Raw genomic sequence first — 144,179 nt, forward strand, 5'->3', positions numbered from 1 at the left:
GCAGCCCCTGCTCTGGTCGGTCAGGGAACAGAAAACTGTTAATCCAGTGGCCAGTATATCTGCTTTCTGCTGTACCCAACTGGCCTGGGTCTATCACAGTAAGCAACATGAAGGCTGCCCTGACTCTAATCTCTGAGCATCACAAGACCACGTGGGCAATCTCCTTTGTGGCATTTCTTGACTTTTGAGTGCTTAAGCATGCAACCTGAACATGGTTTTTAATGCAGTATTACTCTATTAGTCATATTCTAAGAGATAATGTCTACTGCATTCTTCATACCCAATTTTCAATCAGTATTTTTCTCAGCTCTCATTTTGTGTTATGCCTGTTTTCCTGAAGAGATAAACAATAAAACTCAGGAACAACTTACATGATATGTTGTTATTTGTATTATAGAAGTGTCCAGAGGCACCAACCAAGTCCCATTGCTAAGTGCTATATGTTCACGCTCTAAAAGACAGTCCATATCTGAAGAGGTTAAAATCTAAATAGAAGAGGTGGGGGGAAAAGATAAGGGAAACCAAGAGGTGACTTGCTCAAAGTCCTCCAGCAGCTCAGGGGCAAAGCTGAGAGTAGAATCCAGGTCTCCTAAGTCCCCGTTCAGTTCCTAATCCATTCTGCCTCTCCATACAGCAAGTGAGAAGAGAATTTGAGTCTCTCCAATATTGACAGGGAAAAGTAGCATATCTGGTCTGATGCATTAAAATCAAAGCAGGAGGTTAAGTTCAAATTAATAACAGAGTATTCCTGACAGCTATCTGACAACCTTTCCTGATATATGATGGGCTCTGTGAAGAGGACAGGAGGTTATTAGTTCTTTTAGGGTGTGTTACAAGCCCAACACATCCTTCTTCTTGAGAAAAGATTAATAAAATCCTGTCTGGCGTATTGGCTGGGAATAGTCACCACGTCCTTCTGAGCTGCATATTCTGGATCTAAGAATGTTGCTTGGGTTCATCTGATCCAAAGTTTCTAGCTGGATTTTGAACTCTCCACCACCCAAAGTCCAGAAGTGTTTTAATTTGGGGTTTGCCCCATTGAGGAGATACAGGCAAGGCATGAGACACACATGATTCCAGCTCTCCCCACCGTTCAGGGGAGGGGTTCATATCCAGGACTGTGATTTGGAACCATCTCTCAGTCATAGGATTATATTCTATACTTTTATTTTCTTTATCCTGTTGCGAGTGATTAGGACCAAAACACAAAGCTCACTGAAGTCAATGAGACTATTCACATACTTATGATTAAGCACAGGCATGGCTGGACTGGGGTCTCTTGAGTTTTTCAGGCACTGAGCATGGCAAGCAGATGGAGATCCATACCCTGTTATGGGGTGAGCAATTAGACCCAGACATTGGTTTGCAGTAAGCTGAAAATCTTCACCTCTTTCCCTTGAGAATTACTAAAATCCCCGAAACCAGTCCACACTGTATCTACAATACAACATCCCTCCTTTTTTTCTGTACGCAGGCATGATCCTCCTCATTGCAATAATTTGTGAGCTCCAAAACATTTTTAAAAAATCCCACCCCACAACCTTGCTTTCAGCTTGCTGAGTCACTTAGCCTCAAACTGAATTTTGACTCCAGGACTAGAGAGCAGCAATTGCTGTTACAGCAGGGAGATCGTTGGAAGAGAAGGGAAGGGTCGAAATGATGCCAGCCAAGGAGTACAGTGAAAGAATAAACAGCTTTATAATTTGATCAGAATAGGTGACACTTACCGATTTGTTCTATTAAATGCTTCTGGGTTCCTCTAGGCTAGAGAGAACAAGCTATGAAATGAACTATTTTCCCCTGTGTGGTACAAGGGGAAGAGTGGGGAGTATTGGAGGAGGGACTGTACGGGAAGGCAGCTGTAAGGAATAAAACCCTACATCAAGGGAGAAAGCTAGGAACAGGGTAAATGAGGATGACCCAGTTTAAGGAAGAGGAGAGCATGAAATGCACTCCGATCAACTGCCAACACCCACCCAGCCTCCCACACACGTTCACTCAGATTCCTCTGTGAAAAGACAACAGCAAGGAAGAGGAGCAGGAGCAAATGCAGCAATGGCAGCACTTCTTCGTGCTACTAACTCATTTCTTGTGGTCAAAGATGGCAAAAATGCCTATCCACTGGCTTGCTGCTTCCCAGCATGCATGAGGTGGTGAGGGCAGACAGCAGGCCTGGGTGCACAATGCAGCTGAATACCAAGGCAGAGGTGGGTAAAAATGAGGACCAGCGCCTCAGCTGGGGTAATTGGGTACAGATCTTTTGAAGTCAGTGGCTTTAAGCCAGTTTTTACCAGCTGAGGGCCTGTTTCTCTGCCATTTTAGTGGAAGCCATCTCAGAGCTTCTGCTCCGTCTGTCCCGTAATCTCACAATGAGGAGCAAAGAGAAGATAATACTTTTTCTAGGCTGTCTGTGGTCAACTTGTGGAATTCATTGCTGGGAGATGTTACTGAGGCTAATAACTTAGCAGGATTTCCAAACAGTTTGATATTTCCATCAACAACAACTATACCAGCTCGATCCAGAACATTAACCCTTAAAAAGGAACATACAGCTGAATGAATTTGTACAGTGGCCTGTTAATAAATGACGTCTCCTCACCCCTGCGGTGGCTATATGGATAATACGTATCCATAGCCGTAACCATGTTTTAAGCAAAGACAGGCAGAAATTGCTAATTTTCACTTCCTGAAATCTTAGTGGCAAAAGAGGGCATTTGGTGGAAGTTTGGGGCTTTTTACCAATATTTCAGCATTACACTGCTGTCTTTTCATCATCACAGTGATGCAAAAGAAAGCAACTGGGAGAAGATAGCAGCAAATAGTGCGCATTATTACTCAATACACTATGAAGTACAATAGAGAAGTGAAATGAAAGAAGCCATAAATGGACTAACTTGTATAGAACTTTCTTGAACTATTGTCCTGCATCTTGTCTTTGTCTTATCTATTGTAAACGTCTATGGCAAGGAAATGTCTCTTCCTTAATATATGTAGTACACTATCAATCTCCAAAAGTATTTAGGAGAAGCCAGCTCCTCGGTTGTTGTTTAGCTCCATTCTGATCTCAGTTAGAGCAGTGCAAATGCACAATAACTCTACTGAAGTCAATTGAGTCAGAATCTGACCCTCTATGTGAATGAATGTCATCATCAGCTTTTTAAAAGTTAGTATTCCCCAGGGGAAATTAGTCTAGAGGCATGAAAAACTATTATTTACTTTGGATAAGCCAATCAGAAAGTGGAGATTTGCATATTCAACCAGATTGACCACAGAATAAATCCAAGGGATAGTTTTATCTGCTGCTGAGGTATGAATCAGGATACAGTCATTGGATAAGTAGTCTCATTAGTTAGCATTGTACTCGAACACATAATTAACTATTTTCAAACCAGCACGATGCAAGATTTTATTTTCACCTATGTAAAAATGCAAGTTGGCAGACTCGATGACATCAACTCTAGGAATATCTTTTTATTCGGTCATGTTAAACATCTGCTGCCTCCAGAAATTCACTTTTCCTGTAGATACATGAGATCAAATTCAGATATGACCCCAGGTGGTACAACTTCCACTGAAGTCAATGGGACTTGCATTCACTTATTCCATAGATAAATTTGACCCATCATATTTGGGTTGAGTACCCAAAGACACTCCCAGAGCTAGAGGTTATAGTGTGATGAAAAGTGCTATATAGGAGCTAGGTGTTGTTATTATTATTTATTCGTGCATGAGAGGTACAATTCCCATTGAAGTCAATGGGAGTCAAGTCAACACAGACGGCTTTTGTAAATCCCACTTTAAGGGGCTATCACAATGAAGAAATGTTCAGGTCTTGCACATTTCCATGATGTTTTACAAATCACAGCTGGTTTTAATTGGTATTTATATTAAAGTTGCTTCCTCTGAGATACAGCACTGTCTCTCTCTTATGGAAAGCACTAAAATATTACAGTTCTGCAGTAGAAATGGATTATTATTTATTAAGTTAATTTATGATGCCTTTGAAAAAGCATGGAAGGACATGGCCTCTTTCCCAGGGAGCTCACAATCTACATTCTAGTTCTGACACAGCCAGTCAGGGTGACTGTTACAGGAGTGCTGTATATATGTAAATAGTTAATTTAGAGAGAACGTTCCAGTAGATGGCAGCCAAGAATATGTAATATAGTTCCTGGGTCTTGTAAGGCCAGTAAACATTATTGTGCAAATGCAAATGGCTCCCTTTGTGCAGCCTATACATTAGTTCTTAACAGTGACAAATGGTAAAGGAGCGGTATGAGGAAAGGCAAAGGGTTACAGTCATATGGCCACGTGATTACTCAGTTTAGGCACGTGAAATAAGATTTTCGTTTCATTGCCCGTTTTATATTCCCTAGGAAATCCATGATGAAATTGATTCACAATAATAGCCCACCATCACCTCTCTAGGTTTCTGCTTATTGGAAATTCCAGCCTTTGAAGGTCTGTTTGTTAAGCTTGGGGCCTTCCTGCTCCATCATCGAAAGTTGGTTACTGATTATGGGTAAGCATTTTTAAAGCATCTATCGACTTAGGAGCCTAAATCTTGTTGACTGTCAATGGGACTTGAGTGCCTAAGTCACTTGGGTGCTTTGGAAAATGTTGCCCCATGTTAAAGCCCCATACATAAAAGGAGAAGAATTTATAACAAATTATTATTTCTTTTATCATAAATGATAGATTTTTAAACCTCTCTCTCTCTCTCTTACACACACACACACACACACACACACACACACACACACACACACACACACACACACACCTCTTTCCACAACTTCTTCTTAAATAAAACATAGAGAAATAGAGAGCAATGTTGCCTTTCCTTATTTATCAGTGTCTCTCATGCTATATTTCATATATATAATTCCCTTAATAGCTAGTGGGATTTGTCACAAGTCCACTTTTGATGTTAGTAATGTATGAGTAGTTTATTATTTGTCTTGATGGTGCACCAGCATTGCTTTGATTGCATTATGGTCATTTCTCCTTTATGTGTTTATTTGCATTTAAGAAATGTTGAATAACCGATGCTGAAGTTTATCATCATTGGAAAGATCTAAATTAGATCTGCCACTATGCACTGATTTCATTGATAAATATTCAACCAGCAATCCTTCATTACAAAGGTTTACTCTCTGAGTGAGAGCTTGCAGTCTGCAGTGAGACCATGTATCCAGACCCTGTGCAGGGTGAGTGCAGAGTAATTGGGGGTGTGAAATCCATTCCCAACCCAGGGTTGCCACACAGCATCCCCTCCCCCCCCACCTGCTATTCATGCTAGTTGGACAAGTTACCTGTGCCACGGGCTTGGTGTAATTGCCCTGCCAAGGGAACCCCCATGGAGCAGCTTTGTGAGGCCCGGGAGCTGAGGAGTTTGTGCTGACCTTCCCTCCACACCACAAGCAAATTTTGCCATTTGTAAACTAATACCACTCTCGCCTATAATAAAAGATACTGCCTCACCCACCTTGTCACTCTTGTCTATAGTCTTCCATATTGAAATTATCTTCGCAGTGGTGTTGTAGTTAAGGTCCTCATCCTACAGTTCATTTGAGCACATATCTCCCATGGAAGTCTTTGAAAGCTTTACCTGAGAAAGGATGGCAAGACTAGGGACCAGAACTAGTTGTCTAAGGTTTGTAACCTGTCCTTTAAATTGGCTTCTGTACCCAATGACTGGAAGTTAGCTAATGTAACGCCAATATTTAAAAAGGGCTCTAGAGGTGATCCCGGCAATTACAGACTGGTAAGTCTAACATCTGTACCAGGCAAATTAGTCGAAACAATAGTTAAGAATAAAATTGTCCGACACATAGAAAAACATAAACTGTTGAGCAATAGTCAACATGGTTTCTGTAAAGGGAAATCGTGTCTTACTAATCTATTAGAATTCTTTGAAGGGGTCAACAAACATGTGGACAAGGGGGATCCAGTGGACATAGTGTATTTAGATTTCCAGAAAGCCTTTGACAAGGCTCTTATGTAAATTAAGCTGCCATGGGATAAAAGGGAAGGTCCTTTCATGGATTGAGAACTGGTTAAAAGAGAGGGAACAAAGGGTAGGAATAAATGGTAAATTCTCAGAATGGAGAGGGGTAACTAGTGGTGTTCCCCAAGGGTCAGTCCTCAGACTGATCCTATTCAACTTATTCATAAATGATCTGGAGAAAGGGGTAAACAGTGAGGTGGCAAAGTTTGCAGATGATACTAAACTGCTAAATATAGTTAAGTCCAAAGCAGACTGTGAAGAACTTCAAAAAGATCTCACAAAACTAAGTGATTGGGCAACAAAATGGCAAATGAAATTTAATTTGGATAAATGTAAAGTAATGCACATTGGAAAAAATAACCTCAACTATACATACAATATGATGGGGGCTAATTTAGCTAAAACAAGTCAGGAAAAAGATCTTGGAGTCATAGTGGATAGTTCTCTGAAAATGTCCACGCAGTGTGCAGAGGCGGTCAAAAAAGCAAACAGGATGTTAGGAATCATTAAAAAGGGGATAGAGAATAAGACTGAGAATATATTATTGCCCTTATATAAATCAATGGTACGCCCTCATCTCAAATACTGCGTATGGATGTGGTCTCCTCATCTCAAAAAAGATATACTGGCACTAGAAAAGGTTCAGAAAAGGGCAACTAAAATGATTAAGGGTTTGGAACGGGTCCCATATGAGAAGAGATTAAAGAGGCTAGGACTCTTCAGCTTGGAAAAGAGGAGACTAAGGGGGGATATGATAGAGGTATATAAAATCATGAGTGATGTGGAGAAAGTGGATAAGGAAAAGTTATTTACTTATTCCCATAATACAAGAACTAGGGGTCATCAAATGAAATTAATAGGCAGCAGGTTTAAAACAAATAAAAGGAAGTTCTTCTTCACGCAGCGCACAGTCAACTTGTGGAACTCCTTACCTGAGGAGGTTGTGAAGGCTAGGACTATAACAGAGTTTAAAAGAGAACTGGATAAATTCATGGTGGTTAAGTCCATTAATGGCTATTAGCCAGGACAGGTAAGGAATGGTGTCCCTAGCCTCTGTCTGTCAGAGGGTGGAGATGGATGGCAGGAGAGAGATCACTTGATCATTGCCTGTTAGGTTCACTCCCTCTGGGGCACCTGGCATTGACCACTGCCAGTAGACAGGATACTGGGCTAGATGGACCTTTGGTCTGACCCGGTACGGCCTTCTTATGTTCTTATGTTATGTTATGTCTATTTTAGGGATTTATGTAGGCCTCATTACCATAGTATCTGAACTCCTCACAATCTTTAATGTACTCTCACAACACCTCTGGGAGGGAGGGCAGTGCATTTTACAGATTGAGGTCTGAGGCACCAAGAGGCTAAGTGACTTGCCCAAGGTCACACAAGAAGTCCATGGCAGAGCAAGGACTTGAAGCAGGGTCTCCCAAGTCCTAAGCTAGTGCCCTAGCTATTCGAGTGTCCTTCCTCTCTTTAGCTAGTGTCCAGCGAAGTCAATGGAAATCTCTCCACTGATTTCATTGGGCATTAGATCACACTATACATTAGAATTTTCATTTTAAATCTCTGTTTATATCTTCACCGAATAAAGTTGAATTGAATCTTGGGTATGCAAATGAGCTGGGTTGAATCACAGATTCACTCTTTAAAAATATGGTTTTACTATGTTGTTCTATATCTGTATATCCTGAAGTTGTAAAAACAATGCAGCTCGGATCTAGTCAGGGCTGAAAATTTAATCAAATGCAGCCTGGAGTAGGTAGTTGCCTCTCTCATTTATGTGTCTCAGCCAAATTCAGTGTAAGATACAAAGCGGCTATAAAGTGGACATAAAGGTCTTGATCCTGAGATGTACTGATCACTGACATCTCCCATGGTAATGCTCAGCTCCTCTAATAATCAGGCACAAAACAAATGTCAGTGGTTCATCATATTGATGAGACAGTTAAAAATAAGGGGAGTTGAATGGCTACTCTTTCACAAACATTACTCGGTATAGGCAAAATGTTCAAATTTGGATGTATAAGGTTAAACACCCAAGGCAGTATCTGAGTACCTAAATAAAGATGGCTCAATTTTCAGAGCACTGACAGCTTAGCAGCTCTGAAAAGTAGGTCACTTCCATATAGGTGCCAAAATATGTATTTAGATGCATAATTTTATGCACCCAGGTTTGGAAACTGGTAGCCTGTGTGTCTTCAATCATTCAAATACTCTGTGAAAATTCACATTCCAAAGGAGAAAAAACGGGTCTCTCTCTTGGCAAGTAAGTCAGGAGACTCTATTACCAGCCTATATATTTTCAAGCGCAAATCAATAAACAGGATATTTGTTTAAGGCATTTCAAAAATTCCTAGGCTTGGAAAATTTGGGCATCTATCAGTGGGCTCTGGATCAGGTCTTATGAGCACTGGTGTATATATATATATATATATATATACACATACAAAAATATAATATATATATATGCACAAAATATAAAACCTCTTTGTTAAAAATTCTACCCAGTATACCCTTGCAGCACACAAGCATTTTTGAGGCTGCAGATGAGGAGAGAGATTGTTTGTTTTTTTTTAACCAGCTGGATAACTTTCACTATCTAAAACCAGAAATCTTTCTGATTTCTTGAGTGATGTATGAAAGCTTTGTGTCATGTATGAAACAAAAGTGGTTTTCACACTATCAGCGTGCTACAGGTTCTGCATTCAATATCCTCAGTAGACTCACTGACAATAACGTAGGAATCCTGTTGATAGAATGTACATTTGCATCCAGCAAAGCATGTTCATTTTCTCATTACTCATGGATTGTCCCTGCATGTTCTAACTGTTCAGCTTGTTGAATATTTTCCTGAATAACGATGAGGGAGCTGAATCATTCTTAGACCAAATTTCGGTTCTTATCTTCTGTCTCTCCTGCTACCTTGTTTTTAGGCCTTGTTTCCATCCGTTCTCATACTTACTATTAAATGAATGTTTAAGTATGATCATAACAACGTGATAAACTGGTATGCATCCACTTGTTCGTTTTTTTGAAAACCAAGTATCAGAAGAGTGCTCCTGAATCAGCTAAAATTTGCTTAGTTAGTGCTTGGCTGCAAAAGGCTGCCTCCTTGTATCTCTCAGAACAGATTATTCCACCTTTGTAAACAACATATAACGTTTCCCTTACCCATATAACTTTAGACATAAACACAAGATAGATAGTTACTCTCATTAGGACTACTGGTCATTGTTCATGGTCTATTTAATCATTTGGTCTCACTTTGTTTTATTAAAATATGTGTGTGGTACAGTGAGGCTTGAAAGCACATTTTATATCCCAATCCAATTTTCTTACAATTGACCTTGTTAGTAATGTTTTTGTCTGCATAATGATATTCCCCATCTGTGACATCGCACTTTTTGTATGGATTTCCCCTTCCTTTCCCCTATGTCACCAAGTCTGCTGTTGGACATTTTTAGTTTTTCTAAAACTGAATTTTATGTTGCCATCAGCACCGTTTCCACGCCCCCTCCCCCAACATTTGTTATAATGGACCAAATTCATCCAGGGTTTAATTCTAATGGGCTGTAATGCTCCTCAAAGGCATTCTTTGGAATGAATCCAAAACCAACCAGGATTTTGCAGTGCTACTGACCTAAGCAAAGCAAACTTGCCTTTTGTTTCACCTCTTTATTGTTAATTATTGTGTATTATTCATAATGATTAGCATTGCTCTATTGGAAATCAAATTTCATTTCAAAGAGCCTGTCTAATAGACTGTTTAATTTTTTTTTACTTTAGATTTGTATTGATAATTTACAAACCATAATAAATGTATCTGCAGACTCTGGATTTTTGACATTCTGGATTTTATCTAGACATCCGGAATCTTTACCTAATCAAAACAATGGATAATGGTAATACAAACCCTAGCTGGATGGAAAATGGCTTGCTTTTCAAAATTGGCATTGCTGTTAATAAATCTTCTTATTAATTAGTTTTAAAGGGGATATTTTTCCAAATATTTTAACTGGATACATGAGATCTACACAGCCATAATATATTTATATAATATTCTTACAAACCTTAAACCTGACCGGTTGTTTCCTTTCCTGAGTCTTTCGTGTGCATAGACTATTGGATACTGTCATGTATCAGAGAGCCCCTCTTGTCTGAGAAATTCTTTGTGGTATAATTAGCAAACTTTTGATGTCTTATTTAAACGAGGACATATTTTTGTGCGAGGGGGTAGGAGCTGCTGTGATTGCCAGGCACGATCGACAATCACGTTTTTCTGTGGGGCACAACAGAGCATGGGAGGAGAAATCACCCGCATTTCTCTGTTCTCTCCCACTCACTCCACCAGACAACCATAATAGGAGATGCAAATACAGCTGCATAGCATTTAATCTCTCTCCGGGTTTTCCCTGCCACGCCAGATGAATTTGATTAGGCTAGAATTATCCCTAATCTGGGAATTGCATTTTGACTCAACAATATCCACACTTTATTAAAAAAAAGCCTGTGAATTGAGTGTCAGGATTTAATGTGTGCACTGAGCAGTTACCAAATCGTTTCTGGTTACAAGAATGTCTGAAGCTGGGAAATTAATGAAGCCTCTTGTCTTATATTTGTTTTAATTTTAGGTCTGGATGGGTCCATAAGAAATCATATCAATCTGTATAGAATAAAATTGGCGCTATAGTCGATGGCATGAGGGAGACCCTAGCACTTTATTTAAAAACAGCCAACATTTTGTATGAAACCAAAGCACTCTTCTGTGCATTTTGATTTCCACTTTTAAAATTCAAATTAACTAAGAGAGTTGTTCCAAATAGGATGTGCTCTGAAATGATCGTTCCATTAATTAATAATAAATAAGACCTTGTTTCTCTTGGAACGGATTAACCATTTTTATCCCTGCTGGGGGGGGGGGGTTGTTTTAATTGATGATGTTTCCCCCCAAACGATCAACTCTGTCGTGTGTCTTTAAATCTGCTTATTTGGTTGGTTTTGCTTTGGGGGGGGGGGGGGAAATGATCAGATTACTACACAAAGACCCCCTGACATGATGCTCTGGAAAAAAAAAAAGACGACGACGAAGAAATCACATACAAAGATAGCAACCAACGTAGATTGGCCATATATGGAGTACCAGAGACTTCACAGGGATACCCTCTTCGGACCACCCCTTTGGCGAAAACAAACCACTACTGCATTCTTTCTCTGCCCTCCCCATCAAAAAAAAAAAAAAAAGATTAAAGCAAAGCTTCGGTCAGCAGTCGTCCCCCGCCCCCGCCCCCGCACACACACACACACACACACACACACACACAAAACCAGCGGCTGCATGCTGCACATGGATGATCACAGCCCATCACATGGTTGCTGAGCTAATTCTGGGGCCAGTTTTCTCTGTTATTAACTGGAGGGGAAATGCAAAGGATTGCAGTGCAGTAACAGCATCTGACGACTCAGGCTCCCACAGACTACTCTCCCCCCTCCTCCCCCCACCCCCTGATAGATGTCTATTAAAAGCTGCTGACGTGGGAAGGGACGGCCATCTTTGATGAGGGCACAGCTCCCGTTCCATTGAAGAAGGAGGCTTGGGGAGGTCAGGAGCGACTGTCCTTCCCTCCCAGCCGCAGCCGCAGCCCAGGGGCTGAGAACCCGCCGCCGGGCTGCCTGCACCGGACTCCGCAGAAGCCAAGGTAAGGGAGCGCGCCTGGACAGAGCCCTTTGTCCCCTGCCTAGAGCCCCGGGCACGGGGCAGGCAGGGCTGCTGCAGGCTGGGAGGAGAGCGGTAACCTCCACATCAGGTTATTTCTGCCCGCGGAAGGGGGCGGGGAGGGGGGAAGCTATTTATAAAGCCCTGTTTTCCTGGGATTGATCGTGGCGCCTTTCCACCCAAGGGGCAATGGAGCTGGCGGTTCTGCACTGGGGGGGACAGGTGAACAAATAGCAGTTGCATTATTTCCCCCCCCCCCCTCTCCCAGGCTTTGCGGAATAAGGAGGTTGCGCCTCTTTCCCTGGGGTCAGCAGCCTCCATCTCCGCTCGGCTGCCCTGTGCACATTGCAGCAGCCGCTGGGTCAGCACCTGGGACAGCGGCGCTCGCCCGCAGAGGCCGAGCCCGGTTCAGCACCTCGGAGAGCGGCAGAGTCCGCGCTGTGCCGCTCAGCACCTGGGACAGCGGCGCTGGCGGGGGACCACCGGTGCAGAGCCGGGGGGCAAAGGGAGCAGCGTCCCTGTGACATACGTTGCAAAGTGCTGGGGGGGGGGCGCCCCCCTGCCTCACTCGCCCTTCCACACCCACCTCTACAGCAGCAGGCTTTGGGGGGGGCGGGGATGCGCCCGTCCGGATCTTACTTATATCTTCCTCTCCCGCCAGCAGCCCGGCAACTCAGCCGTTTGCCCTAATCAATTGCTCGCCAGTTCCCTTCCTCCACCCCCTTCGCCACCCCACGCCCCCTTTCTGAATCCAGCAGTACCTGCCTACCTCTCCACCCAGGGGCATGCGTGCCGAGCCGTGCCCGGGGACCCCATAACACGAGTGTGCGCGCCCACGCGTGTGACTCCGGGCTGCTCGCTTGTCCTCGGTGCACTCCTGCACTGAACGGCGTTAATTGCTAATCCGGGGCTCGAACCGGGGACCGGGCAGTAGTTGTGGTTCGCGGATGTGCCCTTGGGCCCTTGTGTGTCCTAAGCCAGAGTCGCTCCCACGCCCGTGCGCTGGGGCAGATCTTGTCTTGCTCGAAACCCAACCCAGGCGAGGGCGCCCATTGAAATATGAATTAACACCCCACCAAAGGAGGGGGGAGGGAGAGTCCATGCTGCCTGCAGCCCGTGCCCCGGTGCCTGGGCACTGCAGAGCTCTGCTAGCGGAGCGTGCCGGCTTATGTAACCCATTTGCTGGACTGCCCGGGCATTGGCGCGGCTGCAGCCCAAACCCTGCCATTTCCTGGGGGCAGAGCCCAGGCCCGTTGCAAGGGAAGTGGGTAACTTTGCAGGGGTGGGGGGGGGGGTGAGCAAGGGGAGGTCTCCGCAGGGTAGGGGAAAGGACCGGGTGTGCAACGCTGCTTCAACTTCATAGGGCTGCGCTCCCGCGGCACGTCCCGCCCGCTCTCTTGCGTTGCTGCGTCAGAGGCGAGCTCCTGGCGCGCGGCTGCCCCCTTTCCCGGCCGCTTCCCGGGGCGGGCAGGAGCGCGGCGCGCGGCCGGTGCTGGGCTCCCGGCGCGTGGGCGGGGTGGGGGCTCTGCAGTGGCGCCCGAGGCAGGGGGCGGGGGCGGTCACGTTTTTAAGGGCACGCTCGGGGGAGCGTCTCTCTCTCTCTCTCTGCCCCCGGGCTGCTCGGAAAACCCGGGCGAGTTGCTGCACGTCACGTTGCCTTGACTCCTGCAGCGGTGGAGGCAATCTCCTGGGGGGGCTGGAGGAGCGCCAGAGACTGGCTGAGCGGGGCCCCCAGGAGAAAGCCACCATCCCATGCACAGGGGCTGGAACTAGGGGGGCTGCTGCACCCCCTGGCTTGAAGGGGTTCCCACCATATACAGGGGTTGCAGTTTGGTTCAATGGCTCTCAGCACACACACACACACACACACTTCCAGCGCCCTTGATCCTACATTCACCCCGCATCACACTTACCAGCCTCTTCAGTGTCACTTGCGTCTGCCAGGCAGGCTCAGGGCCGGATTCACCTTTTGTGGGACTGGCGCCAAACATATCTGTGAGCCCCCTGGGGGCATGGCGCAGGGGGGTCAGTCTCCGGAGTGAGGGGCCGGCCGGGGGCATGGCATGGCAGGGGCGGCCCTGCTCTGCCCAGCCCAGTGCAAGGGCACTATTTACAAACCGGCAGTTGCCAGATGCACAATGGCCCGCCTGGCCCTGTGCTGCCAGCGTGCCCCTTCCCCTCCGGGGTGGGCCCATGCTGCCCAACACTGGAATACACACACCGCCGATTCCCTATGACCAGAGCCCCCACAGACTCGCTATGCCCAGCGTCCTCTCCGACCGTGCCACAAATGCACAGCGCCCTGCACATCACCACAACTGCCCAACACCCCCACACAGAACCTCCACTCACAGAGATCTTTCCAGCTCCCTCACAGCCCAGGACCCTCTCCCCTTCTTCCCCTCCCCCCCCCCACCCGCCCAGGCCCTCCAGAGACCGACTCCGCATGCCCTGCCTCCCGGCCGGCAGCACAACCAGGGCTGGTCCCAGGGCGGGGAATCGCCCTGGCCCCTCAGGAGTGGCGCGATCAGCCAGGCCAGGGCCTGTCCCGGCTGGGCTCTCTCAGAACCCACTTGCATGGAGGGGTCCAGCCAAGCCCCCCACACTGCCCTTCCCCAATTGGCTGAGACTGGCCAGGCTTCTGCACCAGTCCCGGGCAGCTCAGCTCCAGGGAGACACGTGGGGCCCCCCAGGTGGTGGAAAGCAGAGACTGCCTGGAGCTGGAGGTGCACTGGGGCCCGGCCAGGAGGCAGAGAGAAGCTGGCAGGTGGGGCCAGGGGGTGAAGAGGAACCCTTGGCCAGTGGGCAGGCCAAGAGGAGCAAGTGGAGGGGGACCCACCGGGCTGGCAGGGCCTTGGGGTGTAGTGGAAGCAGAGAAGGCCAGGGTCCCTTCTGAGCATGGGCCCGGCTCCATGGCATCACTGACGCTATTGTAAACCCAGCACTGGGCAGGCTACCCTGGAGATGTGGGAGATCAAAGAGCGCTGCTAGGAGGTAGGGAGAGCCCCCTCCCCATCTTACTCTGAGCTTGCTCCAGCCTTTGGACAAATGCAGGATCTGGCAGGAAATTGCCCATGTGCTGGCTGGGTTCTGTCTGCTGCCTGCACTGGGTGGGTGACACTGGCATGAAGAGGATGGGTTTGCTCTCCCCTCCAGGCTGACCATGCTCCAGCCTGGTTTTACGCAGAGCGGGTAGGGCTTGGAAATGTACCTACCAAAGGGGTTGGGGGAGAGCGCTGCTTTGCCAGTGCCTTGCAGGGAAGGTAATTTTCCAGGGCTTAATTTGTGCCAGCAGGGCCGAGCTCTTGTCACCTCTGGGCTTGGCAGTTCATACTCCCTCCCCGCCCCCCCAGCACCTCTGGGTGGCAGTTCATAGCCCCTGCATCTCTGGGCTTGCCAGCTCAGTTATAAAAGTAAAAAAATTGCTTGAGCCCCTGAACCTAATTGAGCCTGGGCATCTCTTTCATTACAAATTAAGCACTGTAATTTTTCCCTGCTGGCCAGTGCCAGAGGCAGAAAATGTGGTTCAAACTTCAGTGCTGACGTGGCAGCAGTTTCATCCTTCACTGGCACCATGACTCTGGCCGGGAGTTGCGGTTGGCAGGGTGGAATGACATGACTGAAGCCCCTTCCTGGCAAGAGCCGGGAGTCCAGCAAGTCTGTTCAGGGGCCACGGGATATGTGTGACTGCCAGGGAGGGGAGAACGAGACCGCAGTGTGCTTAGCGGGGAACACACTGATCCAGGGAGAGACAAGGAGTAAAAACGAGCAAAAGAAGGAGAACAGGAAAGGCAAAAGGAGTTAGGAGAGAGTGGAGAAGGGGAAGGGAGAAACTAAAGTGTTGCCTCTCTGAAGAGGGTCAGGAATCCAGTCCCGGGCTGAGTTATTGAAGTCCACAAACTGGTTCTAACACCTTTCCGCAGTGTCCCACCAGCTGCTTTTACTGTCTTTTTGTGCCCGAATCGTATTTCAAAATACTTTGCCAGGTGCTAGAAAAACATGGCTGGAAAATCTTTCAGTAGCACTGCGTGTCTTTAAAGAAACCCCAGACTCCTAAGATCAATTGCATTAACTGAGAAGGAAGAAGATGCTGCAGTAGAAGTGTGCGTGGGGGGTAAGGGGCAATCTCGCCCCCTGCCTGGTCCCAAATATTTGGCAACCTCTTTGTAACATTAGGAGAAGGAATTTCTTCAGAACACAAAACACTAGCGGCTCTAAACCAAAGGGGGGTGGGGTGGGTAAAATATGAGCGTTGCTATGCAGACAGATGGTCTTATTATTTATTCAGAGACAAGGGAGCATCATTTCTGGAGTTTCAAGGGACTCTTGCCGTCCACCTTTAAAAGACACAGCTGCCAAAATAGAGTTCCACAATGTCCCATCCCATTGCCAAGAGATGAAGGCTGTGAACATTAGAATGAAGCATTTTTTTTTTTTTTGGTACCTCTGCATAGTGCAGACAGAGGTCAGCCAGGAGGACATTCCCTGTGTGTTCAATGACTTAGATGACTCAGGAGAATCAGTTTGTAAAGGGATGACGGACACACATCCAAAAAAAAAAAAGAAAGAAAGAAATAGATGGCAAGATTTTTCAAAGGCGCTGAACTCTGTTTGCAGCTACCATCGAACTCAACAAGAACTGTAGGGGCCTAGCATCATGAAGAAATCAGATCAATATTATTTAACTTACCGTGTAAACTGGAGCGAAGAGAAGGGTGGGTTTTTCAAAAGTGCTTAGTATTAGCCTAAGGCGGTTGCCTTAGGGAGTTTTACCATTAATTTCAGTGGGGGCAGAGCTAGTCTGATGCTGAGTCCTCTCGAAAATATCACCCTGAGGAATTTCTCTTTAATGAGAAAAAGATCTGTTTTTTTTTTTCAGAGCAGCTTCCCTAAAACTGAGAGTCACCATGCAGCTGTAGCTTTAAGCAGTAAGGACTTGATCCAAAACTTTCCGAAGTCAATGGAAAGTCTCCCACTGACTTAAATGAGCTTTGGATCCAGCTGTAACACTGAATTGTTAAGGCAAATTAAGCCTGGTCTCCATGCAGCTTTTGTGCTGCTTTAACTATATCTAAATTTAGGGGAATCCGCTATATCAATGTTTCTCAAACTGGGGTCGCCACTTGTGTAGGGAAAGCCCCTGGCGGGCCGGGCCGGTTTGTTTACCTGCCCTGTCTGCAGGTCCGGCCGATCGCGGCTCCCACTGGCCGCAGTTCGCTGCTCTGGGCCAATGGGAGCTGCTGGAAGCAGCGCAGGCCAAGGGACGTACTGGCCGCCGCTTCCAGCAGCTCCCATTGGCCTGCAGTGGCAAACCAAGGCCAGTGGGAGCCGCGATCGGCCGGAACTGCGGACGGGGCAGGTAAACAAACCGGCCCGGCCTGCCAGGGGCTTTCCCCGCACAAGCGACGACCCCAGTTTGAGAAAAACTGCGCTATATCAATAGAAACACCTTTATACTAGTATAACCGCATCCACACTAAGGGGTTGTACCTCTTTAAGAATTTCTTCACCCATATAGGTAAAGTGGTATAAAACTGCGTAGACCAGCCTTTAGAAAATAAAATCTCTCTCTATAAAAAAAATGACAATTTTTAATAGACTCTTTTATTTTTACTGATAAGGTGCAGCCAATGCATAGTAACTAGGACTATGGCTCATTTTTAATTAAAACATCATTTAGGGTCGGATCTTGTGCCATGGAGGACAATGGGAAGTTTGCCATTCATTTCAGTGGGAGCAGGGTCAGATTCTTACAGAACCAAGTTAGGACTGGGAATTTTCTGTTACAATTTGTTAATCGTTTCTCTCATGAGCCCAGGAACGTAAGATATTTCAGAGAACGAAGAAGTTGTGCAGCTATTTAGTGTAGCGCACACCTCTTATTTAGCAGTTGTACTCCACTAAATATTTTCTGTTGAATTTCTGCCTTACTTCTCTGTCATATTATTTGAAATTGTTGCACCTTGATCATTTAATCCCGGATTTAGCAAAACACTTAAGCACATTATTAACTTCAAGCACATCTTTAAATCCTGAGGACTAAGAGTATGCTAAAATTAAGCATGTGCTTAAGTGCTTTGCTGCGTTGGGGCCTTATTTCTGTATTTTGTAACTGATTCCCTTTGGGCCTGATGCTGCAGTATTTGCCTGGGCACAATTCCCATTCAGATCAGTGAATTGTTGGCCACGCGGGAGTACACGGCTAGACACTTTATTCGCTAGAGAGATCACCAACATTCTTTGTGTCTGTCTCTACTTTATCTTAAACGAAAACCTTTTTAAAGGAACACCTTACCAGCAGTGTAACACAAGTGATGATACCAATATTACTTTCATAAAGCATCTTTCCTCTTAAAGATTTATGAGCTGCTCCAAAGACAGCGGACTAGATACCTCCCACTCGGTCCCTCCAGATTCTCATTGGTGTAACTCCACAGATGTGTAGAGTGATTCTGGATCTACACTAAGAATAGACCGTTATGTACAAGACTCATTACTTCACCCACGGCTGAAATGCAGACCCCACTGGGGACACTAGAGCTGGCACGCCTACTCTTGAGCAAAGTCTAGAGCTCCCCTAGCCATAAATTGTCAAAACTGTAGCTCAGCAAAGCACTCGTCCATCTGTAGCCACCTTCCTTTCATCCCTAACTACCATCCCAAAGCGCCCCCAAGTTTGACAACCTTCCGTTTCTTACTTATTGGCCTTGCAGATCAGACTGCTGCATTGCACTGCAGCAAGATCTTTCCTAAAGTCCACATACATTATATTCATAGCTTCATCCCGTCAACTCCCGCTTGTTCCTTCATTCCGAAGCACTTACTCATGCTCTTCTTTATGTGAAGCCTATACTTAATCTAGGCTGACCAGATAGCAAGTGTGAAAAATCGGGACAGGGCACCTATATAAGCAAAAGCCCCAAATATCGGTACTGTCCCTATAAAATCGGGACGTCTGGTCACCCTAACTAAATCGGACCACAACTTTCCATACCTCGCCCTGTCCTGTCTCGTTGTTTCTAACATTTTCCTCCAGAGCTGAAGTCAGATTTATAGGACTGGTAGTCACTGGCCCTCTCCTGATCTTGGATGATGATAGTCATTCTCCATAGCTAAGGTGGCAGGGCCCCTTGCATTATCAGTGCTATTTTCGTCTCCTTTCTTATCCTAAAGCATTTTTAAATTTTTAAAGGTTTTCCTTTGTCTTTTGCCACTTTCCTTTAGCATTTTGGAATGGAACTCCATTTTGGCTTGAAGAATGTAATTATGTTAATTTCCTAATCACCTTTTCAGTCATGAGCATGGCTGTCTGCAACAATAATCAAATAGGAATCAATGGACGTTATAATGAAATGTCAACTATGAGTTCAAATATCAAGGGGGCTTTAAGTCCACGCTCTAAAGAGAGAAGAGCTTTTGCAGTGTACTAGGGGCCTGGTCCAAAGCGTATTGCAATAATTGGAAAGACTCCCATTGACTTCAGTAGACTTTGGATGAGGTCCTAAATGATAAGGCCATCCATATTTTAATTTCTTAATGATGAGAGCAGGGGATGGACAGGTAACAAAAAGATACCATTCCCAAGTGCAACATTTAGTGCTTGAATACATTATCCAAATGGAAACTGTGCACACCATTCATCTTTACAACAGGGCTTTGTTGCACATTTTAGCAATTTAAATTTTAAAAGGGCCAACAGAATGATCTGTGTATGCCTCATCTGAAATGTATTGTTATGCTGTAGTCCTAAAAAGAATAGCATTTATTAAAGCTTTAGAGCTTTTCTTCATTGGTAATGATAGATATGGTATCTCATCTTATGCAAGAAAGGAGGTCGGATTCAAATCCAAATGAAAAAAAGAGGCACAAAGTAATTAATCATGGATGTTTCACTGTTCCTTTGGAAGCTGAATGCTCATTTGGCATTGACCAAACTGACTATTCTGGCCACGTACTTGGGGAGCACTTAGGTTTTCAGTTATTCTTTTATTATTGTTTCAAGTTATGGTTAGTTATTGGGCCAGATCCTCAGTTGGTGTAACTTAACAGAGCTCAAATTGATCGACAGTCTGGCCACAACATTATTTTTCAGTCAATAGCTGCTGTTGAGTTTTAAATGAATTGGTAGTTTAGTCATAGGCTCAGAGGCCCAGATTTTTCAAGGTATTTCCTTGGGAGTTGGGCACCTAAATACCTTTAAAAATCTGGTCCTAAAATCCTACTCTTTTTTGCATTAACATTTTCGTGAAGTTGAAGTTTCAAATATTATTCTTTAACAGAAAGAGTTGAAAAAGTTTATATTTCTTATAAATGGTGATGATGATGATGATGGTAGGAAGAAAATGACGGTGAAGAAATATACACACCTGTACTGATTAAGAAGATTATAATTCAGTCTTGGGTTCTGCTGCAGTCTTGTGGTATATAATATCAGCTGAACTTTTTAATGAGGTTAACAGCGATGAGCCAGATTCGGTTCTCTGTTACTGATGTGAATCCATCTGAGTTTCAGCTGATGCTGCTGGATTTACCCAACTGTTCAGAAGGTCAAATCAGAGACAAGAATCTGATCCTAGCTCTCTATAAATACATGCATACACAAGTAAATCTGTTCCTCTAGAAAGGGTAATGCATTTTGATTCCTTATGTTGACTTTCCATGTCTGTTTATTAGTCCTGTCTAATTCTTCAGTTTTGCCATTTTTCTTTATCAAGGAGATTTGACAAATATCTTCTAAATGACAACCCATATCACTGCCACATTACCGGATCTTTAAAAAAAATACATTTAACCCTTTAGCACCCACCATTTCTCATTCTACCAGCAGCGTGACTCAGCTGTTGGTGGGCTAAAGTAGAAAAAATGTATCATTGAATACATTTCTAACAGGAAGCAAGGGAACTGATATTTTATATGTATTTTTTTATAATTATAGTTTTCCTTCTGTTTTTAATATGGCAAAATTATGGTGCCCTAAATATACTGGTAGAGGCAATATTATAATTATCATAGTTCTGTGTAATTGCTAATAACAAAAATGTGTTTGCTAGCCCGTGATTACAGAAGGACGTTTCACATATGCGATTTTTGACATTAATGCACGATTTGCCATTTCTTGCACAAAAACCTACCAATTAACAGGGAGGTGCATATTACTGCTAAAAAACACTACAGAAGCACTGCATATATTTTACCAGTATGCTACAGAGCATTTGCTAGGGCATATTTGTAATTCTATGCTGATTGCTTTACTCTAATACCATAATAGCCTGATTCTGCAAAGTGCGGAGTGTCTGTTATCTCAGTTATCTCAGAGTCTGACCCAAAGCCCACAGAAGTCAACAGAAACACACCCGTGGGCTTCAGTGGGCTTTGGATCAGGCACATAGATATCAGAGTGGGATGTATTTTCAAGGATCTCAGTATTATACAGCTTCATCTGCTGGCATTCTTTATAATGTTTGTGGATCTGAAATACTTTTAAATCAGAAGAAATTCTGGGGAATGTTTCTCTGGGTTGTGATCTGAGTGTACCCAAACAGGTCATTTCATTTGTTCTCATACAAATAAATCAACCAGTTGTAGAATAGGTGAATTGCTTGTTTTAATTTTTTCCCCCAAGGAAATCACAGTTTATAATGATGCCAGTACACATGCCAATTTATCGCTCTGCTTATAATATGTGTTTGCTCGACCTACAGTAGAAATCTATTTGAACAACAGAACTGATCTGTCAAAAACGGAATGACTGTTCATAGATGGATGTTGTAAAACAAAAAAAAAATGAACGTTATGGATTTCTACTGTAAATTAAACAAACACATGCCCTTTTACTTGCTATATACCATGTGTATCCTAACAGACTCAAGGGTTAAGATACATCATATGCAAATGTTGCTCATATAATTAACCTCTTTTAAAGGAAAGCTACTGCAAACTGATTCCTGAAAAATGTTTTAGATGCATCTACAGGATTAATTTGTATTGTGCTTTGCCTTGTTTTTTGTCAGTATTAATATTTTAGGTCCAATCCTGCTTTCATTCCTGTCGGTAAGAATTTTGCCTATTACTTCAAAGGCAAAAGCAGGGCATTGAAATTGATCAGCTGGTGAGAGTGCTTATATACCCTACATCTCTTAAAGCTCAGAGTTTGGTTCTTGGACTATCTAATATATTACAAATCATGTGAACAGTGACATTTGATTCTTAATTTATTAGACACAAACATCTCTGTTTGCAATAGTTTGTTCTTGAAGGAAAAGCAAGCAACAAAATTGCTATTAATATAAATTTGGGCCCATGTGTACCAACTATTTTGTTAAAGGAACCCTAGTCTAGTGATTAAAGCATAAGACTGGCAATCAGGAAATCTAAAGTCAGACCTGGGTCTGCCACATGTTAGTTGTGTGTGACCTTGGACAAGTTACTTTGACTCTCTGAGTCTCATTTCCCTCATCCGTAAAAATGAGAATAATGGCCTACATGTTCAAAAAGTGATTTTGTTTTGGGTGCCTCACTTTTTGGCACCCTACCTGAGACATTTTAAAGGGGACTGATTTTCAGAAAGTGCAGCATACATGTGCTCTTAAAATTTGGCCCCTTTAAATTGGCTCAAGTTGGGCACCCAAAAGTTGAGATACCCAGAATATTTAGCCACTTTTGAAATGGAAGGAAGGTGCAATAGCAAGATGAAGTACTTTTATTAAACATTGCTAGGAATGTATTATATTTATGGTAGCATCAGGAAAAACTAATGGGGGAAGGGAAAAATAGGATGAAACATGTATAGGTCTGATTCTGATCTCACTCTGGTATATATCAGGAGTAATGCCACTAATGTAAATGGAGTTATAGTGGTGTTAAACCCATGTGTGTAAGAAAGAATCAGGACCTACGGATCCAGCCCTGACTAACTGACAGTGCAAATTCCAAATTGAGAACACTGCAGTTGAATATACAAGTTGAAATTTTCTTTCTGTGAGCATTTGAGCTTAACATTTGCTTTGTGCAAGTATTCATACACGTGACACGCCAATGCTTGAAGGCTCTCAGAAAGCAAACCTAAAAGGTGTGTGAACACAAAGCAAAATCCACTATTGAATTGCAGCAAATATCCACCAGAAAACATTTCCACTATTTGCTCGCCTGTATGAAAATGATTGAAATATACACATTGTCTCTGCACAGCCTTTTCATGGATTTCTTTAAAATCTTTCAGAGTAGCAGCCGTGTTAGTCTGTATCCACAAAAAGAAGAACAGGAGTACTTGTGGCACCTTAGAGACTAACAAATTTATTAGAGCATAAGCTTTCGTGGACTACAGCATCCGAAGAAGTGGGCTGTAGTCCACGAAAGCTTATGCTCTAATAAATTTGTTAGTCTCTAAGGTGCCACAAGTACTCCTGTTCTTCTTTTTAAAATCTTTAGCATTAAGAAGTTGGTCCGATGAAAGATATCACCTCACCCACCTTGTCTCTTTAGCATTAAGAAACATTTTCTTGGGTTCTGCCACCCATTTCTGCCCTGGCTGAAAAACATTTCTGTCTCCTATCATAAGAGGGTGTTTTAAAGCCAGATTGGATGGCTCTCAGATGTTGTAGCTTTTGTTGTGGAGGCCTGTCAGTTTAGTACATTTTTGAGATGAGTACATCAGGGAAAAGACAGTGGGGAAAAAAACCCTTAAGGCTTTGAGAATGTGCTGAGTATAATTTAAAATGCTATATAGACAACTTCTTTAACATAACACAGTAGGGAAAGCTTGGTGCCTCTTTAAAGTTATTTTCTTTATTAGCAGGGGATTTTTCAGTCATCAGATCTTCTAGTTGTTTGTTTCTCAAGGATTGACTGTTCTTAATACTATGAGGTTGTTGTTGTGGGAGCAGGTAGCTAACTTTCACAGGTCATGCATCTGTTCTGAGAATCATTTGCTGAATGTGATAACGCTACTATTTAACAGGTTAATGACTAAGAATGCAAAAGGGCTGCATGGACAGTGAAGTGGATGTCCATTACTGTAGTACCGAAATGGCCAGATTAGCCCCTGGGGCATTTAATGCTGGTATATTAAGCAGCCTGGCAGATGGTAGTTATAGAACAGGCTAGTGGCATTTCAGGTTCTCAGAGGGCATCAGCTCTGTAGCCTTTTTGTTTCTTGAAAATGTAAAGCAAAAAGCTACTCTCTCTTCCACAGTGCTTTACCCCTACTTATGTCAGTGAGGGAGCCACACACATAAGAAGAGAAGGACTCGTGTATCCAAGGGGAGAAATTTAAATAATAATACTCTGCATTTTTATATGATCAAAGCACTGTACAGACATTAACCAACTAATCCTTCCAGCAGCCCTGTGAGGTGGGTAGGTTACTAGGATTGCCCCTGTTTTACAGATAGGGAAACTGAGACAGAGAGGTGAAGTGACTTGCCAGGGCCATAGAGTGTTTAAGTGGCAGAATCAGTAGTACAACTCAGGACTACCTGAATCTCAACCCTGTACTCGTTTCTCCAGACCACGTTACTGTGATAGTAGTAAACACTGATGTTGTGGTAGCACCCAACGGTTCCAATTAGGCTCAGGGGCCCCATTGTGTTTGGTGCATTCTAGAAAAGACAGTCCCTGCCCTGAGGGCCTTACGTGTAAAGACATAAGCATGTGAAGGGTAGCAAGTGGGGGGACACTGTACAACCAAGTGAGTCTGGTGACAAATTGCCTTAGCTCTGTTAGTTCTATGAATTGCAGTCATTCTTTGGGTTGGGTTTGGTTTGGTTGGGTATGACCCCTGCCTTCCTGTTTTACCCATAGATTTAAAAGTCCATAAAAATGTCATCATGGGTTACAGTTAATTGTGTTACATTGTACATGCCATGATATTATTTGTAATTTTAATAAACTTGTTACCTACATTAGAGAATCTTGCATCTTGGACATTGACTGTGGGAGATGGAAATGGCATTTGGTAGTCTAGATTTTTTTTTAAAAAATTACCTCTGGAGGAGGAAATGAAGCTGTTTTTTTGATGCTGCTCCTTTTCAGATGATTAGAAAAAGTATTCTCCTGATCTTTTCAAAATAGACTCCTTATGCCAAGTCACACCTTCCACCTCAACTGGTAGATGGTGGACTTGCATGTCCTATTTGAGAGCCAGCTACTGGACTTTCCTTCTCTCTTGGCTAGATGTTTGATATACTGGCTCTCTCCTCTAACTTACTGGACCTCAGCAGTTCATTCCCCTTCTGTCTTGATTAGTCTATTTCTCTCTGACATCCTCTCTGCTCATTTCTCACATACAGAAGATCCTTTTGTCATGGTTCCTTTGTTCCATGGATTAGGCACTGACCTCTGTGGCTGTCCCAGAATTCATTCTTCCATGTTACCTTTCATTTCTTCTTCAGATCCACTCCTAGGCTCTATTGAACCCCACTGCTCTTCTCTGCACCATCCATTACCTTGATCATTACATTCTTCCTTACCAAGTTGATTCTAGAGTCCTGTTATTCTTTGCTGTTTCTCAAAATGTCCTCCTAAGGCTTTTCTTCTATTGCCCAGTTCTCCTACAAAAAAAAGTAGCTCTCAGAAGCTCTCTCTTTAACCGAGAGAAACAGCCAGAAGACATCTCACTGCACAGCACCATGGGACTGAGAGAAAGAACATGGGCAGAATGTTGCTGCTATAGTGATTAAAGGCAAGATTTTCAAAGCACTCGGTATCGATCTAACTCCGCTTCCATTGCAATCAAATTCCCATTGGCTTTAACAGGAGCAGAGTTAGGCCAGCCCTTCTTAGCGTAGGCACAATGTGTCTCAGGTGGCACGTGACCAGGATTCATCACCAAATTTGGTCTGCTGGTTGGATCATTAGCTTCTCCATCCCAGGCCAGGTACTGATGGGGAGTACGATGCCAATGCTGATCCATGCCACCCGGGTCAGTACTGAGAAATTCTGAAAATCCCACCTCAGAGTCTTATTGTTCATCTCCCAATCATCTAGCAAGGCATCCAGATTGTAAACAGCAAGAGACAAGGACAAAGAAATTTTGTGTTGACTGTATCTTTACATGCTAATTGGTCCTGCTACATACAATGCATGTGCGATGACAATTACTAGTTGTATGTTATGTATATCGTTTCTAAATGGCTAGTGTTTCATTGGTTGCTAGCAACCTGGTTTCTGTGGTTAAATTACTCTTGGACCTATGTTTAAGTAAGGAATAGTGTTTGGGTTACAAACTTCCTAGGTTACTGTGGTTAAATTGTGTATATTGTTTTGCTTGGTAGGTATTTTTTTATTATTATTCATTCTGGCCTTTTTCCCTTCTAGACTAATTTACCATATATCCTGAGTAAAAAAATGTAGCCAAAATTTTAGCCAACACCAAACCCACCTCTGAATTGGTTTGCCCATTGCTTTGCATGCAAAATTAGACATGCATCTCATTTGGAGCCCCAAAACCTGGATCTGGACATGCAGAATGAGCAGCTGGAAGCCCACCTATCTAGTTTGCTTTTGCATGGGACTATGTGCAGACCCAAATCGGTGCATGCCCATTTTGGCAGATGCAATCAGTTGGATCCGCACATTTGGAGGCTGACGCTATCCTGCCATTTGGTGTGTGCATGTTCCATTTGTAGCAGAAATATTCCAGGGAAATTTTCCCAAACTTCCTTTTTTGGACCTAAGTCTGTAATCTGTCTGCCACTCAGAACTCCCATGGACTTCACGGGGAGTTCCGTAAGGATGATGCTTGCAAGAAACGGTACTTAATGTCTGATAAGGTAGATATATCAACTTGATTTTTATAGGTAACCCCTGCTTGCTTGGAGTGGCACATCCCCTAGAAATTGATTAGCCTGCTACAGCCTTGGCTAAGAGAGATGTGCCATTTAGCTCCAGAGGTCCCAGGTTTGATCCCCATTGCCAACATCGCCATGAAACTGGATTATTTTCTCCTGGGAAAGGCACAAGTACATCCTTGCTGTATCTTTAAGGTAGAATACATATTTATGGAGCTGCGATGCTGGATCATCTGCCTCCAGTAACGCTGTCTCTTTATCCATTTTTCAAATAATCAGTCTTGAGAATGCCATGCCAGTATCTGAATACTCAAGTTTGACAGTCTGTCCGTAATGAATGGAGCCATCTCTCCCTGCAAATTCCTCTCCCTCTATGTGCAAGTATCTGGTGCTACCTGTTCGGGATTGAAGTCTATTAAATAGTGCCACTTTTGTCCCTGATGCAATACATAAGTCTACATTTTTCAGTGATTGTTTCGTTTTAGAAGGTTTGGAGATTACTTTGATCCATTCACTGAGGAACACACCAATGTCACTATTGCCAGAGAACATTTTTACTGATAACATGAAGTACTTTCTCTTGTCTGAGTCAGAGATGTCCAATGTTTTGGCCGTGCAATAGTTCTTTCCTTTCAAATTTAGCTGTTGCATTCCTTGGTCGTGGTGTCCTATTCCAATGAAAGCAGGTGGTTGTGACTCTTGTTCAGAGCAACCATCACATTCCCTTTGCTCGTTTTTTTTTCTTTTTTCTTCCATCCACTGCCCATACAATCGTCTCCTCGTTTCCTGGTTTTGGTACATGTCCTGAGTGCCTTGTTCAGGGAGATTCCAGGGCACTAGATTACAATAATCCAGCCTGTTCACTGATGTTGCAACACTATACCCTACAATTAATATTATTCTAATAGGGCCCAGGATGATTTGCTTTAGGAAACTGATATTGTTCCAAAAAATTAGGTGCTATGTATGCTTAGTAAAAGTCTTTAGTACTTGAATTTCTGGCTATGGAGCCTCTAAAAGGTATTAATCTATTAGGGTGTACAGGGCTCTCTCCCACTGGGTCTGATTTTAGCTTCAATTCTGGTTTAATCAGAGTCCTCTACTTTAGCTCAGCATCATAATCTGGGGTCACCATTATTCAGCCAGATTCCTAAAAATATCTGCTCTCTCTTCACAGGGGTGTGGTCCAAATCCCACTGATGTCAATAGAAGGATTCCCGTTGATTTCAGGGAGTGTTGTTTTGGGCGTTAGGCAATTAACTTTGCAAAGCATTTTTGTGGCCTGGTAGGATGAATCTGACATCCCTTGAGACTGCTTCCTAAACTGGCCAGTGCATTGACCCACAAAAGAGTCCTAATTGGACAGATGCTTGTAAACTTCCAGAATTTCTCTTCCTGAGCCCTAAACCTTACAGAGCCTACAAGGCAGAGTCCCAAGGCCTTTCTGCTAAACATGATCTCCACAGGGCTATGCATCCTATCAACACAAAGATTCCCCGCTGCTCTGTTAGTGATGGTAATATAGCATTCAGGCCTGTATATTTGCCTGAAATAGAATTTTGGGTTTTGCTTGCCCGTTTGACTTTTGATATTCTTATATCCTTACTAACATGTGTGAACAAAGTCACTGTGTGTTGCTTCTACCCAACCAGATGGGTTTGTTAGTATAATGAGAAGACTCTCATGGGTGTCTCCGAAGCTATGCCTTTAGAGGCTACTTGTGGGATGGTGCAGAGTATAGATCACCCCTTGCTCAGGACTATGCCTACAGTCATAAACTACAGCATAGTTGGCAGCTTTAAACAAAATACAGCTACACGTCTGCATGACATCAAGTTTCCAATCTGTGAATTAGCCTCTGGTGCCATTAGTTTTTGGCACAGCTAGAACCAACCTACATATACATGGATGTCTGCAGGAAGCCAATGTTTGCAGAGTACATCCATTGTATAATAGCAGCGTAGTTGTTTCTTAAACAGAGAGAGAGACCGGTGAGTGAAGTGGTAAATATTGCCATCTATTCCGTGGAAATGCACGTTTCCCATGCAGCTCGCAGTTGGGAAATCAAAGCAAGTCACCATTTGTAATTGTCACAAGGGAAAAATTGGACTTTTTCTTTAGCTGAAAAAGCAAATGAGCTGTGACCAAATATGGAAAAAGAATTATATTTCAAAGGATGCATATGTAGATATCTGTACAGAATCCTGGACGTGTTTTGGGAAAAGGCTTTGAATTAAAGTGTTGCTTCAGTGGAAACCATGATACAAAATGAAAGAGACTAAAAAGTGCATATAATAGAAGTGATCACATAAAGCTGCGCTGATAAGCAGTCACTCACAGTGTAGTTCCATTAGAGAAGATGATAGCTATTTGAAAGGTTATGTTTAGTAGCGACCTTGTGACTCTGACTTCCAGGCTGTTAAAAACTATTTGTGTGACTAACTGCGTAGCAGTGCTACTCCTCCCCTCCCCGTAATCCAAACCACAAACCGCCCTGGAACACCCAAACCACAAACCAGCCCCCCTACCTAGTGCCAGAGTCCCACATGGCTGAAGTAAGCAACACAACGACCCGCAAGCGAAAGGAAAAATCAAACCCAAAGCAGGCTTGTAAGCTTTTTATTAGCAATGTGCTCATGCGCAGAGAAGAGGATTGCACAACCGAGAGCCAATCACGCTCTCCGGCGGGAAATTAAAAAAAAAAGCAGAAGCCCCGCCCCCGGGAAACGCCCCCAAACAATCAACAAGCAAATATAGGCACAATAGAGCAATTACACAAAGAAAGAAGCCAAAATCCGCTTACTGTGAGCGGGCTTGGCAACATTCCAAGTCGGAAGAGATTGACAGTTATGGTCCTTAATCTGTAGCTGTAAACAATCTTCCAATGCAGGTTCCTTTGCAGCCTTTAAGTTCCAGTCAGCTGTGATAAGGAAGAAAGGCCTGGGATGCTTGCAGTTTGTTCCAAACCTGTTAGTAAGTTGTCTCATTAAGAATTAATCTCACAGCAGCGCTGAGAATCAAGCGCAATTGATTAGCAGTAATTAGAGTTGGCTGGAAAAAGGTAAATATTTCATGACCAATTAAAAAAAAATTCATTCAATTTTTTTCATGAAATTGTTCATTTTTCAATGCAAAAAGATTTTTTTCTTTTTTTCCTCAAAAATTTCCAAAACATTTCATTTCGGCAGGAAAAACAATATTCTCTCTCTCCGTTTTTACTTGTTTGTCTTGTTTTCAGTGGAAAAAAATAAATAAAAGTGAGAGAAAGTGGGGAATGGGAGAACTCTTGTCATTTATTTTGCACCGGAAAAAGGGGAAACAAGAAAGACTAATTTTTTTCATTTTGTATTTTTATCAAAATGGAAACATTTTGAAGAAACAAATAGTTTGGCAAAACATTTAGATTTTTGTCAAGGCAGTATTTCAATCATTTAGTTGAGTTTTAAAATTTTGACCCACTCTAATAGTAACTAGATGGCTCACCATAATCATTATGGGTCAGATTATGATGACTTTATTCACATTTAATAGTATCTCCATTGAGTAGTTAACGAGTGGTGTTACCTGTGGAATTAAATGCCACCTAATATGAGTAAGGGTATTAGAATCTGGCTTTATAGTAACAACCAGGATTATATGTTACTTATAATAAAATGGATGATATTTGTATAATAGGTTTACTCCTATCTATAAGAGATAATGGATGTTCTTTTTCCCCTCCATGGTGACACCCAGCATCATATACCTTGTCTCAGTCCAAAATACCTATGCACATGTGCCAAGAGAACTTGAATTTTGCTCAGGCAGTGGGTTTTGACGGTTGGAAGACCGGGAACAAATTGTACCCATTTTCCATCAGCCAGAGGTATATTTCCAAGTCTGATCTCACAGCCAGGTGACTGCCTCCAAATGTTAGTGAGATATGCTGCTGGGCTGGCACACTGTCAGACCATACACACACAATTTGAAAAGAAGTGGTAGATATTTTGTCATTATGACTCGGTATTTAGGGCCAGCTCCTCAGGTGGCGTAATTCAGTGTAGTTACATTGCATCAAAGGAGCTATGTCAATTTACACCAGCTGAGGATCTGCCCCATTTAGTTTACAAAAAAATTTGACAGAAGACAAGGAAAAACGGGCAGTTTTAGCAGTTTTAGCTCAAGATGCAAGAACAAAAGACAGGCTGTGGAATTGCTCCTCCTTTATAAAGAAAGCTCAGTGTGTACCTGGGATGTGTACTGTAAAAGGAGTAATTATGAGTGCACTGAGAATAATTCTACACATATACTCACAGTCACCCGCAAAGGGCCAGATCCTCAATACCGGCACACATCAGTGCAAAATCGCTGAAGTCAGTGGAGCTATCCTGGTTAACACCAGCTGAGATCTGGCCCACCAAAATGCATAAATATGTCCATATATGACATGCGTCTGATGAAGTGGGTATTCACCCACGAAAGCTTATGCTCCAATACGTCTGTTAGTCTATAAGGTGTCACAGGACTCTTTGTAGCTATGTACACATATTGGCCTGAAGGAGACAGAAAAAAAAGTTTGATTACACACTTCAGGTGAAAGCCTGACTCAGTTGAAGTCAATGGGGGGTTGCCATTGACTTCAGTGAAGCCAGGATTCCTGCCTTCATGTGAGTGAGAATTTGCTCAGGATATCATTCTGAAATGGCTGAATATGAATGAATCACTCCTGATTAATCAGCTGTTAAGAAGAAGTATTAAGCAGGGGGTGGGTTAGCCAATTTGCTAATCAGCGACTCAGTAACCACATGACCATCTGAAGAGAGCTACTTAAAGCGTGACTCAGCTGTCGAAGTGGGAGAATGATTAGCACTGAAACGTTTATGTGGTGAATTTTCCCCTCTATTCTGGTTCATGAATTGCCTGCCACCAGATCATGATTTTCTCAGACTTACTTGTTAGTCAAAGTTATTTGCTGAGTAATTTCTGCAAATAATTTTTGGTCCTCAGATTGTTCATTGCGCATATTCAAAATTTGAGCTGTGTTGCCTACTTTTAATAGTACATGAAAGACACATGACACGTTTCGGTTCCCTGATTGGATGACAGTAACTCTTAGAATCAGGTTCCTGGTGCAAAAGCTCATTGTTACTGTAACAGAGTGGCCTGCCCAGCACAGTTCAATCAGTCCCTTGCCTGATGAGGATGGACTAAGGAGGTCAGGTGTTAGTATGGTGAACACCTGGGCTTCTTAATAAAAAAGGCTTACGAGAACACAGAAGGAAGCTGAGGAGGAACCACAGGGAGGCGCTTGGATTCCTGTGGAAGACCCTGGAGTAGGATGTGGAAGTGGGGCTAAGACAGTGAGGCATTCCAGGGAAGGAGCCTGGGAGTCAGGGGTTTATCCCAGAGCCCAGAAGGGGCTGGGAACTGAGCCCGTAGAGCGGGCTGAAGAGGAGCCCAAGGCGGTGAAAGACCCGTTTATTTGTGTGAACTTTTGGTTGGACTTCTGTTACCTGGAAGGGGGTTAGAACTACACGTAACTTAGCTCAAGGACTAACTCATGGACAGAAACAGGCCATCAGAGGCCAAAGAAGCAATCAGCAGGGAGTGTTAGCGGCAAAACCCCCCCCCTGCAATGCCATGCACTAATGCCAGGGGGCATTAAGACCACGAGTGGAATTGTTTACTATTACAAATTCCAAATTTGCTTTCCAGGAATATCCTCCAATGGTCACTTATAATTTGCTATTTCTACAAACATACCTGCCAGCAAACTTATTCACTAGAACTTTCATTGGAAGCAAAAAACCACAGGGGATGTGAATCTAGCATTATTTAGAGCCATCCGATGATACCATTAAAAATAATATTGCAATTTCAGGAAGGTATTTTGGTCACATTCTCCCATATGAGGATACCAAGCCCTATTCTGCAAAAATAGCAATAGACACTTGAGATGCAGGCACCAGAGTACCACCCTGAGCAAGAAAAGATATTGAGGATGATGATTTCCCTGTTGAGATTATACCATGACTTGCAGGAGTTTTAGCATCACTGAGGGATCTCCGAAAGGAAGATCATAGCACAACAAGGTCTGGTCTGCACTTAAAATTTAGGTTGATTGGAATAATACCTGATTAAAATTTGATAAAAGCTCAAAAACCACCTGGCTAACCAAGGGCATGTTAACCATTAAAGATATTATTGAACAGACAGTTTTAGCCTCCTTCACATATCTTCATGATAAATACCAGCTGCTGACAGAGCAAGGTCCTTTCTACAATAAGCTTTGACTCAAAATTATGAAGGAGCTGGGGAATTGTTGGCAGGCCACAAATAACACCCAACGTGAAGTGCAACTTAAAAAGTATGCTACCCAGAAACATTTTGTGGGTAACATATGCAAATGGCTGAACTCCTTGATTTATCCTATTGACTATCCCATAAAATAAAATGGGAGAAGAAGCTAACCATCTCCATTTCCTCTGACGGGTGGAACAATGTCTGACACAATATATACAGGTTTCAGAGTGGGAGCCGTGTTAGTCTGTAACAGCAAAAACAATGAGGAGTCCTTGTGGCACCTTAGAGACTAACACATTTATTTGGGCATAAGCTTTCATGGGCTAGAACCCACTTCATCAGATGCATGGAGTGAATTAGGCCTGAATAAAAACTGGGAGTGGCTGGGTCAGTACAAAAAAATAATTTTCACTCTGTTGGTACTCACACCTTCTTGTGAACTGTTGGGAATAGGCCACATCCACCCTGATTGAATTGGCCTTGTTAGCACTACAAAAAGTAATTTCCCCTCTGTTGATATTCACCCCTTCTTGTCAACTGTTGGGAATAGGCCACATCCACCCTGACTGAATTGGCCTCGTTAGCACTGACCCCCAACTTGGTACGGCAATGCCCATTTTTTCATGTGCTGTATATTTGTATCTGCCTACTGTATTTTTCACTCAATGCATCTGATGAAGTGGGTTTTAGCCCACAAAAGCTTATGCCCAAATAAATTTATTAGTCTCTAAGGTGCCACAAGGACTCCTCATTGTTTTTACAATATACACAGAACATCCTGTTCTCTGTTTCTGCGTTTCTTTCAGAACAAAATTCTAAATAGATATTACTGGACTTCTGAGTGTTCGCATACAGCTGAACTCACCCCGCATAGGAAATGTTAGAGATATGACAGCCCCAATGCAAACCTGTCTCATATAATCTTTGAATGTCAAAGTATATCCACATTTGGGAAGGAAGTGTTTGATGCTCTATGTAAGGAGACTGGGGTCAGGATTTCCCCCATGTTTGTGTTTTGGGCATTCTAGAAGATCTACCCTGTTTGAGTCATGCCAGGAAATGGATTGCTGCAGGACTTATAGTGGCCAAAAGAGTCATTTTATGAAAACAGTAATCTGCTATTTCCCCCCCCCCCCCATTGTTTGATTGGCTAACTGTGCTAACCAACACCACTCTCATGGAAAAACTGACATTAATCTGTAGAGACACAAGATCCAGCGATGAAGACACTTGGTCTTTCATGAAAGCATTACAAACTGACTCCAGGTAGACTGGGCTTCTGATGTGTCTCCCTTTTTTTCTTTTGGTGGGCATTGTTAGGGAATTACTTTTCATAACATGCAGGAGTATTTATATCTGAATATTTCATACTGTGTTATTGTTACAGCCATACTCCTGTTGCGTTTTCTTTGTCATTATATTTGAATCTGTCAGTATGGATATATTCAAACTTCTGAAAAATAAAATGTAAAATCTTTATGTCATCATAGCTATGTCATTCACAGGTGGGAAAAATCCACACCCCCACGCAATGGAAGAATGCCTCCTCGCTTGATGTTTCTACAGCCACAGAACTACCCTTTCTGTCAGTGTAGGCTCCGTCTATGCTATAGAGTTATGTTGGCATAGCTACGGTGCAGGTGCATTGCTATAGAGGTTGAACCTCTCTAGTCTGGCACCCTAAGCACCTGACCGATGCCAAACCAGAGAATTTGCCAAATCATGGAAGGTCAATATGTATCGAGCAGGTCTCTTTTTATTTATATCTCGCCGAGGCGAATAAACGAAACAACGCTTGCAACGCCGTCTAGCCAAGGCTTACTGGCTCTCTTCATAACAAAGTGTTAGTGTTATTACACAATTTTACTGTATTGGCACAAGGAAATAAGTAGATAAAGCATAAAAAAACATAAAATAAAATCATGCCGGACCATAGATGTTGCCGGACCAGAGCGTTTCAACCTGTACTACGATGTAAACAGAGCTGGACAAACAATGAAAAACCAATGAAAAAAATTAAAATTCTGAAGTTCTTTTTATTTTGGAAGGTTCACAGAAGACATTTATGATTTTTTTTAGCATTTTTTTCAATATCTTTTCATAATTTTAATTGAAAACATTGAAATTTAGAATAAGTGGTGTGGGAGCAGGGATTTTTGGCAAACAAAAAAGTCAAATGTTTTATAGCATTTTTTACTTTACAAAATTATGAAAAAATATTGGGTAAAAAGCATATATAGTTTGTTAAAAAATAAATGATGGTGATTTTGGACTCTCATTTTGGAAAATGAGGCCATTTTTCAATGATCAAACTTTTTGTTTGAAAAATTTCTACCAGTTCAGATGGATGCATCCCATTTAGGACTTGGGGTGGGAGGTGAACTGCAAGAAGAGAAGCCAGTGGTTCATGTGTCCAAGTCACTATGCATAAATCGCAAAAGAGATGTCCAGCTGTGCACACTTTTCTCAGTATGTGCAAGGGGGGAGTTACACAGGAGTCTGACCATATGTCTTTGGTGGCAATCATGCAAAAATAAATTGTGGCAGTTCCCACAAAGCTGAAAAGAATGATGGAGAAATGCAATGCTGTAATTAAACACAGACCAGGAAAGGATTATCAGTTGCTGATATCTTAAGCAGATTGTCTAGAGCAGGGCAGGACAATATGGAGGAGTCATTTGAGGAACTAATTAATTCATCTAACAGGTTACTTGTGTTGGACCAGAAACTGACAGAACTACGGGGTGCCACTAAGCAAGACCCCATTTGTCCACATTGCTGGAAAATATCCTGGCTGGTCAAAAGGAAAACATTAATAAATGCCATGGCTTTAGGGTGACCAGATAGCAAGTGTGAAAAAAATCGGGACAGGGGTGGGGGGTAATAGGTGCCTATGTAAGAAAAAGCTCCAAAAATCGGGACTGTCCCTATAAAATCAGGACATCTGGTCATCCTACATGGCTTTTGAACCTGGTGGTTGTTGGCAAGTCCACGTGGGTTACCACCACCTTTCATGTCTCTACGGCTAAATATGGGGGGAACCTCAAAGCTTGTTTCTTTTGTAACATGGGAGGTGGATAGTATGGAAAAGGCTAAGAACTGTGATGATTTCCACAGTAACATCCCATAGGTAGAAAATTGTTATGGAGGATTTGATTTTTAAAGGTCCAAAGTTCGTGGGTTCGTGATCACCGAGACTGAACGTGACAGAGAGGCACATCGGATTAGAAAACTACACATAGAGGGCCAGAGATGGGTTGATAGCAGCTGTGTGAATGCAGGAATTAAAGATGAGATCCACCAATTCAAGCACTGTAATAGGAATGCTGGTGGGCCTTCTCTCTCCCCCAGGAAGGAGAGAGGGTATGCATGCAGAATGCTAATAGTCACTGGCACGGTTGCAGCCAAATTAAGCATGCTGAATTCCTACCTGGTACAGATGGACACTGGGGGAATGTTCAGCTGTAATTGTGGACATTTGCTCACATCACAGGAAATCAATCCTTTTCCTTTGTGATTATAACTCAAGACGCTCTATTTCCAGACCAGATGTCAGTTTTCTTAACCATTTTACAAACATCTTTGACCATGCCTGAAGTTTTGCAGCCCAAAATTCACAAAGAAACCAAGAGACAGACAAGCACGGTTGTATGCTACCTGGGCTGATTGTATTGTAAAAGCACAGGAGAGATTCAGTCTATGAACATTTTGTAATGAAATTAATATTGGAATAATATAAGATGTTAAATAGTGATGTTCTGAAATACTCAGTAGAGAGAAATGTCAAGTCCATGGAAACTAGATATACAACATGTTTTCTTGTTCTTTCTCTGAGAAAGGGGAGTAATATTATTCTCACCAGATGGCATTATTACAGATCATTTTGCTTGTTCTGTTTATGTGCAGAAGTAAGAGTTAGCTCTTGGAGGAATGTTTATTCCCGGGCAAGTGAACAAAATGAGGTGAACTCTCTGCTCATCTTAACTTCTGTCTTGCTTCTGCTTGACCTGGGATCTCTTCGGTAAAGGAGATCCTAATCTCACTGGCCCCTCCAAGCACAATAAATTCTTAGTGGTTTGATTTTAAAGAACCATGATGTCACTGGAAACCTCATATACATTTTTGGAGGGAGGGGCAGGGGGATTCACAATGGATGTCCATGAAACCAGGGAACTGTGTGCTGTGTTTTCAGGACACTTCTATCTAGGGAGATTGAAGGCTTCATCCAGTAAAGGAGACTGACAGGCTGCATGGCATTTTTAAAGGAGATTTAAAAAAAAAAATTCCTTGTACAGTTTGTCATCAGTCTTTAATAAAATAAAACAGGGCTGCTTGCTTTCATGGCAGCAAATTATAGACGGTTCTCTGTATCCTTTACTACCTTATGCCACAAAAAGTGAGGCTTACAGTGGGCTCTGGGATCAGTGGGAACGACTTGCAGAGTAAAGTACTGACCAGTGTGAGTATGTGGGGTGGACTTCCACCCTCCTTCAGCTATACAACAGGACGGTCTGTCCAGTTATTTTGCATTACACTGCACAGGGGTCAGTCATCTTTTCCCCTCTTTTTCCTATCCACTGCCTTCCTCTGCTGCTCTCTATCTACGTGCACCTCTTCGCTCCTAAGGAAAGCTTGCCACTCCAGTATGTTTGTATCTCTGGAGTGGTAACAGCAAGGAGCAGTATTTAGAGCACAAGGGACTAGACGGGAAGGATGGCCTTGTGGCTAAGGCCCTGGATTGATGCGCAGGAGCAGTGGATTCAATCCCTCGCTTTATTACTGAGCTCCTGGGGTGAGTCAAATGGGGTTAGATTCTCACTTGGTGTACACTGGTGCAGTTCCAGTGAGAAGATATGTTGATTTATACCAGCTGAGGATCTGGACTTTAGTAATGTTGACAGGACGGTGTGATTGCATAGCCTTGCAAATGGTGCAGAACCAGGCTTCTGCCATGGAGTTCAAAGGCCTCTGAGGAGAAAACCTTTCCCTTCTCTCCTTGGCAGCTTTACCACATAGCCTCTGGCCAGAGCAGGGGAAGTGTGCAGACTGATGCTCCAAGTACAATTCCCGGCATGACTTTCACTGCTTGGGGAAGGGAGAGAAACAAAGGGCAGTTGTGGCTGGAGGCTCTACTATCCAGAAGCCTGCTGGAAGGCCCACATGAACTCATCAACATTGGGTGGAAGTAAACACAAAACACATTGCATGTGGGAGGAGAAATTCAGACAAGAAAATGGTTCTGTGGAGAGCAAGACAGGGCTTTGGTCTGAGTGACTTTGATTTCAGATTATTAAGGAAAAAATGCATTGAAACAACAAAGATCAAAAGCAAAGTCACCACGAGAGAGAGCATGGTGTGTGTGTCTCATCTGAAACCTGCTGCATCACACCGCCGCACAAAATGGCAGTCCTAGAAATGTGTCGGATATGGGAATAGAGTAGTATCCCTTTAAAGCATTTGTGAACTACCTAATAGTAACACTCACTGTGTTCTATCTTTTAGAAGCTGCCAGAAACCAGTCACAGCAGCAGTATGGATGCAGTTAGGCCTGGCATGTTTGTGTATATTTAGTAAACGTAGTGATTTGGGTGCTAGCTGGGCCATTGTGGTTTCTTCATTTTGCTTCTGGTATATAAAGAGCGAAAACACAACCCAGTGTAAAGGTACAGTGTGCAGAAAAGTAATTGCTAACAGCTATGCAGCTTCACACTCCCTAATGGGAAGGGCAAGAGTGAGTAGATGCTACCGCTTCCCCGATAAGGAGCCCAATCTGCACCCCTTTCCCTCCCAGCTGCCACACGCTCCCAACCAGAGACAGACAATTGAACTGTCCCCAGGAGTGTGAAGCAAGGCACTCGAATTTCTCCAGCACTCGATCCTGCAGCAAACTACAAATTCTGCTGTAGCTAAGAACAAAGTCCAGAGCAAAATGTTTTGCTGCATTAAATATTTAAATGGCTACCACTATATATATTGTATGGTTATGCCTCATCAGATTGAATACAATAGACACCTCTCTTTCTGAATCTGTTCCCTGCCGCCACAGAAATTACAGTCACCACCGCATAGGTGCCCTCACAGTGGGTCATAACTGCAGAATTTAGACCCAGACTGACACCCACAAATCAGTCCTTGAATATTTAACTAGCAATAATACTTATGGGTTCTTAGCTGCTCAGGCCCTGCCCCAGCCCATCCCCTCCAGTGACAAAAACCCCTTTAAGGGTGTTCTGGGGGAGGAAATCTCTTTGAGGGTTGTCTGAAGCCAGGTTGCCAGAACTCCACCTCACAGCAGCTGCCCCCTGGGCCCTACAGGAGGGTTCCAATAAAATCTCCATAGAGAAGGGGTTGTTTCCCCAACAAGCCCCTCCCACTTCCTCCACAGCTCCTTTAAGTCTCTGCCCCCTCCCCAGCACAGCACCCAGACTCACAGAGGGACCTCCCTGGAATCTGCAGGAGGTTGGAGAAGATGTTATGAAGGCAGCTGCCCCTCCTCCCTCTCCATTTTCCAGGTCAGGTAGGAGGTCATGCTGGGCGGATAGTCTCCGTGTTGGAACTGACAGATGAGCTGATTGCAAGGGAGAATCAGGGAAACCAGCAGGAGAGAGAGGCAATATATTGTATTCAGTACTGTGTATTGAATCTGACCTGGCACTGGGGGGCAGAGAGATACTGCTGAGTTCTCAGGCTCCTCTGAGAGGAGGGGTGAGGGGGACAATGATGGTTTGCAATATACTTACATTTACAGGAAGGGGATGTGCCATTTTCCCTGGCAAATACCCTAGTTCCCTCACTGCAATAAATTCACAAACAGGATTATTTTATTTAAAAGTCGAGCATGCACTCCCACCTTCACCCCTCTGATTCCTTACAATAAATCACACACCTCTACTCTGTTCCGCTCGAGGTCATCTGGCAGTGCGGCTTGTTCATTTGTCTCCAGATATTTCATGATCCCATTGGACAAGACTCGAGAGGCTTATAATTATAAGCACGCTTGTTTTGTTTGCATTATTGCATAAAGTGACTGGTTTAGGCTGGGATGTTCCAGAATATGGGCCTGCCTTCATACTGGTAGTGTGCTGTGAAATATGTGTCAAGCCACTGACCCTTGGCTGTGTGAAGCCCGTAATGACTTTAATTGACATAAATATTTTTATTTTTCCGGCAATGACAATTTGTATATGCTTAAAACGAGAGGTTTGTAATCTACCAGATGCTCCCCAGGTCAAATGTCCTTGAGAATGCCCTTTAGATGTATTTGTAAAGCTTAAGAGAATAGAATCACTTAAAGCTGCAGTCCTCAATTCACCGTAAGGTCAAGTGTGGAGGAGGCTGCTGTACTGAAAGATCTTTAACATTGCTTGGATTTTCTGCAGCGTGCCACCACGGACTCTGATCTCAAAGGGAGGAGGTAATCATTGTTTTTTTTTTTCCTATTGAAAAATAAATGTCATCATCGTGCAAACAGTCCGGCCTAAAACATCTGAATTAAACAATACTATGTGAAGAGAGCATGTTCTATCTGAGGTATGGAATTGTTTTTACCATTCAGATTGTTCTGCTGAGGAGCCAGAGGGCAGGTCTACACTAACCCCCCAATTTGAACTAAGATACGCAACTTCAGCTACGTGAATAACGTAGCTGAAGTTCGAAGTACCTTAGTTCGAACCTACCTCGGTCCAGACATGGCAGACAGGCTCCCCCGTCGACTTCGCGGTACTCCTCTCGCCGAGCTGGAGTACCGCAGTCGACGGCGAGCACTTCCAGGTTCGACTTATCTCATCCAGACAAGACGCGATAAGTCGAACCCCGAAGTTCGATTTGCTTGCCGCCGAACTACCGGGTAGTGTAGACCTACCCAGAGACTCTCTGATTCTCTCCACAGGCATTTAGATTATGCAAAAATATGAGGAAAAGAGATGTCTGCTTTAGATTTCCATTGTTGCAATAGAAGTTTAGGGTCTGATTCTGTTACCCTTGCACATGTGAGTTCAACAGAAGTCAGTAGCACAGCGAATCAATATTGTTTGGTCAGAAATTTTTTTTTAATCAAAAAGGCCTTTGTTTGTGGGAAAAATTGTTATTTCTTCCAAAATTTTCCAGTTTTTGAGCAAAACCAAAACCCTCAAATATTTTTTGGTTTTCAAAAACCGAAAACAAAGAAAAAACAAAGTATTTTTTGCTATTGTTGAAAACCCTGACAATTTTTGCTAAAAATACAGAAAACACTTACCATTTTCCAACTAGCTCTAGTCAATTGGAAGTCAATCAGATTTTTTGTATAAATAAGGATTACGTAGTTAAGTGGTAAAGAGTCATGGGTTTGGGCCTGAATGCTGGAATTTTCAAGGCGCATAAGGGAGTTTGCTACCCAGATCCCATTGATTTCCCTTTGAAAAGCCCAGCTATTATTTGTAAGCCTTGCACAGTGCTTGTATAACTTCACCAGACAATGTATCAGCATGCTGCATTTCATCCATTCACAATTCCTAATGCATTGCCATTATCTTTTCAACACAACAAAATGTGTATCTATCTATTACTTAGAGACAATAGTGTGGATTTACATGGAGAGTTGCAAAAAGGAAGACAAAAGAAAATAATATGCAAAATATGAAATAAATGAAGTTTGAGATTTTAATCCCACAAAAGTAAGGGAATTCAGAGTGAAGGTCCCCACTGCTATCTTTTCTCTCTCCCCCTTTGTGTGCATGCATTACAAACAAGGTCTTTCATCACATGACATATGTTCAGCAACATGCTATACAGAGCATGTGTGCAGCTGTTCATCTTATCCCTACCCACAGCAGCTTATTAATGCCAAAATTAAATTAATTAATTGCATTCAAAAAACTAAAATCAAAGCAATATCAAGGGTAAAGGCCCAATTCTGTGAAGAGACTTGGCACTTAGCCATGTTGCAAGACTGGGCACTAAGATTGCTGAGTCAATGTTAATTTGGCTGCATTGCACATTCTGTATATTTCAGTGGTTTTCAAACTTTTGTACTGGTGACCCCTTTCACATAGTAAGCCTCTGAGTGTGATCCCTTCTTATACATTAAAAACACTTTTTATATATTTAACACCATTATATATGCTGGAAGCAAAGCGGGGTTTGGGGTGGAGGCTGACAGTTCGCGACCCCCCATGTAAGAACCTTCTGACCCCCTGGGGGGTTCCAATCCCCAGTTTGAGAACCCCTGGTACATTTTATAGTACTATATTCATTGATAACCTAACAGCTAGTCTGTTCCGCAATGCTGGTTGCCAGGAGAACATCACCCCAGTGCTCCACTTTCTGCACTGGTTCCCTAATGAATACAGAGTCCAGTTCAAAGTCTCAGTCCTGATATTCAAAGCCTTCCATGGGACTGGCCTTAGCCACATTAGAGATTGCCTCTCCCTCAACAACCGTAACTTCCCACAACAATTATGCTCCATTGGAATAATGAAACTATTAGCCAACAGGGAGAGACTTGGGAGCATAGGAGACAGAACTTTCCCAGGAGCAAGACCTAAGCTATGGATCTCACTCCCACAAGAGATAAGAACCTCTCCAGTTTCAGAACATTTCTTTGACTCCACTTTCCATGCTCACCTACACCCAGGGCCGCTGAGAGCGGGTTTGGGCCCTGGTGAAAAAATTTTTTCGGACCCCCCAGCAAGGGCAGACCAGCTAAACAGGGCCTACAAGAGCCGGGGGAAGCTGGGGAAGCCGGGCCCGGAATTTTTTCGGGCCCCCAGCAAGGGTGGACCAGCTAAACAGGGCCGACAAGAGCGGGGGAAGCTGGGCCCGGAATTTTTTCGGGCCCCCCAGCAAGGGTGGACCAGCTAAAAAGGGCTGACGAGAGGGGGGGGAAGCCAGGCCCTGGGCCCCCTTCCGGACTGCCGGGCCCCGGTAATTTGTACCAGCTTCCCTCCACTCTCGTCGGCCCTGCCTACACCCAATATAAAACAGCCAATCAACAAGAAAGGAACCTCTTAACTACTTCTTCAGTGTGGGGAGAGAGAGAGAGAGTTATTGTAATGACGAATATTAGTTACTTGTTAGAAACTCAAAATTCTGTGGTGATGGAGACTGATGAGGCTATTTACATACCTAACTAGCTAGCTAACTAGATCAAAGAGTAATATGCTAGGGTTTCGTTTTGCAAATGAAGGAGGATTGAAGAATACCATATATGTGCTACTTGGCCAGTTTACTGGTACTGGAGCAAACTTACCTTTTAGAACTTCCTCACTCCTGAGTGCTTGAAGTCACAGCTTTAACATGACGCTGATTTTCTTTCTTTCATTAATACATCAAATGTATGCTTAATAGAATATCTCCTATTGCTTTTCTATTCCCACCCTATTGATTGATTGGCACATGTATCCATTACCTTTCCTATACCTACGCATTTGCAATCAGTGGTGTCGTCGTATTTTTTTCCTGCCCAGACATGCTGTGTGACACAAGCTGGGCACTCTCAGCTCTGCTATGTCATGGAGTTTGCCCTGTGGTCTCTATCTGTAGCTTTGTAAACAAGGATGCCTGTTAATCCCAGTAGAACTCCTAGTCTGACTCATGTTTTATGCCACTCTGGAGACAGTTTTATTGCTAGCCTTCTGTCCTGGGGCCAAATTCTGCTCTCATTTATACTTAGGCTACATTTTTATCAGTAAATGTCAGTAAACATCAATTTCACCGAACATGCAAACCGATGAAAAAATACTTCCATCGATAATCAAAATTTACAGATAGGCAAAGTAAGAAAAATGTTGGTTGAGAACTTACTGGAGTTTAATTTAAGAATTTTTACTTTGTATATTTTGACAATATCCTTTGTATATTGTTGACAATTTGTGTTTTGGTTACGAAGCTTTATATTTTTAAATCTCGGTGTCTATTGTCATTAAATAATTATTGTCTGATCCTCCATAATTTCGCACAACTGTGAAAATTTAAATCGATGAACATATAACATAAAATGCTTATAATTAAACATCAGTTTTATCCGTCAAAAATATTTTTTTAAATCTAATTCTGCCACGTCTATTTATACTTTTGCAAATCCAGAATAACTCCATTGAAATCCATACTGACTCTGGATTTTTATCAGTGGAAAATGCGAGCAAATTTGGCATAATAAGTATGAATCTGGATGTCTTTTAGGGGTCTATGGGCTTGTAAAACAAGCACTGTTCCATAGCTTAAAAAAGTCAAAACAGCTGTTACTATTAATCTAACAGAAGAAATGCTTTATTCCTTCATGTTAGCATCACTCCTTATAATGCCTCTAGTCTTAGAGGCCCAAATTCTGCCATCACTTACATCCATGTAGCTCCCTCTGACATCAGTGAGATTTTTAAGGGTTTAAATGAGTGAAGAATTTGATCTTTCTTTTATAGTCAGTGAAGCAAACTTTCTTTGTCCTCAGATGTACAATGCACATTTTGCTCCCCAGGCTGAAAATGCTAGCACTGACCCAGTCTCTTCATTGGCTAACTTATAGGAACACCTAAGCAAAGAGTTCACTGGTATTCATTTACTTGACAAATTTCGACATTTTTTGCAAATTGTCCAGAGCTGGTCCATTTTTTTTTTTCCAGACTTAACTGAAACTCTTTGCTGAATTAGTTCTTGGAATAATTCTGTAGATTGTTCATGAGCCATTTCACTGCTGTCATTCACAATCCATCATCTGAGGTGAGTTGGTTAGGTTTGATGGGACAAATGCTGTAAGTCACATGGTATTTTATCTGTTCTCTGACTGGGCAAGTGTATTGCTTACAATGAAGTTTCCTGTCATTTTCACATCCCCCTTTTCTTCTCAGCCGGAGGAGCCATTTGGTCATATCATGGTCATTCCTTTCTGCATGTCCTCTTCTGAGTAACTCCCTTGCCTGGGTATGCGTCTCTCTCTGTACCATTTGAACATAGTGAGTAGTGGTTTTTTGTGAAACTCCCCATTTTCTTTGGTTGATAAGAAAACTTGGTGTGCTATAAAAATGAATGAAACGAAGATCCCCTTTGGATGTCAACAACAGTTGTACCCGCATTTCTCAGGGCAGACTTAGGCACAGAGCATTTATTGGGTTTTATGGGGATTTCTGCTTCATCTTTTCCCTTTGGAGTACATTGCCATTCGTTTTGGTCACACTGCTGGGACACTGGGCTCATCTAAACTTACCTGGGGATCGACAAGTGGCGATCGATGCATTGGCAGTTGATTCAGCAGGTCTAGTGAAGACCCACAAAATCAACCACTGATTGCTCTCCCATTGACTCCTGTACTCCACTGGATCTAGAAGAGTAAGGAGAGTCTCTCCCGTCGACATCTCATAGTGTGGAGCCCGCAGTAAGTAGATCTAAGCTACGTCGATTTGAGTTAGGCTATTCACGTAACTCAAATTGCATCGCTTAGATTGACTTTCCCCTGTAGTGTAGACAAGACCTAAGAGTCAGTTCTTATTTACTGTATTTACATGATCTAAATTAATCCCACAGCCAACTGTTAAACTGAACCTGATAGGGCGTGAGCAGCCCGTCTCAGTACAGTCCATGTGCGCCTGGGTTTTCCCCTGAAGATTGCATCACTGCCTCGTTTAATCTTTTCATCTCAGTAATTAATGAATATAGACTTTGTCAGGGAAAGAAAAGCAGCTGCGGTAACTTTTACTCTTTTTCTTTCAGGGCAACATCTGCGGTTTGATTAGACCTCGGTGCAAGATATCAATTGTAATGCAATCATAAAGGTTAAGGAAGGGGCAAAATTCCCAGGAAAAATTTGGCAAACATTATACTAACAAATAAACCCATTAGCCTGCTTTATTGAGAAAGGACAGCACCGTTCTGGATCATTGTGCATGTCTTTGCAGGTCTTAATTCCCACAAGAACATGTGCAAAATGGAATGAAAGCAACTAAATAAAATCTTACATGCAGAGGGAAAGATTTTGATCATCTGTTAAAACAATTTGAGCAGAAATGAATCTGCAGCCTCTCAGTTAATCTACCGATCACATGATTGAAAGTGATGGCCTTGAGGCACAATCCAGCCTGTTGTTGTTTAGCTGATTGGTTTTCTAAAAAAATGCCACCGAAAAAAACACAGAGTAGACGTTGTGCTTTTATATTAATACAGCATAAATCTTCTCATGCAAGGCTGAGGAATCTTTGGCATACTAACGCTTGTGCATCTGGCAGCCTAGGAAGACTGAAAATGTAGTTCGTGGAAGGAGAGGTGTCTAAATCAACCTTGGAAGGCAGTAATAAAAAATGACAAGTTCTCCTATGCTGCAGCAGGGAAAGCCAGTGTGCGTTTGTTTGGCCTATTCGTATTTATACTACTGAGTACTGAGAAGTGAGAGGCAGCTAGGTATTAGTCACAAGTATGAATCAGAGAGCAGCAGTGTGCCTTGGAACTGATTGAGTAAGTATCACAAGGCTGTGGGGTACTATTAAATATTCCTGTGGCTAATATAATTTTTTACTCAGCCTGGAAATGCCAGAGGCTTTCAATATTCGACTTATGTATGTATATGGAAATCTACATTTTTAAACAGTCATCAACCTGGGGTCTAATGATCCAAAAGCAATACTTATCCCCACAATTAACTGTGCGTCTGTATTTATACCTGCAATTAAGCGTGAGGGTGAGTGCTAGGAGGTAGCCATCGAATAACCAGATCATGTCCCCCCAGGGAGACAGCTGGGCAGCTAAAGCCTGTCCCTTGCTCCTATAATCAACTGAGCTAAAATCAGAGGCTGTATTTCAGAATGAGCTCCAGCATGCTCAGGGGCCAGATTGTGAACGTCTCACTCACACTGGTAAACAGCGACTCACGTGTGTAGTGCCACTGACTTCGATGGAGCTAAGCCGACTGACGGCAGCTGGAGAGCTGCCCTGGGATTTTTAGTGCTTTGTTGCTCTGCAGTGAGGTTTGAAATAAACAAAGTCAGAGCTGAAAAACTATTAGAATAAGGAAGGGGTTCTCGAACTTCTTAATAGTATAGGCCACACTTTAATACAGAGAGTTTCTTGCGTGCTGTTTCCCTTCTAATATGTCTATCTGTCTGTCATCTGTCTATGCGAACAAATGAAGATATAGAGAGACAGTGTTGCCAGCACAGAGTGCCCGAGGCAAAGCAACAGCGGGTCCGTTGCCCGGTGTGCTTCGCGCCAATAAACACACCAGGGGGAGAAGCAAACAAAGTTTATTTGGGATCCCAAAGCGGTGCAAGGAGACAGGCACGTCTCAGATCAAGCACATTAACAGGAACAGTTTTTCTTCTTTTATACATTTTGCAGTTAAGCCTCACCCCCCCCCCCCTTTCCGCTCTAGCCCTCCCTTTCTCCCCCCCTTCCTCCCTCTACCCCTCCCATCCCTGGTAATAGTTAAGTCATTCTTGGCAGCTATAAGCCTAGCTTGTTAGTAACTTCTTTAAACCGTTATCTTGTCCTTTTTCCCTTCAGCCAGAAACATGCAGGCCTCGTTATTACTGCTTGAGCAGGGGGTTGCACACAGATAACTGGTTGCTTACATATTCCAATTGCACCTGGCTTTTGAGGTTGATTAGAGTTTAAACATGGAAGGATAGAGTTTGGTTCACTTAGGCCTACTGCAGGAAGGCTTCATTGACACTTTGTGGCTTTCCACCCTCCCGAGTTACCTAGGGTGAGGCCTAGTGACGTCAACAACAGAATCCCTGGAGGTCTGACTGATGAAGGCATAAGTGAGTTAGGCAGATCATCTCAAATGCACAAATAATGGTCAATTAATCCTTTATATCTTTACACCACTGTGTATCCTATATAGGCCCAATCCACAGCCCGATGAAACCAAGGGGAGTCTTGCCATTAATTTCAGTGGCCTTTGGATTAGGCCCGGTAAAAAGCTATTTCAGAAATGCTAGAGATATTTTTCCAGGGTTTTGTTTTTGTTTTGAAGGAGAGGGGCTGTTTGTCATTTCCCAAAGCCTCCCTGCAGCTTTAACTTGCACTTCTGAGGTACGTTCCCTGAGCGACCGTATGCCACTGGAGAATCAGGCGTAGCAGAATCCAACTCTGTCATGTCCCCCATCTTCCTTTCTCTTGACAGGCCCCCTCCCTCCCTTTATGCCAGTGGGAAGGGTTCCCTGGCAGGAGGCAGCAGAACCGGTGGCTTAGCTGGTCCATAGGCAGTGCAAAGTGACTTTCAGATGGGAGAACCCAGCCCTGGAGTCGTCTAACAGGAAAGACATTTAATGGGGCATGTTGGAATGTTCTGGAGCAGAGCTTTTCCATCGACACACATTCACCCTCCTGGAAGAAACTAGTGGGAAGCACCAGGGATGTGCCCCTGGACTGTAGACAAAATCAGGTGCTTCTGTTTGGGCCTGCTTAGGGACGTGAACCTCTTGTGGATACATTTAGAAAGGGCTTATGTTGACTTAAATGGGCTTCATCTCTTGTGCCCATTCTCTTCCCTGTGTTGCACTCCATTACCTCAAGATGGTGTACTGCACCATCACCGGCTAGGCTAGGCCCCTGGGGGTGTAACTCCCAGCTCAGGTCGATGTACACGCCCTAGGTCTAATTGAGCGAGCACCTATAAATAGTATGTGGCCATAGCAACCTGGGTGGCAACCTGGGCTAGCCTGCCACGTACAATCCCATCTGAGATCCTAGGTCAGCGATTCAGCCGCCATCCACGCTGCCACCATTTTGCTGCTAGTGTAGTGTGCTCACTTCAGCAGAGCAACCACACGTCTATATACCCGAGCTGGGAATTACACCTCTCAGCTGCAGTGTAGACATGCCCTTAATGCCGTGGTCCCCAAACTTTTCACGTCACGCCTCCCCTTACCCCTGTCGGCTCCCTCCCCTCCCCTCCCCCCCTGGAATCGGGGTCAGGAATTGGGGTCAGGAGTGGGGCTGTGGCTTCTGGAGGGGGAGTGGTGGACAGGGGTAAGGGAACTGAGGCTGGAGCCAGAGCTGCAGCCGGCCAGGAGCCAGGGGGTAGAGCCGCGGCTGGGAGCGGAGCCACGGCTGGGGGGTGGGTCCAGGGCCAAAAATGGAGCCATGGCTGGGCTGCGGTCAGGGCCAGCAGCGAGGGCTTCAGCCGGGTGCAGAGCCACTATTGGCCATGGCTAGGGGTGGAGCCGGAGCAGAGCTGGGGGCAGAGTGGGGCTGGGTGGTAGTCCCTCCCCACCCCCCGTGGAGCCTGGCCTGGGACTCACCACACGTCCCCGAACATTCCTCCACGCCGGGGCGTGCCCCACAGTTTGGGAACCACTGCCCTAACGTCTAGATGTGGACAGGCACTAAAATTGAGGAGCTCCTTCTCTTATTGTGGTTTACTTCAACTACTATCATAGATAGATAGATGATAGATGATATGTATGGGAAGGGAGGGAGGGACTGACAGATATTGAATTCAGTGGAGCTACTCTGATTTACAGCAGGTGAGGATCTGTCCCTCTAAATCAAATGGTAGTAAAATATTCATTAGTAAAATATTCATCTTCACCAAATATCACAAGGACTATGGCATCTTCCCTCCACCTCCCCCCCTCCAAAAAACCTTCTTCAGCTGAAAATTATACTATAAAAATAATACCAACCATCCTGTGTCGCAATGTCTATATTTTGTCAGTAGCTGATTTGAGTCTGACGACTTAAAGAAGATTTGTTCTTTCGGCTAAAAATATATCAGGTCTCTGGTTAAAATATGTGCACATTTACCAGCAAGCAAAACTGAGGGGATAAATTAACTTGAAATTTTATGACACTCCCTCCCCCACTTACCTCTTTCTGTTGGTTAAAATCTATCTGCATTTCTAATGCTCTCATCACTGCAGTATCTAGATGCCATACTCTTAAGTAAATGATTGACTCCTGTACACAATAAGACTAACACTCTCACTCATTTCTGCCAGTAGAATGGTGGTGGGCCATTCTGTACTGTAGTTTTCTTTTTAGGAGAAAAGCCTGAGCACAGAGATGTCTTGCCTTGTGACCTAAAAGTGATCTTATCTGTGGTGGTAGAAGGGACCGCCACAGTGGTCACTTCTGACATAACTGTTGTAGCAGAGGCCCTATGGAAAGGGGAAATAAGGGGGTGGGGTGGAGGCAGTCTGGCCTAGCAGTCACAGCCGGGCTGAGGTCCACACAGCAGGGATGGCAGTCACTGGGCAGGAGTTGGAGGAATTGCAAGAGTCACAGTCAGGTTGAAGTCAGAGACCGGAGCTCAGAGATAGAACCAGGAGGCAGGAATCAGGGTCAGAATCAGGCTGGAGTCGGAGGCTGGAAATCAGGGAAAGTCTGGCGTCACAGCAGTCCAAAGTCTGTGTGGTTTCCCAGGCAACTTCCTTGGCCAATCAAAGGGCTGCAGGTACTGTCACTCTGGGCCTTTTGGGTGGCACTTCCTGTGGTGCCTACTCTCCATAGTGCTCCGTGGCTGTGCGTCTCTAGCCTCCTGGCGGCACTGTAACAACACCAGCCATTCCAGGCTCTGGAAACGTGGCTTCTAGTCCCCAGATCCTTGCAAGAGATCTCTGAGATAGCCTGTGCCTAGCCCATAAAGAGATTTGGAGATTGAGGCCCCCACCTTGGAAGAGATCCAGATCTGGTTAGGAACCCAGCAAAGAGTCCATAGCATTGTTCTGTCTTCATTCATTAAGGAATGTGGGATGTTGTATATTGTATGGACAGTTTCAGTCACTGTCAAACCCCATGGAGAGCATCTTTCAATAGTGCAGCTGGGCTGTGCTGGAAGCATGGATCATTGCGGCTACAACTTCACCCAACAGGATAGAGAGATAAAAGGAATTTCTGGCCACTGTTGTTTATTTAGGTGTTCAGGGTCAGAAAACCCCTGAGGAGTCACAGAGGTGACCATCAGAAGCAGATATCTGCAGTAAAGGGTGAGATCCTAGCTCACGCCAATTTACCGAAATAGTTTCTCTTCCTAGTAACATCACCTCCATCTTTCCTAGAGTTAGACTGAGCCTAGATTCTTTTCACCAGCTTCCAATTTCCCTCAGACACTGCGACAGCTGGGAATTAGCATTATGTCAGCTGGATGGAAAAAAATAATTTGCTTGAGGTTGTCAGCATATTGACAGCGCATCTCATGATCTCCCCTGCCAATTGAAAATAAATGCTGGGCAAGAGAGGTGGAAGGACCGGGCTTATTAATCACTTATTCCAACAAATACATGGTTATCAAGTTGTCACCGCGCCTCTGTGGGTCACAACTGAGAATACTAAATTCAGAACAAGCTGCTGGGGAAAAGGGCAGACACACCCCAAAGCTGGTGGTTATTGTTCCATGAAATATACCAAACCAGCAACAAAAGTCAACTTCTGTCTCACCACACTGGCTAACAAGAAGTCAAAAATGCAGTCTCCTTAGGTATTCCAGTCCTGGATCATCACCAAAACCACTGAACTTAAGTGTTAAGTGAGTGGTTATATAAAACCAATTTCATCAAACAAAAGGGTTCTTCTGATCCCAAAGGACCAGCCACATACCCAGGTCAATATATAACTCAGATCTTACCCAATAATCACACTGTTGTCAATCCTCTAGTATCTAAAATCTAAATATTTATTAGAAAGAAAGAAAGAAAGAAAGATGAGAGTTAAAACTGGTTAAAGGAATCAAATACATACAGTAATTGCAAAGTTCTCAGTTCAGGCTTGTAGCAATGATGGAATAAACTGATAGCTTAAGTCAAGTCTCTGGTTGCTTTCAAATCATTGGAAGGTCCTCAGTCCCTTGGTTGGAATGCTCCCATTAGTATAAGTTCATAGTCCAGAGGTTTGAGCAGGAAAGAGGCAAAATGGAGATGTTTCCAGGGCCTTTTTTAGCTTCTGCCAAGGGATGGGAAACCCATTGTTCTCATTGTGGAAAATTACAGGTAACAAGATGGTGTTTGGAGTCACATGGGCAAGTCACATGTCCATGCATGATTCGTTTAGTCATAGCAGAAGTCATTACTCATACTCCAGTTAGAACATTAACAGGAAAGTTCATTAAGTGTAGAAAGGCATCTTCCATTGTGAGTTAAGTGTTCTTTGATGGGCCATTCCACTTGAATAGATCCTTCACAGTGTGCTGGCTAAACCCCTTGTTGGTGTTTCCACATGAGCAAAGATTTGTTGCAATTATATAATAATGGTAGCAACAATGCTCTACATGGTCATATTTTAATCAGATAACGTCACACAACATCCTGAACATGCAAAGCCAGGCTCTTCGAAGTGTCTATTTGTGCCATACTGCTGAGTGTGTGTTTTTGAGCTCTTATTGTTGCAAAGAAAACATTGTAAATGTGAACCAAGTACAAACTAATGCGTTGTTGTTTTCCTGACTCCATAAAGAGTCTGAAACAATGTCTTGGAGAGGTGTGGTTTGCCATATTTATCTCCGTGAGCCTGAAATCTAAGACATGACCAATTAAATGTCAACATAGTTCACCATCTCACTGCCAATCATTTTAGCACAAATATCCAGCTATTGTGCGTATCACACAACCCCAAACTTCTTCCCATGCTTCCCTGTGTACCAAAATCCCCAGCTACCCCTCAGTCAGCTCCCGACAACACTAGATCCATCCTGACAGCTTCTCTGATGCAATTATGCATCATCAGGATAGAAAATGAAGGGACAGAACAAAAAGTGACTTTAATATCAAAATAAAGAACACAGGGCTACTGTACTGACTGTATTACTGTGACATTACCCAGGGTACAATCTGTACTGTTGAACACCTGTGTCCCCTCAGTTCTCCAACTTGGGGTGCCTTTTACACTGCTTTGCTGAGAGAACAACTACTCCTGGTCTGCTCACACACAGCCTCCAGCATGGAAATTACTCCTAGCTATACTGTATGAGGACTGTGGCCAGCCCCTTTTGAATTTCACTACAGAGCAACACCAGCAAACTCCCAGTCCCAGAGTTTCCCCAGAAATGTGCGTCTTGTTCGGCCCAGCCCTTTCCTGTGCAACACAAACTCTCATAAAGTTTGTCATTTTCTCAATAGAAAATGATATGCACAAATCCTGTTATCTCAAATGGAGTTTCTCAAACACTTCAGTCCAAGCACACTGGTTTAGATAAAACAATAAAACAAGTTTATTAACAACAGAAAGATAGATTTTAAGTGATTACAAGTAAGGAGGCATAAAAGTCAGAATTGGTTACAAGAAAATAAAAGTAAATGCAACTAATACCTAAGCTAAGTGAATTCAAAGCAAAAGTCTCTCCTACCACATGTTCTAGCAGTCTGACTGGTTGAATTCCTTTCTGCCAGGATCCCTCCCTAGTCCAGTGAGGATTATTTTGTCCTTCAAGTGTTGTTGTTGTCATGAGTAGAGATGAAGGGAGAGTTGATTTGGGGTGTCTGTTCCCCATTCTTTATACTTTTTCCTCTTCTTTGAGAATCGTCTCCATCTGGGCTTCAGGAGACAGAAAGTCTGTGGTGGACAGGAACCTCCAGCTGTTTCTTTGCCAAAATGTAAATTTCTCACTCGTGCCCTTTTACCTACCAAAGAATGGCCGCTTAACCAAGTGATAGTCCATTTGATTTCATTGAAACTTGGCTGAGGCATCAGTTTGCCTTTTGTCTCTGAGGGACTGGTTTGTGATTGTGTCCCCAGATTTAGAATACATCTTGGTAACATCATAGAGTAGAATCATATAACTTTACATAAAATGTTGCCACACATATTTTACCTGGACAGTAATGATCAGCAAATGTTTTTCAAATGATACCTCACAAGGCATGCTTTGTACAAAATTTATCATAGTCCTGTAAAAGGGGTGGACATAGGGATACAGACTGTCACAATTACTCATTTTCCTATTTAATTAATTAAAACCTCACCTGTTGATTAAAATGAAACTGCCACAGAATTTCTGTTTGGTCTCATCAATGGATTATAGAACACAGAAACGGCAGTAATTAGGTCTAGCTTGCCACAGAGTTCAATGCAAACAAATGCTCTGACCTCCCTGTAACTTTGTTTGGTTTCTCCTTATATCAGCCATACTGTTGGCTGATGTCATACAGAATCTTACTCTACTTACATGTATGTCTTGGACCCCACTAAAAGATTTGGGGTCTGATTGGTCATTGCCTGGCATTTGGTATCATTGTTTACACCTGGTAGAGATAAAATGCTACCTTTCTGCTCTGATAGTGTTTTGCACCAACTTTGCACAGGCATGATGACTGTGCAAGGGTAGGGCAATGGAGACTCAGGCCCCTAGTTTCCTTTGAACAATTACTGATGTTTAATGTCCTTCTGACTCATCAGTTGCCTGTGGGCCTTCTCTTCTTGTTTTACGAAGATCCAGAACGGGGACCCTTAACCTGAGAGGATAGAGTGACATCAGCAACTCTGGCTCTTAGGACACTGGGCTTCAAGGCATCCAGACTGGCAGCATTAAGAGCAAAAGAATGAGCTGACTTTGTTGAGATACTGCAGTTCTCTCATGTTACGTTATATGATACGTATCCAAAGTGCTCTTGACTCAGAGACACTACCTGAAGCTCCTTTGGGGGACGGAGTAGTCATTGGCACTGTTAATTTTGAGTATTATACAATCATCTTCTGGGGTCAAATCAAGGAATTCCTTCTGCTTGCATTTGAGAAATCTGCCTAAATAGGCGGTTGGATGTAATCAACCTGCTCTTCCATTACCTGACTTTCTTGTTGACTGCCACCGTGCATATCGCACTGAGTGCACTGAACAGTGAAAATAACAGGGCATAGCTTAACCAGTTATAAAAAGAGCATGGTCTGATGCTAACTGGTGCTGAGCCCTTTCTGGGCTGGGACAGGTCCCTCAGCACCTTGCAGAATAGTCTCTTTCTGTTCAAGTTGCATGACATAAATGAAGATTGTCAGACTCTTTGAGATGCGCTGTCCTTCACATGGGACTGGCTCAGATACGTGTACAGTGCACTGACTGGAAACGATACCACTCGCTCATTCGTCTTCCTCACTTGTCGTTTATATTCTGCTCTGTCATTTATTTTCATTTTCTCACACCCAGAAGAGATCCGCTGCATTATGCAAAAGAAAGGTGATCCAAATGTTTTGCCTAATGGTTAATAAAGATGTAGAAGACATGAGAATATTTGGATTTCTCATGCACATCTCCTCAGTGCAGAAGCCAGCTAGGAGAACTCATAGATGAACTCCAGAACATCAGCCACATGAACAGTTGTGTATAAAGGACTTGCTTGGGCCTGTTTGAGCACAGTCCCATGTTGGGGTGCAGAAAACAGATGCATTGCCCTAGTGAGCACTCCAGGAGATTTTATGTCTTCTGGAACTTCCAGAAATTTGATGGAACTTGGCTGCTGCTTCATCTTCTGGCAGAATGCAGTTTGCTCCTGTTTGCACCCTGCCAGAGCTGGGTCACCTCCACTGACCAACGTGGTCAGTCCCATGATCTTTGGAGCGTCAGGCAGATACCTTTGAGGTCCTTTGAAGGAGGCAAGATCATGACTCTTGCCTCATGGACCACAGTCCTACCAGTGGCACCAGCCTTGCACCCAGTGATGGTAAGAACCGTCCATTCATATACACACACACACACACACACACACACACACACACACTCACGACTGTCCTGTGTATATTGCCACTAGAATGTTGCCATCCAACAACTAGGGTGAAATCCTTGCCCCCTGACATCATAAGAACATAAGAATGACCATACTGGGTCAGAACAAAGGTCCATCTAGTCCAGTATCCTGTCTTCTGACAGTGGCCAATGCCAGGTGCCCCAGAGGGAAGGAACAGAACAGGTAATCATCAAGTGATCCATTCCCTGTCACCCATTCCCAGCTTCTGGCAAACAGAGGCTAGGGATACCATCCCTGCCCATCCTGGCTAATAGCCATTGATGGACCTATCCTCCATGAACTTATCTAGTTCTTTTTTGAACCCTGTTATAGTCTTGGCCTTCACAACATCCTCTGGCAAGGAGTTCCACAGGTTGATTGTGCGTTGTGTGAATAAATACTTCCTTTTGTTTCTTTTAAACCTGCTGTCTATTAATTTCATTTGGTGACCCCTAGTTCTTGTGTTATGAGAAGGAGTAAATAATACTACCTTCTTTACTTTCTCCACACCCATCATGATTTTATAGACCTCAGTCATGTCCCCCCCTTAGTCGTCTCTTTTCCAAGCTGAAAAGCCCCAGTTTTATTAATCTCTCCGGTGACTTCCAGACTTGAATGCCCAGTGACTTCAATGTGGAATGGATTTTATCCCTTGTTACTAGTGCTTTCTTTTAACAAGGTTTAGTGACTCAGCAGTAGAAGTGTGAATAAGCCGTGACTTCTCCTAGAGAAAATATAATCAAAAGGAGAGAAAGAGTCTTCCTGGGGCCAGACATGTTTCTTTTTGTTTGCTCTAGCACTTAGGGGTAGGGATTTTCAAAAGCACCTATGTGATTTAGGAACACAAATCCCATACGTCAAGGAGACTTATATTTCTACTTCACTTAAGGCACTTTTGAAAATCTCATCCTCTAGGTGAGGAAATTCCATTTGCTTCCAGGTTAAATTCTGGGTAAAGAAAGCAAACAAACTTTGTTCATTGGAAGGAAGGGTCAAGACATTTTCTTTGATCATCCACTCTCTGGAAATAAACTGCATCTATGACCATTTGAATGCCTCACACCCTGTGGTGGTTCTTTTGTTTACCTTCCACCACTGTGGTAAGTCTGTCACTTTCAGCCCATGTTTCATTTGTGATATTGTTTTGTTGCTGTCAGAAAAAAATGAGTGGGTAAATAGATATTGTTTTGTTGCTGTCAGAAAAAAATGAGTGGGTAAATAGTTGTGAGAAGAGGCTGTGAAGAGGTAAAATGTTGAAAGGTTTATTTTCAAAAGGTTTTGATTAACAGAAAAATGTACAGAAAGCAAATCAATTCTTTGAGGTGAAAGAATGACAAAATGGCTGCCCTCCGCTTTCTTGTCTTCCGTATAGAAGTCAGCTAAAGAAAACTAGTGTGTGAATTGCAGCACATCACCCACCTGCGCTGTTGTTTAATCCTTATAAAACACAGTGTTGTCAGCCCACTGGCAGAACAACAATGAATTGCTTTGTCATGTGGGGGACATGGCTCTGGGCGTACATTTTAGGTCCTATTGTTAAGCTCCGAGGTGTCAAAAGCAACTTTTTTTCAGCTGTCACTTCTATCCTATTTCAGTGCCTGGGGGGAAAAGCCGTGGGATGTGTTACTCATTGGCCCCTCTATCTGCAGGTCCCAGGAGCTAAGAGCATTTGTGTCAACAGTACTTGCATACTCCACTACAACCACACATTTATAAAATAGCGATCTGGGGTAGGTGATGATCCTTCTTATGCCTTGCATATCTCAGCTTCACGTCGGGTTTCAGTCTGAGATAATACTGAGTGATCATGGCATATCATCTATTATATTTAGCTCCAAAGAACCCCGGACAGGTCTAACTCCACTATAGACTGCAGCAGCTTCATGATTTTGGAGACTTCCAGTGCCAATGACATCCCTTTCCCCTCTGTCTTGCTCCCTGCAGAACCCGATATAAGAAGTCTCTCTTTCGGTGTGGAGAAGTATTTGTTGTTGTTATATATTATTTGTGTTACCATAGCACCTAGGAGCCCTAGTCATGGATCAGGACCTCATTGTGCTAGGAGCTGTACAAACATGGAACCAAAAGACGGTCTATGCGCAAAAGTGCTTACCATGTAAGTGTAACACAAGAGTCACAGATGGATACAGACAGTCAGGGAAATATAAGAAAACATCAGCATGATAGAGAAGTGGTCGTGGCACCACAGCAGCCTAACCATTGTCAATTTTTTGTAGATATCATGTTGTTCTTTCCCTTAGATTTTGTGGGAACTCTTGCCACAATATTTGGTGCTACATTTTCACAGAGGGCTACACATTATTTGTATAACTATATCAGATAGTTAAAGTGGTCCAACCCTCTACTGTGGATGCAGTTATACCAGTACAAAGGTGCATACCTGTATGAGAATAAGCTATACCAATAGAAGTACATTTATACCAGTATGAGTATGACTACACTAGGGTTGGACCACTTTAACTTTATCCGTTTTGATATAGTTATAGCGTTAACTGCACAAAAACTGCGTAGACACCAATCGTAGGAAAATTCATTTTGAATTTATTTTTCCAACATATTGGGTATGGTCTCATGATTCCATCTATTTATGCTTCAACAAACATCTTTGTTTTGGCCTTTGAAGGAAGAGTGCTCTTTCCAGTTAGATTTGCGCTCCCTTGTGCTCCTCTGGCAGTAACTGGGGAAAAGGTGCAGCATGGGGTCATATCACACCCCTGCTATTATTTAAAATGTCTATTGCAGTAACATCTAGATGCCTCAACTGAGATTAGGCCCACCTTGTGCTAGGTGCAGTGCTTACATGTAGGCATAGATCGACCCTGAGCCAAGGCGCTTGCCAGATAAATAGACAGGACAGACGAAGGATGAGAGAAAAGGAGTATTATTATCCCCCTGGTACAAAGGGGGTACTGAGGCACAAAGAGATTGAGTGACTTGCTCAAGGCCACACAGGAAGATTGTGGCCAAACTGGGAATTACAGCCAGGTCTCCTGAATTCCTGTCTGCGAGATCATTCTTCCAATCTTTTCTAATATGATTCCTTTTCGAGGCTTTCCTCTTAGTGGTTGTTACTCTTTACTATTTTCTAAGGCAGATTAATTAGCCACATACTTTGTTGACCTGTGCAGATCCAGACTGGGTCCCAAGTGTTTACATTAGCACAAATTTGCAAAAATGCGGATGCTGCAGCTTTGAATTAAGCAGAAATGTATCCGTGGCAAACCCACTTTCTTTGGAATTGCCGGATAATACCAGTTTCCCTCAAAAACTGCAGGATCCTAGACAATCCAGGCAATGCACATGGCACAGTTTTTACATAACACAATTTTTACTGAAAATCTTGAATTCACATATTATATCGATTTAAATATAATAGCTAAACAGCCTGTCTGTTAATAATGCTTCATAGCGAAAGCATAAATCTTTAGATAGGATTTTTCATTACAGAACAGACTGGATAGTCTTTAAAAGTGCTTTTAGTGCAGTTAAAACACATTAAGGGCCTATCTGGTCAATGGGTTCGGTAGAGGCAATATTAACTGCTATAAGCACTCTAGAAACCAAATGGATAGTGCTAGAGTAGCGTGATGGGGTGTACAAAGCCCACACTGGGCCCAAAGGGGTTAAAGGACAAAATGGGGCCCAGGTAGCTCTGCCCCTCCAGGCTTGCAAACCATGCTCCAGCTGGAGAGGAAGCTTAAAAGGAAGCCACTCAGCTCAGAGCAGGGGAGAAGATCGACTGACCTATCTACTTACCCTAAGGGCTCCTGAACAAGGACACCGAAAAAGCCTCCCTGTGAGGCTGAACCCATTTGGGGATGAAGGTGTAACTGTTTTTTCTTTCCTTTTGTTATCTTATATTGGACTGGGAGACTTTGGGATGGTAGGAAGTGACCCAGGGAGGCAGCTCTGGGGCACACTGTTGTGTCTCACAGGGCCCTGGGTTGGAGCTCAATGGAGTGGGAAGGCCTGACTCCCCTACCAACTGCCCTTGTTGCGGGAGGGCATAAATCTCTAGTAAGGGATGTTGAAAACCCTGAGGCAAGGATAAGCCACATACAAGGGATAGGATCTGGACTAAAGGCCCTTCCTGTTGGGAGGTGAGAGATTGGAAACCGAGTGCACTACCACTAGGCTACCTACAAGTAGACAGACATTAAAATCTGGTGAAGAATTATAAACTGTGGGGGAGAATTACAAGAGCACCCACTGGATTTAATAGCACGTGTTTTCATGGCATCTTGTTTTCAGGCATAAGGTTCTCAAGACACTATCTGAGCTGGAATTCAGATGGGCAGAGCGCTGAGGACAATGAATGACAGGTTTACAAGGTGAAGCCTGATGCAGTAGCATTATTCTTCCTTGACTCAATGGGGTCTCCTGGACATAAGAAAAGGGGGGTTGGGGAATGCTCATTCTCAGCAGCGTGTGGAGCTACTGGAGTCCAAAGGACTTTTCCCCACAGCTTCATATTCCTGAAGTCCCAAAACAGTCTTTCTTTGCAAGGGGTTGGTGGACAGTCTCTGGGCTAGATTTTAGCCCCAAGTTTATGCCGGCGTCTGTAGTATAACCCAGCACTCACAGTAGAAAGTCTGCCTTGAGAGGGCTGGCAATGGTACAAAGCATTCCCCACCTGCCAGCCAGCAGAGCTCCAAAAGTGGGCAGCGCTAGCTGAAGAGGAGACAATAATTGCATAGCAGGTAGGTGGATGTGCTAATTCCACATGTCACTGGAGCAACCCCCACAGATGGGGCTCCTGTGAAGCAATTTACAGCGGCCTTGTTCCAAGGATAGAAACCCCTCATGTGCAGCTATGCGGGGACTAAACTGCAGACACATAACTCAGCACCAGAGTGGGAGAGGAAAAGATCCCTCTGCTTTATAGTTTCACTTCTCCTCAGTTTCTCTTTCTTATCTACAAAAACAACAAGGAGTCTGGTGGCACCTTAAAGACTAACAGATTTATTTGGGCATAAGCTTTCGTGAGTAAAAACCTCACTTCTTCGGATGCATCCGAAGAAGTGAGGTTTTTACTCACGAAAGCTTATGCCCAAATAAATCTGTTAGTCTTTAAGGTGCCACCAGACTCCTTGTTGTTTTTGTAGATACAGACTAACACGGCTACCCCCTGATACTTGACATCTTTCTTATCTGGTATTCTTCAATCAGCCTGTATGTCACCCACTATGACTGAGTGCAGGGAGCGAACGGGTGCGCCAGCACTCTGATCACTCAGATGTTAATCAGTTCCCCTGGAGAAAGCTGATGGAGGTCATTAGACAACCAGGCTGGCCGGCTGAATGGGATAAGGAGCCAATTGGCCCATCAGCCCAAGGCAGATAAAGAGGCAGGCAGGAAGTCCCAAAAGGGGAGCGAGGGGTTTAGGGCTAGTTACACCCAGAAACACAGAGGCCTCATGGAAGGGAGACATCTGTTCCCCTCAGGTACTGGGGGAGAGGGCGAAAAAGCACTGTTGGTGCTGTAAATAGACTGTTGCACGGAGGTTGTTGTGGAAATGGAGGAGGGAATTTAAAATAAAAGGATACGGTGAAGGTACAACCATAGGAGTCTGTGCAATTTCTGTGGGGAGATGGCAGGAATCATAGAATATCAGGGTTGGAAGGGACCTCAGGAGGTCATCTAGTCCAACCCCCTGCTCAAAGCAGGACCAATCCCCAACTAAATCTTCCCAGTCAGGGCTTTGTCAAGCATGCCCCATGGCATGCTGAGGCTCGTCCGGCAGCTGGACTGCCCTGGAAGTGGCAATTGAGAGACACACGGGGGAGGCCTCAGAGAGTACTGGGTGCCCGGATGATGGAGCAGACTCTGCAGCGGTTGGTGGGCCAGCAGAAGGAGCTGCAACAGAGCATGCAATCTTTCCAACCGTCACACCAGCTGGAGAGACAATCCCTGCTAGCCCAGCAAGCAGCGCAAGAGAGGAGCTTGGAGGAATTTATCAGGGAGCAAGCACAAGTGCAGCAGTTATTTCTGGTGAGTCCCAGTACGGAGAATGGGAACCAGAGCCCTGTGTAAAATGGGGCCCACTGATGACCCCGATGCTTTTCTAGTGACATTTGAGAGGGTAGCAATGGGAGCTGGCTGGGACAGAGGAATGTGAGCGCTCTGGTTCAAACCCTATTTTTGCGGCGATTCTATTCTGGGCTTCTCCATTGGCTTGCTCTGTAATTTTGGACAAGTCAGTCAATCTCAGTGTTCCCTTCTGTAAAATAGGGATAATAATGTTTGCCCACCTTTGCAAGGCTCTTCCAACTCTACAGAAGAAAAGTCTCTATATAAAGAATTGTTATTGCCAGTCTCCTCTTTTATATATATATGTGTGTGTTCTTTGTGTAGAATATGCCAATGCAGTCATCCTCTAGCTATGAATATCCAGGGGGAAAAATAGATCTGCACTTTAATGCAGTGAGAGTGCTTGAAAAGAAACAGTTGCTTTATTGCAGTGTTGACTTTGCCATGGTAAATTGCTGCATTTTCATTTTCCTATATTTATTGTGTTGAAGAGTTTACATCCCAGTAAAGTAAATATTTCCTTTTAAAGGTCACCCATTGTATTTCTCCCTCTTCAGGGATATATGACGGTTCACTTAGAGCTTTAGAATAACTCCACATAGATAAAACATTCTAACTACCTGATTCTATATTGCATCTGAACTTTACCTATAATATAATAAATGCAGCGTTCAAACTGAAGTAGACAATGTGCTCGCCTCAGTCAGTTCATTACTTTCTCTTTAACCCTCAGTTTCCTACTGTTCTTCTGTATCGGAAATACAGCATCTGGCATCAGGGGCAAAATATTAATCTAAATTGTAGGAGAATAATTGCTTCCATAAATCAAATCTGCAATGTCTAATGAAGCTGAAGGGATTTTACGTGGCATCAGTGTTTATTTTAGCTTAAACTGGGATAAGCACCCGACTCTCTTTGAATTTCAATGGGTGTTGGGTATCTAACTAAAGAATCCCATCCCCAATGTATACTATCCCCCGTGCTTAAGGAAAATTATTGCAAAGATATGGGCAGTAACCAGAATCGGCTGCAAAATCTACACAATTTCAGCTTTCAGAGTAGCAGCCGTGTTAGTTTGTATCCGCAAAAAGAACAGGAGTACTTGTGGCACCTTAGAGACTAACAAATTTATTAGAGCATAAGCTTTCGTGGGCTACAGCCCACTTCTTCGGATGCATAGAATGGAACATATATTGAGGAGATATATATACACACATACAGAGAACATGAACAGGTGGGATTTGTCTTACCAACTCTGAGAGGCCAATTAAGTAAGAGAAAAAAACTTTTGAAGTGATAATCAAGATACAATTTCAGCCTGCATCTAGACAAATTGCGTACCATATTGTGTGCCTATGAGTAACCTGTATTGATTACTGGGCATGGTTTTCTATAAATGAAGTTGAATCAGCACTGCAGTAGGGCACTCGTGTTTATGACTAAAACATGATGTAAAATGGCTTGTTTGTAAGAGGGCTTTGTGGTGTTTCTCAATCCATTCTAAGTGCTTTACAACAAAAAAACAGTTTCAATCAACCTGTCAAGTTTAATCATTTGCAGCAAAACACCTCTGCAGTTATAACCTCTGACATTTTCTAGGCTGATGTAAAATGGGGTGAATCTATCCCTAAATGTAAACACAGTGGGATTTATTAATCAGAAACTATCATTCTAAGGGTAAGTCCCAAGGGCTCCATATCTTTCTACTTCTCATCACCGCCCAAACTTACTGCTCATTCGTGATCATTAAGTGCTGTAAGCAAGAGCCAGGCTGGGGAGAGAGATGTCTACTGGAGAACTAATTTACCTGTGCAATGTTTAGAAATTACAGTGATTCATAAACAGTATCATTATTTTTTTATTAATTGCCCAAGAACTCAGCTTAGTATCAGTCTGTTCAGGCTTCATTTACCACCTAGTTTACACTGGGTATGCTCAGAGGTTTAAAACTGGTCCCATATTAGCATTGCATCATCTTATTTATCTAGCATCGCCCATGCTAGGAATACAATGCCAATCATAGCAATGTAGCACTGGAAGGGATCTTGATAGGTCATCTAGTCCAGTCTCCCCATGCTGAGACAGGACTAAGTATTACCTAGACCATCCCTTATCCCCTTACACCAAATAGGTAGAGAGCAGATTCTAGTTTCTTCTTCACCCACTCATATGAACGTTCAAGTCATATCCCTTCCTAGGCTGTGTCTAAATTAACCTTCCCCCGCCTTAAAATTCACTCTTGCAACTCCACCAATGCTAGTGTAGACCAAAATGCAGGCAGCTGCGAGTATTTTAAGCACTGGCTCACTTAAGAGCAGGTATAGACAACATGGTGCTAGAATTCCCAGCTCCTTGTCTCCACTAGTGCTCCCCGCAGGGCTAACACTGTTAGCAATGATGGGAAATTCTAGAGGAGGAATCCTAGAGTAAGCAAAGCTCTGAGATCCACTGAAAAAGCACAAGAGCCCACTGATGTGCACATGTCATGGGATAACGATTCGCCAAAGCTGATTGGCAGCAAGCCAGCTGGAGACAAGCCACAAAGAGCTGTAAAGAACAGTATATGTCTCGAAAGTAATATGCATTGAGGGTGCCGTGCCCTTACTCAGGAGGGAAGGCTCTCCCTGCATTACCTAGCTTCTTGCTCCGACAGGATAAGGTATTTGAAAATGCTGAAACAAACCGTGGGGCAGAGAGCCAGCTAATGTACATTGGCATAGCTCCCCTGAAATCAATGGAACTAGGGCTGATGGGGTCGGGGAGGGAGAAGGAGTAGGATACAGTTCTACTAAGGGACCCTAAAACATCTGTGTAAATAAAGTAAAATGGGAGGAGTGGGGCGCCAGGATCATGACATACCAAGGCCCCACCGTTTTCTCACCAGGCACAGAACCAAGCTAGCTTTACACCAAACTGAGGACCTGGACCCAAGTTTGTAAAGAATTTTACACAGCTGTATAGCAGCTGAGTAAATCAGGCAGAAAAAATAATGAGGGGCTGTAAATGAGAATTGGTTCTTCCCCAAGTTCCCCTATTGCATCGATCCATACTGAGACCCCCACACAATGGAGAGAGAAGCTTCCAGTCCATGTTCAGGTCATTACTAGGGCCAACAGACCAGGAAGAGAAACCCTATTCCAAGCCCCTTGTGGCACTGAAAATCCCAGAAACACTTTCTGACTTTTGTACCCCTGATTGTTATACAGGTGTTTGGGCCTGATCTCATGGTCCTTTGACTTCAGTAGCTTTAGGTCAGATCTTTGGTGTCAAGTAGAGCTTGTTGGGAAATTTTTGACGGAACAGTTTTCCACTAGAAAATTCAGTTTCATCACAATCTAAATATTTAGCGGGAACCTTGATTTCAATGAAATTGTCTATGGGAAGAGTAAAAATGAATCATTCTAACTTTCTCATTTCATTCCTGTAATGCTGAAACATTTCATTTTGACTGTCATTTTGATTCATTTAGACTTTTTTACATCATATAATACAGTATTAAAATTAATATTTTATATTCATATATATTGAGTATCTATAGCATTTAATATTTTACATTATATTACAGTGTTTCCATATGATGTGTTCACCGTTTCAAAACACAACAAATTCAACGGTCCCGAATTGGAATGTTCATTCCATGGAAAATTTCAGAATTTTGGCGGCTTGTTCTGATTTGGGACAAAAACAAATTTTGACATGTTGGAATTTCCCGTGGAATGGAAGTTCCATTCTCTGACCAGCTTTAGTGCCAACCCAAACAGTGAGCTGTGCCCTAGGTACATGGTGAGGAAGGAGTCAAGGGGCAGGTCTACACTACAGCCGGGATCAACACTCTGAGATCGAGCCAGTGGCGGTAGATTTAGTGGGTCTAGTAAAGACCCACCAAATCGACTGTAGATCGCTCTCCAGTCGACCCCTGTACTCTACCCCCGACAAGAAGAGTAAGGTAAGTTGATGGGAGATTTTCTCATGTTGACCCTGCGGTGTAGACCCTGTGGTAACTCGACCTAAGGTACGTCGACCCCAGCTACGTTATTCAGATAGCTGGAGTTGCGTAGTGTAGGTCGATTTATCACGGTAGTGTAAACATAGACAAGGAGTCCTCCACTTGGGCTACGGAGCAGATGTTTTATGGAGGATACTTCAACTTCCTCTGACCACTTGCCTGTCTTCCTCACTCCCACATAATCTCTGCACGTGGCTGTTCAGGGAGTGACTCCTCAGGGCACTTCACTCTAGGCACACAGCCCATCCAAATTCAGTGCAGTGGAATCACAGTGGTTCTGCCTCCAGGAGAACCTGTGTGGGCTGGGGCTGGATTGGCCCCTACAAGGACACCAGGATTGCTTTAGTCACTATCACAGAGGTCTTCTTTGGAAGCAGAAGGATCCTTGATGTGTCTCTGCCATGGAGCTCATAATCCCTAGAATGCTCCCTATTTTTTTTGGTGAAACCTGTTTACTGCTGACAGCGAGCATCCCCAAAATGTCTGCTGTCAAACTGAATATTCACCATGCCATTAAGCCAGGCATTTGCATCAGCTGGGCCCATGGATGAATTTCTTGCAGTCGAGCCTTAATGCTGGTGTGAATTGCCCAACCATCCAAAACACCAGGTGGCACTGCCCACCCAGCCGCTACTCCGGGATATATTGGAAACGTCTACATTTTATGTGACCCATCACAGGATGTTAGCCTCCCTCAGACAGGGATGTTGCGATGTGTTCACTGTTTGAGATTGATGTAAACAGAATGCTGTGCCAGTTGCTTGGGGGCTGGCTTTTCAGTCTCCTCTCTGAGATGGATTTCTTCCTGCCTTAGGATGAAAAGAAAGCAAGACAGCCTCAAGGGAGAGCATAGCTAATGTACAAGCATGAAGGTCATACATTTCCCCCCTTATATAACAACAATCCTTTGTAAGTTGCAGAGGATACGTAAGCAGCTGTCTGATTTTCTTACATATTCGTAAGCAGATAGAGCTTGATTCAGCAGCAAATATCCTTGGCCTTCTGATCCCTGGAAGCCTATGGCTCCTGGCTCAGCGGAGCTGATTTATGCAGAGGAAAGGTCGTCCCATTGCAGAAGAGTCGCTGGGAAAGATGCAGGAGGGAGGGGGAAGGACTAGATAGATTAATATGAAAGGACGTTTAATCCAAACCAGAGTTTAACGCACTGCCATATATTGGCTGATTGCTACTTAGGCAGTTTTGGGTGGTTGGTTTGTTGCGTTCTGCTGAAATGGGAGCCAACAGTTGGGTCAGCGTCTAGCCAATGGCCTTTTGTTAGGCTTTAATTAATTGACATGTGTTAGCAAAGCAAACACCAGTGTTGCTCTCCGTGGGGCACTGCTATTGTTGTGCAGAGCTCCTTCCACCCAATGCTCATTCGTACACCTGCCTGGCTGTTGGCCCCTATAGATGAAGCAAATGCTGGCCCTCTCCACTCAGTGCAGAGGAAATGGTGTGGTTCTTCTGAGTGGAGGGCAGCAGGCAGGGAGCCCCCCCCCCAGGGGAGGCTTCTGTGCCCCCATGTGCACTGCAGGGGCTCAGTCTGTGTGAGCTTGGAGGAGTTTGCACTGGGGGACCTATCCATGACTCTGTGAATCAAGCAGGAACATTTCCTCTCCTCAGCAGCTTAAAAGGTGCATTTCTAGCACAGGCTCATGGCCTGGGAAGGGGATGAGCCTCCCATTCACTCCTGTGCTCCCTGGAGCACCCCTGTTTGCAGACGCTGTGATCTGGGGCCTTATGGCCCACTCCTGCCATCCTTAGTCTGTACCCCTATTGGCTTCAGTGAGAGTATTGTCTGAGCGAGGACTGAGCCCATCTTAAATACGTAATGGCTAGTTTTTATAGACAGATGCTATCATTTATTGGCTGTCAAACTCTTAGGGCCAAAGGCTGCCCTGATTCATCTTTTCCATTTGAGTGGCATAGGGTGTAAAGCCAGGGCAGAAATTGGTCCCCAAGATGGTTCTTGCTTGACAGTTTACTGAAAGGAGCTGCTCTGTCCTGCCTTGCCATTGTGAGGAGGAGAGGAATTGCAAACGGGGGTTTGGCCAGGGAGTTCTGCAGGTGAAGGTCTGACCTTTGGGGTGAGTTTGTGGTCTGTTGCTGTGTGCTTGTTGCTTGCCATGTGCCTGCTTGATTGAAGTTTAGAGTGTGGCCTGCTTGCTGTATGCTGAGCCTACCGGAGCCTTCCTAACGAGGCTCCAGCCTTCAGTCCTTTGATCCTGGATCCCTTGACAAGGGGATGGGGCTAACTCGGGAGAACAGGGTTAGAAAAGCCAGCTTGTAAGCAACTAGAGGAGCCAGTGAACAGGGGAGTTTTGCGAGGGAGCGTGAGAGCTGGACACACCTAATAAACAGTATATCCAAGTAAATAGGAGAAGATAGAAGTTGATAAAGTACAGGTAGGAACAGAAAAGAAACAGTCAAACAAGAGTCCCATTCAGTTACATCACATGAAAGCAGACAACTAAATATTGACAAATTTTATAATGCTTGTATACAAATGCAAGAAGTCTAAATACTACGGGCAAGTCTACACTCAAGCGCTACATCAGTGCTGCTGCACTCAAGAAAGAGATCTTGGAGTCATTGTGGATAGTTCTCTGAAAACATCCACTCCGTGTGCACCAGCAGTTAAAAAAGCAAACAGAATGTTAGGAACCATTAGGAAAGGGATAGATAATAAGACAGATAATAGCATAATGCCACTATATAAATCCATGGTACACCCACGTCTTGAATACTGTGTGCAGATATGGTCGCCAAATCTCAAAAAAAGATTGGAATTGGAAAAAGTACAGAGACGGGCAACAAAAAAGATTAGGGGCATGAAACAGCTTCCATATGAGGAGAGATTAAAAAGACTGGGATTATTCAGTTTAGAAAAGAGACGACTGAGGGGAGATACGATAGAGGTCTATAAAGTCATGAATGGTATGGAGAAAGTGAATAAGGAAGTGTTATTTACCCCTTCACATAACACAAGAACTACGGTTCACCCAATGAAACTAATAGGCAGCAGGCTTCAAACAAACACAAGGATATACTTTGTCACACAATGCACAGTCAACGTCTGGCACTCATTGCCAGGGGATGTCGTGCAGACCAAAAGAATAATGGAGTTAAAAAAAGAATTAGATAAGTTCCTGGAGGATAGGTCCACCAATGGCTATTAGCCAAGATGGCCAGGGATGCAACCTTACGTTCTGGGTATCCCTAAACTTTTGATTGCTGGAAGCTGGGACTGGATGACGGAATGGGTCACTCAATAAATTGCCCTGTTCTGTTCACTTCTTCTGAAGCATTGGGCACTGGCCATTGGATACTGGTCTAGATGGACTATTGGTCTGACCCAGTATGGCCATCCTTATGTTATGATATTATGTAATTGAGTAAAATGGCCAGTGCTTCATGGCAGTTATTTGCAGCCCTCTGCCTTTCCTTCCAGCTGGATTAGTGCTTCCTCTGAGCAATAAACCCTCTCTGAGCACTAATTTTCAATGTGTCATGCTTGAATCAGGCAGAAAAATAAAATAGTGATGATGTTCTACAGACTTGAGAGGTAGTAGGAGGCCCCACCTTTCCTTCTCAAGTCAGCAGTAGAAGCCAGGTTGTGTCTTTTGGTTTATAATAAAAGCTAATACCTTCCTAAACTAGATTGAATGGAAGGGGATCTGATCTCAGGTAGAGGTGAGTTCAATGGATTTACTCAATAAATTATAATTATGGAGATATCCTATCTCCTAGAAGGGACCTTGAAAGGTCATTGAGTCCAGCCCCCTGCCTTCACTAGCAGGACCAACTACTGATTTTGCCCCAGATCCTTAAGTGGCTCCCTCAAGGATTGAGCTCACAACCCTGGGTTTAGCAGGCCAATGCTCAAACCACTGAGCTATCCCTCCCTGAGTAATCAAGATCAGAATCTGGCCCCACTGGAAGCAATGACAGAAAAACCCAGCTGGGTGATATAATACAAACCCCTGCCAAGCTTTTAAAAATGTATCCAGTGTAATTTTGAATGGCTCAGATTTCTGAGATGGTGTTTCTGGGCCAAGTCCTCACCTGGTGAAAATCAGCCCGGCTCCATTATCTGCAAGCTACTGTGGCATGACACAGATTTACAGCTTACCTAAGGATCTGGCTCTCTGTCATAAACTCCTTCCCTGTCCAAAAAGGCAAGTAAAGGCAAATATACCCAGGGCAGGTCTATACTACAGCCTAAGTCGATATAACTTACTTCACTCTTGGGTGTGAAAAGTTCCCTCTCCCCCAATAAGCCTTGCAAGTTTCATGCTGTCCACACCGGCACTATGTTGGTGGGAGACACTCTTCCGCCAACATGGCTTCCGCTTCTCACTGAGGTGGAGTAATTATGCTGACTGGAGAGCTCTCTCCCGTCGGCATAGCACATCTTCACCGTCTTCATAGCTGCACCGATGTAGCACTGTGGTGTAGACTTGCCCTTATTTGCAAGCAAGTATGAGGCAAAACCCTAGAGCTGAACCCTTTCAACTTCTGAGAAGTTTTGAATGCAGCTCGAGCCCATGTCTAGTTACAAGTCATCCCTTCTGATTCTGCATTTTATAAGTGTTTGGTGCTTAACGGCAGTTGAAGCGTGCCAGGTAGAAAATACAAATGAATTAATTTCTCTGTAGGGAATGCAGTGAGGATCCATCCATGCTCCTATACAAGAGAGTGACTAATAGCCCAGGAATAGAACATCACCTTGAACAATCCACGAGCACTCTTCTGTTTGTAAGACTCACCAGCCCTGATGAAAGATTGCTGGCGAGAACACTAATACAAAAGCATTTGAGGGGATTGACATTTAAGCACAAATCTGCAGAGGGCAGCAAGTTTAACCCCAGTATGTGTTCCCTATTTGCTGTCTTGCAGGCTCCCGGGCAGAACAAACACAAATCCTTGATCTGAAGCCTCGACAAACACACTCGCAGCTAAAATGGCAGAAGAACTTGATATGCGCAATGAGTTGGAAGAAATGCAGCGGCGTGCTGACCAGCTGGCGGATGAGGTAAAACCAATGGCAAACGAGGAGGGTGGAAACACTTGAGGTTCTTCTGTCTACCCACAGGCTATATCCAGAAACGTGCACAGCTGTAGCAAAGTGCTTTAGCAGCTGATTCTGCTTTACACTCGTATAATTTGACTGGACTGAATTCTGCTGTCACAGACACTAGTATCAATACACTGAAGTCAATGGAATTACTGTGGATTTACACTGTGTCAGTGACAGCAGAATTAGGTCCATCTTCTTAGACATTTTGGGCTGAGACCTCTGTGGAAAGGAGAGGAAAGGGGTAACTTGGAATAAAAAATGAGTCATGGTGATTCTGGAGCAGATAGGTACAAGGACCATGGGCCTGAGTATCAAACTCCCACCCTATCTGTCCAAGAGTCATTTAGACCATTAGATATCATTAGAGGCCAGTCATGGCAGATGTGTGTTTATCTGTGTGAGTCTTTGCCCATCATACTGATCATCTTTGGATGAGTTTGTCTCTGATATTAGGATCAATATCAGATAAAATGATCTTAGGGAGAGAAGTTGCCATTTAATTTCTTTGGAGGCTCATCTAATTTGCCAAGCCTAAGTGTAAGCAAAAACTATCAAATCAGTTAGCTAGGAAATTTTAATTGGAAACCACAGAAGTCATTTTTATACTAGTGTAGCAGTGGTTCCAAGCGTTAATGGAACCAGTGGAGAGGACTATGTGGAAGACCCATAACTGAGAGTTGAGGATGTCACAAGCACATTGCACAGGGGATGAATTTGAGGAAAAGCAGGTACTGAAACAGCGTTAACCTGAATGGCTCTGTTAACTTGAGGGTTTGCACTTCCACCTTGAACTCTTTAGTGTGGAATCTGCCATATTGCTGAGGAGGAGAAAAAAGATCAATTGGGGGAAAGGGGAACTCAATGAAAACCAAAAATATTAAGGGTGAGGTTTCCAAAGTGCTTTAAGCTGACCTATCTCTTCTCCCACTAATGTCAGCGGAAAAGCTCTCACCAACTTCAGAGGAAGCAGAGTTAAGCTAGGTCTACACCACAGCCTATGTCAGCACAACCGATGTAAGTGTGCTTGTGCGCAGCACTATCTCGGCAAGAGAGCTTCTCCCACTGACACAGCTTCTGCCACTCCCGGAGGTTGTTCTATTAGGCTGACATCGGCGTGGAGCATCTTCACCAGATGCGCTGCATTGGTGCTGCTGCAGCGCTGTGCATATAGACGTGGCCTTAAACCAGTGTTGAGCCATTGATGTCAATGGGTTTTGGATTAGGCTCTTAGGGCCCAGTTCTGCACTTGCTTATTTCTGTATTTATTTATTTAGACTGATCAAAATGCAATGAAATAACAAAATCCACCCCCCCCCCACCAGGACTAAGAACTCTGCCCCTCTCCCATTAACCCACTCCAGCCTAAACCTTCTTCAGACGCTTGGGGAAACATACGTCTAGCACCATATCTTGTAGGTCAACAGGCTCAGGAATACGAAAAAAAATCCCAGCATCAAGGGTCCCTCCTTGAAAATGCCCCGCCACCCATCTGCCCAAGGGTCGGTTAGCTCAAGTGCTCCAGCTGATCTCAACTGCCAAGGTATTGGTGGTGGAAAAAATGGGAGCGATACTTGAGTGAGTGAAGGCGGAGTTAGGATCTAAGGGTATGTCTACACTGAAAAGAAAAACCTGCAGGACCGAGACTCAGGGCCCGGGTCAACTGACTCAGACTTGCAGAGCTAAAAATAGCCGTGTAGACGTTTGGTCTTGGGCTGAAGCCCAGGCTTTGAAACCTGGCAAGGGCGGAAGGTCTCAGAGCCCCGGCCCCACCTTTAGATGGAGAAGGAGGGCAAGGCTAGGACTATACGCCTCTTCTGGGAGCATTCATCACTGGCAGCAGTGGAGAGTGCTAGCTGCAGAATTCCGGCTGCCTCCCAGGCCAGAGTGCTGGAGAAACGCCGTCTTCCCTCCTAGCACTCCCACACTGGGATAGCTGTAATCCGGCTATTAGAGGGTGGGGAAAGAAGCACTCAAAGTCTTCTGTATGAGGCTATTCATGGCGTTTATACACGCCTGCACACTAGTGACGGAAACGGCATTTGCCAAATCTAACTTGCTTTTCTCCCGTTTTTTTTCCCAGTCACTTGAAAGCACCCGTCGTATGTTGCAGCTTGTTGAAGAGGTAAGGACTTACACTTTACCCTCCCTTCCTTTGTAGATGTTTGTGTCGGGCTTTCCCATACCTCTAAATGCCTGAGCCACCTGCCAATACTTCACACACCAAGGGCATCTCCATAGGTTTTTGTGACCATCTAAAATGGGGCACTTTCGAAAGGTGAGAAAACAGCCAATTGCTTGCCCAGTGTTCCTGGGAATTAGTCCAGACAAGATGTGGTACAGCCATTAATAAAGCTGATCAAGCAGTCGAAAGACTCAACTGAACTGCAGGCTAGCTACTCTAGTTAATGGGGAACTATATTCGGTCCATATTTTAATTCTGGTTGAATTGAAATATTCAAGATAAAGCAATGAAACACCCTTTGTACATGACTCTGGTCAGTCATCATGGGCCCGATACACACACACTGGCATCGAGCTTCAGGGAGCCGATAAACTCCACAGAAGTCAATGGGGAGAAATACGGTGTTGTGATTGGCTCCTTATCTATCTGTTCATCCATTTCGGGTCTTTATAGAGCCCCAGTCACCGCAGAATCTAGGCGATGCTTCTTTATCTTCTCCGATAACGTTGTTAATAGGGGGTGTTAGGGTTTGTGAAAGATGGCAGATTGAAAGCCCTGGAGACAGAAGGCCTCTGATCATCCACAACACTGGGAGTGGTAGTGGAGGCTTGCTCAGTCTACCCTGCTAATATGCCTCAGTCCTTACCAGGTAGGACCCTTCTGGGAGGGAGAAGGTAGTTCAGTCGGGTGCCGATTCACCCTAATCGCGGTGGAGGTTTCGGTAATCTGGGACATTGGATTCATGCCATCAATCAGCTATCAGGTCCCCTGGTCAATTGACCTATGATTTCAAACAAGGCTGTTAGACTTTGTTTATGGCCCTCAGATATTTAATAAGTCATCAACCTTGACATTGCAGGGCACCTTCGAGCCTGATTTGCATCGACTACAATGGGAGTTCCAAGCAAACACAAAGGGAGGGAAATAGCCTTGAGTCACACGTTTATAAACTGGCATAAGCCCCAGCCTTCATTTCCTACCCTCATTGAAATCAACGGTGGTTTGCCTTTGACTCCAGCTCAAATGGAGTTGGGCCTTGTATTGTGAAGTCCTACACCTACTGATCAGTAATCACAACAGCTATAATTCTCCTCCTACCTACTTCATCTCTCTCTCTCTCTCTCTCTCTCGGCTTGTTCCCTCACAATTCAAGAATGCTTTTCTCTCCCCTAGCCTGAAACAACGCCACCGTAACCCACCTACCTGTCCTTCTACCACCTCCTCCCTCTGCCACTTAACTCAGTGAACATGCTTTATGCAATCAATCCCTCACCTTCCTCTTCTCTAGTTCTACCGCTGAGCCTCTCCATTCTTATTTCCAACCTTTCTACTCCACTGAAACGGGTCTCGCAAACACAGAATAACAGACAGGGCCTGCCCCAAAGAGCTTAAATAGCTGAGACAGACAAAGGACGCAGAGATAGCAAGTGATTTGTCCCAGTCAGTCAGTATCATATCTGTGTCTCTTGAATCCCAATCCAGTGACCTATCCACTGACTGTATCTTCCTGCATGTGTGGACTAGCCTATTGTGAATGCCACTGGAATGAAAATATTAAATAATAGTAATTGATCTCCATGAGAAGAAGACTGGGATTATTGAGTTTGCTGATCAGACCATATAGGAGCCCAGCACTTCCTGGAAAGAGCTCAGCAGATCACAGGAGCTTCCCATTCAGTCAAAGAATTTTCTAAATATAGCACTGGTTAGTCTGAAACATCAGGAGAAATCTCTCACAGTGATCTGAGCATCATTTCCATTAAGGTGACTACAGAAGGCCTTTCAGATTTCCTAACAGTTGGTTGGTTACTCTGACCCCATTTCCAGATATTTTTAAAATATTGCAGTATTTTAGCAAGCTAAGTTGAATAGATGTAGGGCACGTGCATTTGAACTCAAACTTGCACTACTCTGATTTAATAAGAGACAAAAATCCAATTAGAATTGGATTCAACTTGCTTCGTTGAACTTGTCTAGTGTTTAGAAATGAAAAACAAATTATAGCATTCAGTGAAAGATTCTTGATTATATTCTCTTGGTATGATAAAGCTGATATTCTCATTTAGGAAAATAAATCCATCTATATTTTTGTAGTAGTAATATACTTTATTTGTGTTATGGTAGCACCTGAGGGCCCCAGTCATGGCCCCACTGTGCTAGGCATTGTATAAACATGTAACAAGAAGACACTACTTGCCCCAGAGAACTGATTATTTTAGTAATTCTAAGTAGTATTCTAGATACCAGGGACTGAGACTTGCCCTTCCGATACCCTGTAGGGGTGCAGGGCATTCCCTTACTGCCTTGCATGGGCTATCTGCATTGCAGCATGGGACAGATAACAACCTCTGTTTGGATGCCACTCCCATCCACTCCCTGTGTAAATGGGCAAGGAGTGGCATGCACAGAATGCACCTGTCAGGGGAGATGCGCAAAGGCGAAACAGAAAGAAGGGTGTTACTGGTCTATATTTTATAACGCTCTTTGCCAGGAGCAGATTGCTACCCACCCTGGAGCAACGGCAGAAGCAGGAAGGGGACTGTGAGTGACTCTGAGATGCCATTCATTCTGTGTCTGCTCCTGGGGCAGTGCAGCTACCTTCTGGCAGGGCAGATTATAAAGTCTCGTCCATGATATGAATTGGACACTGACAATACCCACAGAACGTGTAATATATCTAACAATCAGCGATTATTTGAGCTAAGTTTGAGACACTCCATTGTTGTAAGAATGTGCTATAGATTTATATATTTTATAGTGCTTCCGTGCAGGGTTTGTGCCTCGAAAAAGCAATGAATTGGGGCAGAAGGACTGGGACTAAGCTATAGTCATGCACAATTTGGAGCCAACGATCCTTCATGTTTTCCAGTTCCCACTTTTCACCCCTGGGCTGATTAAATAATTAATACAGAATAACCCAGTAGGGAAAAGGCAATGTTTCTTCCATGGTTTCCATATGAAACCATCTTGGCCTTTAGAGAAAATCAATTATTATTATAGGGGAGGGGGGAGATGGTTTCTAGCTATAAAATAGAGGGGGAAATAAATCAACAAGATCAGTACTGCAGAAATCCCAGGAAGAAAGTGCTGAGCAGCTTATCATAGAAGATTAGGGTTGGAAGAGACCTCAGGAGATCATCTAGTCCAACCCCCTGCTCAAAGCAGGACCAACCCCAACTAAATCATCCCAGCCAGGGCTTTGTCAAGCCGGGCCTTAAAACCCTCTAAGGATGGAGATTCCACCACCTCCCTAGGTAACCCGTTCCAGTGTTTCACCAGCCTCCTAGTGAAATAGAGTTTCCTAATATCCAACCTAGACCTCCCCCACTGCAACTTGAGACCATTGCTTCTTGTTCTGCCATCTGCCACCACTGAGAATAGCTGAGCCCCATCCTCTTTGGAACCCCCCCATTTCAGGTAGTTGAAGGTTGCTATCAAATCCCCCCTCACTCTTCTCTTCTGCAGACTAAATAACCCCAGTTCCCTCAGCCTCTCCTTGTGTCATGTGCCCCAGCCCCCTGATCATTTTCGCTGTCCTCCGCTGGACTCTCCAATTTATCCACATCCTTTCTGTACTGGGGGGCCCAAAACTGGATGCAATACTCCAGATGTGGCCTCACCAGCGCCGAATAGAGGGGAATAATCACTTCCCTCGATCTGCTGGCAATGCTCCTACTAATGCAGCCCAATATGCCATTAGCCTTCTTACAACAAGGACAAACTGTTGACTTATATCCAGCTTCTTGTCCACTATAATCCCCAGATCCTTTTCTGCAGAACTGCTGCTTAGCCTATCGGTCCCCAGCCTGTAGCAGTGCATGGGATTCTTCCATCTTAAGTGCAGGTCTCTTGTCCTTGTTGAACCTCATCAGATTTCTTTTAGCCCAATCCTCCAATTTGTCTAGGTCACTCTGGACCCTATCCCTACCCTCCAGCTTATCTACCTCTCATCCCAGTTTAGTGTCATCTGCAAACTTGCAGAGGGTGTAATCCATACCATCATCCAGATCATTAATGAATTTGTTGAACAAAACTGGCCCTAGGACCGACCCCTGGGGCACTCCACTTGATACTGGCTGCCAACTAGACATTGAGCCCTGGATCACTACCCGTTGAGCCCGACAATCTAACCAGCTTTCTAGTCACCTTATAGTCCATTCATCCAATCCATACTTTTTTTATCTTGCTGGCAAGAATGCTGTGGGAGACCGTATCGAAAGCTTTGCTAAAGTCAAGGTATATCAAATCCACCACTTTCCCCATATCCACAGAGCCAGTTATCTCATCATAGAAGGCAATCAGGTTGATCAGGTATGACTTGCCCTTGGTGAATCCATGTTGACTATTCCTGATCACCTTCCTCTCATCCAAATGCTTCAAAGTGGATTCCTTGAGGACCTGCTCCATGATTTTTCCAGGGACAGAGGTGAGGCTGACCGGTCTGTAGTTCCGTGGATTCTCCTTCTTCCCTTTTTTAAAGATGGGCACTATATTTGTCTTTTTCCAATTGACCGGGGCCTCCCCGATCACCACGAGTTTTCAAAGTTAATGGCCAATGGCTCTGTAATCACATCAGCCAACTCCCTCAGCACCCTCAGATGCATTGCATCCAGCCCCATGGACTTGTGCATGTCCAGCTTTTCTAAATAGTCCTTAACCTGTTCTTTCACCACTGAGGGCTGCTCATCTCCTCCCCATACGGTGCTGCCCAGTGCAGCAGTCTGGGAGCTCACCTTGTCTGTGAAGACCAAGGCAAAAAAAGCATTGAGTACTTCAGCTTTTTCCACATCATCTGTCACTAGGTTGCCTCCCCCATTCAGTAAGGGTCCCACACTTTCCCTGACCTTCTTCTTGTTGCTAACGTACTTGTAGAAACTCTTCTTGCTACCCTTCACATCCCTTGCTAGCTGCAATTCCAATTGTGCTTTGGCCTTCCTGATTACACCCCTGCATGCTTGAGCAATATTTTATACTCCTCCCTAGTCATCTGTCCAAGTTTCCACTTCTTGTAAGCTTCCTTTGTGTTTAAGCTCACCGAAGATTTCTCTGTTAAGCCAAGCTGGTCGCCTGCCATATTTGCTATTCTTTCTGCACATTGGGATGGTTTATTCCTGTGCCCTCAATAAGGCTTCTTTAAAATACAGCCAGCTCTCCTGGACTCCTTTCCTCCTCATATTAGCCTCCCAGGGGATCCTGCCCATCAGTTCCCTAAGGGAGTCAAAGTCTGCTTTTCTATAGGCCAGGGTCTGTATTCTGATGCTCTTTCTTCCTTTTGCCATGATCATGTCATGGTCACTGCTGCCCAGATTCCACCCACTTCTACTTTCCCTACCAATTCTTCCATGTTTGTGAGCAGCAGGTCAAGAGGAGCACGGCCCTAGTTGGTTCCTCCAGCACGTGCACCAGGAAGTTGTCCCCAACACTCTCTAAAAACTTCCTGGATTGTCTGTGCACTGCTGTATTGCTCTCCCAGCAGATGTCCAGGTGATTGAAGTCCCCCATGAGAACCAGGGCCTGTGATCTGGAAACTTCTGTTAGTTGTCCAAAGAAAGCCTCATTTACCTCATCAGACGCCCACCACGACACCACCCTTGTTGCTCTCGCCTCTAAACTTAAACCAAGGACTCTCACCAGGCCTTTCTTATGCAGACATAAGAGCTGCTTTTCCCAAACCAAATGGGGCTATTTTCTCATGTTATTATAAGATTTGGTTTTACATTTAAGCTCATTGACATTTCAGAATGGAAACTGTGGGGTATAAATGTTTCATTGAATAATCCTATGATACCATTTCAAGCTGGATGTTTCATGTAGGGTCACTCTTTTAACTGATTTTCATATACACTAACATGCCTTCATCTGTAATAGGGAAATGTTTCCCCATCATATCGCTCTTTCATTCTGAATGTTCCTCAATGGTAGCCTAACAAGCACCACATAAAATAATGTTTTGGACAATGTAGGACCTGGTCCAAAGGCCAGTGAAGTCCATTGCAAGAATCCCTTTGATTTCACTGGGCTTTGGACTGGGCTCCTAGTCAAGAAAGAGTATTACTTAGTTTTGCGCCCGAGGCAATGGCTGGCTCCAGGCTCTTCAGTGGCAATTTGGCGGCGGGTCCCTGAGTCCCTCTGGGAGAGAAGGACCCACTGCCGAATTGCTGCCGAAGAATGAATGAAGCAGCCCCGGCAATTCGGCAGCAGGTCCTTCCCTCCGAGATGGACTCAGGGACCCACCGCCAAATTGCTGCTGAAGAAGTGGCGGCGGTAGGGCAGCCGCCAAAGCGCCGCCGATCACGGCTTTTTTTTTTTCTTCTCTGTCCCGCTTGGGCAGTAGAGCTGCGCCCCTCCGTTTTGTGCGCCCGAGACAAGTGCCTCACTCACCTCGCCCTTGTTACGGCACTACTGTGGAAGCAAGTTATCTGCCAAAGAATGAAGCTGGATCCTAAAAGATTATATAGCATGCCTTGTAGCAATAGACTCTAGGAGCTCAATCTATTTAGCTTAACAAAGAGAAGGGTTAAGGGAAGTGACTTGATTACAGCCTAAAAGTACCTACATGGGGAACAAATATTGAATAATGGGTTCCTCAGTCTATCAAAAGAAAGGTCTAACATGATCCAGTGGCTGGAAGCTGAAGCTAGACAAATCCAGACTAGAAATAAGGTGTACATTTTTGATGATGAGTAATTAACCACTGGAGCAACTTACCAAGGATCATGGTGGATTCTCCACCACTGACTATTTTTAACTCAAAATTGGATGTTTTTCTAAAAGATCTGCTCAAGGAGTTATTTTGGAGAACTTCTCTGGCCTGTGTTACACAGGAGGTCAAACTAGATGATCACAACGGTCCCTCTGGCCTTGGAATAGGTGAATTTTGGTGTCAATTGTAAGTGTGCAGGGCCAAATCCTTCGGTGGTGCAAGTTGGCATTGCTGCCTTGAAGTCACTGGAGCTATATCTGTTTCTGCCAGCTGAGGATCCAACCCACAGACTTCAGTAGAACTACATTGGTTTACATCAGCTGATGTTCTGGACTATCAGGTGAATTCCAGTAGTGAGAGAATGGATTAATTCCTTTACTCAGACCTAGAGAGCCAACACTGCACTGCGTAGAGCTACTGCTAACTCAGAAAAAGGGGCTGAGGAAATATACTATAATGCTACAAAATGCTTTGATAGCCAGACTTTTGTCTTTAGGGCATTGACACTTTTCTTTAGTGTCTTTGCGAACTGCTAGCAATGTCAGCCTGTCCTGGTAGATAATTGTCTGCATTAATTTATTCAGAACAAAGTCAATAAGCCATATTGATTGAAGTAGAATTGTTTATTTAACTGGGTGTTTGTCTGCTATAGTATTTGGTCATGATCAAGCATATATTTATTTTTCAATGTACCTACTGAAACGTCTGGAAAACATTTGCTGTATTTCTGATTCACTATCTGATATATTTTCTGGGCTAGATTTCCTCAGTGCCTGGCATCTTATGTTGTCCTTTGCACCCGTGCAAAGGAGAAGTGTGTGTAGACTTCCACTATAAGGTGCATTTTGCAGCCACTTAGCACAGGTGTGAACGTCTGTGGATTGCAGCCTCCAGAACCACCAGTTCAATAGCTTACAAAAGCCCTAGCGTCTGTGATTTATTTTTCTGAAGACCAGACATATAAAACGTTCAGGTTTTAATAATGCTATGGCAAAGCATGTTGGTCCAAATGCTCTTCTCAGGTACAATGGGAAAACAAAGGTAGTCTAAGTATTACTGAGAAGAGACAGTTGCATATTTTAATTAGTTAGCCCAGATTTGGAAAACCTGCTTTTATGCTACTTCAACAAAAGGAGACCCGTGTTCTGTGTATAGGTTATATCTCTCTGGTCTGAGCTACTTCAAGAATCTGATCCTGCATTGATCAAGAAACTAAATCTCCTGTGGTCTTGAATGTGAGCTCCATTGTGCAAGAAATAAAGAATTGTGCCCAGAGTCTTTATAAATGCATCTATTACACAGGTATAAATTAAGGGCCATTTCATGACCTTAAGCCCAGGATAATTTCACCACTAGCATAAATGGGTGCAACTCAATGGATATTGACGGAATTTCACCCTCTTACCTCTACGTGAATTTTGGCTCATGTGTGGGATTCTCATGGTTGTTTTCTGTGGGCATGGAGGGCATTTTTGGGTTCTGAATCATAACTGGAATTACAGGGATCTCACTTTCCCGCTCTAGTGTCAGCAGCACTTCCAATTCTAAAAACCTGTTTTCAAGGTTTATGACCCACTTGCTATAACATTCTTCTGGGCTGAAACGTGGCAAAGTCAGACTTATCCTAGAAGCATATGGTTTAGTTTGTCACCACTAACCACCAAAATCCCATTTGCTCTTTATTTTTTTGGGTGGGATTTTCAACAGCACTCCACACTGGCTACCCTCTGCTCCCACTAACGTGAATGCTAGTGTTCATTCTTCTAAATCAAGGAGGGTTTCACGTTTTCAGATGAATCCTCAGTTTGCTGATATTGAGGATTTTCGAAGACGCTCATCTGTGTTTTGGCACCAAAATCAACGAGCAGGTCTCCAAAAAAAAGCTCAGCCCATATTGAACGTTGAGCCATTTAGAAAATCTGGCCAGAGATGTCTGTAACAAACCGACACTTTCATAGGCTCGATCTGTGCTGAAAACCGGAATGTGAGCGCAGCACATCGGAGACCTATCCACACTACAAAACAGTGGGGTTTACAAGACAACTGCACATCCTGGGGGGTCCAGCATGTGGAGGGGGCCCATGTCAGAGCCAGAGAATGGGGGGATAGGGCAGCAGCAAACATCCACCTCACTGCTGCCTGCAAACGGACTTGAAATGAATAGCTGCAGGAAGGAGGGGAGGATGGAGAGGAGGCATAGGACTGGCCCCTCCTCTCTCCAGCCTCACCCCCTCTTGGTAGGAAAAGAAAGGAGGGGGGGAGAGAAGAGGGTGTCTCACAGATCTGATTGCCCCCAGCCACCTGCTGGCTACAGTGGAGTCAACAGTTAGGGTCAGCAGGAGAGGTCCTCGCATTGCTTGTGAGGGGCCTGAGTGGAGGGGATGGGCCATGGCCGCTGAGCAATCCTTGAATGTCAGAAACTCAGTCACATAGCTGAATGTCCTGCCAGACTGCCTAGGGCTCCTTAGCATTGCGGGAGGGTGGACCAAGCCACTGACATCCCAAGAGGCAGCAAGGACATCATTGTGACCAGACAAAGAGGCAGGAGCTCGTAGTGGCAAAACAGAAGAAGTCTCTGTCTGCGGATATTAAATGTTGGTGGACTGAGCCCTTAGGTAGCCTTAGGGAGGGAGGATGGTCGTGTGGCTGAGACACAAAACTAGGAGTCAGGTTCTATTCCTAGCTCTGCCGCAGAGTTCCTGGGCAAGGAATTCAATCTCCTTATACTGCTGCACAATGGAGGTAATAATCCTTATCTCCCTCACCGGGGTATTGTGATACTCAGTTAATAGATACCGGGGATGCAGTTAAACTGTGCAGAAAATAGTTGCGTGGGGCCCCTTGCTGGCAGCCCTTATTTCCCGGCAATGTGTCAACATTACAGTGTAGGGCCATAAAGAACTTGCTTCCTCTGCTCTTGAAATGCAACAGACATGAGCATTTTCAGACCCTCAGTTATACGCAATGACTATTATTGCACTGAGCAGGAAGAGTCTAGCTTATCCTTAGTCATTAAAAAAATGGTCTATGGTATAGTTTAGTGTTGAAAAACCAACAATATACTTTATCTCTTTTCAAATCGATGACAATAATGGCAAAAGCCGTGTTTGTCAAGGGCACTTTGCCATTTGTACACTTAGGCCTGGTCTCCACTGGGGGGGGGGGAGAGGACTATCGATCTAAGTTACGCAACTTCAGCTACATGAATAACGTAGCTGAAGTCGACGTACTTAGATCAACTCACCGCGGTGTCTTCACTGCGGTAAGTCGACGGCTGATACTCCCCCGTTGACTCTGCCTGCAACTCTCCCCCTGGTGGAGTACCGGAGTCAACAGGAGAGCGCTCGGCGGTCGATTTATCGTGTCTAGATCCAGCCAGTAATGTAGACAAACCCTTAGGTGGGATTTTTAAAAGATCACAGCATTGGCCTAACTGTTCCCTTGGAAGTCAATGGTAAAACTCCCATTGATTTCAGTTGGGAGCAAAGTTAGACCAGCACTGAGTTGTTTTGAAAATCCCTCTCCAAACAGGACCCAAAGCCCACTGAGATTAACAGGAGACTTTCCATTGGATCCAATAAGATTTGGATCAGCCCCTACATCTGTTAAACCTTTGTCCCAAATAATGAGGCATACAGGCAGTCCTTGACTTTACGACGTTTGAGTTACGACGAATGGCACTTACGACGTTTATAAATTGTGATCGTGTTTCGACTTTACAACGTCAGTTTCGATTTTATGACACTCGAGCCGACATTATTCCTTTAGGAAATTCGAGTTACAACGTTTTTGACTTAAAATGCGATTTTCAGGAACCAACTGCGTCATAAATTCGAGGACTGCTTGTTTTCATCTTGAGTATTAGCTGGCTTTATGAAAAGTTTCCTAATACGTAGTGAGGGAGAGTAATATGTCTTGATGGCCTCATACAGTTGGTTCTAGTCCTTATACTTTACCAGTTTCTCCTGGGGAATTAATGCAAGTTTATAGCATGTGCATGGCCTCCTGTGGAGCCTGAAGATTAAACCTTCTGTTAAGAAAATGACTGTTGTGTAAAATGTTAATTTCCAAATGCATCCCTGGGATTTTCCATTTTTTTGTAGTAGCTCTGTACCCCAATGAGTACTAAATGGCTTATGGCACCATGGAGAATTCTCAGTTTCCATTACAGTATTCATTCATATGAAGGCTTCCAATTATTCAACTAGCCCCTTATGACCTTACCATACTTTTCACTGTTTTTCCTTTGTCTTCCTAAATCCCAAATCTAGGGCTAATTGTTCCCTCACTGATCTCTCTCTTTCTCTCTCTCTCTCTTCTCATCTTGCTTCCGTTACTGGAATGTAGAGTAAAGATGCTGGTATCAGGACTTTGGTTATGTTGGATGAGCAAGGAGGTAAGTTCAAATTGCTTCAGTCAAAAAAATAAAAGCACTCTCAAAGAAGTGTATTAATTATGTGCAATTATAAATAATCACTAGTGCTCTTAAAACACACTTGTGTGTATTTGTGTATGAGATTAGATCTGTCGGAGTCTCACTGTCTCTAACCTCTTTGTGTAATAGAGTGACCTACGATAAGCATATGGGGGGCTATTTTGCCTTTGATCTGTGTGTATATGGCACCCATTCGTGTAAAGGGACCTGTTCCAACACCCATTGAAGTCAATTAAAATCTTTCAATGGGTTTTGGATCATGCCTTAGCAATGCACAAATGTGAGAGAATGTGGCCCTGACTACTTTGTTTCAAATACAATATCATTTATGCAGGCGCTGTATGACTTTTCCCTTTTTAGCTGTGATTCAAGAGCAGGCAGCAATCCCAAATCACAGAGAAAAATAAAACAGGCGCCTCAGATGAAGTCAATGAGAGTTCTGCATGAAAAGTGATGGCAAACTATAGCTCATTATGATGTACAAAATATAGCTGATAGGCTTAGAAGGGAGCTCAGGGTATGGATCTGATATGGGCAAAACCAGAGTTGGATGTGTTTAATACAAGCATGGGAAAATGACACTCTTTGCCCATTGTAATCTTGATGACTGGTAAATGGAATGTTTTCAATACAATTAAGAAGCATCCATTTTGCCGCAGTCCCACAGCAGCAACAAAATGGTATCTCCAAAAAAAAAAAATTCCCTGGTGTACTGTTAATTCCTGTTGCCCTATCTTATACCAGCCTCCAACGTGAGGCTTCGGTACATCTTTGAATAGAACAGAACATGAAACGTTAGTGGAGAATGTTTTCTAGACACTTAACAACACTACACTACAGAAAAAAGCATCCGGAACAATCTTGTATTACTAAGGAACGGAGTAGATAACATAACAGCCCTTTTCTTCTGTATTTGTTTTTTGGTTTTTTTGCTTTTATGATGAATGCAACATTATAGCGGAAGCTAAATAGAAAGTATTTTTCCCTCCTTGCTTTTTTTTAAAAGAGCAAAACCTCGTATATTTGATCAGTGAGTCACCATGAAATTACTGTCTTATTAAGTCTAAAAAGGGAATTTTCAGATCTGGGTCCCAGTGTATACAGAGCCACTTCTGTGTAACATTTGCAACGCCTGGTAATAAGGCAGTTACTGTATTTCACTGTGGAATTCTGATGCCTGGGTAAGCTGCTCTGTATCACAAATGAATGAAAGGAGGGGCTGCGTGACAGAGCTGTTGCCAGTATTTCTCTTTAAAGGGAAAAGTCGGAATGTGCTTATAATATTATGCCAAAGATCACAAGGAAGGTTTGGGACCAGATCCTAATGGAGCTGGGCCAATTTACACCAGCCTTGTAGTTGTTGTCTTGTGTCTCTTTTTGCTAAAAGTCTTACAAAGGCTTTAAACCCATAATATAAACATCGTTTACGATCCTCAGTTAATAACAGACTATTTCTGATCATGCCTCCCTTGTGCATCCAAAACTCTCAATTGAAGTCAAAGGGGCTACAGGTGTGACTGAAACAGGCAGGAGTTGGCACTGCAAGTACAAGTCTAGAACCCGATACCACATTCCTTAGGCACTGAAAACTCCCACTGACACTATTTGATAAGTAAAACAAGCAGGATTTGGCCTGTAACCATTATGTATACCTGCTTGAGTTCAGGCCTCTCACGTTGGCCCTGCAATAGTTAAGTAGAGCAGTGTGAAATATCTGAAACCAAAGTGAAAGCTCCTGAAACACACCCAGCTTTGTGTTTCATTCCAAACTCCAAACTAACTATACTGGAAAGCGTGCTAAGGTTCATGGCCTTTCAGAATGAACCCGAGCCTTGTTTTCTAGCTTTTTGCATCGAAACCAGACAAAACTCATTGGAGTTTCATCTGCTTTGGGGTTTTACTTTAGACACCAGTAAAATCCAGAATAATAAATTACAGAATCATATCCTAGGAAAAGCACATTTCAAAGTAAGGGATACGTTCTCCTCTCCTGCCAACATTCGTAATGGGAGTCTCAGGAATGGATCAAAGAGAGAAGACTTCCTAAGCTTGTTTTCTTTTAGTACAGAATTCACCCCTCTGTACTGGGCAGCACAAAGTCTATGCACCATTTAAGTCCAACTTCAGACCAATTTTGAGGGCTCGAGTGGAACTTACGTGGTTCATAAGCCATATGTAGACTTTCTGCACAGGAGTGAGTTTCACCCTTAAAGCATTAGATAAATCGTTTTTTCACATACGATTGTTATTGGAATCAAGTTTGCGCAGCTCAAACTTTTCATGACTAATACCAGCCAAGAGACTCTGAGGTCTCAGAAATCAAAGATTAGCTGTGTCAAAACAGATACAGTGTCTGCATAAAAACGAACTGCACTTTTCAAATAAATCAATAAGCACAAATATTGTGAGTGAAAGCCTGTAAATATCCAAATGAGTCTATCCGTGCAATTCTCATTCCAGTCAATCGAGACCTTACTGCAGTGCTAAAACATCCACATACGAGTTAGGAAATTTACAGATGCTGTTTCTCTCTCCATGAATGGATCTTAAATGTTCAACTGCAGTTAATTAAAGTTGTGCCACGCACAAGAAACCCAGACTAGAATCAGACTGGGAATTTCAAAATAGTTTAAGGGAATTAGGAACCTACCTCGCATTACATTTTAACAGGATTTTGGTGCTTAACAACCTTCAGCTCTCCTGGAAAAGCCCAACATATATCCATAAGGCCTGATCCAAAAAGGTCAGTGGAAAAATCCTATTAAAGTAGCTAACTATTAAAGTAGCACGTTATCATCTAACTGCTATTTTCCATTCACCATATTTTTGTCTCTTGAATATTCTTTGTTTTCAGACCTCTGCCATTTAGGTCTGATCCTGAAAAGCCTTATACATACAAGCAGTCCTGAGTCATGTGTGTAGTCCCATTGACTGCTCACTTGAGCAAGGATTACATACATAAGGGTTGCAGGATTGGGCCATTTGACCACTTTATAATCCTAGAATCTCAGTACTAAATTCCCATTGAATGTACATGGACATTGTATGATCAGGTACGCAGCCAGTCAATACAACTGGAAAGACAGACAACATAAAAGCTTCCTTAAAATGGTTATGGTCATGTTTTAAGTGCTTCAGTAAATTACTCTGGTAATTATAGATTACAGCTTTCTCAAGTAAAAGAGACTGATCATGTTGCAAACCAAATATTGTAATCATGGCACTATGTTAAATGCATTTTAATTATGTTTGTGTCATTTTTAGCAGCGTTTCGTTCTAATAATAATTGCTGCAACTTGTTTTTTAAATTTTGATATACTTATTATGTGTAATTGGGCAAAATATACCTCTGATGGCTTTTAAAACCCTACAGTTACTGCAGTGTGTATAACTCACGGATGTCTCAGCAGATTATCAGATGAATGAAAGCAGTTGTTAACACAGCTGTGTGATCTTTTCTCAGCTGACCCGACAGCACAAGTTACTTAAGATTATTTGCCATCTAGACAAAGAACATTACATTGATCTTTCCAACGGGTGGCTAACAGAATAGCTAATCTTTCCAACCACTCAACCCCCTTTGGATTTTTCTGTTTGTAGGTTTTCTAGACAACGTATTTGCTTTGATGTTGTAGACATCTTACTAAAGACATTCTTCTGAGCCAACTTCAGTTTCAATAGCACAGAGCAGAACTCACTTTCTGGCATCAGTAAGCAAATGTCTTTGAGATCATCACTGCAGAGGAATGAGGCCAATGCATCTTTTTAATAGTAGGTATTTAGATGGTTTTCTGGGTAAAAAGCAGTTTGGCTAGCTCCTCTTGGCTGGAAGAGTTCAGTCTAGTCTGCAGGCCAGTAGGCTGCATAGCACATTGTATCCCTGCAGCCAGCTGCTGCAAGGCGGGCCATCACCCTGCCCTTTGTTATAATAGGTCCCCAGGAAATGTGACTGCCGTGAGAACTAGGGGCCTGGTCCAGTGCCCACTGAAGTCAGCGAAATCTTTCCAACGATTTGAATGGCCTTTAGATCAGGCCCTAATAGATTCAGAAAGATACTTGGTGCCCAAAACTCCCGAGGGGCCAGATATTCCCTCCAAAGCCACTGGGATTAGCCTCAGTAAGGAATAAGTAGAAACTGCCCCTCCCCAGGGAAAATCCACTGAAAGATATGTAAAGGGAGAGGAGGTTCTCCTTCTGGAGATTTTGTTCCAGTCATTCCTCCCCTCTATGGAATATGCTGCAAGCCCCATCCACAGGCTCCGAGGATCCTTAAAGGTCCCTCACCCATCCACTCAGCTGCCCCATGGTTTAACTGCAGCTCTGGGTCTCCATCAGCCCACCAGTGACTCCAATGGAACTGCTTGATAGAGCTCCCACCACCAGCAATTGTTTCTTCCACCCCTTAAAGGGGCATGCCCAGTGTGAGAGGAGAGGGCTAGGATATAACATGGCCAGAGATTACATCATCTTCTTCCCTGAGCTCTGAAGGGTTCCTGGAGAATGATGCACATTCTGCTCCTTCCCCCACTCCCCTACCCTGCCCACTTTCCCCTCGCAGGCCCTAGTGCATTCTGCAGGGCATGAGGGGAACAGCGGACACTGCAGTAAAGGTGAATGGACCTCCTTTTGCATATGTTGAGCTCTCTGCATGTAGGGTTCCCTCTGCGCATAGGCCTAGGTGGTATGAGGACCTCAGAGTTTGACCCATTGACTTCAGTGAAGAGTGCAGCCTCTCCATGCTTCCCGGGGTCAAGCCAGAGGATACTACACATTGTTTTGCTCATGTTGTAGATCTCATCAAGGAAAAAGCAAAGGAAATGCACTCTTGTGTTCTCCGTTTAGGGTGTTAAATACATGCTTAAGGTGCTTCTTGAGATTTTGCTTTACAAACCAAACTCCATCAGAAAGTACCAAATTACATCTGCAATCAATGGGAGTTAGGCTCTGAATACCACTGAGGAGATGGGCTGAAGTGACTAGACAGCCTAAGACCTATTTTCAGAAATGACTTAGGGCCAGGCATTTAGGCAGACAGGCGGCTAGTAAGATTTTCCAAAGCACCTAGGTACCTCAATCCCCTGGGTCATGACTCATGAGTAAGCTGCCACGGGTGCTTTTGAAAATCCCTCTAGGCACTGTCTGAATCTATAGACGCTCAAAATACCTTTTAAAAACTTGGCCCTAAATCACGTGAAAATGGGACTTAAGCTATTAAGTCACTTAAGTGCTTTTGAAAATGTTCCCCATACAGCCCAAGCCAGATCCCCCAACCCACAAATGGAAGTTTCCTTATTTGTCATATCATTCAAATAGTATATGTAAATCTTAAACTCCAAATCTGGGGTGCAATAATGGATTGTTTGTGCAATGACAATGGCTGTCATTCCTTAACTATTTCTCCAACAGATGCTAACTTTAAAAATATGTTACAATGCAGCTGTATTTATAGGGCGCTTGTTCAAAAGTAGTTTGATATCACTCCTCGCAATTTAAGCTGACCGTGGGCAATGGGGCTATGAAGTGAAACCTGGCTCTCACCCATCAGCCTAATGGAAGGACAACGTTCCCAGAGCTGTAGTTCTCACCCTCCAAGTGGAGAGAGTGCCCTTTCTCACCCAGGAGCACCATACTTGGATAGCATCCTCAGACAGGGCTATCTCAGCCCTACCATCCTTGACGATGGGTGCAGTGATTCACTTGCATAGTATGCTGCAGAGGGAAATAACAGGCTTGGTTCTGCTTCTGCTGAAGCCAGGGAAAGTTTTCCCATTGACTTCAGTGACAGCAAGATGTACCATTCAGAAGGAAGGCCTGGGTTTCACACACAAAGGTTTCACCCAAGACAAGACAGATGAATGCCTACGTCTCTCATTTGTCAGCCACTGGGAATGCACTGCCCCAGTAAAGGAAGCCAAACCCTCTCTGCCACTGCAGCCACAAACACACAGCCAGCAGAGCCCTTGTACCAAGCAAACAGGTTAATCAACCCAACTGCGTAATGCAAACGTCGGACACGAGCACTGGCCTCTGTGAAAAGCTCTCTTCCTACTCCACAGATAAGATCACCCAGATGAACTCCACGAAGAAGAAAAAAATCTACATCAGAGCAGATGGCTTTAGCTGCTCTACTATGCCTGACTGTGTTTGGCCCCATCAGACATGGTTAGAATACGTATGCTGCCACCACCTGGAAACCAGATCCTTGCCCCTCTTGCATGGTGAAAGCTAGCATTAAACAAATCTGCCCAACAGCAAGCAGGACTCATCAACCCTTTAGAGAAGAGAACCTGTCAACCCCATTGAAAAATGCCCTGGGCTGACCAGACCTCAAAAACCCAATCCTTGATGCAGACCATCTCTCCTCTCCCATTTCTAGGGGAAATTGCTGAGAAAGCAGTGACAACCAAGCTCCAATAACCTGTGACATCTGCCACTGCCTTGGATACATCACAACTGGGCTTCAGACCAGGTCACAGTATGGAGACAACCCTAGCAGCATTACTGGATGACCTCCACATGGCAATGGACAGAGATCATATTTCAGTGCTCCTACTACTTGCTCTCCTTGCAGCTTTTGACACAGCTGAGCAAAAGGAACTGCTGGCCCACTTTCAGGGCGGAGCTGGAGAAGGTGTTGACATAACTACCAAGGCTCCAATCAGTCCTCTCCAAGAGGACAGAACAGTGGCAACTCCACCTGAGGCGTCCGACAGGGATCGATCTTGTCCCCATCCCCTTCAGTACCTACATGCGACTACTTGGAGTGGTAGTGAGATGCCAGAATTCTGCCGCCGACAGCATTCCAGTCACACCCAGCTGTAGCTCATTTTCCACAGATGGTGCCAACGCTGTCACAGAGACGTCAACAGTTGGAAGAACAACAACTGGCCCAAATTACCCCTTGGCACGACACCATGATGCTGACCAGGAGGGGGGAAGTGCTTTGAAGAACTAGCCATGACACTGGCTTCCCTCCCATCTGTACCACATTGGTCACTGTGGGGCAAAACTTCAAGGATCCTGTGGATTCATCCATGACACTCACTGACCAGACAGTCCCAGTGTCGAGAGCTGCCGTCTCTTTCCACTTATTAGGAGACTGTACCCTTGTCTCTCTCAGATAAGGCTCTGGCCATGGTGATCTGTGTGGTCATCATCTCCAGACTGGATTCCTGGAATTCATATCATTTATAGCCCTTTGAGACAGAGAGTCTGTTACACTAAACCGCTTGGGAACAGACTCTTTGCTAGTACAAATTGTCATAGCCTCTGTCCCAGCTGATTTAGTACAATAGAGAGAATGGTAGATTAGGGGAAACCAGTTAAATATATATGACATTCACCTTTTGTTAGCCATCAAATTCTGTATCAATTAAAAAAAAAACAGTCTGGGCCAGATTCTGATCTCTGTTATACCAACGTAACCCACCATAACCCCACTTCACTTTTATTCCACTGTAGTGGTGATCTGGATCAAGAGTCTGTTTATCCATCTTGCCTGGGGGCCCAACCTCCAGCTTGTGTAAACTGGCATTGCTCCTTGGGACTTAGGCTGATTTAATTCAGCCAAGAATCTGGCCTGCTAGGTTTAAATTAAACAAGCAGTTTTAGAAGGAGCAGCCAGACGTCTAGACTGCTGGGCTTCTAGTGCAATACAGGCTTTTTGGACTGATGAGGTTTCCCTTAATGGAAGACGGATTGCCTGTGCGTCCCTTTGTTCCTCGGGAATAGCATAAGCTCTGATGAAAGCTGCCATCAAGTGAAATCACAAACAGCAGCACACTCACAAATACTGAAGTATGATAAATTAAAGCAGAGCTGAGGTGAGAAGTATCATTTAAAGATAAGTCCTTGAGCCATATAAAATACACCCTTCTGTTAAGCCTTGCCTAACCAGACATTATGGGGAATCTATTGGGAGTAAAAGTTCAAAGGCCCCATCCTACTCTTGACTTCAGAGGGTGTTTGCCTGCGTGAGGAATGCAGGATCATTCTCAAGGTTCATCATTCATATTTGATCTGTGATTGACACTTGCTGCCTTACCCCAGTGCTTTCTACTGGTCAAATTATGTGAAGAACATATATGCAGTTATCCTCTGAAAAGTAACTGTAAAAATGGCACCACAAGGTTCTGTATGGATTGCCTCTCTCAACGATTGCCATGTCAACATTTTCAAGTAAAAAGATGGTTCTTCTAACTGAGAGCCCCGTCTGGCATCAGCAAGTCCAGTTGTTTCATCATCACCAGTAATAAGTAACCCATAACTGGGACTTAACTAGCAATTCTTGACATGATGCACGAGTCAGAATAGAATCCAGCTCACACTCCCATAGCTGTCAGGGCTGTTCAGAGCTAAAGAGGGTTAGCCAAATAGTCAGCAGCAGGTAGGACTTTGAATACCCAGAGAGCAGAGCAGGTGAGCAGAAATGCCATTTTTATATCACATGGTCACTTTTCCAACCAAAGTGCCACTTTAAAACAGAACTGATGATCAAGTAAGATAGTTAAGTTCAGTATGTGAGGACTCTAATGATAACTGTCAGAGCAAAGCTTCTGTTAAGCCTCAACATCAATATTATATTGTTTCTCAAAGCAAAATACCATTTTATTTTTGGTTCTTCATTCAACAGTTTTATTTGACAAAGCGGGTGAAATATGTTGCTCAGGTTTTCATATCAATGTTTAATTCTTGAACCTTGTGAAGTGTATTCTAAAGAACACTGTCAGGTAATTTAGGCCCCAAAATGTAGGGTTTAATTTAGATTCAGACAGTTCCCCTCAGGGCCGGTTCCAGCCTTTTTGCCGCCCCAAGCGGCAAAGGAAAAAAAAAAAAAAAAGATAAAGCCGCAATCGGCGGCACTTTGGCAGCAGCTCTACCGCGCCACTTCATTCTTCGGCGGCCGGTCCTTCCCTCCGAGAGGGACTGAGGGACCCGCCGCCGAATTGCCCCGAAGACCCGGACATGCCGCCCCTTTCCATTGGCCGCCCCAAGCACCTGCTTCCTGCGCTGGTGCCTGGAGTCGGCACTGGTTCCCCGCACTGCTGGGAACCCAAACACATGAACATCCTAATAGGGGATGAGACCAAGAAAAGTGAAACCAACATACAGCCTGTTGACACACCTACTTTCACTTTCAAATTGAAAAAATTGAAATAGTGTATGTACTGAATGGTAAATTCAATGTTTAGAATTCTTTCATCTTAAATAATTGGGGCTGAGATTATGGGTAAAATGCCCAACTCCCATTAAAATTGATTAAAATACATTAAATTAATTGTAATGGGATATGAGAATCCAAATACCCTAGGAAACTTTGAAAACCTTAATCTCAAAGTGTTATCAGAAACTCAAGGAAGAAATGAGGTCTGCTCCTCTTCCCACTGAAGCCAATAGAAGATTTCCACTGACTTCAGTGGAGGCATGACTGGGCTCTCGTTTCTAAAATATATTATTTTTATGTTGACATGGTCCATTTAACTTCAGGCATCACATTAGACTTCTATTGCACTTTTGTGTTCTGTAGTCCTTTTTTCCCCCCTCAGATCTAACACTTGGAAATGTCTGGATGTATTTTCTCTATCCAATGCAGGAAATGTGAATTCAACCTTTGTAACCATTGTTAATCATTCCTTGTTTGTGTATAGCCAGGATTGCTTCAATTGACTAAAAGTTTTGATGGATTAAAAAAGTAATTTTTGTCCAACACACGATACTTCTTTCCCTTTAAAAGAAAACGAAAGCCCAGAACCTCAGCTGGTGCAAAATGGCATCACTCCGTTGAAGTCAAAGTTAAGATCCAGGATCTCAATGGAGTTATGACTATTTGCAGCACCTAAGGACCTGGGCCTAGGATTTTACATTACGGCATATTGCTGCTTTGGACTTTTTCTTTTCAGCTTTAGTTTCAGTAAAGAAATGACTATGTGAAATTATTCTCAGCCACAGAGTCACCTAGAAAAACGTGCAGCAAATTCAGCCCTAGTGTAGACAAGACCTCCATTGATGTTAGTGAAGCAGCACAGTGTCTGTATAAACCGCGTTATTGGGCTGGATACTTCACTCACTAGTTCTAATGCAAATCTGGAGTAACTCCATTAAAATAAATGGAATTATAGTGGCATAACAAATTGTTGTGAACTTCATTGAGGGACCTAATACAAAGCCCATTGAAGTCAACTGGAATCTTTCCATTATCTTCAATGAGCATTGGTCCAGGTCTCTAGATTTGCATAACTCCCTTGACACCAGCAGCGTTATTACTGACTTACAACAGAATCCCAGAGAGGAGAATTTTCTGATTAGAGATGGACCAGAACCAAGTTTCTGGATCTCAACTCCCCCAGTCTCTGTAAAAATGTGTACCTGGACATAGGTCTTAACTTGACAGCTCACACCCAACCCTAACATCATTACTAACTGTTCCCTCACTTACTCACCCACAAATCAAACCAGTTACATTGTCAATCATCTAATTTAAAGGCATTTGTAAGTGTAAGTAATTAAGGTATTCTCCATTGAATGAGACTCTCTCTTTTATTAATGTGCATAAATGCAAGATGATAACCCTATCTCTTTCTTTTTCTTGGATGTCATTGGTGTCTTAGTAAGTGGATGTACTGTATTATGTTTCTGGACTTTCAGGATTATGATCGTGTTTTCTTTCTACATCATTACATCTTGTTTAATATATTTCAAACATCTCTCTCTTTTTTTTGCTTTGTTTTGCTTTACTCTACTTATGTTAGTAAAAGGCATCATACTTCAGCATCTAGCTTGGCATACATCCCAGCAGCAATGCATCAGCCCAGATTAATGCATTGTAATATTGCTATTAATTCAGTTTCCCATGGTCATTTCTCATGTTCTGTTGAAGACAAACAAACAAGCAACAAAAATACAATTCATTCCATGCTGTCATCCCTTTGTCCTGACCAGAACAACTCGATCGTGTTGAAGAAGGCATGAACCATATCAACCAAGACATGAAGGAGGCTGAGAAAAATTTAAAAGATTTAGGGAAATGCTGTGGCCTTTTCATATGTCCTTGTAACAAGTAGGTACTGGGTACCGGCTCTGCTATGTGGTGTCCAGTTTTTTGTCACAGTGAATGTCTGAAGTTTTTTGTCTTTTTTTTCTTTGTCCTTTTCCATCTGCTTCATTCTGTGGGGATAAAATACTTGTGTTTAATCAGAACAACTGGAACGCATCGAAGAGGGAATGGACCAAATCAATAAGGACATGAAAGAAGCAGAAAAGAATTTGACGGACCTAGGAAAATTCTGTGGTCTTTGTGTCTGTCCATGTAACAAGTAGGTGCTGCCTGCCTGCCTGAATCTTTTTGAGCACTCAAGGCCGATCTTGAAAGCCTTGTGACGCTCATCCTTGCTAGACACATGGACAGGATGAGCATGTGGCATGCAGATAGAACGATTCTGGTTCCAATGCATTCATCTCATAGTGTAGACAATTCAGTGGGAATTACTGTAGATGCATTAAAATCAGGCATACTGCAGTGAAAACTTTACTGTAAACACCTTTTAATGATAAAAGTTTCAACATTTTACAGAAAGTGTACTCTGTGGGACTGCTACCTAGTTGTCAAATATCATGGTAACATCAGGGCTGTTTTTTCTGGAGACCCTAAATTTTAAAATGCATGTTGTCATGATCAAGCTTAATAAAGTTTTTAAGACGCATAGCTCAAACTTGCAGAAGAGGTCATTTGGGACAAATATCTCTAACAATTATGGACGAGAAATCACTATCTTCTCATTGCTCAGCAGATATCTCCCTTGACATGATCTTGAAAGAGACATGTTGTTTTGCAATTTGATCCCAACCTACCGTATTTATTATCTTGTTGTAAAAAATCAAATTTTAGAACCACTGAACTGGTCATACAAAATTTCTCGCCATTGGGTAGAGCGTACACTAAGCAGAAATGTTGAAATGTGTCTAGTTTGCTTGCATGCCGTCACACTCAAATGAAACTCTTATCCGAGTACAACGAAGTTTGTTTCAAATGCAGCAGAAAAATGTGATCTGTGGTTGGATGGGTAGGGAAGTGAGGAAATACACTGGAAAGACCAGATTTCTCGATGATAAAAGATCTAGCATGCAGTCAGGCATTTGAAGGTTATTGAGAAGAGAGGGTTATGAAGAATACATTTATAATTAAGCAACCCAAAGGTTTCACTGAGGGTGGGGTGATTATATCATGTGACAGTCTTCTGAGGGGCTTGATTTAGTTCACAACTGGGGTCTTATCATACTGCTGTTCTTACTCAGGCAAAACTGGTCAAAACTCCCCTAGAATTCCCTGGGAATTTTCCCTGCATAAGAACAGCAGGATTGGCATTTTTCTCTTTTAAAGTTAATTTCTTGAGAGGAAATGTAATACTGGTATTTGTTTGAAAGAGGGGAACGGGACATAAATGCAGTGGTTGAGCTTAAAAAGTCAATTTTCTTACTCTGATTTGCGGCACTAAAGGTATAAATACCCACTCCGGTATAGATGTTGCCCCAGAGTATATTTAACCCTGCCTGGGTGCACAAGGTGGTGTTGGGGAGAGAACTCAAGGAGATGCCCATATGCCCTATGCAGGGGCTACCTGTCACCTGGACTCTAGCACTGGTGTGGAGTCTCGGTTCTAGCCCTGCCTCCCCTCTGCACTGGGGTGTGGAGCTGCAGGGAAGGAACACATGTTGTTTCCTTTCACAGGGTAGATCAACAGCCACATTTTCCCAGCTCTCCTGGAGTCATTGTACCGGAGATAGGAACAATGCCTCTGGGAGTTCCTGTTGGGGAGGGAATCGGCTGCAAACCCTATGCCACAAGTTAGCCCTTTAAGTACAGAAAATCCCATGGGATATTGCAGTAAATCTTGACTTTTTGACTGTACCATCTGTCAGGACAGCCATTAAAAACTCAGGGCCGGATCATCAGCTGGTGTGAATCAGCTTAGCTCCATTGGCACCCACACAACTGTATCAGTTTACACTGCCTAAGAATTTGGCCCTCAAATATTTACCACTTCACGGTGATGGCAGTACCATGGACTCTCCTGAGTGCATACAGAAAGGATCCTGCAGGTTTTGGGGGGTGGTACGTATTATTTTTTAAAGGTGTCACTGTACTACTAATTGAGATTACTTTTTCAAAGTAACACATGGAGCCAGACACGAGGCCTAAGGGCCTAAATACCAACACCACTACAACATGTTCCCACAATTCCTTTTCCTGGGTAGCCATAAATGAGGAGACGCTTTCACATATAATAATTCCCTGCTACATGTAAATAATGTTCAATGAACCATGTGTTCTAATTTAGGGCCCATTCCTACATTCCTTTAGTAGCCAAAATTCTCATTGGGTGAAATCTTGGCCCCATTGAAGTCAATGGTAAAACTTCCATTGGCCGCAATGGGGCCAGGATTGATTTTGGATGGGAGGTTGGCATGCACAAAAAAGTGTGGGAGGAGGCTCTGGGTGGGATCTAAGAACTCACTGGAGATATCTTACTCTCTGCATGTGGCAAAGGTCTAAAAGGAAATGCATAGCAATAACTCTTATGTGCAGCATTTGGGGTGATAATCACTAGCCCTGTTTAGAGACATTTCCCTAATTCATTTCCAGAAATGATGGTGTATCATACATTTCACCTAGCAAAAAACCCTCAATTTCTTTTGTCTTACTAAATTCTAAGAGGTAAAAACAGCAGAATTGATGACTCTCTGGAAAATCCCCTTCCATGCTGTTTTATCGATACCCTTTTGGTATGTAACATCTTTGCACAAAACAAATTCCTGGCAGCTCCAGGGAGTGTGGAATTACATGATGGGAGTATCTAAAGCTTAGTTCAGTAACCTCCCCAATTCATCTTAAAGTTTGTTCACTCCCTCCACAAAAGCGCAAACTGCAGGGCTGTTTCTCACGCACAGTCATAGGCGTGTGCAGAACAGGGGAAATTGGAATTGGTCATTCCCAAGAGCTTGGCTGAAAACAGCTCAATTTCTGGAACAAAATGAAGTTCTTTGGTTACAGACCCCAAAAGCTCACGATTTCCACTATTTAAGGCCTCTGATCACTTTCGTGTCAGAACAACCCAAAGTATGCTGCACATCTTAATATCTGCCACTGCCGGTATGCCTGGATTTTAATTTTTCTCATGTGGCGGCTCAGTCAAAAATGGCTCTTGGAAAGTTTGCATAAGCTAAAGAAATGACCTGTCGGAAGGCAATCTTTTTTTAAGTCCTGAGGTTTCAGGTTCCTGAAGAAGGCCAAGATCTATTTTTGCCTGGGCGTTGCTCATTGTGAAGGCTGTTACTGCTGGTGCATTAAGAGTATGATGAACCACTGGGGCAGTTGTGCTTAATGAGAATGCTTCACTTCTTATTCATGCCTGTAGCTGGTGCATGAAGAAAGTGTAGAGGAATTTCCCTTTCTGATGCTAGTTTGCCTGTATTTCTTTTCTCCTGCACTCATCCCACTTCTGCCTATTTTACTTTTTGTCTCTGTGGACAAAGGTTTGTACATCAACTGTCGATGTATGGTTACTATTTTCAAGTACCGATATATTATTTAGAAATCTAATGAAATTACACTCACTGACTCAAACGCTAAAACCAAGCCCCTCCTCCCACAACGCTATATACTTTAAAAAACATTGGAAAGGTTAGGGCCTGAGATGCCCACTATGCCACAGATATTTTTTTAAAAAGGACTCTTTTGCATGAGAATGTGTTAAAATCTAGCCTAATCTATTTTTCTCTAAGCCAGTGTGTTGCTGTGATGTGATGTACACACTATATTTGGCAGTTTTGTTTTTATGTCTGTCTGCCAGTGTGTCCTCTGTGTTTTATGTCGAAGTACACACGTGTAATACAATTGAACGTTCTCCCCGTTATCGTTATTTTTATTCTTTTTTGTTTTGTTTTGTTTTTTTGTTCCAAAACCCAGTGTGCAATGTTGCAGACTCGACAATTGCAATTCGCTCTATTGGAAACGAAATCTTGGAGCACTCTAGTTGTTGTGGCAGTGAAAAAAAAAAAGTTTTGTTGAGGTTTATGATATATCGGTATACGATAAATGCCCCTCTATCTTAAAACTCATTTGCTTGATGTAGCTCTTAGCTTGGAGAAGTAAAGATTTTTGCACTTGTCTCTTTCTACTTGGTGCTTTGTTGCTCACCCTCTTTTTTGCATAGGCTTAAATCAAGTGATGCTTACAAAAAAGCCTGGGGCAATAATCAAGATGGGGTTGTAGCCAGCCAGCCTGCACGTGTTGTGGATGAGCGGGAGCAGATGGCCATCAGCGGTGGCTTTATCCGCAGGTGAGCCTTGTTATCCAGTTTTCTTTCTATTTTCCCTGGTGCTGATATATTTAGATTTCTTCCATATGGTCCAAAATCCTGTATTCTTCATTAATTCACTCTGTGGCACTGGGGAAGTTACTTAGGCCAACATTTTCTACTGATTAGTTGGCGCTCTGTGATTTTCAGAGGTGCTGAATACCAGCCACTCCCTTTGACTTCAGTTGGACTTGTGGGTGCTCGGCTGATCTGAAAATCAGGCCCTACCTACCCACACTGAGTGGCCATTAATCTCTCTCCTTCAGTTTCCCCAGCTGTAAAATGGGACTCATGATGATAATTACTTGACCAAGAAGTTGCTACTACTAGGCACTGAACCTGCAAAGTGTAGCACATGGGTGGACTTCTGTGCCCACATGGTCCCCATTGACTTTAACGGTTTCTGCATGGGCACAACACTATGCAAAAAAAAAGGGGGGGGGTCCTAAGTAATTAATGATTGCAAAGTACTTTGAAGATGAAAAGTATCCTATAAATGCCAATTTATTATTACTGTTCCAAGCTGCCTAGTGGCTATCATTGAGCATCAGCACTGGAGTGCACCACCACATTTAAAACCCCTTATTTTCTATCTAAGGGTACGTCTACACCCAACCTCCCAGCCTGGGTGGACAGGCTTGGGCTAGCAGAGCTCACACTAGGTCTGCAAGAATGGCTGTTTAGACAGCACTGTGAAGTGGTGGCTTGGGCTAGAGGCTGGAGCACAGGCTCTGATGTCCACACCACTCCCTAGGCTCCAGAGCCCATGGTGCAACACCTGCACAGCGATCTTTAGGATGGGACCATGAGCCCCACCAGCCCCAGTCTGTCAGCCTAGGGTGGAAGGCTCACGTTGCGTACTATGAAGATGTTCCCTAAATGAATAGCGGTGCAGACTCCCTCTCAACAAGGCCCTCAAGCGAGTGCCTAACTTAAAGCACATGAGTGGTGCTGTTGTCTTCAGTGGAACTACCCAAAGCTTAGAGTTATGTACAGCCTGATGCCCCTTGCTGAACTGGGGCCAAAGTGCAGTATCTGGGATGCTGTGTTACACTAACTGCAGGTTAATGTTGCCATGTAATGGCCACCTCTGGGTATGTGGTGCTGAAATGAAATCCACCGGTAACAGAAAAACGTGCTGAGTTGGCTTCCCACCTGCTAACCTTCTCTTTTAGCTAAGGAGACGGTGATAAGTAAATATTGACTACAGTGTCTATAAAACAGATATGTAGGTGGCAATGCTATCAGTTAAGTTCATAATGACAGCTGCTCCACAGAAAGGCCTACCAGTATGCAAAGCTTTGCTCTATGAAGACTGAGGTAACTAGATTAATAGGTAAATATTCTTCTGATAACTACTAACCACTTGCTTTTTGGATACTGGGATGAAGGGAGATGTGTGTACTGTGATGGGACTGGTGGAATCTCCATCCTTACAGGTTTTAAGGGCCCAGCTTGACAAAGCCCTGGCTGGGATGATTTAGTTGGGAATTGGTCCTGCTTTGAGCAGGGGGTTGGACTAGATGACCTCCTGAGGTCTCTTCCAACCGTAATCTTCTATGATGTTGACCACAATGGGACCCAGCTGCCATTTAAGTACACTGAGACTTCCATTTAACTTTTCACCCCTAGAGGGCATCCCCTCCAAGTCAGGCATGTGGCACAGTGGTGGAATATCACAGGGGAAGCTTATGCTGCTGTTGCCTATACCATATTTATTCTGTGGATAAACGGAAGACATCTGCCTTCAGGGTTATCCATCTGCTACCTTTTGTGATCCATTAAGAAACACAGGAGATGGTGAAAAGCAGTCACTTTCCAAGGGGGCCAAGCTTTTTCCAGTGTTTGAATCACTGACCAGTAACTCCCTGCATAACTGGCCAACTGTTAGAGCTGATGCATAATTCAAGACTTAGTGGCTGAGTTCTTTTGCAAGGTCTGCTCACCACCAGTTAGAATTTTCTCATTAAGCTGCAAAGATCAGATGGGATTAATGGGGGAAATTTATACTGACGCTGATGAATCCAAGAGAAATTTGATGCACTTGTTTATTTTTTTAATTACTTAAAAATTCATCATTTAAGCCAAAAGCTCCTCCGTGGTGCTTTGATTAGTCTCAAATCTGCCAGATCAGCACTGTCATCATGAGTTAGGCATAGGTAACAGGTGGATGGGCTCTCTTTGTTCAGCACCCCATGGGTAGCTCCCAAATATTCTGTTCACTCATAGGCAAAACCTCAAGTCCAAGAGTAGCAATGCTCAGAAGAACCATCACTAAAGGCAACACAGCTGGTAGTGACAGCCCAGACTTAATCTGTCAGCACTGAGAGCAGTACTTCTGGCAGTGGTGGGATTAGAGTGGTTGATGGTGAATGGCCCAGAGGAAGGTTGAACAGCTCCAAAGTGAAGGGAGATGCAGGGATGGGTAGTAGCTGGCAGGGCTGAATGGACGAGGGCCGGTGGATAGCTGCATAGGTACCCAGACTGGTTGAGTCCATCTCCACTCAAAAGAATTGCGTATTCCCTCACAGGGTAACAAATGATGACCGAGAAGGTGAAATGGACGAAAACCTTGAGCAGGTCAGCGGCATCATTGGAAATCTCCGTCACATGGCTCTGGATATGGGCAACGAGATTGACACACAGAATCGCCAAATTGACAGGATCATGGAGAAGGTGAGGGCTCATTTGCCTCTTGGACTAACAACTTTTCCATACTAATCCTAACAAGTCACATTGTCCCGCAGGCAGTGCCAGACAGAATGCCATCCCCCCCCCACCACACACACACACACACACACACACACTCCTCTCTGCAAGCCTTCATCTGAAGCATCCTGCCAATTCCCCACCTCCAACCCCACAGAGACCCTTCAGCAGTTACTCTGCAGAGACCCATTTTTTTTTTGGCTCTGGGAAGAGGGAGCTGGGCCCAGGAGCTGGCAGATCTCTGCCAGATTCTCCCCCACCCCCACCCCAAAAAAAATCCTTAGGACAAAGCAGTGCATGCTGCTAAAGCAGGGGTGGCCAATTTGAGCCTGAGAAGGAGCCAGAATTTACCAATGTACATTGCCGAAGAGCCACAGTAATACGTCAGCAGCCCCCCATCAGCTTCCCCCCCCACGTGCCTCCCGCCCACCAGCAGCCCCACCAATCAGCACCTCCTCCTCCCTCCCTGCACCTCCCGATCAGCTGTTTCGTGGCGTGCAGGAGGCTCTGGGGGTGAGGGGGAGGAGCGAGGGCACAGCAGGCTCAGGGGAGGGGGCGAGAAGGGGTGGAGTGGGGGCAGGGCCTGTGGTACAGCCAGGGGTTGAGCACCCTCCGGCACATTGGCAAGTTGGCGCCTGTAGCTCCAGCCCCGGAGTCGGTGCCTATACAAAGAGCCGCATATTGACTTCTGAAGAGCCGCATGTGGCTCCGGAGCCACAGGTTGGCTACCCCTGTGCTGACGAGTCTCCAGTTATAACTTGTGCCGCTGGCCCTTCTGCGCTGTGGGCAGCAGCAGTTGGGGGACAGCATAGCCCCGTATGGCTCCTGCAGGAGCTTGGGGATTGGGGAAGGAGGGTGCATTGCAATGTAGAAGTCCTCAGACATCTCCAGATTTGGCGCTGGGGTGAAGGCTGAACCCTCTGGCACTTCCAGGGTAGGGGAGGTTAAATCCCCCCCCTTCCAATGGAAGAATTCAAAGGAAACTCCATGAAAGACCTATAATTCCCATCCTCCTTCATGGGAATAACTCCCATAGAGGAGAATGGGGCCTCATCTTAGCATGGTGATGGCACACAACGTCTCATCCGAACCTGAGATTGTTAGTTCTTTGAGGCAGGAACTGTCTTTTCATTGGGTATGTAAACAGTGCCTGGCACATAAGGGTCCTGCTCCCTGACTGGGGCTTCTGGGTGCTACTACAATACAAATAATCAATATTACATTTGAAATCACTATTAAAACCATGCCTGCTAAATGTCAGGGCCACCATTCCAACACCAGACCCGTACTGCAGATCTTTGGAGTTTGGGTCTCTTTTTCCATTCAAAGAGCTGACAGCAACTTCCATGGTTAACTAAGACTCCATTAGCAGCCTCACATCCGAAGATCCACATAGTTCCTGCCTTTGTATTGGCAGATCTCCTGAAAGGAACTGAAAGGAAAATGAGGGGGCAGAACCTCAGTAGTGTAAATCACTGTGGCTGTATTGACTTCAATGGAGATTTACACTAGCTGAGGATCTGGCCCAAGGAGTTAATGCTGACCTAAGCCGGAATAACTTGCACTACTGAGCCTTCTCATTTGGGGGGCCAATAGGGAGCGAAGTGGCTACACGTGCTTTTCCATCGACTAAATCAGAGAGCCAAGTGCAAGACATAATCGCACTCAGGCATAAGTGCTGGAACTAGGGGGGCTGCCGCACCCCCTGGCTTGAAGTGGTTTCCATTAAATACAGGGTTGACAGTTTGGTTCAATGGCTCTCAAACTGTTCCTGCACCCGGACACTCTGGGACATGTAGCACTTTGTGATGTTCCGTGTCAGATTGCAAGCCCATGAAGCAATGAATGAAGGGCCTCGTGATTTGATGACAGTGACTGCACCTGTGACAGACATCAGGGTGGGTCAGGTTATGTAAAAGACACATTTACATCAGACCAGCAATCTAAACTTTATAAAGAAAAGGAGCTGGGATACACCGACAAACGCCCGATCGTTTTCACGGCACCACCTGTAAAACTTCACACTTCTGGAGTGAGGAAAACTGACACGGGGCATTATGTGATTGCTAATATTTAGGTCAACTTCGAGGGAAAACCCAGGTGCTCCTGGAAGTGGTGATTGTAATTCAGTAGGGAGGACTCTTCCCCATGAGTCAGTAATGGACTAATTGTCTGTCCTCGTGGTATGGGGCACTGTGCTGCTGAAGGGGCTGTCACTCGGAGGAGATGGGAAACTGCAGCCTTGATCACTTGGAGTCATTAAAAATCCCCCTGCTGCCACTCTCTGTAAAAGCAGAGGTTCACAGCAATGCCAGGTCTGGGTGCTTATACGGCACTGGACTTAAGCTGGATCTGGGAACAACCTGAAGCTACCTCAGAGGACTGAGCTCTTGACTGACCTATCCAACTATGGAGAGTGGTAAATAAAAGCCTTTGCTCTTTCCCTCTCTTAAGTCAGAGATCCAGGTATAAAAACTCAGGAACGTCCTGGAGATTTGACACATTCTCCAGAGGACTTTGGGTTACAATGAGCCATAAATATGGGGTGGGGTTTTCAAAAGAGCTCTGCTTCGGCCTACCTCTGCTCTCATTGAGGTCAATTGTAAGACTCCCACTGAGTTCAATGGCTACCTTTACCATTTTCAAGTAGACTGTCATGCCTTCGTCTTTGACGAAATATAACCTTGCCCCGGCATTGTTCCCGTTACTTCCTGGAAAACTGTTCACGGTCTTCCAGCATTCTAACATTTCAAAAGAAGCACCATTTGCCATGAACAAACGCAGATATCTAGAGATACCCTGGGGCCAAATCCACATCCAGCACAAATGCTCCAATGACGTCAAAGGACCTATGCAGATTTACACTTGCTGAGGGGCTGGCCCACAGATAAACCAAAGTAGCTCTGCATTCATTACTGTACTAAAAATATCTTTCTGCGTAGCATTTGTTAAATCAATTATGGGACACAAGGCAGCAAACACTAAAGAAAGGATTATCGGCATGTCCATTTTGCCACTTTTAAAAAGAACTTGAAAGGCCCATGTCTGGGCAAGTCACTGTGCCACTCTGTGCCTCAGTTTCCCCACCTGTAAAAAGGGGATAACCGTATTTACCTCTCAAATTCAGTAAAACATATTTTATATGCCACAGAAAATTGGAGACCGCGGTAGATGCTAACAAACAAAGGCAAACCACAGAAATACTAATGCACTTTCCAAAAAGATAGGTTCAGTGTACATTAAAATCTTCACAATTGCCTGAGTCAGGCATTAATGTTATCGGAGTATTCATGGCATTCTCTAACCTATAGCTTATAAAGAATTCTACCGTGTCATTATCAGCTTACAAAGGCTAAAACATGATAATGGTGACGAGTCTAATATTAATGGCTCAACTTTATCAAAGGTGCAGAAACACAAACCATACCTAGCGCTGATATAACGCTTTACAGAGGAGGTAAAATAACACTACCTCACTCTTAGCCAGTGCCTTTTCATCTAGCTCGCTGGATTATCTGTATCCCCATTTTGCAGCTCTGAAAACTGAGCACAGAGAAAGGAAGTGACTTGCCCAAGGACAGCCAATCGGCTAGTGGCAGACCCAGGCCTAGAACCCATTGCTCTAGCCTCCGCTCAGGAGAATCATAACAGGAGAGGTGGTTGGTTTGTTCAGGAGAGGTAAAAGTTCTCTTCCTCAGCGTGTTTGTACCTGGGAATGAGCTAGAAAGAGGCTCCAGAAAGACCCATGATTTCAGACTGCATCACCAATTTTTCCACCGGGGTTTGTTCTATACAGAAATCTTTATAAACCTAGGTCCCGCTTCTCCGGCCACACAAATGACGGACAAAACTCCCGTCGGCACCAGTCAGAGCAGGACCAGACCTTGAAATGACAGAAACGTGTCGCCATATTGCTACCTGGATAGTCATCATGAAAAGCAACATTGAGACAAAACCGAGCTAATACAATGAAACGGACACTTGCTCATTTGAAATGAATGCCAACAGAGCAGTAACGCCATTCTCACCCTTCCCAGAGGGTTGCCAGCCCTCCAGGACTGTCCTGGAGGCTCCAGGAATTAAAGATGAATCTTGAATGAAAGATTATGTCATGCGATGAAACCTCCAGGAATACACACAGCCCCAGCTGGCAACCCTGCTTCCCATATTTATATACATTGGGCTGTCGACACTGAAGATCATTTGGGACTAGATCCTCAGCTGCTGTCAGTCGGCCTAGCAACATCCACTTGGATACAGCTGCACCGGTCGACTTCCGTTTAGATAATGCTCTTTTAGCTCCAAAGCTGACTGGGCAGTTACTACAAGCCACAGTCAAAGGGGGATCCAATCCAAAAAAAAGAGTCTCCGTGCCAAAAAAAAGGGGAGTTGTCTAATTTTCAATTTACTGGGCAGGCTCCATCCCTGGACGACAATAACGTCATATGAAGGATGAATTTAACCTGCTGTGTTCAATGAGATCCAGTCTGCTTATTTCAAATGATATTTACATTTCTCAAAAGGAATTGCCATCCTGTTCTTATAATGGTATTCCAGGGAGCTCCAAGATGGTGAAACCTGTATTCCTGGACTCTTTCCTTCCACCTAGACCCCTCTACAAAGGGTTGCAGGGAGTGCGCTGAGTGTGTCTTTTAGAACCGGTGTCCGAGGAGGCTCCAGAAATCTTATCTTTTTGCTTTTTTTCTGTGGACCTAATCCTGCCTGACATTCCCATTAACTTCATTGGGATTTTGAGGTGCAACCACATGTGAGGAGTAAAGGATTGGGAGCATTGTAAGTCCTTGTATACATCTGACACCAGAGCATGCGGTGGAACTGATGGGCCAGATCCTTGGTCTCTCTGAATTCCCCTTTGTGCTATTATCTGCTGATGAAAATTAGAGTAGCCTTGAGGCTGCTCTAATTTGCACCAGTGCCAGTGGATCTTGTGGGAAGGGTGAAAAGGTGGCATAATACCTCCTCTTCCCTTCCCACCACAGGTGCAGCAAATGCTGCTCTGGCCTGAGGATTCAGTCTGATATATTTTCAAAAGAAACTTGTCTCTTCTCAATGGCTTTATATGAAAGGACAATCTAGCTCTCTGTCCTGATGGGCTCTCTGCTGCTTTGCCAATGCAACAAAAACAAAAGTGATAGGCAGCCTGGACAAGTTTTAGATAATCATGTAGCCAGGGCAGAGCCCAGATCCGTGACATCTCACGTGCTTATATAATATCAAAGATGAACGCAGCCTCACGTCAGTAAAAACAGCACATCTGTGACAACTGTTGATGGATGAATTTCAAACTGGGTCAGATTCCTAGCATTAACTTCAATGGTGCTATATCAGTTCACACCCGCTAGGGATGTGGCCTAGCATTTGGAAGCTCAGAGAAAAACCTGAAATGTGAGATGCTTACTCAAAGTTTACCTGAACCTCTTGGGCTTGCAAATTCGGGTGGGAATTCCATGCAAACAGGTGATTTCTATTAGTCGCAGAATCACACAGTTTAAGGTCAAAAGGGACCCAATCTACAATCTAGTCTGTCTTCCTGTTGGGCCCCAAAAAACACAAGAACAGCCAATTTCATGGTATTTCTGAGCTTCCCTTTCCTGAGTTGGCCAGGATCAGGAAGCAGAGAGGTAGGTAGCAGAGAGGGCCCCGATAGGTGAAATACTCTACTACATATTTAGCAAAGCAGATGTTCTCTCTCTGTTATGTAATCAGTTGTTTCTTTCCTTCCTTTCCCCTAGGCTGACTCCAACAAAACCAGGATTGATGAAGCCAACCAACGTGCAACAAAGATGCTGGGCAGTGGTTAAATGCCATGTAGTGCATTTTCCTCTTCGCACTGTCCCAGATGGCAGTCTCTTCATGCTTTTCTCATGGTATTTACCTACTAGGTTTGCACACATGCACATATCAGCCCCCCTTGTAAATGTTGTCCTGTGTAGTTTGTCAGCTTTCCAAAAATGATACTTGTAATTATTTTTTTCTAGATATCTTTCTTTCCAAAGGTTGTACATAATGCTGATTTGATGGCTGTAGCTCACTTTGAAGTTTTGGGGGGATTGTTTGGTTGGTTTTTTTGTTTGTTTGTTTCTCTCTCTTTTGGGTTGCTTTCTTTTTCTTTTTCTTTTATGATGTTTGCTGAATGACAACAATGTTGGAATGCTAACTGTGCTGTTAACCTTTAAATATACAGTATTGTTCTTGTAAAACTGTGACATTCCACAGAGCTACTGCCATACTCCTGTCTTTGGGTATCACTTAAACTTACTGTCTTCTGTTCTCCATTGCTGTCATCTGTTATGATTTCATGATAAGACAATGTGGAATTATATAACTATAACAAGCATTGCACTAAAAAGTGATGTGATTTATGCATTTATGCATGAGAAATAACTAGACTTCTAGACTCCTACTTAAACAAGACTTTTTCCCATGGCAGTAGCACATCAACAAATGACAACAAAAGCATGCTCGGTATTGGGACTGTGTTATACCAGCAAGTATGCAGTAGTGCCACTTTTTTCTTGTTGATATATATACAGTTTTTAACCATGATCAATTTTTTTTAATTATGGAAAAAAAGATGGATTGGGCACTCACCATTTCATCATTGCCAGTAAAACTGAACCTTTGGCTGAAACTATGTCAAAGGCAAAAAGAACTAGGTGTAATATATTGGGTTTGTCTGTTGCTTTTGAAGACTTATCTTTTGGAGGAAACGACTACCATAGGAATCGATGCAAAGAGATGTAATTTTTATAAGGCTCTATCTTACTAGTCGCTATCCTCGTGTGGTTTGTTATCAGTACAGTTCTCTGTTGCTTACCTAGGGCTATGCGCACCAAATCGCTGAGATGTTTAGTAGCTGACTTAATGAAAAATAATAATAAAAAATAACCTACATGATTGAAATCTAGATCAACTGTGAGATAAATATCATTGCCGCATGTAATATGAAATTATTTCTGTCTCCTGTCAGTTTGTGACGTGATTGACATTTTGTAGCTAGTTTAAAAATTATTAAAAATTATAGACCTCGGAATCTATGCTTCCATTATCCATTCGTCAGCCTGTGTGTCAGTGATACCTTGTTATTTTCCACCCACGTGTGAAAAGGGAGCCAGGGATGCGGTCCAGGGGCTCTTTGCAAATCAGCGGTATGTAAGGGCTGGCAAGACAAGATTTCCATTTGGGATGCTAATTAAAGCGACAGGGAAATATTCCGAACAAAAGCGGTTCACACCGAGCAAACTGTGATGTGATTATTGTTTGAAATGACCTGGTTTGGGGGAGCTAGCTGAATGCTGAGATGAAAATGTCTCCCTGTTCTGGAGTAGAAAATAGAATACATGTGCCAGATCCCCAGCTGGTATAAACCAGTGTAGCTTCACTGAAGTCAATGGAATGTTATTGATTGATACCAGCGGAGGATCAGGCTTCATGTTATTAATATAGCTAGTAACTGTAAAATTTGTATCACCTGGGAGGAATGCCTTTAACAAAGGACTAAATACAGGTAAATATTTACTGACAATGAATATGGTTAAAAATAGGTTTGGCATATATTTTCCAGGTATTTTTCTTATGGGGAGTCCAATTATTGTTAGCTCTACATGAGTGAACAATTCATTCACATGCCTAGATGGACCTCTGTCAAAACATATACGAAAGTAAATGCCTGGCTGTGTTTGTTCTTGCAGTTATTTATTTTTAGTATCTGTTATCATTCCATTTGTGCAAATAATTTCCCCCACTTTCTCTTGCTAAAGGGTAAACTTCTGGCAAATATTATTATGGATCAGACTATGCTAAAATTAAAGAGCTATGTCAGACTCAGGGAAATATGCAAAACCATGGGCTTAGATATCCCAGAATGGGTGTCTACACTGAGAGTCCTAAATCCACATTCACATGATTTATACCCCATGAAGATCTGGCCCCATGTTCTGATGTTATTAACACCCTTCTAAATAAGTGAGCAAATTGTCAAAACATAAAAGCATCACTGATAACGTTTGCAGATGATGCAAAAATTGGCAGAGTGGTAAATAATGAAGAGGACAGGTCACTCATGCAGTGCGAACTGGATTGCTTGCTAAGCTGGATGCAAGCAAACCATGTGTGTTTTAATATGGGCAAAGGAACAAAGAATGCAGGCCATACTTACATGCTGGCGGGGCTCTGTCTTGGAAAGCAGTGACTCTGAAGAGTTCATGATGGATAAAAAGCTGACCATGAACTCCCAGTGCAGCACTGTGGCCAAAAGGACTTATTGCGATCCTTGGATGCATAAACAAAGGAATCTCAAACAGAAGTAGAGAGGTAATTTTACCTCTGCATTTGGCACTGGTGCAAGCCCTGCTGGAATAGTGTGTCCAGCTCTGGTGCCCACAATTCAAGAAGGATGTTGATAAACTGGAAGGGTTAGGAGAAGAGCCACCCAAGTGATTAAAGGATTGAAAAACATGCCTTATAGTGGTAGACTCAAGGAGCTCAATCTATTTATCTTAACAAAGAGATGGTTAAGGGATGACTTGCTCACACTCTGTAAGTACTTACATGGGGAACAAATATTTAACAATGGGCACTTCAGCCTACCAAATAAAAGTACAACAAGATCCAACGGCTAGAAGTTGAATCTAGACCTGTGGTTTTCAACCTGTTTTCATTTGTGGACCCCTAAAAATTTTCAAATAGAAGTGCAGACCCCTTTGGAAATCTTAGACATAGTCTGTGGACCCCCAAAGATCAGCAGACCACAGGTTGAAAACCACTGATCTAAACAAAATCAGTCTGGAAATAAGGTGTAAATATTTAACAGTGAGAGTAATAATAACTTACCCAAATGATGGATTCTCCATCACAGGCAATTTTAAAATCAAGATTGACTGTTTTTTCTAAAATATCTGCGGTAGTTCAAACAGGAATTATTTTGGAGACGTTCATTGGCCTGTGTTATGAAGGAGGCTGGACCAGATGATCACAGTGGTTCCTTCTGGCCTTGGAATCTGTGACACACATGTAAACACTGAGATACACACTCCAGTCACTAATCCCTAAAGGTAAATCTTCACGTAGAGCCCAAGCCCTACCTCAGCTGAAATTCACCCCTGGTGAGGAGGTCAGTACAAGGCCCTACAAAGGGACATATAGGGGGAATGTTAGCTGAGTAAGCAGCCAGGCAGAGTTTGTATGGGGCTGGTATGGGGCCCACCAGAGCTTTGCTGGGTTCCATAGATGACTGGGTTGTCCAGCTGCCCAGCTTCATCATCTGAAATCTTGACCCAAAACTCAGATCTAACCAAACATTTGTTGAGCTCTGTAGAAGCACGTCTGACATCTAAAATAACGTGTCATTTGTAACCCGCATGTTACAGGTCCCCCTCTGTATTGAACCCTGGAGGATATGAGTTGGGACAGCCCCCAGTTACAGAGACTTGGCTTGTTAGCTCAAGCTGTAGCAGCTTGTGCTTTTAGCCCTGGAGATCATTGATCTGGTCCCCAGTGTGTAGGCCAAGATGGAGGCTGTCATATATCATGGCCACTTCCTACTCTCAGAAGGAAACAGAAATACCAAATTACCATAACAGAGGCTAATCTTGGGGGATCTCTGACCAAGGGGAAATTCCGAAGAGGTTATCTCATGAGAAAGTCAATTTCCATGAGATATCCTGCGTGATTTCTTCAGTCAGAAAAGTGAGGAGAACGCTGAATGAGCTTTGTATGAATTATGTAGGCTTCTCTGAACCAGACCTTGAAGCCTTTGGAACTTTGACACTCATTAGCATTACATAGCTTCAGCTATTTTAATCCCCAGTTACAATCTTCTAGTCTGACCTCCTGCATAACACAGTTCCAGCGAATTTTACTCAGCGATACTTGCATCAAACCCTACCATTTATGGTTGAAGTAGAGGGGAAAAAAAATATCCAATCTTACTTTAAAGACTCTGAATGATGGAGAATTGATCACACCTCTTGGTCAAAATATTTGCTTTTAATTATTATTATTTAGAAAGGGAAAAGGTAACAATTAAAAAAACAATAAAGAGCATAAGCTTTTGAAGACAAAATTAAGACTTTCAATTTTCATGCACTAAATGTGATGTATCTTTTGATGCTGTCACTAGGTAGCTGACCCCTCTGAATAAGGAAGGTCCAACTTCCCTGTGCCAAAGCAGGTGCTCGTAGTTTGGCCAGTTAAGAAGGCAGGGTAGCACCTGGGGCTATAAATGATCAGGGGGACTCAATGCTGCAGGAAGTCTTTGAAGGAAGCTGTAGGAGGTTCCTGGGGGAGAAGACTGACTTCCAAGCTGGAGCTGAGAGCCAGAAAAGACTAAAAGCAGGGGAGGGGTTTAGATAGCAGGCTAAAGGCAGGGAAACAGCAGAGGGAGTTGCCTGCTGACGTCCTAGCTGGAGCACCAACACCAAAGGCTGGAAAGGGCTGAAGACGGGGCAGGAGTGGAGCAGCTAGCTGCTGGTATCTTGATGCTTGACACTGGACCCAGAGGGCTGAAGACCAGGGAGCAGTGGTAGGGCCTACCTGTGGCCTGTCTGGGATATGAGAGGCTCATGGAACAGGGGGAGTGATGAACACATCCCTGGTGAGGATGAACTGCCAGCTGAGAGGCTGGGAAGAGCGGGTGCACTCCAGCTAAAAGGGCTGGGGTACCTGTCCTGGCAGAAGATGGGAGAGGACTGAAGCAGAGCCTGGATGTGGTGGAAGATGCTGGCGTGTAGTATGTGCTATGTCAAAGGACTAGATGCTGTGGGAATTTAGGGACTATCTGCACTAGGGAGGAGGGTGATAGGCGGGCTATGATTTGGGACTCTTTTAATGGATTATTTGTTCTAGGTTTCTGTAACAAATTGGCCCCACTGGGTGGGGGAGGAGGAGGATTATTATTGAGACAAGAGAGTCTGTAGTGGAGAATTTAGGGGCCTGGGAGGGGAAGTGGGAGGGTAACCCCAGGGTTAGGGTGCCCAGCTTCAAGAGAGCATTCGGGGATAAGGTGGAATCATTCACACAAACCAAAACCAAATGTGCCATAATTAATGTGAATTACTAGGACAATGAGCTGCATTGCACCTGCTTAAAGATACAGGCACTTCATATTTGTCGCAGAACTTTTTATTATTTTCTGCAGCTACAGACCATATAGATATTCCTTAGACAGTTCCGCATGCAGAGCTGCGTCCCCACGGATTTAGACAGGCTTTGGAGGGGGCCCTGTATCTCATTTGATAGTTCAAAGTCTTTTTGGGTCTGTGTGGTTATTTTTTCCTCTTTTCCCTCTTTTTAAGCTCTTTGGCTAGAAGGGAAGAATTGAGCATTCGTAACGAGGGGAATTATGTGTGTCAGCGACAGCTGAAGTATACATGCTGGATGCTATCTCTGCCCATGGGGGTAGCTGTGTGTCATGTGACTGCTGGCTTTGGTGGCATTTTGTTGCCTTTCCAGAAGAGACATGGGACCAGCTTGTTTGGAAGCTAATAGGCGAGCACAAACCGTGTACCATAGAACTGTAAAAGCCTTTGTGAAGCACAGGCACCAGGGATCTTTCCCGCTGACAGCCTATGGCATCGGGGGCCTTGCCTTACAAGGCACTGAGTCCTTCCCAAAGAGCCCTGAGTACAATCCACTACAGTCTTCAGTGGGAGCTGATGGTGCACTGCAGGTGGTCAATATGGCCCTGGCTCAACAAGGTACTTAAGAATATGCCCAACCACATGCATGTGGGTAGACCCATAGGAGTCAACAGCACTACACACCTACTTAAAGTTAAGCACATGCTTAGGTCCTGGTTCAGCATGGTACTTATATCATAGAATCAGGCCCTCTGGACTCAGGAGGAATAGGGGGCGTCCAGCATGCCAAAGGATCAGGCCTGTTAAGAGTTTAGAAATGTTGATCACTGACCATCATAAAAGTCTGCTTTTCCTTTCCAAGTAATGCTCCTTCAGTAATGTTTAAGGACCAGTAGCCACGCCAGCCTGGTCAGTTGCAGGCATGGCCTTAGTCCTCCACATATTCTTCTCTTTCATCATCCCTACTTCAGGTTGTGGTAGAAAGCTTAAAAGCTCTGGTGAACTCTTGGGGGTAGAAGAAGAAATGAGGTGTTTCAACTGCAGAAGTGAGACATTTTACAATGAGCAGTGTAGGGGAGCAGTGGCCACAGGAAGTAAAGTATTTTGGGGAAGCAGCTGGAGGAAAATCTGAAGTCGGATGGGGAAACACCATTGAGGACTATGAAAGGTGCTAGGTCAGGGATTCTCTGACATTTTCATAGCATAGGCCACATGTTTATCTTTGTGGACACCTCCCCTTATATGACAGTCTCCCTTGAAAAGAGCAAATTCTCCTGGATACTTAAAAGGATCAGCCCAAAACAACTGAGGGAACTGGCTCTATGGATAAACTTAACACTTCACCTGCGTGTTGAATATATTTTTGGACAAACTGTCCACTAACTCATAACTGTGAGCAGTTCCTCAACAAGACTAATCCCAGTGAACTTCACACTGACATACATGACAATGGTTACTTTCAACCACTATAGCAAGACATTATTTTAGTGCTTGATTGCCAGTGCAGTTTCAGCTGAGTCATTTACCATGATCACTTATGACCTAACCCAGCAAACATTTACACGTGCTCAATTACAAACATCATAGATTCCAAGGCCAGAAAGGACCATTGCGATCATCTAGTCTGACCTTGTGTATACATACCACAGACCATAGAACATCCCCCCAAAATACTTCCTAGAGCAGATCTTCAGAAAAACAGCCAATTAAGCATGTGAGCAGTTCCATTGACATCCATGGCATGTGAGTAAAGTAAATCACGTTAACACGTGTTTTCAATCTCAGGGTCTAAAACACTGTCACTTTCTACAGTAGTACATCCAGCAAACCTATGTCAAAAGAGCATTAATGTTGCAAAGTCAAGTGCTCAAAAGTTAGGAAATGCCACAAGTAAGGTAGCCCTTGAAAAAATAGAATATGATCATGTACAAAGACTATCATGATGCCCACGCACAAGCAGACCAGATGAAGGTTGCATGGGCAACTTTCATCTTAGCATTTTCTAACTTCGGAGTGCCTGACTTTGCAACTTTAACATTCTTTTAACATAGCTTATTTTGGATGTAATTTCCTAATCTTAAAAGAAAAACGGGGGGGGGGGGAGGGACAAAATTCCATCATGTGGCACCTCCACATGAGTTATCAGCAGGGTTTAGAGGTTTAGATTCACAGCACAAACCTCTGCCACTTGAACAGAGTAAATAGTAGCAGCAGTAGGCTGTTATCTTCCCAGGTGGACCCATCTCCAGAGGGGAGATGGGGCACACAATTTTCTGGGTGGGCTTTACAGCTATTTGCAGACAGCAGAGGAAAGTAGAGAGCTGGAACGCCTGGGTTCAAGTCCAGAATCTGTAGGAGCGTGTTCTGTGATGAGTAAAACAACACGTTTTCCCCAAATTTCATCCTCTAAAAGGGTTGAACTGTCTGTGCTGAAACTTGCAACTAAATAAATACATTCAGTCTGAGGCAGACACCCAGACTTGGTACTTTCAGACCAAATGGTTAAAGTTTGGAAAAATTGTAAGCAACTAAAACTGGAGTCTTATAATGGAAAGTGTCAGGCACCCGTATTTGCAGGAGAGATAATATAATTGTTTTTCATCCAAGACTTGATCCAAAATCCCCCGGAGTCAGTGGAAAGGTTCCTATTAACTTGAGTGTGTTTTGGATTAAGCCCTGATAGCACAAAAACGTAGTTTGCATTTGACTACGAATTCTGGGTGTAGAAAACAGCAACATGCAAACGTGAACAAAACATTTCTTTTTAAAAACCTACTTGGATTTGCTGTATTGACACTAATAAGATCCTGTTTCTGGCCATATGTCATGAAGTATTTTTGATGCTTGGTAGAAAACCATGAAAGACTAGATGATCCTTCAGACAGCATATTCAGTCTATAGAGACTATAAAAGCATGTGCAGAAAAGTTAATTTGTATGAAATTAGCAACTGTTCATGTAATTCAGCCTTAAACCTTTATTTTAAATCACATTTGCAGGCTCTACTGTATATTCCTGTCTCCTAGATCAAATTAGAATATCAGGAAATAAACCAGCAACATAAAATGTAATGAATTGCTGCTCTTCTCAGACTGTACTTACAGCCTGCCCACAGAAATCAAGCCACATTTGCTGACCCTTGCCAAGCCTAGAGGTGAAAATATCCCTGTCTCTAAAATAAAATGTAATTAGATTAGAATAAAAACGCAGTAGTTGAGGCTGGTGGTTAGTCAGAGAGCTGGAAAGAAAGAAGGAGGATGGAGGAGAACAAGATGTAGAGGATAAGAAGCCAAACAGAAAATTAACATACTCTCCGCATGAACTGAAAAGCACAATGATTTGAGTATGTCTGAGGGCACAAAAAGAGCTGATCCCAGAGCCTCATGACAGGGTTCTTCTGTGAGGTGACCTGATTCGAAGAGATCTCAGGTGAAAGGTCACTAAAGGCTGGAATCTGCAAACTCTTACTTACGTGTAGGATTAGTTGTGTGAGGAAGGGTTTAACAGCTCAAGCCCTAAGGTACTGTGGAGCTGGAGAGCTGTATGCCATATATGATGAAACATTACTAAACCAACACAGAGAGGCTGTTATGTTTAGTATGATACATCTCTTAATGTCATGGTTGGAAAAAATTCCCCCTAAATCAGCCAAATCAGTGGTCATGACCAGAAAAGGGTTTCTTCCGAAATGTCACATCTTGGTGATCCGTTTTAAAATGTTTGTCATTGATGATATGTGAGAAATTGGGCAGCAGTACTCTATACAGGCTACAGGCTGAAGACCTGGAAATTGGGGAAGCCACCGAGAAGCCAATTATAATTGTCAAGGAGATGAAGGCATAATCTACTAATGCTGCACAATGGTGTACTGCCACGAATGACAAACACAATACACATGCCTATTTAGACTGTAAGCTCTTACTACATTTCTACAGCGCCTAAGAGAATGGGGACCGAAGCGCAGCGGGGGCCTCAAAGCGCTGTTAATAAAACAAATGAAGAAGTCTGGTTTCCTTTAAGGAAAAGAGTCATTGGCTTCGTTGCCTTATATCACTTCCTGCTTTAGTTCTCTGGACTGCCATTGGTTTACGTTCATTCTAGTGGCCTAAACAAGAGAGCACATTATTAATCACTTGCCACTTAAGGGCCCAACCCTGCAAAGTTCTGAGCTCATCCTGGGAGACAATGAGTGTTCTCGACCACCACTGAAATTTTGAGAAGCCCTTTTGCATCTTGCAGGATTACTTTCTAACTGCACTCAACTAATGCTTGGTGCAAATATTCTCAATTAAGACAAACCACCAAGCCTCGCAGGAGGGGAGGAGATTAATGAATACCGTTTCAGACTGATTACTCTAGGCTTAGAAATATAGAAAGACTTCTGAATACATGTTAAGGGAAAGCTACAGATAAGGGCTACTGGACTAGAGATGTTATGGTTTACCTTTTATTACAGGTACTTTAAGCAGAACATTTGTTCTGCATTATTCTCAGTTTTTTTTCTACTCTGTTCTTTTGAGTTAATGTGACAAATTAGCTAATTTCAATAAATAAAAGTCAGATCTGAGCTGCTCAATTCCCCTCTCACTTATATGAGAACGAATTCCGTCCCAGCGCTCTGAAGTCAATGACGTTACACTGGTATAAAACTGTCAGTAACAGGAGACATGGGCCCACAGGGTATGTCTACACGGCATTTTGAAATGAGCCTCCCAGCCCGGATCGACAGACTTGGGCCAGCCGGGCTCATGCTAGCACAGGGGTGGCCAACCTGAGCCGGAGAAGGGGCCAGAATTTACCAATGTACATTGCCAAGAACCACAGTAATACATCAGCAGCCACCCATTAGCTCCCCCCGCCCCTGCTCCCAGCGCTAGCCCCGCCAATCAGCACCTCTCCCTCCTTCCCCGCACCTCCCAATCAGTAGTTTTGTGATGTGCAGGAGGCTCGGGGGATGGGGGTGGGGGACAAGGACATGGCAGGCTCAGAGGAGGGGGTGGAAAGGGGTGGAGTAGGGGCAGGGCCTGTGGCAGACTCAGTGGTTGAGCAGTGAGCACACCCCCCAGCACATTGGAAAGTTGGCACCTGTAGCTCCAGCCCCAGAGTCGGTGCCTATACAAGGAGCCGCATGTTAACTCCTGAAGAGGCGCATGTGGCTCCGGAGCCACAGGTTGGCCACCCCTGTGCTAGCACTTTAAAAATAGCTACATACACAGCCCTGTGAAGTTGCAGCTGGGGCTTTGAAGCAGAGGGAGAGGGGTGGGCTTTAGAGCCCAAGCTCCAGCCCATAATGCCACTCTAAAAGGCACAATATCTCCTACCTCCATTGATATTAATAGCCTTATTAATACTCCCTTGGCTAAAAATGAATCTAATGTATCATATGGGGGTGGGAATCACTATATAATCAGCTGATTATGTCAAAGCACTTGCACATCATAACATGGACCTTGTAAGTTGCAAGCATTAAAAATTGCAGGGATACATATGAGCCACTTAAATACAGATCAAAGAACCACACTGCATGATGTACACAGATACTGTTGACTCAGAGTGTCGGCAAATCTTACAGACATGGGAAAGGTTAATACCAGAAGCGAAGGGAAAAGTCAAAGGAAGAGAAAGATTTCTGTCTAAACAAACTCCCACTGTTCTCTTGTAAGGAACGAGGTGAGCAAACTTCGGTCTGATTTGTAAGGTAATATGTCTCATTGTCTATTATGTCGAAGCCAAAGCAAGCCAGTGAGGTGCCTATGAACCATCAATGTATGAAACATTTTAGGGCCAATATTATATTGGCAATTCCAAACCCATACGTTTTGGGGTGAGGTACGTTCCCAGCTTTGACCTTTCTCTTGTGGAACAAGCTACAGCCCTGCACAAGGTCTTGCCTGACACTTCTTTGGAATGTGTTAAAAGAGGAGACCTCTCTCTGATTAACCATCCAAATCTGTTCTATTTCTGCTAAGGACTACATGGAAGGGAAGCTGCTTCTGCTGCTTCAGGGAAATAATAAAAACAAATTTTAGTGACAAACGATCATTTTCTTGCAATCTGCTTACATATCATACAGGTAATGTCTTCTGGTTTGCTTCGATGTCTGAATAACATGGGTTGTGTGCAGAGCTGGTCAAAAAATTCCATTGAAACTGTTTTTCAGTGGGAAAACTGGGGTTTTGAGTAAATAAAATTCTTCACCAGCAATGTCTGCGTTCCATGGGAAAGTTTTTATCGAAAGAACAAAGACCCAAATGTCACCACAGCACCTCATGAAGTTGCAGTTTGACTGCCTCATGCCCCTATTCTCTTTTATAGGGCTTCACTCCCCACTGGACTTTATCTTCCATGAAGGACCATGCCATGGGTCTCGCAGGGGGCACCACCCACATCACAAAGAGGTAAGACTGTGGTGCATCATGGGAGAAGAATGACTAGGAAGTCTGGCGGCCTATCATGGAGAATGGGGGCCTGAGGCACCCAAACTACAACCTCACAGGAAGAACCAGGGTGGCATTTCCTAATCAAACAACTTTGGGTTTTGGCCCAACAATTGCAGGTTTCAAGTGAACTGTTTTGATTTTCAGCTAGAACATTTAGGTTTTCCATTTTTTGCTGGAGTCAAAATTTTCCTCAGAAAACTTAAAAAAAAACCTTTCCCCCCCCCGTGTTCTTCAAAATGTTCTGTAGGGAAAAATCCCCATTTCCCTACCAGCTCTAGCTCTGTCAAGTAACCGCTTAATGGCCTCAAAGATGCATACTGTACTGTATAACAGGATTGTAGTTTTGCAATGAACAGTGCCTTTGGAGGGCATATTTTACTTTGCAGCTTTGAAAGCAGAGAGAATATGCAGCTGAGGCAAACTACAGCTGTTTAAATCATTCCTCAGTGAAACGATTCTCCCATCAGGAGACATCCCAGTGGTGTATTTTTACATCCTGAAATGCCTTTGCTGTTCTTCTGCCCAGCTCAGTGTGGGAAAGACTGAGAAGATGAAGCTAGACTTCCACCACTCCTTTAAGAAAAGAAGGAAGATATAAGGCTAAATTTGACACCGACTGGAATAGGACTGCATGGGCGGTACTGAAAGGTGTATTTAATTCACGTGCTCTCTTTTACTGTTAAACTGCACTAGACACATTGCAGATATGATCTATGGCAACATTAAAAAACCCTCTCAGAACTAATCAGTATTAAAATACATCTTTGCCTACAGGGACGTATGGCTCTGCTGTGCCTTTAAGCCACAGGCCTGTGCTGGAAGTTGTGGGAGATCCCTGAGGCACTGGGCCTGATTATAATATTACCTCCACCAGTTTTACATTGAAATTGTTCCTGATTTACACCAGTGGATGAGGAATCAGAATCAGGCCCAATGTACAGGAAGCACAGCTCTGGTCTCTGCTGACGTGAATCCAGACAACTCCACTAACGTCAGCAAGGTTATGCCACATTGACACTAGCACAACAGTGTGTAGAATGTGGCTCACTGTGCCCACACGTCTGGGGAGCATATGGGGCATGCCAGCCTTGGCCCCACCCACTCCCCATCCCTTTTGGACAGGCTGGCCTGGATAGCAGCATTAGCAGCCAGATTTTCAGTTACTCCATTTCTGCACTTGAGGTAGGGACAGTGGCGGGGACACAAATATAACTTGTGCTCCCTGCATTCTGGGGCCCTGCAGAGCCCTGTATGGCTCTCAGTGTAAAATGGAGCAGCCTCAGAGTAGACAAGACCAAAAGGCCACAGACTGAAGTCCTGTGGTTTCTGTGAGAGCAAAGCTCTCTTCATGAGTGTTAGACACAGATACAGCCAACATTAGTTGGCTCTGGCTGACTGTCTGAGTCAGGTTCTGTGAGGAGCAGAGGTTCAGATGTTCACTGCCATTCAAGTAAGCCTCCAAAGAGTCTGCTCTGACCTCAGACACCAGAGGGGAGCATTTCCAGACCACAGGGGATAGAGGTGGACCTCCCCACCTCACAGAGAGACACTACCATGTGCCTGAACTGGCACCCATTAAAGCCAACGGCAGCTGTATCACTGATTTCAATTAGCGTAGTATTAGAGGTCCTGTCTCTGAATTCAGGGACACACCCCATACTGGAGCTTCGCCCACCCCCGAAGAGGCACTCCTGGTTTGTCCTGACACATGTAAATTCTATGGCATCATGTAGCATGACCGCCTAACAATCCCAGACAGTACGATCATTCGCCTAGACACAGCCTCTGTGGGAAGCAGGCAGTTGAGAAGCGAGCACGGTGACACACCAGCCCTCTCATCCCCTCAATAGTCAAACTCCACCCTGACCCGAAGACACCGCTTTCCTCAGGGACGAGAGGAGATTCACTCTCTCTGCTCGTGTTGCCCTGACCTCTTTTTAATCACAGGCTGAAAATGCATTGAGCTCTGCACGCTGCCTGTGTGAGGTGGGCCACACTCCAGCAAGGCCTGAGCTGGAAATACCAAAGCAAGGTTTTGTTAATGCAGCTCTTCAAAGAAGTGCTGGATTCGAGGGGATTAGCAGCCAACGTCACAGCACGGCACAGAATGAATAATGTAAAACGACTGTTGTTGTGCTGTATCTGTTCTGCAACTGCAAACCAGGCTGGGAATAAAACAGGAGCTGATACAGTATCATTTCCCAGCGTGAGCTTCTTCCGGGGAGACCAGAAGACACTGGAAATGTCAGCACCTCTCTGTCTTTATTTTAGAAAACACTTTGTTACTCTATGGGCCAGATTCTCCTCTCATTTACATCAGTGTAAACCAGCAGCAACTCCACTCGAGTGTGAAACTGATGGGAGAGAAAAAGCAGCCCTATATTTTTCTATTGATCACAGCAGTGAAATTGATCAGCATGAATAATGGCATCTGGCAAGGAAGAGATGAGAAGTTCATTCCGCCCTTGGTCATTAAACCTCCAACTGCACGTGAGTCAAGAGTAGGGTTGCTACCTCAGTGTCTTGGATAAATTCCAAGGTGGCTAATTACATTCTGGCTATATTTCCCTGTGGTTGCAGTTAGAAAAAATGGTTCCTTTTTTCTTCTAAAATCTGTGCAGTCATGTTGCTCGTTCCAAATGGCCGCTCTGTTTCACCCCAGTGGTTCCTGCATTTTTCTATAGATGATCCCTCTATTTGCAGTTTGAGAACTGTCTGATGGAAAGACACGCTATAAACATAAGCTAAAATGATTAGGGGACTAGCGTATCCTAGAGAGGAAGACTACCTGAGAAGAAGACTAGCCTTGTATGGGAGGCAGTGTGGTCTAGTGGATAGAACACTTGACTGAAGACCTGGGTTTTATTCCTCCCCCTGCCGTTGGTCTCTTGGGTAAGTCGCTTCCCATCTCAGTGCCTCAGTTTCCCTATGTGTAAAATGGGGATGATGAAACTGACCTCCATGGTAAAGTGCTTTGAGATCTCTGGATGAAAAGTGCTCTCTAAGAGCTAGGTATTAGTATTACTGTAGTCAGGTCATTTGCCGGGAATGCAGGAGATGTGGGTTAAAGTCCTAGTTCTCCTACAGAACTTCTCTAAGACTTGGGCAGGTCTCTGTCTGCAGCTCAGTACCCCCTCTGTAGAACAGGAGTAATAATACTTCCGTGCCCCTCGCTCTTTGTATGTCTTACCAAGAATGGGCAAAGACTTGTGTCTCTTCCTATGTGTCTGCCAAACACCAATAGGACCCTGCTCTTGTTTGGGGGCTCTAAACTGGATAATGGAAACAATACAATAATTGTAAAAAAAAAAAAAAAAAAAATCACACTTCGTTGTGATCAATTGAATGTTATAAATACCTTTGAAGTTCATAGAGATTTCAAGCATCTTAAATACAAAGGACCAACTTCACCTTTGATGGAAAGGCACTAAAGTCATTGGAATTTGACCCCAAAATATTTGTTGTAAATCTTTATTCTGGCCCCAAGTAGCCATGAGTCAGATAAGCAGCAAACAGAAAATTGCCCTAGAGTTTTATAAGTACCATTTTGTAACAAAATATTTAATATTCCTAATCTTTGTTCAAATAAACTGTATTGAAAATACATGGGGCCAAATTCTCTGCTGGTGTAAATTGGTGACTGTTTGCCTCCCTTGCCTGCCGCAGCTGTTTTGATTTTTACACGGCACTGCTGCATGTCCCTATCACAGCCTTTCTCCTCCATGCCCCGAGCAAGTTCCTGCAGCTGGAGCAGAGCTGTGTCTGCAGAGCCTCCTCTCCCCACAGACCCAGCAGCTCCACCACCTCCCGTCTACTCCAGGCAGGAGCGTGTTTGCTGCGTGGAGCCGGCATGCTCAGCTGGGAAGATGCGATGTGAGCTGTCCACATTGAGCAAACAAGAAGAGCCATTTCAAAACTTCCTGGGGCTTTAAAAGGGGAGAGACGCATCCCTGTGTACCTGGCTGTAGGGCAGCGGAGTTCAAAACAGTGAGCAGAGCGGTCAAGGAGGGCATTGTGGGACACCTCCTGGAGGCCACTGAAGGAGACATAAGCAACGCAGCAGTGTCTATGCCAGTGGTTCTCAAACTTTTGTACTGGTGACCCCTTTCACATAGCAAGCTTCTGAGTATGACCCCCTTATAAATTAAAAACCCTTTTTAATATATGTAACACCATTATAAATGCTGGAGGCAAAGCAGGGTTTGGAGTGGAGGCTGACAGCTCGCGACCCCCCCATGTAATAACCTCGTGACCCCCTGAGGGGTCCCGACCCCCAGTTTGAGAATCCCTGGTCTACGCTGACACTGCATCACTCTAAGTATGTTGCCCTAAGTGCTACGCCTCTCGTCAAGGTGGTTTTATGATGTCGGCGTAGCTGGAGAGTTAAACTGGTGGGAGGCGCATTGCAGTGTGTTAGGTTGAACCTAAGCTTCCTTATGTCAAGTTAAATGTGTAGTGTAGTCAAGCTCTAACTTGGCATTGCAGAGAGTAGAGGCAGAGACAAAGGCCTGGCTGAGAGGCATGAGGGGGTAGGAGATTCCAACGGCCATTCAGGACGAAGGGAGAAAAGGGAACATGATAATTTTTTCTCCCATTTAAACAAAAATAACCAAACTGTACAGACTAACTTTAGACCTTTGGAAAATTGTCCTAGAGTAGTTCAAAAGAACTCAGGCACCAATCAGAGCTGGCCAGCAACAAGAACAAATGTAGAGGATTAATGGGTGGGGAGGAAGGGTTAGTGATCCTGACTGCTTTCATGTGTGAAATAAACATATGTGAGCTTGATTTAGTCTGAGGAGCAGTTTACATCTCCTTGAGTTTTCACTCATGAAAGTGCTGACATCTTGAGAACATGACCCCCCAGAGCCATGGTATCGGATGCCTCCGACTGTTGGCAAAATGTCACCCAAGCCTGTGTTAATTGATGGTTTTAAAAAAAAGGAGAAATGAGGAATAATTTGAAGTAATTTTATCTGGTCAGTCCCTCTCGGCAAAGGGGCCAATGCTCAACTTCTGTTTGTCAGTATATCGCAACGAAGTCAATGAAAGATAATGTGGCTTAGTGGCCCCCCTAAGGAAAGGAATTTTCCCTTCCCTTCCTGTGGAATGAACTCCGTCAGTCCAAGGCACACTTCTCCAACCTGCCTTCTTGCACATAAACACATAGCAGAGTGTACATTAAAACAAACCCAAACCCTCCAAAGCACACTCGACTCCCCTGGGGGAAGCTGAGAACAAACCACACATGACAGAGGTAAGTCACATGGCTTAATGTGCTACTAGAAGGCACCCAGATACTATGGGGATGAGGGATGGTGTACACGCTTAGATGGACCAGGCAGCGCATTGGCCTGGGACTCAAGAGACCTGAGTATTATTCCCAGATCTGCCCCTGGCCTGCTGGGTGGTCTTTGACACATCATTTCACAGCTCCATGCCTCAGTTTCCCCTGCTGTAAAATGGTGATAATGATACTGTCCTCCTTTGTAAAGCCCTTTGAGATCTATGAGTGAAAAATGCTACATATGAACTAGGCATTACTATGACTGTAACTACACCACATTATGCCAGCTAAGGTCTGGCTCAGCAGTATTTTGTTATGTATTGGAGTCTTGGCAACTTTGAGCCAGGCAGCACTATCCTGGTGCGTCAGTCCTGTCAGAGCCTTACGGCCTGATCTGGCAAGGTGCTCATTACTATTATCTACTATCTAGAGGCCCCAAGCTGAGCTCAGGACCCCATTGTGCAAGGCTCTGTACAGACTCATAGTAGGAGAGATTCCTTGCTCTGAAGAGTTATAGTCTCAGTAGACAAGCCAGACAAAGAAAGCGAAGTGAAATAGAAGTAAAGAGAGTGATGTGGCTGGCAAAAGTCACACCGCAGATAAGTGACAGAGCTAAGAATAGCCATTGAACCACACAGCCTGTGAAGCCATAACACTTAAAAACAATAGGAGCAAGAACGCTCAGCAGTTTTCAGGACAAAGTCCCCATTTGTGCTTGCATATGTTACAATACGTTTCTTCAATTCCTATTCTAGGCTTTTTTTACTTCGAAAACTCTGGGTTGTGTCCTTGTGGGATTTCTTTTTTTAAATTGTATCTGTTAATTTTTAGAAGAATGTATTTAAATTTCCATGCCAACAGGCTCTCTGTAGAATTGGATGGGAGACAGAGCCTCTCATTGTAGCTGCTTGATGAAGAATGTTTCAAAAATAAACATATTGTTTTAAACAGCCTAGAGATCTGCTCTCAGTAACTTTGCAGCAAACAAATCAAATGGTACGTCAACAGCCCAGAAATTTGCATTGCAGCACTATCTATATTGCAGCATTCCGAGCTGGCTGTGAGCTTTGTAGTTGTGGGTAATTTTCATTAGAATTCAGCACACTGCACTGCAGACAGGGAAACCTGCCAAGTATTTTATTTTTAAGAAGGAACTACATGACCCATTTATGCCTTCAGCACTAGCAACTTCTCACTTAAAAATGAATGCAGATTTCAAGTACCTGTCCTATGCTTTGCTCTGCTTTCTCCCTGAGAAACCTCAGATGGATGACTAGGGTAAGTGGTGAAGATTGACAGAGGGAAAGCATTGAACTCAGGGTGTTTTCCTTCTTTTACTGCTCAGTTTTTGTCACCTCATATCCAGAAGAAAGGCAACGGGCCTAGAAAACTGCAACTGATTTTTTGACGGCCAAGTAATTAACTGGGTGAGATATTATTTGATGAGACCCTTACATAAAGTGGAGGTCTTGTTTGCTCTGCACCAAGGTTACAAATCCAGTGGATGTTTTTATAAAGGCAGAGCTCTCCCCTAGCCTCATTTCCTGCTAATGATGTATTTGCTACGTGTGAGTCAATTGGGCTGGTCCACCCCAGAGACAACTGAATTCTCATGGTGCTGTATTTATACACAGCCAGAGTGAAGGCGTGTACTACCCCTATAAGGGTCAGCCAGGAGCTCATAATCAGAACCCTTTGAGTATAATCAAGGAAACTCCCTGCTCCGCCCTAAGACTGATCTATTTAAACAGGGAGACAAAGTGGCTGAGGTAATATCTTTTATTGAACTGACTTCTATTGGTGAAGGGGCAAGTTTCATAGAGCTCTTCTTTAGGTCTAGAAACAGGAACAGCAAGAGAGCTGGGACTCAAAGCTAGCTTGCTATGGGGGGAAATCTCTCCTCCAGGTTGAAGACAAACCTGACCAGGCTCAGAGACTTTGTTTGAGGGGCTTGTGGGAAGGGCTTCTTGAGCTGTTAATACAAATATTCCTTCTGTGATACCTTATTAAAGGAGCCATACTTATTTTTTATTAGGCTTTTTTTTTTCGCTCCCTTGGTCCAGATCCCTTTACAGGAGATGTCTAATGCCCCAACTTGAGAGCACTAAGGTAAGAGGAGACTAAGGGGGGATATTATAATTATATAAAATCATGGGTGATGTGGAGAAAGTGAATAAGGAAAAGTTATTTACTTCTTCCTATAATAGAAGAACTAGGGACCACCAAATGAAATTAATGGGCAGCCGGTTTAAAACAAATAAAAGGAAATTCTTCACACAGCGCACAGTCAACTTGTGGAACTCCTTGCCTGAGGAGGTTGTGAAGGCTAGGACTAGAACAGCTTTTGAAAGAGAACTGGATAAATTCATGGAGGTTACATCTGTTAATAGCTATTAGCCAGGATGGGTAAGGAATGGTGTCTCTAGCCTCTGTTTGTTAGAGAGTGGAGATGGATGGCAGGAGGGAGATCACTTGATCATTACCTGTTAGGTTCACTCCTTCTGGGGCACCTGGCGTTGGCCACTGTTGGCAGACAGGATACTGGGCTAGATGGACCTTTGGTCTGACCCAGTACAGCTGTTCTTATGAGGTTCACCTGCGGTGCCAAACCTGCTCACAGGGGTTGCTCTGAGATTCTGCCTAGCCCCTATACAAGTGTGCAGTAGGGGGAGTGACAAAGGTGTCTCTCATAGGCCTTGCACAGCTTATGTCAAGTCCAGGTAGAATTGCAGTCCCTGTACTCAAGCAAGCACAGAAATGGCTCCCTAATTACTCTGGGAGGAAGACATCAGTGCCCTGAACAGATGCTGGAAGCGTGGCGACAAGGTGGAATTCTGGCTCCTATACCACTCTGTGTGAGCCACTGGAAGTGGCCAGCCATGCTCTGGGGGAGTCTTTCTCTGTATGAAAAGATGCTGCAGTGTATGTGTGCTCCCTCTATGTATTGGGAACTCCAGGAGGCAATTGCTGACTCTTTGGGGCAGAATGCTGTTATGTGCCCACCAAGGAAGCATGGCTCTACAGTGTCCCCATACACTGCTGTGGCATAAACACTACAATCTAGCCCATAGTCTGCAAAGCCCCTATAGCCAGCCCAAGCATTCCAAAAACATGACTCAGGCCCCCAAAATTAAAAAAGAAATTTATTATTTTTATTTGCCTTCTAGGGTTCATGGCTTCAAGTTTTTCTCTAGGAACATGATGGCTAGGAATTTCATTCAGCTTAAACGAAAGCTGAGATTCCCATGTGGTCACAGGACTCCAGGAGCTGGGGACATAAGAAAAAAAAACACCAAATATCCTGAGATTTGCAGTGAGTTAGCAATCTGTTTCCTTCAAGATAAAACACTTTCACTGATCAAAAAGTATTACGAAGTTGAATTGTCTCCATTTAATTATTTAAGGCTGCTGGCTGGCAGTTTACTGGAATGAGTATTAATACTGCTGGGTGGTGGTTGTAAATCCAATTACTGTTAAGACGTTCAGAGCAGCTGTAGAGGTATTTTTTCTCAATGTCAAATCTAAAGAATACAATATTGGTTGTAAGGAAAACTTAAAGCTGGATCACTTCTGCTCAGTAGAAATCTGATCCTGGGCCCAGTCATTGCGATGGGAAAGCTCCTATTGACATTGACAGAGCAGGATCAAGTAATGTAACATATCTTCGGGCACACAATATGTTAGATAAGAACTATGTGCTTGCATAGGGTGAGCTGGGCAGCCTTTCTCAGTGCGCGAGAGACACTGTGGAAGGATCTGGGGTAGCTGTTTCTGCAGAGCGGCACGTAGGACAGCTGCCAGGGTCTTTTAGAACAGGGGTTCTTAACCTTTTTCTTTCTGAGCCCCCCCCCCACCCCAAGCCAAACATGTTATAAAAATTCCACGGCCCACTTGTGCCACAACATGGTTTTCTGCATATCCCATAGATTAAAAACCAGGGCTGGCGTGAGGGGGTAGCAAGCAGGACAATTTCCTCAGGTTTTGGCTTGAGTCCCTGGTGGCGGGGCTCGGGCTTCGGCTTTCTGCCCTGGACTCCAGCGAGTCTAACGCCAACCCTGCTCTCTGGTTTATTTGGGCGGACGTCCTGAAACCTGCTTGCGATCTCCCAGCGGATCGCAGAAACCTGGTTGAGATCTGCTGTTCTAGAGCTGTGTTTATCAATCTTTTTGATACCAGGGACCGGTTTGCTGCCTTTCTGAATTGCGTCAGGGAGATCTTGGGGGCTGGTCGTTGAGAAACGCTGTTCTAGAAGAGGTGAGGGGACAACCCTGCACCACGGGGTGGAAAACCCAAAACCCCAAAGGGATGGGCTAATGGTGGGAACCCTGCTGTCCAAGAGAGGAACTGTTTGCGCCTAGGAGGGTGAACTGGGCTGTTTGTTTGGTGTGTTCTACTTTCCCAACCAATCAAAAGCAACCACAACCTTCCTCTGGCATTGATTACAACAGGGAAATTTGTCATGTTAACCATTGTTTGGTCTCTCTAGTGCTCAGTAAGACACCTCATGCCCAACAATGCACAGATCACGGAACCACTTTTCGTATTAGCCTTGCTTCAGTCCCCCCTAAGAAGCACTGGCATAACAGCCTCCATGGTGCAAACAGTCCTTCCAACATTATCCCACAATGTACTGGTCATTGTTCATGTGGCCTCTTCTGCTTCCTTCTGTAGAGGGGTCCAGCTTGCCAGAAGCACTTAACTATACAAATGGTGCTGTGCACAGGAGGAAACTCACCTGTGTGCTATTTTGTTCCCCAACAAGCAATTCTTTCAACCGCAATCTACTCCCTCTGTTGCTATCGCATCTTGGAGGAAGCCAGGAAGGTGCTGCCAGCTGACCATAAGCTAATGTGGGGGTGCTGGCACCTATCTTGGGGCTAGGAGGAAAGCCAGATTGAGCTGACCGGGGTTGCTCAGAACACTTGGATCTATGATGGGGTGTCTGATCTAGCTGGAAGGGACTTCACTTCAAGGAGCAAGCAGAGCCATGGAAAGAAGGAGGGACTTAGGGGTCAGTACAAGCAATGGGGTAATAGTAGGCCTACTGCAGAGATGAAAACTTTCTGCTCTTTGAGGAGCTGGACTGATGGCTCTCGATTAGTCCTCCTATGCAGTGAGATGGGCTATTGGACAGGCTTTGAGCACAGCTGTGATGATGGAATGAAGAGGACACTGGCTTTATGACCTGGATGAACTCAAGGGAAAAGGAGCTGGAATGGGAAGTTACTGAAGGTTTAGTGAGATCTCAAACTTCCTGGGGAGGCCCAGGGTGCAGATGCAATAGTTTAACCAGCTCAGAAGATAAGAATAAATTGGCAGACAAGGAATCTCCTATGTTGGCTGTATAATTATCTTCACAGGAGGGTGGAATTACCCACCTTTCCTCAGCTTCTCCAGTCCCAATTCTCCTCATCTCCAGTATGCTCCTTCCCTAGCATGCGCATCCTCCCCTCTGTGGGGACACTGGCTGGTTAGAATGAAAGCGCCCAGCTCAACATGTGCAGTGATTGGCTAAGCCAAACCACATGGATCAAGTAAGTGCTTTGGCCCTACTGCTGAATGTCATGACATAGACCTCCTTTTTCACACCCAACATAATGCTGTTTCTGTGGGGCTTCTACCACTGCCTTCCTCTGGTTGTCCACCATTAAGTCTAGCCATGTGGTTTGAGGAGACACTGGGAAACACCTGGAAACAAGAACTGATCTAAGGGGAGAAGAGTTGAGCCTAGGCTGGCCAGATGTCTAGCCTGTGAGCAATAATACCTGAAGTTTCAAGCTGCAGGCCAATGCAGCTGGCTTTCAAGAACCTTTGCAATCCACCTGAAACAACATTTAGGGGGAGAAATTAGGGTGTATTTGTAGCCAGTTTCATAAGTGAATCAAGCTTAGTTTGCGTGTTTTATTTTATTTTTGCTTTGCTTTGTTCTGTTTGCTATCCCTTATAATCACTTAAAATCTGCCTTTTATAGTTACTAAATTTGTTTGGTTTATTATTAAACCCAGCATGTGCAACTTCTAACTGGGGGGGGTGCGCAAGAAGTTGTGCATATCTCTTTCCACATTGAGGGAGAGGGAGAGTTTTTTATGAGCGTGTGCTGTGCAGATTTTTCTATACGGCGCAAGACAATATACCTTTGGGTCTGCACTCAGGGCTGGCTCCAGGCACCAGCTGAGCAAGCTGGTGCTTGGGGCGGCAGATTGTTCGAGGCGGCATTCTGCCCAATCCTTGGGCAGCACGGCCACTTTTTTTGTTTTGTTTTTGGTTTTTTTTGTTCCGCTCTGGCCGCCCTGTGGGGGGCGGCGGCGCGGAGAACCAGAGCGCCCTGCAGGGCAGTCCTCTTCCTTCCCTCCCCACCGGAGCAGAGCCCTCACGGCAGGCGGCAGGAGGTGGCGCAGCTGGAGGGGCTACGTGGTAGCGCCCTTGCTGTAGCCCTGGCCGCCCCCTTCTCTCTCTCTCTCCCACCTGCTCCCTCCCCCACCCCCCCCAAACTAGTCCCCCTGCACCCGTTCTCCGGCCGTGCCGCAGGGTTTTTTTGTTTTTGCTTTGCCGATCTGGCCTCCCTGTTGTGGTTTTTTTTTTTTTTTTTGCTTGGGGTGGCCAAAAAAAGCCAGAGCCGCCCTGTCTGCACTCCAAGGGAGGTGGACACCTGAGTGCTGGGGCAAGTCCCTTAAGCTGAGTCTTCCCAGGGGCAACCTTCAAGGGGGGGCAACCCATCACAGACATCACTGATGACAAGCAGTGTGGGTTGATTTTAATCAAGGCTATTTAAATTGCCAACTAGAAAGCCTTGATTAACAATAATTTATTTTAAGCAACTTTACCATTTGTGTTTATTACCTTCTAAAGAAAGGTACATTTTCTCATGGGTTGATATACCCATTAAAACATGTTGATTTACAACTAAATAGAGCCTTTATGGTAGATTGGTACATCCTTTTGGTACCTAGGAGGGTACAGTATAACCATATACATTTATTTAAGCAACTATATAGCTTACTATTTTCAGTAGTATTTTAGAAAATGCTGAAGGACATATTGCTTAGTTAACAGATGATTAACTTTTTGCTCCTGTTGTGTGTCAAGGTGCATTAGGATGGTAACTGAAATTTAAGTAAACTCACCACAGCATATACAATGTGTTTTTATTAAACTAAGCAAGCCCTTAATACATGACCTGTTGTGCCATGTTTACAAAGCTTGATCACAAAAGTTAGATGTTTTTTCTCTGATTCTCTGTTTATATGGAAAAGCAGCTTTTAACTCAGTTTTTAATAGTGACTCATAGATTCAGCAGATTTTTTATTTATATTTTTAGATCATAATTTTTGGCCTTAGTTTATTTTGTATGAATGTCAGATTTGCTTTTAAATAGGCTCACTTCAAAAAAAAAAAAAGGTTAAATAACAATAAAAACAAACAAACCCAAGATTTAAAAAAAACAAAAAAACTCATCCATTTTTATCCCCCCCAGATGGCTAGTGTTGTGAGGGACACTGTCTGTGTGGAACAGTGATATCCAGAAAGGGAGAGACTTTAAAGTGACCTGGCCAGAGGGCTGAGTCAGAAGAAGAGACCACACCGTTGGAAGAGGGTATAGGATATTGAAAGAGCTGCTATCCCCAGCCAGGAGGGGGTGCTCTAGCCATGAGTCCATTGTGTAGAGCCAGATAATATTAAAGTAAAGGAGTATACATCCACAAAAGTTCTCTCAGACTCTTTCAAATGGGGAGGGATAAGTTATTGAGTGGGGAAGAAACTGTGGATTACTTGATGGGCTTTGGGAAATGTATGTTTCCAGGATGTGCTCTAGTAACTGCATAATACAAATGCCTGTTGTATGCTACATATCACTCCAGAAATTGATGAAGTTCTGTTACAATGATTATATTGGTCTTCAAAGGGGAGATGATCCAAGAAGCTATATTAGTTAATATTCTATGGGTGATGACAATGGTGCATTTCTGGTTGACTCAAATGCCAATAATAAATTAAGGATACAAACCAGATGCATGACAAACCACATCTGTTTGATAAGTTGGCTCTTTGGGGTGAATTCCTGCTTCCCCGCAGAATATAGGAAGGAACCAGGTGGGTTAACAAGAAGAAAGGTGTCTAGGATTCTCTTCCCTGCAAGGTCAGTACATCAGTGAAGATTGATGGCTCTCCATAGTTGATTCCACAATATGTATTTGAGAGTAAAGTAGCTAGGGCATTTTCAGGCATGGTCCAGTACGTGGCTGCCTTGATAAGGTGAGCAAGTATAAGGTTTTAATCTTACATAGATTAATAGTAGCTCTGGGAATCAGTCATGGCCAGATAAGAAGAGTCTAATGGTCTGGGTAGAAGATGCTTTATTTGCTGCATGGGAAAATACTGCCATCAATTAGATAAGTTTTTTTTTTTATATCTAAAATGGGTATCATGTAGACCAAGTGAGATTGTACCTGAAATGCACAAGCTGTGGGCCAACTCAGCTGATGAAAAAGGCTATATGAAAATGCAAGTAACCACTTGCATGATGTCCCAAGTTCTACTTTTGGGATGCTTGGTGCTGATTTTTCCCCTCCTCCATCACCTTGTGTGTGGGTTCTTTATAACTATAAATACTTGTCCCTGGGGGAAGGTGAGTGAGTGGAGGAGTAGTCCAGTGACAAAGGCACTAGCCTAAGACTCGGGAAACTCTGCGCTCTGCCATAGACTTCCTGTGTGACTGTGGGCAAGTCATAGTCTCTCTTGCTTCTATTTCCCCCTTTTATTGATGGGGAATAATAGTACTTCCCTGCCTAACAGGGGGGTGAGGATAAATAAATATAATATAATATATATTAGAGATTGTGAGGCACTCAGATACTATGGTAATGGGGGACAGATAATACCATAGATACAGGTATTGCTATGATTATTATAAAATGTTTTATGCAGCCCTATTTCACACTGGGTACATCCTGAGTGTGATTTGAGCCAATCATTATTTAAGGCCAAACTTATCTATCGAGGTACTTGTATGATCCTCTTCACCATAATACTTCAACACCCCACAATCTGGGAACAGTGGTGTACTCTGAGATAAACTGATGACCCAGTCTGGTCAGTGCAACCCCCCCACTTTGGATGCTCGGGGGCAGAGGATGGAAGAGGTGGGTACCCGATGATCCCTCACTGCTCCCCTGTCTATGGCTGCCAGAAGTGAGCGAGGAGTCTGCAGTGAGCAGTGGCAGAGTTTTGTGTTTCTTTGCTCTGTTTGGCTGCTCCAGGCAGAAATCTTCTGACCCAGGCAGAGTAGATTGAAAGTCAGAACACAGAACATATAAGTGTGGTTTTTGTCTCCCTGTATGAGGCTTTTGCAATCTTAACACACACCATCACGAAAGCATCCTGGTTTGAAAGGACAGTCACATCCCTGGAGCTGAGGGTACTAGGCATCTTGCAGGAGCTAACCTTTAATGCTGTTATCTGTGGACTGTACACTTGCGCACCAGTTCCCCACATGGTTATAGATTCGATTCACTTAAGTGCAAAGGTATCTGGTATAAACATGGTCAGAAAATAACCCCCCCCATGTTCATTTCAAATGAGTCCTTATTCTGCAAACCATAAAGATCCCCCAGATGTAAATGGGAAAACTTCAGCTTTCTTAAGGGAAGAAAGAAGAACAGGAGTACTTGTGGCACCTTAGAGACTAACAACTTGTCATTAAGGGAAGAAAGACGCCCTTGCAGTTATGACACTGGCATGGGACTCAGGCAACCAGGGTTCAATTCCCAACTCTGCTTCAGGCTCCCTGTGTGACATAGGGCACTTTAACCCTTGTGGCCTCTCTTCCCAGTCCTCTACCTGTATGTTCTATCCATTTAGCTTGTAAGCACTTTGGGGTAGGGATTGTCTCCACTGTGTATGTACAGCACCTAACACAATGGGGAACTGATGTTGAGAGGGGCATCTCAGCCCTACTGTAATGCAAATAATTCTCTCAGTGCATTTGTGTGGGGATGTGAGATCACATCAGAAAACACTCCCAAGATCAGTTCCCTGGGCCTGTTAAAAACAAGTTTAATTTAATAATGTGGGAGCCTGCTGTTAGCAGCTGCAGTTACATTATGCAAGATGCTTGGCTGCTTGTGATGATCACACTGCATAGGACTTCATTGTCAATTCTTCCATCTGACACTATGCTTTGCAGTTGAGTTTTTGGGGCAGCGTGCTGCTGTTTTGCCCATTTACAGTAGCTTAATGCAGCTGTCTATTCACAGAGATGTGACTGTTCAGGCATCAGCAATCTAAAATGTCTCGGCTATTTGGATCATTACGGAGCAGTGAGTCACATATGCAGCCCTCTGTAGTGGGTTTACTGTGAATATTCATTCCCAAGGCAACTTCGCAACCTCCCTGCATCTGCCATTCTGTATTCAAATTCTGATAACTGGTAGTGCCTGTTGGCCGTCATGTAGAAAGGAGCATAACCTGGGTAATGGTGGAGGATTCCTTATAGAATTAGGGATGTATTTTAAAAAACTGCTTTATGGTTCTCTCTCCCTGCTACCATATGGAAAGCCCTGGTTTGATTCCTAGGCTTAGTCTCCTGCTTAGCCCCTAAGGCAAAGGAGAGCTCATCTGATTCCAAGCTGCAATGATCCCATGGCCAAACTAGCGGGTGAAAGTCTCTCTAGGGAGTAGCACGTATAGGGGATGACCCAAGGCCTGGAATGAAGGAAGTCACAATTTGTATCTTGGTTTGCCTTACAAGTTATCCCTCTCATCATGGCTGGTTGGATGCCAGTGTGATCCAGAGTGGATGCAATTGACGTTAAGCACTGGACTCTTTCAGCTGCACTGAATCATTTAATCACGTGCTGTGCACATCCCACTTCTGTTCTCTAGTGTGAGGGTAAAAAGAGGGGCAAGATATAAATGGGTGTGGTCTGAAGAGACATGAGTTGTGTGCGACTGTAAGTAAGAAAACTAGATGCTTCTCTCATTGGCCTTACTAGGCAGGAGTAACTCGCTAGCCGCACACTAGAACCAGGATCCCTTGAATTCAGTGTCCCGTTCATAAATACGTACATCCCGCTCTGCCTAGAACACTGTCCTCCTGCTCTGCAGGATCAAGCATCCCCCAGAGTCACCCTTGGTCCTGCTAGCCGGTTGTAGTGATCCTAGTGGCACCTTTTGGGTCTCTGTTTTCCAAATGATGGATGTAACATGCCTTGCATGAAAAAATGTGTATCCCCTCTGTCACTTTGTTTCTTAAGGATGGGTGACCTTAGAGAAGCTGAGGTATTAATGTCACCGTTCAGCGAACGGAAACCATTCTGCGTACTGTGGAAATGGCAACCTGGAGCGAAGGTCGTTTCTGGCTTTGCATTGCATTTGAAACAACCCCCAAACTGAGGGTCTGATCGCAGACTCCCTTAGAGCCCCACTGAAGTCAATGGGGCTGTGCTCAGGCCCAAGGGTTTGCCCAAGTTCATCATATTGCAGAATTGGGGTCTGAATCTACATGGCTGGGGTTAGATTCAACAGATTTGTATGTAGCTGGCTGGGATGAGCTTGGATTTCCACCCAGCTCGGTCTTCATCCAGTTCTTCTGCTACAACCAGCCAAAAGTTTGTATCTTCGGGGGGGCATTTCCAAAGCATACAGACCCCTCAAAAATAATTCCTAGCCTTTATCCATAAGGACTTGCTACATCCTGTCTCACAGACACTGTCTTTCTTCTCTCCCCATTCCTATTTACTCAGATACTCTAGTAATGATGACTGTATATCTCTCAATCTGTAGTGTAGTGATCATAACACCACCTGACCCGCGTAAGGTAGGGAAGAGCAGTTATTCCCATTACACAGATGGGTAACTGCAGCACAGAGACTAAGTGACTTGTCCAAGGTCACTCAGGAAGCCTGCTACAGAGCAAGGAATTGTACATCAGGCTAATGCCCTACCTGCTGGACTATCCTTCCTGTCCAGCCATCTAGCACTGACCTCTTGATATTTTCATAAATTCTGCTGCTCTTGGTGCACGATCCTTCTCCTTTGTAGCATTCCTGCAGCATTTGAAGCAGTGTTTCTGAATCTCTCTGCTATGCAGTCCAAAGCTGAAATCTGATCTGTTTTTGCTTGCCTACCTCTAACCAATTTTTTGTAATATTGTAAGAAAAACAGACAAAGGGCAAATTGTGACATTTAGCTAATGGCTAGAGTAAGGCTGCAGAGCTTTGCCAGCCTATGGGGAGTTCATAGATTCATAGATTCTAGGACTGGAAGGGACCTCGAGAGTTCGAGTCCAGTCCCCTGCCCTCATGGCAGGCCAAAATACTGTCTAGATCATCCCTGATAGACATTTATCTAACCTACTCTTTAATATCTCCAGAGATGGAGATTCCACAACCTCCCTAGGCAATTTATTCCAGTGTTTAATCACCCTGACAGTTAGGAACTTTTTCTGAAGCACACTTCCTCTCAATGGCCCAGTGCATAGGGGAACATGAAGGTTGCACCCTTTTTTTATCATATGGTTCAGCCTGCTTATTCCCAGGCTGTGGGTGTATGTTTTCCAGTGTGGGAAGGGATAGCTCTGTACTCACTACAATTTTGTGAGCTGTGGGACTGCAAACGCTCTCAGTTTAAAACACAGCTGCAAAAATTATTTTCCTAGATCCTCATTTTGATCATGTCTCTCCTCTCTTTGTATCCTCCACTGCATCAAATACAGACCACTTGCCTTCACTTTCATGACCTATTCCCACCTTATCAATCATCTTTTATATTATTGAGATGTCAGCGCTGGACTCCACTCCGCTAGTGATACCAGTCTTCATTGCCCACTTGTCAGACTTTCAAACAAGCACTTCGGTGCTTTCTCCCATGCTGCCCCTCCTGCATGGGCGGATCTCCCCATAAACCTCCATAAAGCCACCTCAGCACCATGCCTAACCTTCTCGGTGCCTAGGAAATCACTGGTATTCACAAAGGCTGAGTTAGGGGAGTAGGTTCCCTATACAACGAGAGATAGGCGCTTCAAAACAGGATTTACAAAACCCAGCATGCTCAGTGGCTCCTTGCCTAAACTAGCCAATGGAAGATTCCAAGATGAGGGATGTGGGCTAAACCCTGCTCCCTCTCAGAGATATATGCCTAAACTGGGCTGCTTGGATTTTTGGCTCCCTCTCTTGGCATTAAGCACCAATGCTATTTTAGCAAGACTGGGGGGGTGGGGAGGAGGCCCTCCCTCATAACTTTTAGCTCATCTGGGTACTCATCCAGCATGTAAGAGACCCCTGGCTCAAGTCCCCCACCTCTACCTGAAGGGAGAAGGAATTTGAATCTGCTGTCTCTCAGGTCAGTGCCTGAGTTACTGGGCTATTCTGATGTGAGGCTCCTCAGTCTCCTATTAAAGCTGTTGCACTTAGCATGAATAACTTTAAAAAGTCACTGGGGCAGGGGAACTGGATCCTAAGTCTTCCACCTTCTAGGTTAGTGCTCTAACTGTGGAAAAGTACAAAATCTTTTGGATTTGGCCCATCCAATTTAAGGCCAGAAGGGACCATTGCAGTCATCTAGTCCAACCTTGAGCATACCACAACCCATAGAATTTCACCCAGTGATTCCAGCATCTAACCCGTATCTCTGGTTCAACAACGCTATCTCTTCTAGAAAAGACTTCCGGTCTTCATCGGATGACTTCAAGTGATAGTGGATTCTCCATGTCCCTAGGTAAGTTTGTCACAGATAGGATCATCGGTCATACTCAGACAATACTCAACTGCTTAAAACTACTACTCCTAACTCAGCTCATCAGGTGAGAACATTTCTCTTTTGTGATAAAAGAAAGCTACTCACCGTGTGAGGTAACAGTGAACCTTCGAGATGTGTCCCCCTATGGGTGCTCCAATGTAGGTGTATTCACATCCCTGTGCCTCAGATCAGAGATTGTAGGTAGCAGTGTCAGTTCAGCCTGCACCTGAACTCTCTGTCTCAGACCTGGCCTCAAGGCTATCCAGCACTGTATGGGTGAACTGCCCTCAATTCCTTCTCTACCACAGAGCCCCTTAAGAACCCCGAAGTAGAGGGGAGGAGAGCGGGTCATGGAGCGCTCATAAGGACACACATCTCGAAGAACCACAGTTACTGCACAAGGTGAGTAACCCGTTCTTCTTCTTCGAGTAGTGTCCCTATGGGTGCTCCATCGTCTGTGACTCTACAGTAGTTACCCCCGAGGCTTTGGAATTGAGTCTAATATTGATGATGATATGGTGGAGCCAAACATGGCATCAGATGCAGAGTCATCCGTGATGGCATAATGTTCTGCAAAAGTATGAGCAGATGCCCAAGTTGCTGCTCTGCAGACTTCTGTGATGGGAACACTTTTGATGAAGGCTACAGAAGTGGAAACAGATCTCATGGAATGAAGATTGCCGGAGGCTGAAGATTGCAGATACAATAGCAAGAGGTAATGAGGTTTGATATCCATCTGGAAAGTCTTTGTTTTGAGATTGAGGTTCCTTGAGACCTCTCTGCAATCAAAAGGAATAGTTTAGATTTCCTGAAGCTTTTTGTTCTATCCGAATGGAATGCCAAAGCTCTTCTGACATCAAGTATATGTAATATTGATTCTCTCTTGTTATGGTGAGGCTTTGGGGAAAAGATTGGAAGGTGAATACTTTGGTTTAGATGGAAGGCAGAGGATACTTGCAGGAGGAACTTTGGGTGTGGTCTCAGTGTGACCTTATCCCTAAAGAGAATTGTGAAGGGTGGGTGTGCCATTAGAACCCCTATTTTGTTGATTCTCCAAGCCGAGGTGATGGCTACTAGGAAGGCTGTTTTCATAGACAGATGCATAAGCAAGCATGTGGCTATGGGTTCAAAATGAGGCTTTTTAAGGCACTTGAGGGCCAGGTTAAGGTCCCATGTTGGTGTAGGACACCTGATTTGTGGGAAGAGGTTGCCCATACCCTTGAGGAATCTTTTTGTTGTAGGATGAGTGAAAACAGAGTAAGCTATCTATCTTATGATGAAAGGTGGTTATGTACCTTTACTGAATGTAGAGCTAATCCTTATCCGTAGAGTGGATGTGGGGGTAACGTGCTTTGAGTCTCACCAGATTTGGAATCTTTTCCATTTCTGCATATATGTGTGATGAGCTGTTGTTTTTCTTCTGTGTAATAGCACCTCTTTCACATCCTCTGAACAGGACATCTCTGCTTTTGAAGCATTGAGAAGCCATGCCTTGCGTCAGAGGAGCTGTAAATTGGGATGGTGGCTCTGTCCAGCATTCTGAGCGAGGAGGTGAGGAAGGGACTGCAGAGTGATTGGCAGGCACATCGCTAACATGTTTGCCTTGGCCAGGTGGGAGCTAAGCGAATAACTTTTGTTCTTTCTTTTCTTTTCTTGAGCAGGACCTTTGATCTGAGAGGAATTGGAAGAAAGGCCTAAAGGAGACCTGTGTTTCAGTGACAGAAGAAGGTATCTCCTGGCAAATGATGCCCAAGTCTGGCTCTAGAGCAGTGCTGGGAGCATTTCTTGTTTTCGGTTGTGGCAAATAAGTCAATATTGGGGACTTGCCAATGTCAAAATATGTTGTGAAGAACAACAGGGTCCATTTCCCATTCCTGTTCCTGTGAAAATGTCCTGCTGAAGGTGTCCGCTGTGATATTCTGCACACTGTGCTTCATTTGCATGATTTGCTGTAGGTTACCCAACAGGTTTATCGGATCTTAAATTTAAAGCCATAAGAATAATGCAGACTTCCAAAGCGCAATGTCTGAATGTGTCAATTATTTCATAGACACCAACCCCCTTGCCTTTCTGCAGTAGGGGTGAATGTTACTCTGTTATGTTACTTGTTACTATTTCAAAAAAGGAATGTCTACTATTCCGTCCTCTGCCAGCCACCCTTCCCACCCCCCACAAATGGAGGAAGTCCAGAAACAGAAATTTTTTCTGGAATACAAACTAATGAAAAATTGAACTCCTTCCACATTCTCCCTATATTAATAGATAAAATTTATTTTAAAATAAATTTTATCATCTCGAGGATAAGCAAACATACTCCCTGCTACACTACTCTATCTACTGGAAGACTGGAGTGACCTCTGCTGTTTACCATGCAGATCTAGGAACACTTTTTATTTTTCACTTAGCAGCCATTTTGATTGAACAGATCCTTACGGAATTGTAATTTTTTAACTCTTTTTAATCTGGAATCAAATGTTTCTGGTCCTCCTCCCAGAATGCTGGGTGGGGTGTGTGTGTGTGCGCGTGTGTTCTCTTTTTTAAATACCAATGCGAAGCATTCATTGAAAAGACTTGGTTTCGCTCTTGATTACAAAAATGTGTGTGTAATTTTTGGTACTGGAATTGTTGAATAGGCTAAAAGATCTCTGTGCTGAAAGGAGCAGTTTGCATTCTACACGTCACTGAGGAAAATGTAGAGTACATTTTCTGCCATCAAGCTTTAGGCTTGAACAAATTCTTTTAGAAAGATAAAGCATGTGATCCTCAGAGCATGTCCACATTTATTCTTTTTAAATGTCTGTATTGGTCTGGGGTTTCAACAGCCCACTTGTTGGCATTTACTGTTCTTGGTGCTGGAAAATTTTTTAATAAGCTTACAAGTCATAGCATTCTAAAGTTATTAATTTTGTAGAGATAAAGGTTATAGGAACATCCTGTATTTCTTTGGTTTTCCTTGATTTAATACCTCCGTGCTTCAATATCACTTTCAATTAGAGATGTCCTGCATCTGGCTGTTACTATATTCACTGCTATCAAGCACAAACTAATAGGGGCAAATCCACCCCTGCATCTTTGCTGGCAAAGGGTCCCCAGGCAGTGGAACCTCTTACTATACTTGCCTGGAAGGGTGCAGGACAGCATGTATTGTGGTAATCCCATTCAGAGATTAGCACCCATTGTGCTAGGCACTCTACCCCAAAGAGCTTACATCCTTAAATATATGGTGAGAGATAACAAAGAGGGAGATTGTGATTAGTGTCCTAAGCAGTGATGACAGCACACCAATTGCTGTTTGTTAAATATTTATATTATATATATTTATTATTATGATTGTACCCAGAGGTTCCAATCAGGCTGCGAGCAACATTGTGCATGTTCCTGTATGCATGCAAAACAAGACCCAGGGCCGGCTCTAGGTACCAGCAAAACAAGCTGGTGCTTGGGGCGGCACATTTTTAGGGGCAGTATTCTGGCGCGGGCCATGATGCCCCTAAAAATGTGCCCCGGCCGCCCGAACTCACCTCCGCTGCTGCCGCTCGCGTGCCGCTGCTCGCCCTCCCTCCCAGGCTCTCAAACCCGGGAGGGAGGGGGAGATCCCAAGCGATTTGCGCGCCGCGGCCGCTCGGGATCTCCCCCTCCCTCCCAGGTTTGAGAGCCTGGGAGGGAGGGGGAGACCCCGAGTGGCCACGGCGCACATGCTGCTTCTCCCTCTCCCTCCCAGGCTTGAGAACCTGGGGGGAGGAGGCAGGGCTGGGGATTTGGGGAAGGGGCGGAGTTGAGGCGGGGCCGGGGGTGGGGTAAGAAAAAAACGGGGGGGGGGTGTGGGGAGAGGGAGGTAATAGAGGTGGAGAGGGAAGAACTGTTACAGCTTGTCACCTGCCTAGCCATGATCATCAGGTTAGATTTTGGTAGGCATTGTGGCAGAGTCTTAAGGAGAGGCTTAAGGAAGTGGCTGTTTAGATTTTTTGTCATCTTTTACCAGGGAGTTTCCCCATTCCTGCCTTTAGTATCTTTGCTTCTTCCTCTCCAGAAAAGTAAAAGACCTCTCAGGAAGAACTAGACTCTCATAGCTGATGCCCATCAGTGACTCCCACGGACAGATGTTGAAAATGCATGAAATGTCCTTTTCATTGTCAAACAATGAAATAAACACTTCAGAGCCAACAATCATGCACTGAGTTGTGAGAAATGCCAATGCTAAATTAGAAACAGAGGGACAATAACACACAATGAAATTAAAGCAGCCCGCAAAGGCCTCAAACATGGGCAAGCTCTTGGGACTGACAGAGCTCAAGGGGAGGGTGGGTGGAGAGAGAGCAAAGGCTGGATTTTACAGGGGTTAAGTAAGAAAATGCAGCACGATTTAGAAATAGTACTCCAGATGCTCTGAACCGAGACTACTTATCACTAGGACCACTCTATGCAAGGCTATGTATTTAATCGAGAGTGGCGTGTTTTTGGTTTTAGCTCTTGGGTATGAGATTAAGACCAGTGTGTCACTGCCTCTAAGGTTATTTTCTGGTACTGAAAAGCGCCTATTTGCTGATAAGGAAACAGAGAAATAATTTGTGTAAGTGGTAAAAGTTTTGAAATAAGTAAATATATTTTAGAATTCAGCTGCTATTCCCCCTGAACAGACCTTATTGCTTGGTCGCAGTAGTAAAAAGAAATAAAATTTGTGTTTTTTGTTTAAAGTGCTTCCTGGGACATTGTCTGACTTTTAAATGTGGATATTGATTTTTCTGAGATCAAAAAACAGCAGTGTAGGGCTTGATGTAGCACTGTTTGCAATGTGGCAGAGGCTACACTCTGCCCTTCAGCATAGCAAATTAAGGGCACAAGCAAGCCTTTAAAGTTGAATTTGGGAGTTTTCTGGTTCGCACACATTCCCCTGTGATTGTAATACACTTAGTCATGGTAATTTTAGCTCTATACCTACACAAACAGGAACATTTTCAAACTGCTTTTTAGTTGAAAAACAAGAACAAAGCAAAACCTTCTGAGTAACTATTGGCCTACTGATATATTTAGGCCAGATTCCCAGCTGGTATAAATCAGTGTAGCTGAATTGACTTCAAGGAACTATGCCAGTTTACACCAGCTAAGGATTTGGGTACCCAGACGTCACCTACTACAGGACAGGCCCAACAAGGAAAATAATAGAACACCACTGGCCTTCATGTTCAGCTCCCAGCTAAAGCCTCTCCAGCACATCATCAACGATCTACAACCTATCCTGGAAAATGATCCCTCACTCAAACAGACCTTGGGAGGCAGGCCAGTCCTCCCTTACAGACAGCCCTCCAACCTGAAGCAAATACTCATCAGCACCACACCACAGAAACACTAACCCAGGAACCAATCCCTGTAACAAACCCTGTTGCTTACTCTGTCCCGATATCTACTCTAACGACACCATCAGAGCACCCAACCACATGAGCCACACCATCAGGGGCTCATTCACCTGCACATCTACTAATGTGATCTATGCCATCATGGGCCAGCAATGCCCCTCTGCCATGTCCATTGGCCAAACCAGAGAGTCTCTATGTAAAAGAATAAATGGACACAAATCAGACATCAGGAATGGTAACATACAAAAGCCAGTTGGAGAACACTTCAATCTCCCTGGACATTCAATAACAGATTTAAAAGTAGCCATTCTTCAACAAAAAAAACTTCACAGACAGACTTCAA

At 44.0% G+C, this 144,179-nt stretch overlaps 1 protein-coding gene and 1 pseudogene across 2 annotated transcripts; one reads left to right on the forward strand and one right to left on the reverse strand.

The window, feature by feature from the left end:
- The first annotated feature begins 11,469 nt into the window (after positions 1-11,469).
- Positions 11,470-108,977, forward strand: SNAP25 (synaptosome associated protein 25). 2 transcript variants are annotated; one of them, XM_054024135.1, is made up of 8 exons: positions 11,470-11,706; positions 70,361-70,496; positions 72,622-72,663; positions 83,774-83,822; positions 94,800-94,917; positions 99,071-99,196; positions 101,746-101,890; positions 107,677-108,977. In XM_054024135.1, exons 2-8 carry the CDS (start codon positions 70,425-70,427, stop codon positions 107,743-107,745), a joined length of 621 nt encoding a protein of 206 aa, XP_053880110.1. In that variant the 5' UTR covers positions 11,470-11,706; positions 70,361-70,424; the 3' UTR covers positions 107,746-108,977. The 2 variants fall into 2 exon arrangements, with proteins under 2 accessions (XP_053880110.1, XP_053880109.1); XM_054024134.1 differs by lacking the exon at positions 94,800-94,917 and adding an exon at positions 95,056-95,173 and having other exon boundaries at positions 11,475-11,706.
- On the reverse strand, positions 26,600-27,276 carry LOC128833708 (recombining binding protein suppressor of hairless-like; annotated as a pseudogene).
- Positions 108,978-144,179: the final 35,202 nt, after the last annotated feature.

Source organism: Malaclemys terrapin, chromosome 3, assembly GCF_027887155.1.
Source record: "Malaclemys terrapin pileata isolate rMalTer1 chromosome 3, rMalTer1.hap1, whole genome shotgun sequence".
NCBI classification, from domain to species: domain Eukaryota; kingdom Metazoa; phylum Chordata; order Testudines; family Emydidae; genus Malaclemys; species Malaclemys terrapin.

What these genes read in the sequence shown, in the direction of transcription:
- SNAP25 (XM_054024135.1), top strand. Translation starts at nt 70,425, where the DNA reads ATGGCAGAAGAACTTGATATGCGCAATGAGTTGGAAGAAATGCAGCGG. An exon ending in TGTTGCAGCTTGTTGAAGAG is followed by an intron (nt 72,664 to 83,773) that starts GTAAGGACTTAC and finishes ACTGGAATGTAG; the next exon opens with AGTAAAGATGCTGGTATCAG. An exon ending in AGCGGTGGCTTTATCCGCAG is followed by an intron (nt 99,197 to 101,745) that starts GTGAGCCTTGTT and finishes ATTCCCTCACAG; the next exon opens with GGTAACAAATGATGACCGAG.